The 134,131-nt window shown below is 58.0% G+C and overlaps 5 protein-coding genes across 8 annotated transcripts in view; 2 read left to right on the forward strand and 3 right to left on the reverse strand.

Moving 5' to 3' along the window:
• Positions 1-11,231: 11,231 nt before the first annotated feature.
• Positions 11,232-18,199, forward strand: MVD (mevalonate diphosphate decarboxylase; the record flags this gene model as incomplete). Its single annotated transcript, XM_080704045.1, has 10 exons — positions 11,232-11,301; positions 14,322-14,392; positions 14,806-14,920; positions 15,105-15,251; positions 15,666-15,865; positions 16,081-16,155; positions 16,251-16,469; positions 16,652-16,767; positions 17,628-17,736; positions 18,119-18,199. The coding sequence occupies 10 exons, from the start codon at positions 11,232-11,234 to the stop codon at positions 18,197-18,199; spliced, it is 1,203 nt and encodes a 400-aa protein (XP_080560171.1).
• A 1,126-nt stretch (positions 18,200-19,325) lies between these two features.
• On the forward strand, positions 19,326-25,409 carry CYBA (cytochrome b-245 alpha chain; the record flags this gene model as incomplete). 2 transcript variants are annotated; one of them, XM_080704130.1, is made up of 6 exons in its annotated part: positions 19,326-19,383; positions 22,558-22,627; positions 22,817-22,891; positions 22,989-23,072; positions 23,406-23,487; positions 25,197-25,409. In XM_080704130.1, 6 exons carry the CDS (start codon positions 19,326-19,328, stop codon positions 25,407-25,409), a joined length of 582 nt encoding a protein of 193 aa, XP_080560256.1. The 2 variants fall into 2 exon arrangements, with proteins under 2 accessions (XP_080560256.1, XP_080560257.1); XM_080704131.1 differs by lacking the exon at positions 22,989-23,072.
• Positions 25,410-27,937: 2,528 nt separating this feature from the next.
• IL17C (interleukin 17C) lies at positions 27,938-29,165 on the reverse strand (the record flags this gene model as incomplete). Its single annotated transcript, XM_080702860.1, has 3 exons — positions 27,938-28,199; positions 28,525-28,853; positions 29,136-29,165. 3 exons carry the CDS (start codon positions 29,163-29,165, stop codon positions 27,938-27,940), a joined length of 621 nt encoding a protein of 206 aa, XP_080558986.1.
• Positions 29,166-33,450: 4,285 nt separating this feature from the next.
• Positions 33,451-86,192, reverse strand: ZC3H18 (zinc finger CCCH-type containing 18; the record flags this gene model as incomplete). Of its 3 annotated transcripts, XM_080702328.1 has the most annotated exons (19): positions 33,451-33,646; positions 33,822-33,918; positions 35,019-35,112; positions 35,192-35,391; positions 35,498-35,658; positions 36,283-36,348; positions 36,718-36,861; positions 37,090-37,194; positions 39,678-39,803; positions 40,553-40,744; positions 53,198-53,454; positions 55,054-55,171; positions 59,999-60,156; positions 60,903-60,995; positions 61,287-61,435; positions 75,102-75,173; positions 75,777-75,861; positions 78,816-79,429; positions 86,141-86,192. In XM_080702328.1, the coding sequence occupies 18 exons, from the start codon at positions 79,413-79,415 to the stop codon at positions 33,451-33,453; spliced, it is 2,913 nt and encodes a 970-aa protein (XP_080558454.1). The 3 variants fall into 3 exon arrangements, with proteins under 3 accessions (XP_080558454.1, XP_080558456.1, XP_080558455.1); XM_080702330.1 differs by lacking the exons at positions 75,102-75,173; positions 86,141-86,192 and having other exon boundaries at positions 78,816-79,415; XM_080702329.1 differs by lacking the exons at positions 36,283-36,348; positions 86,141-86,192 and having other exon boundaries at positions 78,816-79,415.
• Positions 86,193-104,079: 17,887 nt separating this feature from the next.
• ZFPM1 (zinc finger protein, FOG family member 1) overlaps positions 104,080-134,131 on the reverse strand; it is a gene marked incomplete at both ends in the record, with an annotated part of 54,990 nt that continues 24,938 nt past the window's right edge. The window contains 20 exons of the mRNA XM_080702861.1: positions 104,080-105,671; positions 105,781-105,927; positions 106,004-106,099; positions 106,196-106,429; positions 108,857-109,066; positions 110,513-110,615; positions 117,482-117,615; positions 117,670-117,773; positions 120,080-120,211; positions 121,880-121,989; positions 122,659-122,729; positions 124,040-124,167; positions 125,898-125,943; positions 126,630-126,806; positions 129,407-129,518; positions 129,813-129,974; positions 130,204-130,305; positions 132,150-132,231; positions 132,333-132,379; positions 133,938-133,973. Of these exons, the coding sequence (XP_080558987.1) occupies positions 104,080-105,671; positions 105,781-105,927; positions 106,004-106,099; positions 106,196-106,429; positions 108,857-109,066; positions 110,513-110,615; positions 117,482-117,615; positions 117,670-117,773; positions 120,080-120,211; positions 121,880-121,989; positions 122,659-122,729; positions 124,040-124,167; positions 125,898-125,943; positions 126,630-126,806; positions 129,407-129,518; positions 129,813-129,974; positions 130,204-130,305; positions 132,150-132,231; positions 132,333-132,379; positions 133,938-133,973 (3,825 nt within the window). The remainder of the gene's footprint in view (positions 105,672-105,780; positions 105,928-106,003; positions 106,100-106,195; positions 106,430-108,856; positions 109,067-110,512; positions 110,616-117,481; positions 117,616-117,669; positions 117,774-120,079; positions 120,212-121,879; positions 121,990-122,658; positions 122,730-124,039; positions 124,168-125,897; positions 125,944-126,629; positions 126,807-129,406; positions 129,519-129,812; positions 129,975-130,203; positions 130,306-132,149; positions 132,232-132,332; positions 132,380-133,937; positions 133,974-134,131) is intronic.

Here is a 134,131-nt window from a genome sequence, read left to right on the forward strand (position 1 = left end):
ATTGCAGTCGTGTGCCACTGTGCCCAGCTTCCAGGCCACACTTGGCAGCAAGTGGAGAATCTGGCCTGGGCACCCTGGTCAGGCCTTGAAGGGCCCTAGATGGCCAGCTGGATGGACATTTCAGGGGTCTCAGGGACATCCTAGAGGAAACTTGGTCTTGACTTGATCTTGGACGCTCTGGACCAACCTTGCTGAGTAGGCCACCTGGGGCAGTGGCGGCTGCACCCCCCAGTCTGAAATGACCACTCTCATTTCCCGACTAGGCCCCCAGGCTCCCTGTGGACAGGCATGCACCACCAAGTGCCCACAGGCATTCTCTCAGTGCCGGAGGCCAAAGCCCCATGTCCAGGCGGCCTTCAGCAGCTGTACCGTGGCCACCTCGCAGCCTCAGGTGGCTGGTGTCCTGCCTCTGCTGGCTGCAGCAGCAGCCTGGCTCCACCTGGGGCTTCGCGGGCCTTGTCCCTCTGTGTCCCACCCCATCTCAACTAGTCACAGCTGCACAGACCCCTGTCCATGCCACGCTGGGGCTGGGACTCTCGCACGTGGAGACAGAGGGGCCTCACTGGCCTGCGAACGCCTGTGGGTCTGCAAAGGCCGCCGAGCTGAGGAGGGGGTGTCAGGATTCTTTCCATCGGCAAAAGGTCCGTCGACTTCACTGGTGGGATCTGCCCAAGCATGGCAAAGGGCCCGGGAGTCACCTTCTCTCCCCTACCTCCTGCCTGCCTCCCTGGCTGGGGGAGGCGGGGTGACTGCACCTGGGCCTGGAGGGGCAGTGAGGCCAGGAACCGTGTCCCCGGCACCGGGCCAGGGGCCCCGCCGACGCGAGGCAGGAGCCTGCGCCTCACCAGAGGGCTCTTTTAAAATAGCTTCGAGATGCCTAAAGGAAGCTATATTGTAGATTGCGTTCTATTTCTGGGCCTCCATATCTAAATGAGGCAGTTGCACCTGTCGGGTATGAAGGAAGGGAATTTCACAGGCCGAAAATAAAGCTGAATGTTCCCCTTCAGTACCCGCCCGTGGAAAATGCTCCTCCATGGGGCTCGGCTGGCAGAGACCGGGGCGGCGCGGGGCGGGCTGGCAGGGGTGGGGGACGCGCGGGCACCTGCCAGGAGCTGCGGTGGGCGGAACGGCAGGACCCCGCGCTCAGCAAGCCCCGCCCTGCCCGGCGCCCGCCCGAGCTGCTTCACCTTATGTTGCTCAGCAGAACTAGCAGACCAACCAGAATGCTCACTTCACACTTGGATCTGTGGTGGGTGTGTGGTGGGAGAGAGAAGGATCACAAGTTCAAGGCCAGCCTCCCGGTCCTCCTGGAAGCAGGTGTGAGGGGAGAGGTGGCCTCTGGGTGACCCGGTCTCACTCCTGCGCCTGGCGAGAGCCCGTCCCGAGGCCAAGGGGCGCAGAGGCTGCTGCCTTTGCTTCCAGAAGCCCAGGGGGTTCTATAAATATCACTGCCGCCCAGAATATTCCGAGGGGCTCTCTAGATGTTTGAAAATAGCCCACTTGTTACTATCTATACTCAGAGAACCAACCCTGGCCTCGGCCCACGTGGCTAAGTATAGCTCCCTGGCAGAGTTCAGTGGAACACAAGTTTCCAGGTCTGCGCGGGTCCCAGGGAGAGCAGCGAGCCCGGGCAGCTCGGTCAGGGTCGAGTTCACTAGATAGACAGGTTTCAGCTGGGCGGGTGGTGTGCACCTGTGATCCCAGTACCTGGGAGGCTGAGACAGGAAGATCGCAGGTCTGAAGCCAGCCTCGACAACTTGGGCGCTCGGCAATTTAGCGAGACCCTGTTTCCAAATAAGAAATAAAATCAGGCTGGGGGTGCAGCTCAGGGGTAAAATGCCTCTGAATTCAGTCCCTGGTTAAAAAAAAAATAGGTTTCTTCATCTGTAGAAGAAGAACCATACCAACCTCTGTCAGAATTCAAGACACCGAGGTACACAAGTGGGGAAGAGATTTCTAGGCTAGCGTTCTAGCTGGACATAAAATGTCCCCTCAAGAGCTCACTTAATAATGTTTGGAGCTGATGTCATGGAGTCTGAGGACTATCATCTCCGAAGTGGGTAATTATCATAATGGATTTCCCCAGGCGGTACCCAGCAGGCCCCTAGGGTGTGGCGGGAGGTGGGCTTCTGGGGGTGCAGCCTGGGAGATTAGGCTGAAAGCCTCCAGCCTTTAACTCCTCTGAGAACCCCTATCTTCTTTTCTTTTTCTTTTTTTCTTCAGTACTGGGGCTGGAACCCAGGGGCATCCCCATTACTACCTCTGAGCTACCCCCCCCCCGCCCTATTTTTTATTCTTTATTTTGAAACGGTCTAAGTTGCGGAGGGCCTCACTAAATAGCAGGGGGTGGCTACAAACCCGGATCCTCCTGGATCAGCCTCCCAAGTACTGTGATTACGAGCGTGCACCACTTTGCCTGGCATTTATTTATTTATTTATTTAGGTGGTACTGGGGTTCCTGGAAGCCCTTCTACCTACGGGCTACACCCCCAGACCTATTTTTACATTTTTATTTGGAAACAGGGTCTCCTAAGCCAGCGCACGTGGCTGGCTTCGAACCTGCGCGATCCTCCTGTCTCTGCCTCCCAAGCGCGGGGATTACAAGGGTGCGCCACCATGCCCAGCCTGGCTTTTATTTTTATTTTGAAACAGGATCCCATCAAGTTGCTGAGTCTGGCCTTGAATGCGCAGTCCTCCTGTCTCAGCCTCCCAAGTTACTGGGATTACAGGTGTGAGCCCTGTACCTGGCCTCTATTTCCTAACCAAGAGCTGTGGACACAGCCCCTCCTGCCAGCTTCCCAGCCTGGCAGTGTGCATGGCCAAGGCAGCCAGGACAGGAGTTTCCCACGTCATGGAGGACAGAAGCCATTCCAGGCATGTCAGCTGACCTGCCTCCAGAGGCCGGGTCTCCATCTCTCCTAATCTGCCTCCTTTGTTCTTTGTAAGGGTGGCTGGTGACTCGCCCTGGGGGAAGGCGGGGGAGGAGTCACCCCAGTTTGTATGCAGCTGCAAACACCAGCCCCACCCCCACCCCTGCCGCCCCACTTTGAAAATGAAGACAGCCTGGCGCAGTGGCCCGCACCTGTAACCTCAGTACTGGGGAGGCTGAGACAGGAGGATCATGGGTTTGAAGCCAGCCTCAGCAATTTAGCAAGGCCTTTACTTTGACTTACACCCCGATTCACCCTAAAAAGTAAAATAGAGCTGGGCATGGTGGCACACGCTTGTAATCCCAGCATTTGGGAGGGTGAGACAGGTGGATTAAGGTTTGCAGCTAGCCTCAGCTACTTAGTGAGGCCCTGTTTCAAAATAAAGAATAAAAAATTGGGCTGGGGCTGTGTGTTGTGGCTCACGCTTGTAATCCCCGCGCTTGGGAAGCGGAGACAGGAGGATCACGCTGGTTCGAAGCTAGTCGCGCTGGCTTAAGAGACCCTGTTTCCAAATAAAAATATAAAATAGGTCTGGGAGTGTAGCCCAGAAGTAGAAGGGTTTCCAGGAACCCCAGTATTAAAAAAAAAAAAAGTGGGCTGGGGGTGTAGCTCAGAGGTAGAAGGCCCCTAGGTTCAATACCCAGGATGAAAAGAAAAGAAGAGAAAAGAAAAGAGAGGCATAGGTTCAGGACAACCAAATCACAGGGCTGGGTGCAGCTCAGAGGTAGAGTACCCTTGGGTTCCATCCCCAGTACTGAAAAAAAAATCCAAGCTAAAGTCAGGTGTGGTGGCGCAGTGCTTGGGATACTGAGACAGGAGGATAGCAGATTTGAGGCCCAGCCTCAGCAATTTCCTTCCTTCCTTTCTTTTTTGTGGAACTGGGAAGGAATCCCAGGGCATTCTACCTCTGAGCTACACTCCAGCCCTATTTTATTCTTCTTAATTTCAAAATAGAATTTCACTGATTTGCTGATGGTAGCTGCAAACCCGTGATCCTCTTGTCTCAGCCTCCCAAGTATTGGGATTACAGACATGTGCTACCATGCATGGCTAGATCAGTAGTGTGTGTGTGTGTGTGTGTGTGTGTGTGTGTGTGTTGCTGGGAATTGAATCCAGGGGCATTCTACCACTGAGCTACACCCCTAGCCCTATTTGTGTGTGTGTGTGTGTGTGTGTGTGTGTGTGTGTGTGGTCCTGGGGAGGTAAACTAGGGGCCTCTACCTCCGGGCAATACCCCCAACTTATTTTATATATTTTTTTGAAACAGGGACTCACTAAATTGCTGAGAGCCTCACTCAGTAGCTGAGGCTGGCTTTGAACCTGTGCAATCCTCCTGTCTCAGCCTCCAAGTACTGGGATTACAAGTGTGCGCCGCCATGCCCGGCTCCCCAGACATATTTTTTTATTCTTTATTTTGAAACAGGGCCTTACTAGGTAGCTGAGGCTGTCCTTGAATCTGTGACCCTCCTGTCCCAGCCTCCCAAGTATGATTGCAGGCATGTACAACCACACCTCAGCACTGGATCAGTGGTGTTTATTTTGTTTTGTTTTTTGCAGTACTGGGAATAGAACCCAGGGGCTTTCTAGCTTCAAGCTAACCCCAAGCACTATTTTTTGCTCTTTATTTTGAAACAGGGTCTCACTGAGTTGCAAAGGGCCTCACTAAGTAGCTGAGACTGTCTGTGAACCCAGAACCTCCTGTCTCAGCCTCCCGAATGCTGGGATTACAAGCATGCCCACCACGCCTGGTGGGACCAGTGATTTGAATGGACTTACTGGGTGGTAACTATGGGATACTTGGCTACTTCCTGCCTCCTCCCCCCCTCCCTCTGCCCGGGCCACTCTCCTCCTCTCTCCATGGCAGCCATGACATTCGCGCCTTGGAGCCAGCCAGCCATGGACTGAGCCTCTGAACCGTGAGTCAAGTAAACTCCTGGTCCTGAGTCGTTTTTGTCAGGTACTTTGGCCACCGTGAGGAAAGAGCCAAGTTAGACACAGCTCACGACCACTCAGGTATAGACCATCCACAAGCAAAGACCCTCTGGACGGGAGCCCACGCTGGACTCCAGACCACTGCCAGCTTGGAGCCCTGTACTCACAGTAATTCTGTGTGCGTGCGCGTGTGTGTGAGAGAGAGAGAGAGGGAGAGAGAGGTGCGCCGGGGTTGAACTGAGGGGCATTCTACCTCTGAGCTACACTCCTATTTTATTTATTTACTTACTTATTTAATTATTTTTATGGAAATGGAGACTGAACCCAGGGGCATTCTACCTCTGAGCTATATTCCCAGCCCTATTTTTTATTCTTTATTTGGAACCAGGGTCTCACTAAGTTGCAGAGGGCCTTGCTAAGTAGCTGAGGCTGGCCACGAACTGCAATCCTCCCGTCTCAGCCTCCCAGGTACTGGATTACATGCGTGCGCCACCACGTCCAGTCCTATTTTATTTTGAAACAGGTCTCACTAAATTGCTGAGGTGCCCAGGCAGGTCTCTCACTGTGATCCTCCCACCCCAGCCTCCCAAGGATTGGAATTACAGGTGTGCACCACCACGCCGGGCTCCTCTGTTCTGTAGAAGCACCCGCCCACAGGCATTTGGTTATAGTAACAGGAAACACTAGTGCAAGGAGGAAACTCAGTGACAGTTTGAGAGTAAACCAGATAACGTCTGGCTCAAAAGAGCTTTGTTTTGAGACCATGAGAACATTATATAAATGTGCCCTTAAAAGGAAAGAGTGGGCAGGATCACAGTGGAAAACTCCAAGAGCGGCTCGCGGTGGTCCTCCCTCCCGGGAGTGTGGACAGGCTCCCTTCAGGGCCTCTGTGGCGCGAGCCCTCTTTACAACATTCACCATTCCACGTCTGCTGCGACCTCCTGCCCTCTCATTCCTGCCTTTCCCAGGATGCCAGCAGGTGCTTCTCTGCGGAACCACTGGGCCCGGCAACGCCGACTCCTTTCCCTTTGCCCTGGATCTCCATGGCCTCCATCCTAGGAGTTGAGCGGTCTCTTGGACACACAGCTGCGCAGGAGGGGCCAGGTCTCGGGAGGACCCGTGGAGCACCGGTCCAGGATCAGACTGGAAGGAGGAGCCAGAGCCAGCCAGCAAGCCCGGGCTTAGGCAAGGGGACAGAGAGAGGTGGGTGCAGAATGCGTCACGGAGCTTCAGAGATGCCGCAGGTGACTGGCGCTCATCTTATTTAATTTATTATTATTATTTATGTGTGTGTGTGTGTGTGTATGTGTGTGTGTGGTGCTGGGGATGGAACCCAGGGACATTCTACCTCTGAGCTACACTCCCAGCCCGATTATTTATTTATTTTTGTATTTATTTATTTATTTATTTATTTTTGCGGTACTGGGAATGGAACCCAGAGCATTCTACCTCTGAGCAACACCCCCAGCCCGATTTTTTATTCTTTGTTTTGAAACAGGGTCTCACTGAGTTGCAAAGGGCCTCACTAAGTAGCTGAGTCTGCAAACTGTGATCCTCCTGTCTCAGCCTCCCAAACGCTGGGATGACAAGCATGCCCACCACGCCCAGCTTTTGCACGAGCTGTGGCACATGCTGGACTGACAGATCTTCAGCCGCAGGGGCCAAGCACTGGGCTTTTGGAGACCACCCAGCTCAGAGTCCTAGTTTTTCAAGGCCAAGTAGCAAGTGCCAAAGCAGCTCTGAGGAAGGACTGAGGGGAAGGGGAGGCGGGTGGGGAGGAGCCCCGGCTTCCCTTTTAGGAACAGGGCCCCGGGCGGAGTGGACGCTCCCCTCCAGGAGGGCAGGTCCCTGCTCCTCCTGGCGGGGCTTCCGGGCCAGAGGGGGTCCTCAAAGGCGCTGGCACCCGTGCCACAGAGCTCACTCCGCTCCCCTCAGCTGGCCCCCGTCCCGAGAGGCCAGCCCACCGCCTCTACCCTGGGTCCCTTGGCAAGCGACAGCCGGCAGCTGTTGTCCTTGCTGGGCCGGGTCTGCGCTGTCCCCAGCCCTGGGCGGCCATGCCCTCTGCCGGGAAGGCCTGTTGCTGCTGTCCAGCCCCGGCCCAGGGCTTCACATCTGCTCAGTGCCCTGGAGACGTTCGCTCTGAGCACTCCTGGCGCACTGAGCTGAAATGAACACAGAAATCGCCGGGCTGACCCGGCGGCTCAGGTCCTGCAGCCCCTGGGACTGAGGCTGCGCGCGGGCGCCCCCTGCCGGCCGCCCAGGCCTCGCTGGGGCCACAGTTAGGGCTCAGCCCTGCTGGCCCTGCCCCGCTGTGGTCATCCTTGTTTCTCTGAAGACCCTCCTCGTGTCTCACACACCTGGGCCCGTTTGCACTTCCCAGAAATATGCACACGCGTGCACACACGCACCTGAGGTACAGGTGACCTGGGTGACCATCTGGCATTGAGGACCTCCAACCCGGGGCTCGGCCTCTGCCCACCTCACAGGCGCCTGGTAGGGGCACCTCTCCAGGTCTGCTTTGGGCTCTATGTTCCCATCTCGTACCCCAACACATATGCTCTGACCATTAAAAAAAAGGGCTGAGCCGGGCGTGGTGGCGCACGCTTGTAATCTCCGTACTTGGGAGGCAGAGACAGGAGGATCGCGCAGGTTCAAAGCCAGCCGCACATGCTGGCTTAAGAGACCCTGTTCCAAAAAAAAAAAAAAAAGTAAAAATAGGTCTGGGAGTGTAGCCCGGAGGTAGAAGGGCTTCCAGGAACCCCAGTACCACCAAAAAAAAAAAAAAGGGGGGGGCTGAGCCAGGCGTGGTGGTGCACACTTGTAATCCTCGCACTTGGGAGGCTGAGACAGGAGGATGGTGCAGGTTCCAAGCCAGCCTCAGCTGCTTAGTGAGGCTCTCAGCAACTTAGACCCTGTTTCCAAATAAAATATAAAATAGGTCTGGGAGTATAGCCCAGAGGTAGAAGGCCCCTGGGTTCTACCCCAGCACCACACACACACACACACACACACACACACACACACACACACACAACGGGCTGAGAATGTCACTGGTGAAGCAGCCTGGGTTCAATCCCGACACTGCAAAACAAAAATGTTCCCTAAAATGTATTGTGTATGTGGGGGGCGCCAGGGATTGAGCCCTGAGGCATTTTATCTCTGAGCTAAATCCCAGTCCAATTTTATTTCTTATTTGGAAACAGGGTCTCACTAAGTTGCTGAGAGCCTCCCTAAGTAGCTGAGGCTGGCTGTGAACCTGTGCGATCCTCCTGTCTCAGCCTCCCAAGCGCAGGGATTACAAGCGTGCACCACCATGCTCAGCATACCTAAAATTTAAATACACACACACCCATACACACATGTACACATGCACGCACGTATTATATAAAGAAACACGGAGAAAAACAAAATCTATTTGAAGGTAGCTGTCGTTGATGGGCTGGAGATGGTAGGTGTGGTCTGTCAATGGACCCTAAGTCATGTCTGTGTAATGCTGTCGTTACAAACAGTAACACTGGCAGGCAGGGTGCCCAGTGATACAGGAGAGCACACAGCCCCGTGCCTGGTACAAACAGATGCTTCACAGCGTCTGTGTCTTTCTCATCCTAGCAAGGCGTAGTATGAACCACCGAGGTCCCTGGGTGACCTCTGGCTCTGCCCTTTGGTGGAGGGCTCGGTGAGCGCAGAACAACTCACCATCTGAAAAGAACACTCAGTGGCTTTTAATAAAGCAGAAGAGTGATTGCAGGAGAAATGAAAAACGATAGGTACCTGAAATGCACATTTGCACAGCGCGGGATGGGACAGGTGGTCCACGGGGGTGCAAAGGTGTACTCACTTTCTCACGGTGCTGGAGAGATGTGGCGGGGAACGCTGAACCACAGAGCCGATTTTTCCACGGAGGGGCAACCTGCCAGCAGTTATCAGAATGACCTCAGGCACTTATTACTTGGCCCAAAGACTCCACTTCCAGGAACTTCTACAGAAACATGAGGGAAAGTGTAGAAAAGCACTCTTATAGTATCAAAAACTTGGTAACAGCCCAATTGTCCATGGACAGGGATAGGCTGAATAAATTATGGGCTGTCTAGACAACAAGCAAGCGCTTTTGGTACTGAGTCAGGATGCTCTTCAAGAAATACATGATCAGAAAAGGCAAGGCGAGGAACTATGTGCTCGTACTGTGCATAAACATCGCTGAATGTGGCAACGGCTTGGTAAGAGTGCTGCTTCTGGGAACAGAACTGGGTGGCTGGGCCCAGGGTGGACACTACATATCGTATGCTCTTGTATTTGCTGAAATTCAAACATTTTTTTTTTGAGGTACTGGGGATGGAACCCAGGGGCATTCTACCTCTGAGCTACACCCCCAGCCCTATATTTTATTCTTTATTTTGAAACAGGGTCTCACTGAGTTGCAGAGGGCCTCACTAAGTAGCCGAGACTGCCTGTGAACTGTGATCCTCCCGTCTCAGCCTCCCAAATGCTGGGATTACAAGTGTGCACCACCACATCTGGTTTCGAACCTTTTTTTTTTTTTTTTTGGTGGTACTGGGGTTCCTGGAAGCCCTTCTACATGCGGGCTACACTCCCAGACCTATTTTTTAATATATTTTTTTATTTGGAAACAGGGTCTCTTAAGCCAGCAAGGCTGGCTCCGAACCAGCACCATCCTCCTGTCTCCGCCTCCCAAGTGCGGGGATTACAAGCGTGCGCCAGCCACCACGCCCGGCCGGCTTCGAACCATTTTAAAGCTAAAAATAAAGGGGAAATTGGAAGTTAGTGTCTGCTGGGGACAGGGTTTGGGGAAAACATTCTAGGATAATGATGTTGGCACGCTGTAAATACAGTTAATGCCACTCTACACTTAAGAAGGACTGAGTTCGTTTTTGTTATGCATATTTTACAAAACCCTAAGTATGTATAAATGTGCCAACCTTTTTTTTTTTTTTTTTTTTGCAGGTCTGGAGATGGAACCCAGAGGCATTTGACCTCCGAGGTACACCTCCTGCCCAATTTTTTATTCTTTATTTTGAAGCAGGGTCTCACTAAATTGCGGAAGGCCTCACTAAGTAGCTGAGGCTGTCCGCAAACTGCGATCCTCTGGTCTCAGCCTCCCAAATGCTGGGATTACAAGCGTGCACCACAACGCCCGGCTCGTGCCAATCATTTTCAATAGTAAAAAAAAAAAAAAAAATCTGTTAGATGAATTAGGTTCTTACTTCAGACCCCATAAGCTAAGTCTCCTGAAAGGCCCTGGTCTGAACAGTTAAGCTACCATCCCCTTCTGACCACAGCTGGTCACTTACCTGGGAGACCTGCCCCCCTCCTGGTGCCCTTGGCCAATCAGTGAAAGGTCTATTCCTCACTGACCCCCGAGCCAATTACCTGGCCGCACGACCCTCTCCCATGGGACTCTAGCCAATTAGTTAAAGGGCATTTCTCCTAGCCTATTAGCCCCCAATCTGTAACCCCAACCCCCTATTTAACACTGACCCCAGCATGCGCTCCCTCTCCTCCTGGATTCTTTTCTCTCTCTCCCCCTCTGTCTGTCTGTCTCTCTTTCTTCCTTTCATACCGGCCCCTCCAATAAATCTCTTGGCCACAAGGTGGTCTCTGGTGTGGTCAAAATTTGTCCTTTCAAAATCGACAAAGTCCTTCCTTGTGTGGAGCTTAAAGGTGGGTGGGAACGTTTGAAAATGTCGATCTCAGCAGCCTAGACACTCCAGCAGCACGGGCTGCCTGGGTGTGTGGCCAGTGGAGGCCCCAGGGTGCGGGGCTCAGAAGACCTCACGATGTGGACACAGGTGGCCCGGAGCAGAGCTGGGGACTCCAGGGCGCGGGCGCGGGGAACCCAGGATGGGGCTATTCGACCCTGGGACGCGGGCGCGGGGACCCCAAGATCCAGGCACGAGGAACCCGGGATGGGGACACAAGGGCCCCCAGGACACAGGCGGGGCGCTGGGAGGACCCGAGACTGTGGGCCGAAGGCCCTGGGGTTGCCGGGTCCCGGAGGATCCTGGGGTGAGGGGGGGCCCAGCCCCTGGCATCCAGCAACACCGGCTCCCGCCGGCGCCGCGCCCCCGCCCCAGAAGGCACGCCCCCAGTCTGCGCCTGCGCACACCGCCCGCGCAGGCCCAGCCGGAGCCTCCAGCGAGCGGGGGCGGGCTTAGCGTCGGCGGCCCATCGTCCGATCCCTCTCATTGGCTGAGAGGCGGAGCGGGGGCTCGGCCGGCCGCCGATTGGACAATGAGCGAGCAGCCGGGTCCGTGCGGGCCAATCGCACGGCAGCGCGTGAGGCGGCGGAGCCGGGTCGGCGGGGTCCCGGCCGCTGGTCGCGGAGAGCTGTGGGTGCCGGGCGCCGCCGGTATGGCCTCCGACAAGTCGCCGGTGGTCGTCACCTGCACCGCGCCGGTCAACATCGCGGTCATCAAGTACTGTGAGCGCCGCGGGCCAGGTTGCGGGGCCCGGGAGGGGGTCGCGGGGCGGGCTCGGCGGGCTCGGGGCGTCGCGGACCTGGGGTGCGGGTCGCGGGCCCGGGATGGAGACGGAGGGCTGCACGCGGACGGCTCCTCCCTCGACCGCACGCTCGCGGGGCGGCCGCGCCTGCAGGCCCGAGCTGGGGCGCCTGGCCTTGGACACTTAAGATGCAGACTGAGCCGGGCCTGGGCGACGCCTGTCATCCCGGCACTCGGGGCGGGGACCGGAGGGCCGCGGTTCGGCCAGCCTCAGCTACCTGGGGAGGCCTTTGCGATTCCTTGAGACCCTTTTTCAAGATAAAGAATACAAAATAGGGCAGGGGGTGTAGCTCGGGGATCGAATGTCCCTGGGCTCCATCCCCAGACCCGCAAAAAGAAAAAATAAAGATATAAATAAAGAATATAAAATAGGGCTGGGGGTGTAGCGTGGAGGTAGAATGCCCCTGGGTTCCATCCCCAGTACCTCGGGGGGGGGGGGATTTAGACTTAATATAGCGGTGGTGCACCTGCAGTGGCAGCCTCTGGCCATTCCCACCTCTCCCTACGCCTCCTCTGAATCTGGAGTAATGCCACCATCCAAAACTGGTCCCTCCCCTCCCTCTGCCTTGGCAGCCCTGTTCCCCATCCTCGGTCATTTCGAGAATCGCAGGGCCTGTAAATTTTGTGTTTGGCTAATTTTATTCTGCATAATTTTCTGGGAATTTTGTCCAATGACCTGGACAAAATTCCCAGAAAATTATGCAGAATAAAATATTCTGCATAAGAGGCTAGGAGTCAGGAGCTCCTAGCCTCTTGTGAGAGGCATCATCCTACAGGGTAGGCCTTTGTCTAGCCGTGCGCCCTCCGTGGACATCCGGCTTGTTCCCAGTGTGAGCCCAGCTAAACTACTGGGCTGTGCACATTTGTGTGCAGGTCCTCAGCTTCTGTTCTTCCGGGAGGAATGCCCAGGAGTGGAGCTGCCACCTGGTAGATGCTGTTGACTTTTTGAGGAACTGTCAGACAGTTTCCCGGCGTGTCTGTGTGTTTTCGTCCCCACTGCCAGTGCGTGCACGTCCTGTCTTTCCACACCCTCGTCAGCGTTCCGTGTTGTCCCGGTTGTAGCCGTTCTGACAGGCAGATGGTGACGGCTTGGTCACTGGCTTCTGCATTTCCCTGATGGTGTCAACTGTCTCTTCCTGCCCCTGCCTGCATCTGTGTGTTCTCTTTGGTGATATGCCTTTTTGTGTACATGGTTTTTGTTTGTTTGTTTTTTGCGGTACTGGGGACTGAACTCAGGGACATTCTATGTCCAAGCTACATCCCAAGAAAGATCCTGGAAACAGGATCTTGCTAAGTTGGTGAGGGTTTTTATTTTTTATTCATTTATATTTTTGGTACTGGGGTAGAACCCAGGGGCCTTCTACCTCCGGGCTATACTCCAGATCTATTTTTATATTTTATTTGGAAACAGGGTCTCACTAAGTTGCTGAGAGCCTAACTAAGCTGTTGAGGCTGGCTTAGAACCTACAATGCTCCTGTCTCAGCCTCCCAAGTACCGGGATTACAAGCATGTGCTGACATCTCATAACGGGCACCTGTGAGTTATGTGCTTTTTCTCAGAGATCTTTCCTTGGTGTGACATTTTCTGATTTTCTGTAGAAGACCCTGGGTCTTCTTTAGACCTCATTACTGTGGGTAGGTACAGAAGGTGTGGCTCCTGGATGGTGTGGGTGTTACTGTGGGGTGGGGAGCCGGCTGCCAAGGTCCTGTCTGCCAGGCCGGTGGCAGCACCCAGCAGAGCGGGAGGAGCACCCGTCACTGCAGGTGGGGTGAAGTCCAGGCGCCCTACTCAGATGAAAGCCACCCGCTCCTCCAGGGAGGGGCGAGGGCCCGGCGCTCCCCTCCCAGCCCAGCAAGGGAGGGAGGCCCGGCTCCCCCAGGGCCTTGGCTGTGGCATGATGGGCTAGAGCAGAGCAGCAGCCGCGTCTCCCTGGCTGCCCTTTCCTGGTCCCTGCCTAGTAAGAACAGGCCTTGGTTGTCTGTCCATTGGCAGTTTCGGGCTCCCCAGGCCTTGGTTGTCTGTGCCCATTGGCAGTTTCGGGCTCCCCAGGGTACAGGTCTGGGGCCTGTCGGGCAGAGAGACCCAGGCCGTGTCTGGGTCCGAGGACCCTGGTCTGGAGTCTCCTAGTTCTCCCAAATACCTGGCTTCTAGTGTGCTCAGTGGGCAGAACCGGGCCAGCACACCTGCCCGCCTCCCTGCAGCGGTCTGCGCTGGCCGGGGCGGTCCCCTGCTCCAAGGACATCGCCCAGGCGCACCTTATCGCAGAACCCACTGAGCGCCCGCGCATCTGATGAGCGACATAAATGAGACAAAGTGCCATGAGCTCCCAGGGAGAGCCTCGCACTCCCGTCCTTCCGGAAGGTTCACTCCGTGTACCATCATCTGTGGGGCACGGATGTGCCTGGGAGCGTGGAGTTGGAGTTGCCAGGAACTGGGCTCCTGTTGGGTGGGCAGGCAGGCCCAGGAGAAGGCCAAGAGCCGCCACGAGCAGGCTCGACCTGCGCCAGCGGGCGGGAGGGTTTGTGGAGAGAGTGAATGAGCAGGAGCCATGGCGCGGAGGCGGCTGCCTCCAGCTCTGTTCTGGGAATCCAGGAGGGCTTCCTGAGGTTGGCGGCATGGCAGACAGAGGACTCAGGTTGTGCGGTAACAGCAGGGTCACAGCCAGGCGTGGTGGGCACGCTCGTAATCCCAGGACTTGGGAGGCTGAGACACGAGGATCCCAGGTTTGCAGCCAGGACCACCACAACTTAGTGAGACCCTGTTTCCAAATAAAAAACAAAATAGGGCTGGGGGCACAGCTCGGAGGTAGAATGCTCCTGTGTTCCATCCCCAGTACCCCCAAAAGTAGAGCAGGATTGGGATGGATGGGCTGGGGGTGCTGGGGCGGGTGGCGGGGAGCAGCCTGGACACCCACTGGCCGGCCTTGTGTGTCCCTTCCAGGGGGGAAGCGGGACGAGGAGCTTATCCTGCCCATCAACTCGTCTCTGAGCGTCACCCTGCACCAGGACCAGGTGAGTGTGCTGTCAGGACCTCAGTGGGCGTGCTCTCCAAGCCGCCCAGCCTTGGCCACTCACCTGAGCCAGGGAACTGCGGCCTCACGGGGGCCCAGGCAGCGTCCGTGCCCCTCCCCACGTACATGCATTTAGAGACCCCGCCCCTCCGCCAGGAGGGCCTGCACCCATGTTCTGCTGTGGGAGGTGGGCGTGGGCGCTGCCCTGTGCAGCAGAGAGCAGGCCTGGGTGACATTCCCACGGGTCTCCGGGTTCCTCACTGTCTGGCCAGGAGAGGCCCCGGTCGACCTGCCGTCCCACCAGGACATCCTGTCCCAGTGAGTGGCTGTGGGGCCAGGGGCCAGGCCTCCACAGAAGGGGCTCTTGGGCACCCGCCCCAGCATGCCCCTGAGTGGCCCTAGTTTTCCTCCCAGCTGAAGACCACCACGACAGCTGTCATCAGCAAAGACTTCACGGAGGACCGCATCTGGCTGAACGGCCGGGAGGAGGATGTGGGCCAGCCGCGCCTCCAGGCCTGCCTGCGGGAGAGTGAGTGGCCCGCTGCCCTGTGCCTTGGCGGGGCCAGGTCCCTGCAGGACTTCTGCCCCTCGGCCCCTCCTGCCAGGGACAGATGGCATGGCTGGGGGACGGCGAGGGCCTGGGCTTTCCCTACCCACGAGCACGCAGATGCCAGGAGCAGGCCAGGACCACTCAGCGTCTCTCCTCCCCGCAGTTCGCCGCCTGGCCCGGAAACGGAGGAGTGCGGGGGATGGGGACTCCCTGCCCCTCAGCCTCGGCTACAAGGTGCACGTTGCCTCGGTGAACAACTTCCCCACTGCCGCCGGCCTGGCCTCCTCGGCGGCGGGCTATGCCTGCCTCGGTGGGTACCCGCAGAGCGAGGTCCTGGGTCCTGTGTGTCGAAGCAGGAGGCGCACCACCCTCACAGCGTCTGGGGAGCCCCCACAGGCTCGGCCCAACACCCTCCGCCACCTCTCTTGAATTCAGCCTCTTCCTGGAACACTTATATCTTCCTGCTGCTCCGAGCAGGCCCTCCAGGTTGTGAGCAGTAGAACCCACCTAAAACTGGTGTAAGCCGTGGTGCCACAGGCTTGTAATCCCAGTACTTGGGAGGCTGAGACAGGAGGATCACAGGTTCGAGGCCAGCCTCGGCAACTTAGCGAGGCTCTGTGTGTGTGTGTGGGGGGTCTGTGTGTTGGTGCTGAGTGCAGCCTGAGCTGGACCCTATTCACCCCAAAACCCCATCCCCGGCTGACTCCCTCGCTTCTGCCTGCAGCCTATACCCTGGCCCGCGTCTATGGGGTCGAGGGCGACCTCTCGGAAGTGGCCCGCCGTGGCTCGGGCAGCGCCTGCCGAAGCCTGTATGGGGGCTTTGTGGAGTGGCAGATGGGGGAGCGGGCAGACGGGAAGGACAGCGTGGCCCGGCAGGTGGCCCCTGAGCTGCACTGGCCCCAGCTCCGCGTCCTGGTCCTGGTGGTGAGTGCAGTGGGCCGGGGAGCCGGTGGCTGGCTGGCCAGCAGGGGTTAGGGGCCTGACCGAGGCTGGGCGGCAGGGCGGCTCTCCTTGCAGGGGCTGTGGCCGGGCCCCTGTAGGACGTCCTGGCTTCTGGCCCAGCCTCCGCCCCAGCAGAGGGAGGTTGCTGCTGGGTGGGGTCTGAGGGCCACAGAGACCCAGCGTCCGCTCTCCCGCAGGTGAGCGCTGAGAGGAAGCTGACGGGCAGCACACTGGGCATGCAGGCCAGCGTGGACACCAGCGCCCTGCTCAAGGTGAGGCAGGCCTGGGGGTCCTGGGCTTCTGACGAGGGGGCGCAAGCCTGCAGCCACACCCGGTCACAGCGCCTCCTTGGGGCCCGGCCTTGCAGTTCCGGGCCGAGTCGGTGGTGCCGGCGCGCATGCAGGAGATGACCCGCTGCATCCAGGCGCGGGACTTCCAGGGCTTCGCCCGGCTCACCATGCAGGACAGCAACCAGTTCCACGCCACCTGCCTGGACACCTTCCCGCCCATCTCGTACCTCAACGACACGTCGAGACGCATCATCCGGCTGGTGCACAGCTTCAACGCCCATCACGGGCAGGCGAAGGTGCCGGTGTGGGCCCGGGGCGGGGCTCTGGACGGGCCAGGCGGTGCCGGCTCGGGCGGAGCACGGAGCCCAGCCCCTTCCTCGGCACTGTTTCGTGGCTAGCGTTGCCCCCGCTGCCTTTCCCGAGTGGGGGACCGAGGCCAGGGTGCCCGTGGCCCCGTCTGAGCTGCTGTGGGTTCCAGGTGGCCTACACGTTCGACGCGGGCCCCAACGCCGTCATCTTCACCCTGGAGGACACTGTGGCTGAATTTGTAGCCGCTGTGAGGCACAGCTTCCCCCCGAAGGAGAACGGGGACACGTGAGTGGCTCCCTTGCCCTCCCGCCTGCAGCGTGCGTAGCGCCCTGCCAGGAGCAGTGGTGCCCAAAGGTCGTGGCACAGAGCCCAGGCTCCGGCAGGCCATCCCACGCAGGGGCCTCGGCCGTGCTGCCTGGCTCTCACACCATGTAGCGTCACTCGGGTGCACACACGTGTGAATGGCACCCACATCCCCCTCCTACGAAGCAGCGCGCCCCTGAACACGTCACGTCGTAGCTGAGCTCAGAAGCCTCACGGGGCCCGCCTGGTGGAACTTGGATGGGAGAACAGGCCCTTCCCCAGGGAACAGGCACTTGCTTTTGTTAGAAACAGCGTGCAGAGCCGGGCGTGGTGGGCACGCTTGGCATCCCAGCACTTGGGAGGCTCAACAGTAGGATGGCACAGGTTCGAAGCCAGCCTCAGCCACTGAGTGAGGCTCTCAGCCACTGAGTGAGACCCTGTTTCCAAATAAAGTATAGTCAGTCTGGGAGTGTAGCCCGAGGTAGAAAGCCCCTGGGTTCCATCCCCAGCACCACACACACAAAACAAGAAGAAACAGCAGTGTAGCCTGTGCTCCGAGGAGTGTGCTGATCGCTCGCTGTTTAGAGAGAGGTCTAAGCAGAGCCCTGCTCCCACCTGACGCGCTCGAGCCGCCATGTGCGCCGAGCGCCCCGTGGTTGTGGTCACTGCTGGGCTGGGGTCCGCTGCTGTACCTCGATCCCACCCTCTCCCAGACTGTCTTGCTGCCCTCCACACATGGCCAGCTGCCCCCACCTGCCTTGGACACCTGTCCTGCCGTGGGCTGCCTGCCGCGGCGTCCACTCTGCAGAGCCCGCACGCACCACCTGCCTCGTTTGCTCCAGGTTTCTGAAGGGGCTTCCGGTGCCACCTGCACCCCTCTCTGACGAGCTGAAGGCTGCGCTGGCCATGGAGCCCACGCCCGGCGCGGTCCAGTACATCCTCGCTACCCAGGTGAGGCCCCGCGGGCCTCTCCCCGTTGGCATGCGTCCTGCAGCTCACCTCGCGTGGGCCTTGGGGTGCTTGTGTGACCCCAAGGAGGGCAGGGGTGCTGGGGAGGGGTGGAGAGTGGCCTCTCCGGTGAGCAGGCGACTCCTGGGCTGCTCAGAGCCAGTTCCCAGCGCAGGGGCCATGCCAGGGAGCAGGACCCCTGCTTTCGCTCGGCAGCTCGGGGGAAGCGTTCCCATGACTCTGGGGCACTCGGCCTGGCCCGGAGGGCTTGGGCAGACCTGGAAGAGGCGGGGTTCAGGGCAGCCCTCCCCAGTGTAACCCACCCCGCTGAAGACTCCCGGGGCAGGCGCTGTCACCCCGTGACCTGATACTTCTCTACCCCCAGGTGGGGCCGGGCCCTCAAGTCCTGGAAGAGCCCCATGTTCATCTCCTGGGCCCTGACGGCCTGCCCAAGCCGGCTGCCTGACCATGTCTGGGGTCAGGGCTCTGGGGCCTCCCGCCTTCCTGTGGGAACTCATGGGCGCCTGGCCCCGCCTGGCAGCACGCCTGGCCAAGTCACCGTCGGGGACGTGGAGCGGTCCCCTGCGGCTGCCCGGGCAGTTGGGGGCCGGTCCCCACAGAGTGCCTCGCAGCCCCCTGCCGGCCCTGTGCTCAGCCTTGGGAGTTGGCGGACTGGCTGCGGCCGGGCTCCGGAGCCAGCTCCGGCCCTCCACCTCCCTTCCAGCTGCTGGTGCTGCCGGAACCGCTGCGAATTGCCTGGCTTGGCCTCAGAATCCTGCGCGGGTGGGATGTTTCTGTATAAAAAGACCAGTGGCTCCTCCCGGTGGCGGGTGTCGAGCGGGGCCCTGTGATTGCTGTGCAGGAATAAACCCAGTGTTGGACTGGCCGCCTCCGCGTGTTCCCGCCTCTTGCGTGCGTGCGTCTTGGCCTCCCTGGTCGGAGGGTCTGCCACCTGCCCCACTGGAGGAGGGTGGCAGAACCAGCCTGACGGCTTTCCCAGTCCCCCTCACGGTCCTGGCGGGCCTGGACCGGGTCCCCGGTGCAGAGGCCCAAGGCAGACTGCAGGCAATACCTGGTGTGCCTCCCATGGAGGGACAGCCCAGAAGCAGGTGGCACCTCCCCAGGAGATGCCAGGCTGCCCTCCTGCCCCTGCCAAGCTACCAGCCTCAGCCAGAGCCGGGTCCTGGGTCCTGCCCTACCCGGCTCCTCTTCCCGGCACCCCTCCCCTCCTGGGGAAGGCCCCAGGCCACAGCAGCCCCCCAGTGGTCAGGGCACCCTGGTCCTGGGGGGGTTGGGAGGGTGTTCCAGGACAGGCCAGCGGCTTTGCTGCCCCAGCTGCTGACCCCTGCTCTGGCCAGTGCCCTCAGCCGGGCAGGCCATTGGGCGCCACCAGGAGTTCAGCTGGCACCCGACCCAGGCTGTGTTGAGGGGCCTGGAAGCCGCCACCTGGCCTTCCTGCTACAGCCGGGCTGCAGTTGGGGCGGAGGCTGGAGGGCGGGGCCGGGGCGGGGCGGAGCGACCGGGAAGGGCTGCCGGGCGGCGCCTATGCACAGAGCGGGCTTCTGTGAGCGGGTGGCGGCAGAGTGGGTGCCATGGGGCAGATCGAGTGGGCCATGTGGGCCAACGAGCAGGCGCTGGCGTCTGGCCTGAGTGAGTGCGTGGCGGCTGTGGGGCTGGGCCGGAGGGGCCGGGCCCAGGGCCTCCGGGAGGCTGGGCGGGAACTTGGGCCGGTGGGACGGGGGGCTGGAGGACTGGGAGGGGGCTTGAGGCCGGGTGGGCAGGCAGGCCAGTGTGGAGGGTCCAGCCCAGCCCAGCCCAGCCCCTGCCCTCCGCTCTCCCCCAAAGGGACCTCCTGGCCCCGGGAGGAGGAAGTTACAGGACAGGGGAAGGAGTGTTTCCCCGGGGTTTCCGGGGAGTCACTGCCCCCACCCCTGTTGGGAAAACCCTGCAGTGGGCCCGGCCTGGGTCGCCAGGGCCTCTTCTTCCTAGAGCCAGCAGGGTGGGCTCTGGCCTGGGCTGGCCCCTCCCGAGGGTCCTGGGTGGGGAGCCGCTCATCCCCTGGGGAGCAGCCTGTCCCTCTGCGCAGGAGGCCTAAATGCTACGAGGTCCCGGACCCCAGAATGACCTGCCTGCCTGCCGATCCCCAGACGCTGGGCCTTGGGGCCGGATGAAGGGGGAGGACCGGGCCCTGAGCCTGGAGCTGGACCCTGTGGGCCCCCAGGAGGACCTCCGCCTAGGGCAGGGGTCCCGAGCCTCCCCCAGTCATCGGGACGGCTGGCAGCCAGGGGCAGAGACGGCCCCCACTCACCCAGTCACCAGGGCTCGAAGTCTCGGGGCCGCAGCCCTGCCGTCCACTCCGGGTCACAAGCTTCGAGTGCCTGCCGGGACCTCCTGGGCCTGCTCAAATCCCCCACTCTTGCCCACGGGACCATCCCCTGAGGACTGCACACCATCCCCCCCCCAAATTTCCTCCGGGAAGTAGAAGTAACGGGGCTGAGTGGCCTGGGCCGGTCCTTAGGACCCCCTCCGCCCTGCGCAGGGCCTCCCGCGCCTGGCCGAGCCCGGCTTCACGGCACCCAGGCGGGCGCTGCTGCTCAGTCCAGCTTAGGGGCAGCACAGTGGACCCCGGGCCCCGGCCAGCTTCCCCGCAGGGGTTTGTTGGAAAGCTTCCCAGGCCTGTGGTGCTGAGTCAGTCCTTCTCCCAACTTTTCTCCAGAGTTCTGCAAAGTGCAGCCACCTGGGACGGCTCGACCGTCGGCCTGCCAGTACGGCATCCAACAAGCAGGTTTCTTTTTTCTGGTATTGAACCCGGAGGCATTCTACTGTCAAGTCATACATTTATTTGGAACCGGTCTCACTAAGTCACGGAGGCTGGCTTCAAACCTGCGATCCTCCTGTCTCAGCCTCCCAAGTACTGGGATACAAATGTGTGCCACCATGCCCGGTGTGGTGGTGCACACCTATAATCCCAGTACTTGAGAGGCTGAGACAGGAGGATCACAGGTTCGAGGCCAGCCTCGGCAAGTAGTGAGACTCAGCAACCTAGTGAGACCCTGTTTCAGAAACAAAAATAAAATAGGTCTGGAGGTGTGACTCAGGTAGAATGCCTCTGGGTACCACACACACACACACACATACACTCACGCACACACGCACACACACGCTAGCTGAGCTCCACCCCTGGGGGTGCCCAAGCTCTTCCACAGGGCTCCGGATCTCTCGTTAAAGGAGCAGGAACAGGTGCGTGCCGGGTGGGGACTGCCCGCGCAGGGGTCTGTGGGACGGCCCTCCCAGCCAGCGAGCAGAGCAGAGCGGCCCTCAGTCTGGAAACCAGCCTCGGGCTGTGTCCCCTGTGGTGAGGCTGGATTGACCTGAAATCCAGAAATTTAGGCCAGATCCAGGGCAGAGGAAGCCGTAGGCCCCGGCAGAGGCTTGTGTGGCTTCCTCAGTCGGGTGGACGCTGCCGGAAACGCCCTGCTGGGCGGAGCTCTCTGCTGGGCCGAGGAAGTGGCTGAGCGTGGGCGCTGGGACTAGCGGGATTGCCTGGCGAAAGCCAGAGCTGGTCTGTACGAACCCCCCGCCCCCGTCCTTGGGAGTCTGAGACAGGAGGCTCACAGGAATCTGAGGTCAGCCTCAGCGGTGTAGCAAGGCTCTCAGCAACCTAGTGAGCCGGTTTCAAAACAAAAAATGAAAACAGGAACCAGAGCCAGGCATGGAGGTGCCCGTTTGTAATCCCAGCATTTGGGAGGCTGAGACAGGAGGATCGCCTTCACCGTTTGGGCCAGCCTCAGCTGCTTAGTGAGGCCCTTTGCAACTTAGTGCGACCTTGTTTCCAAATAAAAAATAGGGCTGGGGCATAGCTTGGAGGTAGAATGACCTTGGGTTCCATTCTAGTACTTAAAAAAAAAATCTTTATTTCACTAAGATGTATGACTATAATGCACCAATAATTTCTTTTTTTTGTATGTGTGGTACTGGGCTGGAACCCAGGGGCCTTCTACCTCCAGGTTACACTCCCAGACCTATTTTCTATTTTATTTTGAAACAGGGTCTCACTAAGTTGCTGAGAGCCTCACTAAGTAGCTAAGGCTGGCTTAGAACCTGTGCGATCCTCCTGTCTCAGCCTCCCAAGCGCTGGGATTACAAGTGTGCGCTACCATGCCCAGATAAAAAATTTTAAAAATAAAAAAATATATAAAATAAAAACTTAACCTTAAAAAAAAAAAAGGTACCAGGCAAGGTTGTGCACGCCTGTAATCCCAGTACTTGGGAAGTTGAGACAGGAGAATCATCGGTTGGAAAATTGCCTCAGCAATGTATGGGACTCTGAGCACTCAGCAGCCTAGTGACACCTCAGTTTCAAACAAAAAGTAGTTTCCATCCCCAGTACTACACAAAAAGAGAAGGAAAGAAGAAAGAAAGAAAGAAAGAAAGAAAGAAAGAAAGAAAGAAAATTAGAGGAATAGACTAGCTGGCAAACCCAAAACAAAACAGTATAGACGACAGTAGCGGACGCAAATCGAAGTGAAGGTTGGCCAGGAATAAGACTGGTGACACCCCAGAGACACCCAGCGCGAGCAGGACACAGAGGACTGCGGTGTCTGCGCTCGCGGCCTGTGATGGGGACCGCGCCGCGAGGCGTTGGCCGTGTGTCCCCGCAGCTGGCCCCGCCGCAGCCCGGCACCTCCCTGCTTCCCGCGGGCCTCCTCTCCCCTCGCCCCTCTTCAGCGGCCCCGGGCGCGAGCTGGAGGCCCCTGGGCGGGGAAGCAGAGGTGGCCGGGGCCTGGGGCCTGTCCGCACTGACCCTGCTCCCTCTGCCCACAGTCCTCATCACCGGGGGGATCGTGGCCACGGCCGGCCGCTTCACCCAGTGGTACTTCGGGGCGTACTCCATGTATCCTTGGCTGGAGCCTGGGGCGGCCTGGGCAGGCGGTGGGGTGCGGTCCTGGCAGGTATGAGGGCGGCATGCCCTGGGGCTGCCCCTGCGCCAGGTGTGAGGACGGGAGGAGGCCGCAGCCCAGAGGCCGCTGGCTGTCTCCTGCCCGTGTGCCCTCGGGGGCTGCTCCTTAACCGAGTTCTGCAGCGCAGCGGGGGTGTTCGTCTGCCTGCTGGAGTACCCGCGGGGACGGAGGAAGAAGGGCTCCACCATGGAGCGGTGGTGAGTGGCCTGCAGGTGGGGGGCGCAGTCCTCAGGAGCACCTGAGGAGGGGGCCTGGCCGGGCGCGGAGCCCACTGTCCACTCTCCCCACGTCTAGCGGACAGAAGTACATGACGGCCGTGGTGAAGGTGTTCGGGCCCCTCACCAGGAACTACTATGTCCGGGCCGCCTTGCACCTCCTGTGAGTGCCCCAGGGTCAGGAGGCCGGAGGGAGCTCACGGCTGGCTGCGGGGCGGGAGGGCGCGCGCCTGCCTGGGGTCCTTCCAGAGCCCCAGCCCCAGCTCACCGCACCCTGGCAGCCCGGGCAGGCCACACGGCGTGTCTGGCGGCCCTTGCTGGGCCGGGCCGGGGCCCCCACACCAGCCAGGCCGCGGTGGGCGATGACAGCAGAGATGCGCGCCACACTTGGCCTGACCCTTGGCGGCGCCGGGCTCCGGGTCTGGGGTCCTCACCCAGCACCCCTGTCCTGAGATCTCGGGCTCAAGACCCCCTCAAGATAGTGTTACCCCTGCAGGCTGTCAGTGCCCGCGGGCTTCCTGCTGGCCACGATCCTGGGCACCGTCTGCCTGGCCATTGCGAGCGTCATCTACCTGCTGGTGAGTAGCCCCGTGGCCAGCCCTGCCTGACTGTCCCCGCTGGCCGCCCGTGCCCCCCTCTTGGTGGCTCTGTGTTCTGAGCCATGGCCAGGAGCTCGGTTTGCCAGCAGGAGCGTGTGCCCGTGTGCCTGCCCACCACCCAGGCCCTGGGGGCGGCTGCGTCTCTGCACTGCCCCACTGAAGCCGCCCCAGCCCCAGGGTCGGGGGGCCAGAGGCTCAGGCGCCGAGTTGTGTGGCTGTGGGGTCAGAGGGCAGCGAGGGCCCAGCCTGGGTGGTGGCTGCTTCTCTTCGCACCCTCCGCCCCAACTTGGCGGGGCTAGGAGCTCGTGAAGGGTACCCCGCGTATGGACCGGCCTTTCCCAGAAACCAGCGCTGCGTTTGTGTGGTGAGGTCTGCGGACGGCGTCCTGCTGGGCCGTGCCTGTGACGGGGACCCTTATGAAGGGCTCCTGCTCACCCTGGCAGAGTCGCCCCCCTCCTGCCAAGGCGCAGGGCTCTCCAGTGACCCCCACTTTCAGGTTTGTTTCTTTTTCGGTACTAGGGCTGGAACCCAGGCGCCTCTACCTTCGAGCGACACCCCTGCCCTATTTTTTTTATTCTTTATTTTGAAACTGGGTCTCACTGAGTTGCAAAGGGCCTCACTAAGTAGCTGAGGCTGGCCACAAACCCAGATCCTCCTGTCTCAGCCTTCCAAATGCTGGGATTACAAGTGTGCGTCCCCAGGCCTGGTGGAATTTTTATTTTTCATTTTTCCCTTAGGCATTGTCTCCCCCCCCCCAGGCAGATCATTCTGTGTATGTGAGTATTTAAACCCTAAAAAAAAATTTAAAAAGTATATGTCAGCAGGGTGTGGTGGCGCACACCTCTAATCCCAGTACTTGAGAGGCTGAGACAGGACTGTGGTTTGGGGCCAGCCTCAGCTACTTGGCAAGGTCCTCAGAAACTTAGTGAGACTCTGTTTCAAAAATAAATAATAAATAAATAAATAAAAAGTAGGGCTGGGGGTGCAGCTCAGAGGTAATATACCTCTGAGTACCAGTACCAAGCCCCAGTAACACACACACACACACACACACACACACACACACACACACACCTCAGAAAAGAAAGACTTACTGCAAGGCCTCTGGGCCCATAGCACGGACTGGGGTGGGGGGGCAGGGCTCCACACTCAGCCAGCCCCCTCGAAGTCGAGTCCCTGCTGGGGCGGCCGGCGGGGCCAGGCCACGCTCTTCCTCCTGGGAGGGCCTGCTGGCTCCCAGCTCTGTCCCAGGAAGCGTGGTCTTGGGCTCTGCGGCTGGAAGCGGGTCCAGCGGATCTTCCTGAAACCCAGGGGCTCCCTTGCCGGGCTCCTGGTGTGGCAGGATAGCTCAGCAGTCTAGCCCAATCCAGTCACCCAGCAATTTGGACCCTGGTGGGGAGGGCCCCGGGGCGGCCGGAGTGGATGCTGGCAGCATGGCCCATCCTTCTTTTTTTTTTTTTTTTGTGGGTTGGGGGATGGAACCCAGGGGCATTTGACCTCCGAGCTACACCCACTGCCCTAGTTTTTATTCTTTATTTTGAAACCGGGTCTCACTGAGTTGCAGAGGGCCTCACTAAGTAGCTGAGGTTGTCCGCGAACCGCGATCCTCTGGTCTCAGCCTCCCGAAAGCTGGGATTACAAGCGTGCGCCACCACGCCCGTCATGGCCCATCCTTCTGTGTCCCCCAGGCCGCCATCCGGGGGGAGCAGTGGACCCCCATCGAGTCCAAGCCCAAGGAGCAGCCGCAGGTCATCGGAGGCACCATCAAGCAGCCGCCCAGCAACCCCCCGCCCCGGCCCCCGGCAGAGGTGCGCAAGAAGCCCAGCGAGGAGGAGGAGGGGGCTGCGGCGGCAGGGGGGCCCCAGGTCAACCCCGTCCCCGTGACAGACGAGGTCGTTTGACCCCCCTGCACCTGCCGCCCCTGGGCCCGCGCTTCCCCGCATGGCCACCAGAGGGCGCGCGCCCCACAATAAATGCAGTGATCGCCCAGTACGCCCGGGGCTCTTCCTGGGGAGGCCGAATTCGGGATCGCGTATTGTCTGGCCCTGTATTCTTCCTCCTCTCCTCCTCCTCTCCTCCTCCTCCTCCTCCTCCTCCTCCTCTTTTTGTTTTCTTTTTCTTCTCTTCTCCATTTTTTTTTTTTTTTTGCGGCACTGAGGATAGAAACCACAGGCATTCTACCTCTAAGCAATACTCCCATCCCTATTTTTTATATTTTTTTGGTGGTACTGGGGTTCCTGGAAGCCCTTCTGCCTCCGGGCTACACTCCCAGACCTATTTTATACTTTTTATTTGGAAACAGGGTCTCCTAAGCCAGTGAGGCTGGCTTCGAACCAGCGCGATCCTCCTGTCTCCGCCTTCTAAGTGTGGGGGATTACAAGCGTGCGCCACCACACCTGGCTATCCCTATTTTTAACTTTTTTAATTTTTTTTGCGGGTCTGGGGATGGAACCCAGGGGCATTATACCTCCGAGCTACACCCCCTGCCCTATTTTTTATTCTTTATTACTATTTTAATTATTTTGGTGGTACTTGGGGTGGAACCCAGAGGCTTTCTACTTCCAGGCTATATATACTCCCAGACCTATTTTTTATATTTTATTTTGAAACAGGGTCTCACTGATTTGCAGAGGGCCTCACTAAGCAGCTGAGGCTGGCTGTGAACTGCGATCTTCCTGTCTCAGCCTCCTGAATGCTGGGATCACAAGTGTGTGCCCCACGCCCAACTGGTCTGGCCCTGTATTTTATGAAATACCAGAATCTGGAGATCCGGGCACTTTAATTTCTGCCCTGGAGGTCTCTACCTCGTTCCCGGCCCTGCTGCTGCTGGACTTGCCCTCTCAGAACCCCAGAGGTGTCCCCGGGGATGAAGGGTGAGCCCTCCGGCCATCACAGACACGCACTCTGGGCAGCCCTGCAGGGTGGGCAAGGCCTCCTGGCTCCAGGTGTCCCCTGGGCCAGACACCCTGTAGGGTCCCGAGGGCTTGCCTGGCTGCAGCCCACACCCCATCCTGTTGAGCTGTCCTGGCGGCCCTCACTGCCTGAGTCTGCAGAGGTCTCTACCCCGCTGCGTGCGCCCCTGGCCCGGCAGCTCCAACCCTGCCGTCGCTATCCCTGCCCGCGTGACTCCAGCCCCAGTGACCCGCTGTGACCCTGGGACTCCAGCTCTGCAGCCTCAGGGCCTTTGCACGGCTGGTCACTGCCTGGACCACTGCCACAGGTAGTGGCTTTGAGGCCCCGTCCTCCCTTCTGGGGTCCCTGCCCCCACGTCCTGGGTCTGGCCTCAAAGAACGGCCCACACCCAGCGCCCAGGAGCACCGCTGCAGCCAGTCGCCGTGTGGAGGGCAGGGTTCCGTCTTCATCAGTGAGGGCTCAGTTCCTCGGGCTGGGCATTTTGCAGGGACTCGGTCGTCGACCCCCCAGGCTCTCGGCCAAAGCCCCTCCCTCAGGAGGCCTCCCGACCTCTGGGCTCCGGGAGTGCGTCCTCGCTCTCTGCAGAGCCCCCTCTCCCGCGGGTACACCGCGGGCACTAATCTGTGGGGGAAGCGGGTCAGGCGGGGAGGCCATGACACCTGCCCAGTGGCCTGTGGCCACGGTCACCCCAGGCAGAGCCCACAGGGCCGTGGAGGCTGAGGACTGGAGCGGCCTCACCTGGGTGGCTTCCCATGAGCCCTCGCGCCAGGGCGCCTCAGCCAGACGCCTCCTTGTGTGAGCCTGTGGCCGGGCTCCCAGCGCTGGCCCCTACCGGGTGGGGCCAGGACAGCCACCCTGGGAGCTGGAGGCAGAGGGACGACTCGGTTCCTCCCCAGGGATCCGTCCTTAGGGCAGAGGCCGTGCCCCAAGTGCTCGAGGTCATAAGGAGGGTCAGGGCCTGGTGTGTCCTGGGGCCCAGTGCCCATCTCCTTGTCCAGGGCAAGAGCCGCCCCTGGGCACTGTCCAGTCGGGAGGCACCTGACCCCTGCCTCAGGGTTCCGGTGGAAGCGGTGGGGGGGCGGTGACGACACACCGGGCCGGTGTTCAGGCCCGTGCCTGGCGCACCTGCGAGAGCCCTTCCTTCCGCGAGGCAGCCCCGGGGTCCCGGGGAGGTGCAGGAGTAAGGCGGACAAAGCTGGGCTGAGTTGGGCTGTTTAATGACACGTATTTACAATTGCAATAAATAATTAAGAAAATAGATGCTTTTCTTTCTGGTGGCGAAGGGGAGCCCAGGCTGGAGACAGGCCACAGGGCAGGGTGGCCCCTCAGTGCCCCTGCCCCTCCTGGGCTGAAGGGTCCAGCGCAGGCCCCGTCCGTCCCGGTGACCCGGCTCCGGGGTGCTGGCCTCCCTGGGGCCCGGGGCGGGAGGTGGGGCACAGCCTCCCACACAGTCCCGCCCTGAGGCATAAATAACAATAAATACACATAAATAAGGGCGGGTGACGCGGCGGGGCCATCACTGCACCGTCCTGGGCAGCACGCAGGTGCAGCCCACGGGCACGCGGATGAACTCGGCGTGGAAGGCAAAGGCGCCCGGCGTGGGGGCCCCCGTGCCGTCGCGGGAGCAGGGCCGGCGGTGCAGCACCAGCAGGCTCTGGTGCACCTGCACGGAGTTGAGCGCGGCCGTCTCGCGGCCGGTCCTGGTGCTGAGGCAGCCCCGGCACAGGCACTGGGCGAAGGCCAGCTTCTGTGGGTAGCGGTCCTCGTCCGTGTCGATGCTGCGGGCACAGGGACGGTGAGGGCGTGTCCCCCCAGGTTCCTGCCCGCCTGGGCCCCTGTGCTGGCAGGGCCGCCCCACTCTCGGGGCGCAGGGTGAGGCCTAGGTGCATGCAGCTGGCACTCAGTAAACGATGGCACCTCCCTCCAAGAGCAGCGAAGCTGGGCGGGGGCTCCGGGGCAGAATTCCCCAGTGGGCTCAGAACCAAGAGGACGAGCCTGGGCTGCCCTGGCCCTGGGTGGCAGGCAGAGCGGGCAGGACGGGTGCCTACTTAGCAGGTGAGGCCCGGGGTCGCCACCCTGCCCCCGGGACCCCGCGGCCCTCACCGGTATCTCCAGGGGGAGATGGAGCGCTGGTGGGTGTCGGCCTCCCGGATCTCCTCCAGCTGCAGCCGGGGGCACTGGGGCTCGGCCTGGGGCTTGCTGTGCCGCCTGCCGTGGCCGGCTGCTTCCAGGCTGGACACCAGGGCGACGGGCAGGGCCTGCTCCCACTTGGCGCTCCGAGCCAGCAGGTGTGGGGGGGCCTGGCCGCGGGGCAGCTCCTCCGCTGAGTAGCAGCGCGGGGTCCCGTCAGTGTGGGGGTGCCCCCAGAGTGGGTGGTCTCGATGGGCCAGGCAGGAGGGCGGCCAGGCCAGAAGCAGGAGGCCAGAGAGGATCTGGGGACGGCAGGCATGCCCTCAGAAGCTGCGCAGGAAAGGGGCACCCGCTTCTGCCAGGCTCACCTCCTTCTTTCTGAAAAGATGGCGAGTAGCCCTGCCTCTGCAGATGGGGAAACTGAGGCCCACAGAGTCCCCTCGGCCCAAAGCCACCGGGACATCTAGGTAGTGGGCGGGCTGGCTACCCCTCTCTCCAGATTTGGGGTGCTTCCCAGGCTCCTCCCCTGCACCCCGCCCCGGGGCTCAGAGGCCCAGCCTGGGGCCTGGGGGCGCTGGGCTCACCATGGTGACGGCAGTGGAGGTGGCGGGCATGGCTTGGATGGCCTCGCACCTGGCGACAGTCCTGCTGGTGCGCCTGGCAGAGGCCCGGCCGTGGGTTCTTTATACCTGAGGCCACACCTGGGAAAATCCTGGCATTGCTTCCTGCTTGGGATGTGCGAGCCGGCGCTTCCTCCTCCTGCCCCGCGGATTTCCCGCGGAGCCTCTGCGCCCGCCTGCCCGCCCACAGACGCACGGAGGGACCCTGCCCAGGGGAGCCACGAAGCGCCCCTCCCGGCCAGGCTGGGAGCTTCCCTGAGAGCAGCGGGCCTTCTGCCTCCGCCCTATGGTTTACCTGTTTGGACCTGCTGCCGGGGACGGGGTGGGACCGTTTACTTTACACCCCTGAGCTCTGTCCACCAGAGTCGTCCTTGTTCTGTCCCCTCTGGGTGGACATGAGCGTTTGTTTGTGCCGAGTGTGACCCAGGCCCCGTGCCCGGGACTCTGGCTGAGCTCTCCTGAGCCAGGAGCGCAAAGCTGCCGGGAGGAGCCTGCAGACCCTGCTCAGCCTGGGCTGCCGGAAGCAGGCTCCGCACTGTGAACGCCTGAGCCTGGGTGTCATCTGGGGAGGTCACCTCCAAGGCCGAGGCCCCATCTGGTCCGTCCTGATCCTCAAGGTCGTCTGAGGGGGAGGGTGGGAGAACCCCAAATGTGCAACAAAAGACCGGGCCAGTGGACAGGGAGGGCTGGAGGTCCAGGGCCGGGATTCTGCTCCCCTCTCTTCCCTCGGGTTTGTTTCTGTAGAGAACCCCTAGGGCCAGTGGTCTGGGAGAGTCAGAGCTGAATCGATGATGGGCACAGTGGCACACACCTGTAATCCCAGTACTGGGGAGGCTGAGACAGGAGGATCGCAGGTTCAAGGCCAGCCTCAAAAACTTAGCAACCTAGTGAGACCCTGTTTCCAAATTAAAAAGAAAACAGGGATGTGGAAATAGCTCAGAGGTAGAATGCCCCTAGGTTCAACCCTCAGCGCATGTACATACATACACACACACACGAAAAGAAGCTGGGTGTGGTGGTTCAGGCCTGTATTCCCAGTTCTTGAGAGGCTGAGACAGGAGGATGGCAGGTTCAAGAACAGCCTTGACAACTTAGACCCTATTTCAAAATAAAAATGACCACACTGGGCGTGGTGGTGCACGCTTGTAATCCCAGCATTCGGGAGGCTGAGACAAGAGGATCTCAGTTCGCGACCAGCCTCAGTTACTTGGTGAGGCCCTCTACAATTCAGTGAGACCTTGTTTCAAAATAAAGAATAAAAAATAGGGCTGGGGGTGTAGCTCGGAGGTAGAATTCCCCTGGGCTCCATCCCCAGCACCACAAAACAAAAACAAAAACAGTAAGAATTTATCTGTGCGTGGTCTGGAGCTCAGGAGTCTGAACAAGGAGTGGGCACTGCTGGCACCTTCTGGGTCTGGGCCCTGCGCCAGCCCCTGGTGCCTCGCCACCCTCGGCTCACCTTGGCTTCGTGGCTCAGGAGCCCTCCCCATGTCTGCCTGCTCTTCCTCCTCTTTTTTTTTTTTTTTTTTTTGGTGGTACTGGGGATGAATCCAGGGGCATTCTACCTCCAAGCTATACCCCCAGCCCTATTTTTATTCTTCACTTTGAAACAGGACCTAAGTAGCTACACCCCCACCCCTATTTTATTTTTTGTGGTCCTTGGGGTGGAACCCAGGAGCTTTCTACCTCTGGGCTATACTCCCAGACCTATTTTATATTTTATTTGGAAACAGGGTCTCACTAAGTTTAAGAGAGCTTCACTAAGTAGCTGAGGCTGGCTCGAACCTGTGCGATCCTCCTGTCTCAGCCTCCCAAGCGCGGGGATTACAGGCGTGCGCCACCACGCCCGGCCGTGTCTGGTCTCTGCTGCCTTGTGAGGACACGGTTGTTGAACCTAGGACCCCCTCCACTGCTGCCTTGGAAGTCCCATTAGTCATGTCCAACACCCTCCTGCCCGCTGAGGCCAGACTCGCAGGTGCAGGGCTGAGGGGCAGATCTGGGGGCACCCTTTGGTTAGACTAGATTAGGAGAAGGGGTCTCTGGGCTGGGATGAGACCTGCGTCCTTGCAGGGGTGCTCAGGGTTCAGAGGGATTCTGGCCCCCACTCCCTCAGAGGCGGCACCAGCTCCTCGTTGGGGCCCGGGGGGTAGGATCCTGCCACATAGCCGCCCTCAGGGCCGCTCTTCCCCGACGCGTGGGGCACTGGTGTGGCTGGACTGCCCAGGCCCCCACGGCTTCTTGGGCAGAAACTCCCCACAACCTCCGCAGGCTGAGGCAGCCAGGGTGGGGCTGCACCTCCCAGCTCTGGGCTGAGACTGCCAGGTGCCTGGGAAGCTCTGGAGCGTCCCTAAGGGACCTGCACCCTGCAGCTGGGTGTCCAGGAGAGCTCGCTCAGCCTGGCAGGGCCTGACCTCCCACCCTTCCAACACACAGCCAGCTGTGCAGGACTGCAGTCCCTGGAGACCACCTGGTGGGTGAGCTGGGGCTATTTACTCAACCGCTGGGCTCTGCCCCAGGGTCTTGGGGCCTTCCTGCGTCGATGCCGGTCTGTGGGTGTTTCCTGGGCTGGCAGGTGCAGGGCGATGCAGTGTGAAAGGAGAGAAAGGTCAGGAAGGACAGGACAGGTGCTGCCCTGGCAGATGTGGGCTGCAGCCGGCCCCGTGGACTGGAGCTCGGAGGCAGCTGCTAGCAGATGACAAGGTGGCAGTACTGCTGCCCCGCGGGGTGGACGACACACCCCCGGGTCCCACTGTGACAGCCGCCTGTGCCTCCCGCTGCCCCTGGGAGGCTCTGCCCAAGGCCGTGCGTGGGCCTGGCTCCTGCAGCCCAGCTCCACAGGAGTCCTGGGTTGGGCAAGGCTGGAAATGCCTTGCAGACCACAGGACCTGGGCTGGCGGGCCACGCCCACCGCAGACCCGTGCCAGCAGACCCCCACCTGCCAGGGAGGTGTGGCCAGGGCGGACTGCGCTGGGCTCTCCCCCGCTAGTCCAGCCTGTCTGCAGCAAGGCTGACTGCTGGCCGCCTGCGGCTGTGTTGTAGTGGACCTGGCAGGCAGTGCCCTCGGGACCAGAAGGCTGAGGCAGTCTCTGGGGAGAAGACTTGGGGAAGGAGGCCACAGCTGGCTAGCCCAACACGGGCTCGCACCACGCAGGGGCTCCTTGACCCTGAGTTCCACGGGAAGGCCTTCTCCACTGGACCAGTGGAGAAGTCAGATGGCAACCCAGGGGAAGGCTGGATGGCAAGGCAGGGTCAGCGCCTGGGGCCCAGCCATGGCTCCAGCCCAGAACACAGCAGGCCAGGCAGGGCGGCCCCTCTGGTGCCAGTGCGGGCCTCTGTGCAGGGCCTGGACTCAGACAGGAGGCCCCACGACCAGGTGTCCTGATCCAGCGTTCCCTTGCCCTGGCTTTGCCCCGATGGCACACCAGCTAAGCTGGTCTCACCCACACTGGAGTGCCACTGACCACAGGGTGAAGGAGCAGAGCCATGTCACAAAAGGCACCAGAGCCCTGGTGGCTGTCCTGCATGGGGATGGCGGGGCGGGGCAGCGGGCTCCGTGGCTAGGGCCAGCCCCCACCCGAGGAGGCCCTGCCGTAGGCCCAGGGGGCTCCCCGCAGGCAGTGCGCGCAGGCAGGTGGGCTACAGGGCTGTGCTCGGCCTGAGCGGAGGGGACACAGCAGCCCGGCAAGCAAAACACAAGGGCTACGAAAGTGCTTATCAAAATATTTTATTTTAGGAGACTCCTCAAAAAAAGACCCTCCACATAGACACCCCACCAATACCCCTGGCTTTTTTTTTGGTCTTTTCTGTTTTTTTTTTCTTTTTAAATCAACTAAAACAAATTGATACTTCAAATAAAAGGAACTATTTCCCAATGAGACTTCAGTCAAGAATATATATATGCTTCTGATCCGGGGTGGGTGAGGAGGATGCTGCCAGGGGTCACCACGTCCCGGCCTCTCTCTCGCCCCGCGGTTTCGGAAGGCTGTGCTTCAGAGGACGCGGTGAGGTGGCTGCGAGGCAGGCGGTGGGGCGGGAGGAGCCGGCTGCGACCCGCCTGGAGAGACCACTGTCCTGGAGGCGATCCAGTCTGTGGCTGGGATTCAGCATCATCTTCGTTTGTGTGTGGCTTCTTTTCCAGCTGAGAAACTTTTTTTTTCTTTTTTTTTTTTAATTTTTAAAAAGAATCACAGCCAAGATAAGACATTAACTGCAAAATCCAAAATGGCTGCGCTTACCCTCTTATAAAAACACGTGGGTCCACTGGAGAGGGAGCAGCCCGCTACACCTTCCCGGGGATCTTGGCGCGCTTGCGCGCAATGGCGTCCTCCACGGCCTTGAGCTGCTTCAGGAGCTCCTCACGCCGCGAGAGTGTGCTGGCCTTCCCTGACTTGACGCCAGCTGGGGCGTCGGCGGCCTTGCCGGGCACGCTGGTGACCTTGCTGGAGCTCCTGGACTGGGGCGACAGCTGGCGCTTCCTGCGGGGGCGGGAGGGCGGCCGGTGAGCACCCCCAGACCTCTGTGCCCTGCACCTGCGGCTGCCCGGGCTCCGGTGGCCACCCAACACCTACAGTGTGTGTGCCATTCTCCCGAGGCCACCGGCAGAGGCAGAGGCAGAGGCAGGCAGGACGCACTGGCCGGGTAGGTACTCACCTGTCTGCTGGGGCTGCAGGGGCTTTGGAGTTCTGGCCTCTCTGCCGCTCGGGCTTTGGGGAGCCCAGCCTCCCGCCTGACTTCCGGTCCCGAGAACCTGGCGACAGGGACAGAGTGAGCTCACCACCCAGGGCAGAGGCCAGCCCTGAGGACGGCCTCACCACAAGCCCAGGATCTATCTCCAGTGTCAGGCGGCTCAGCACACCCCGCAGCCTCTCTAAAGAGTGAGACAGGAAGGGCGAGGCTGGCTCCGAGAGGAGGGGAAGCCACTGCTTGGGGAGGTGCGCAGTTACACTGAAGCATCCTGTGCCTGTCAGGAGCTGGGCGCAGTGGGGTCAGTGGCCGGCGTAGGTCACTGGCTCGAGTGGGCCAGGGGTCGGGGTGGGGGCTGGTGGCCTTGGCTCTGCCCCTCGGAGGCTGTCGACTGCCTTGGGCTCGCAGGGGCAGGTGGCCAGGCCTTGTCCTACTTCAGGGAGGACGCATGGGGTTTGTTCTGCCTGTCAGGACTGGCCAGTAACAGCTACCTGTCTTTCTGCCTAGGCCCCTGAAGGAATACCAGGCGCTGGGTGGCATCTGTCACTTCCCATAGGCCAGGGGTCTGCGGGCTGAACAGTCCAGCCCAGCGACGAGCACCCAGCCTTCTGCCTGCAAGACGTTAAACTAAACCAACACATTCCCCGATCTCTTGTTCTGGAAAAGACCTGCTCTACGTTAAAAACGGTGTGTGTATCACAATTCAGTGACTAAATATTGCCAATTTTCATGTGTGTGTGATGTCAGGGATCAAATCTAGGGCCTTGTGCATGCTCCGCAACTGCTTTACCACTGAGCTCACCCAGCTCTTGACATAAAGGTTAAAAGCCTTTCTTACTGTAGTCTCTTTTGGTTGTGCGTGTGTGCGCGCACGTGCGCATGGTCCTGAGGATCAAACTCGTAGCTGTTCTGAGTTACAGCCCCAGCCCTATTTTATTATCTTGAAACGGGCTAAGCTAGGGTCTAAGTTGCTGGGGCTGGCCACAAGCCTGAGCCCCGTCTCACCCCCAGTTCTGGGATGACAGGTGTGCACAATTCTAGTTTCTCGAATTATCAACACTGGCGGTACCAACTCGCACAACCAGATGGCCTCTGGGATTCTCTGCAGCTCAAGGAGACGCGGTGCGGGCCCGGGCTGGGCCTGGCGGGGCCCAAGGGGCTTACCTCGGTCCGGGGACAAGTTGGCCTTCTTGGCCGGTGGGCTCTGCCTGTCCTTGTCTGACGGTTCGTAGCGCTTCCTGCTTCCTTTGTCAGCCGCCTGAGACAACACGGGGCCGTCAGGGCGCGGTCTGGGCTACGCAGCGCCCGGCCCGTCCGTCCGGCCTCCCCGGCCTCACCTTGTTCAGCAGCGTCAGCTTGATCTCCTTGTGGGCCACAAAGGAGCCCTGCTGGGGCTGTCCGGGGGCTGCCTGCTGTGCAGCGCTGGGCTGTTGGGCCGACTTCCCGCCTGCCGACGGCTTGGAGGACTTGGGCGGCTGGGCAGACGCATCCCTTTTCCGCTTTTCCTCTTTAGTGCCATCTTCTTTCTTAGATTTTCCTGCCAGCGACAAGCCCTCAGCCACAGGTGCCCCACATCGGACCCCGCCCGCAATGTAACGACTGAGCAGCGTGGGCACCCATGCCCAGGGCACAGGGCCGCATACCTCGCTCCTTCTTGGTCTGCGCTGGGGTGGGGGACCGGGAGCTGGCGGAGGACACAGGGCTGGCCAAGTCGGCGTACATGTCCTCCGAGTCCACGCTGTGCACTGAGCTGCTACTGGAGGTGGCGCTGGACACCGACGAGACGCTGCTCACGCTCAGGGACCTGGACACACAGAATGGCTAAGCCCCACACCCGACAGGGCCGGGGCCACGTCCACAGGATGTAGACCTGTGCCCCGGAGCAGGAGACTTCAGAGGTCCTATACCGTGGGCCGGGGACCCCATGGGGAGAGGGTCACACTGTGCTGGGAAGTGCCTCAGGGAAGGGAGGTGGAGAGGGACAGAAAAAGCTACAGCAGAACCACCATCACCAGGCAGCGATGCGCTTGGGGCGGGGTGCCCTCTGGCCCCACAGCACAGGCCCACGAGACTGGCAGGGCCGTGGGCCAGCTCCAGCCAGCGCTCCTGAAGGCAGCTGGCACCAACAGGGAGGAGGATAGAGATGCAAATGGTCTTTTTGAAGGTTGTTAAAATATTCCAGCTCTGTTACACCTCAACAAATGTCCAAACCCACTGCTTCCTGAAGATCACAGAGGTGGACGCGAGGACCGGAGCACAGCCCGGCTGCCCTCCTGAGAGACTGGCAGCAGCCCTGCACCTGTCCTCACGCGCCCTGGCTCCACCTCTGGGCTGCCGCGCCCACCCACGCTCAGGGAGCCGGCCTGGCTAGCTGGCCGGGGAAGGGGGGGATGCCGGTGTGTGTGTGTGGGGGGGACCAGCGAGTGACCTGGATCGGGAACTGGAGCCGCTGTAGCTGCTGCCGCTGCCGCTGCCACTGCCGCTGAGTGTCCGCCTGCAACACAAACGCGAAGTGTTTAGAGCACAGCTTGGACACCCGGCCTGCGACGAGCTCCACCTGCTCACCGCGCTGCCCTGAGACTGGAGAAGGCTCCGTTATCTGCAGGTGTGACTTTCTCTCAACACAAGAAATGAGGCATCTGCAGACAGTGCTTTCCGGCAGCACCAGAGGCCCTCCGCCCCACAACCCACAACGGCTGGTCTTGGGCGTGGAAGGCACACGCACACCGCACGGCCTCGCCCTGGGGCCCTGGGGTGCCCTGAGGCAGCCACTCGGCCACTGCTCTCCAGGGAAACCAGGCCCAGCAAGTGGGCGTGAGCGGCCGAGCTGAGGTCTGGGACGCACTCTGGCTGCCTCCCTCACCTCCTGGGGGGCGTCCTGGCCGGCCTCTCCTTCCTCCTGGCTTCCCGGGGGTCTCCTGGCCTGGCGGGCTCAGGGGCAGGAGCGGGAGTTTTGGTGGCCTGCGGTGGGGCTGGGGGTGGGGCTGGCTTCTTCACCGTCTTTTCCCTGTGAGACAGAGGAAGGCTCAGGGCAGGGCAGGGCAGGGCAGGGCCTCTGTCCCTGAGGAGCCCCCGCACTCAGGCTCCTCGGCACCTGGTGCCTTTGGTTGCTGTCTAGAGACCACATCTGCGGCCTCTTCACCTCGGCTCCCGCCCCAGGTGGGGCCAACAGCGGGAGGAGCTGGAGGCGTCAGACCCAAGCGGCCCCCATGACACACAGAGGCTCAGAACTTACCCGGCCTTCCCGGGAGGCGGGGCTGGCTCCCCCTTGGTTCTGATGGAAGGTCTGTGTGGGGACGGTGTGGGAGATGGGGATGGGGACGAAGAGAAGGACCGGGACCTGGGGAGTAAAGAGACGGTGAGGAGCCCGCCCAGTGCTTGGTGTGCTTCACGAGCAAGGCTGGCCAAGCCCGAGCCAGACAAGGCTTCGGTCTGCTTTAAGCCATACTACCACTTGCTGGACATCACACTCTGAACCACAACCATGGTGGCGCAGTCTTTTAATCCTAGTACTTGGGAGGCTGAGACAGGAGGATCACAGGCTAGAGGACAGTCTCAGCAAGTAGCAAGACTCTCATCAGCCTAGCAAGACTGGTTCCAAATTAAAAAAAAGGGGGGGGCCGGCGTGGTGGGCACGCTTGTAATCCCCACGCTTGGGAGGCGGAGACAGGAGGATCGCACAGGTTCGAAGCCAGCTGCGCTGGCTTAAGAGACCTTGTTTCCAAATTAAAAAAAGTATAAAATAGGTCTGGGAGTGTAGCCCGGAGGTAGAAGGGCTTCCAGGAACCCCAGTACCACCAAAAGCAAAAAACAAAGGGACAGGGGTGTAGCTTGGATGTAGACTGCTCCTGCGTTCAATCCCAGTGCCCTCCCCCACAAAAAATACACACACACACACACACACACACACACACACACCCCAGCAAGGACAAGAGCCTGGCTTGACCACACTGCCACCACCTGCAGATCAGGGTGAATGCAGCTCTGGGCCAGGCAGGGACCCGAGACCAGGCACTGAGGTGGCAGGGGCTATGCGGGGAGGCTTGGGACCGGGGGAGCCCTGGACAGCAGGTGCAGGCAGCTGAGTCCACGCGCAGGTGACAGACGGCAGAGTGACAGCTGGAGAGGGTGGTGACGAGCCAATCACAAGCCATGTTCTGTGGGCCAAGTTTGGCTCGTCGCACTGACAGATGCCGACAGGCTCACGGGCTTGCCAGTGGGCATCCCCCTTCCCACATACTGCCTCCGCGTGCATGCGGGAGGGCCGCCCCAGCCCCACGGTGGAGCTCACGCTCCTCGGTGGGCAGGCCTGTGCCTCGGGAAGGACGGCTGCAGAGGCTGGGCCACGCTGGAGATCCTGCTGACTGCGAGTGACGGGGCGAGCGGCTCCTTCAGCGAAGGCCTGCTCATCCTGCCCTGCTTGTCCCTCCACACCGCGTCTGTCCGGCAGGACCACTCCGCGGGCTTTCTTCCTGCTGTCTTCTGCTGCCGCTGTCAACTGCTCGCCCAGAGCAAAGACCGCAGGTGGCGTTTCCGTTGTCCCAGCCCAAAGTTCCCAACATCTCGGCTTCCTTCAGGGTCTGAGTTTTCTCCACACCACACCAGCCTTGTTTCCTGATGAAGCCCACGTTGAGGTGTTGTGGGCTCTGACGCAGACTGAGGGCTGGTGCCGGCCTGTCTCTGGGGGCTGCTGGCCTGCCCGTGGCCCGCAGCAGACACCTGGGGAGAGGCCGCCTTCCTCCTTGGCTGCCTGCTGTCTCACTCGAGTCTCGACGTCCACAGGGACGGGCCACATACGATCTGCTCAGACTCAACAGCTTCCCTGACCTCCTACGGCTGCTGCTTTTTTTCTTTTGTGGTACTGGAGATCGCACCCAGGGGCATTCCCCAGCCCTTTGCAGTTTTTTTTTTTTTTTTTTGCAACAGGGTCTTGCTAAGTTGGTGAGCCTGGCCTCTACGTGCAGTCCTATCTTAGCTTCCCTGAGGACTGGGTACAGGCATGTGGATCTTCATGGCTGCCTTCTAATCCCATACAGCTGTGTCCAAAAATAAGACTCTCTGCAGGAGGCATTGCTGGGCTGGGGGACGCCTGGCGCCATGCACTTCCCAAAGCAGCGGCTGCCCCGAAAGGCGCCCCGCCCGCCCGCTGGTGTTCCTGGGGCCTTGCTGTGTCTGCCTCCCCAGAGAGGCCTGCAGTGATGGTGGCACTGGGAAGGTGCATGCTGGACAGGAGCCTGTGGGCCTCAGTCCTCCACTCCATGACTGAGAAGGGCCTCCCACTCACCGGGAGGGACTGTGCCGACAGTTTTCATGTGAGCAAGTCAGGCAAGACACGGGGCGCTGTGTGCGCTGGCAGATTTTTTTTTCCTGGTGGAACCCTTCTACCTCCGGGCTACTCCCAGACCTATTTTATATTTTATTTGGAAACAGGGTCTCTTAAACCAGTGAGGCTGGCTTTGAACCTGCACGATCCTCCTGTCTCTGCCTCCTAAGCACGGGGATAACAAGCGTGCGCCACTAAGCCAAGCCAGAATTTTTTGCAATCGAGAAGTTCAGTGGGGGAAAATACAACAGAGTACGTTCAGTGCAGCAGCCTCCAGGCCCAGCCGTGGCCTCGGTGTGGACAGACCCTTTAGAGAAGGGGCGAGGCAGGGCTGGCTGACTCAGCCCTCAGAGGGAGGCCTGGGAACTGCAGCACCTTGCTGGGAGGAAGCCCACACCTCACCCAACCTGGTGAAAACAGGCGCCCAGAAGACCTGGCCCCATGGTGGCAGGTGGCCACCTCCCCCAGCCAAGAGCGCCGGCGCCGTGGCTCGCACCTACCTGGACCGGCTGCCTGAGAAGGAGCTGTGTCTGGATGAGCGGCTGGAGTAGGAGCTGTAGGATGAGGACCGGGACCTGGACCGGGAGGAGCCGGAGCCTGAGTAGGATGACGACCGTGAGGACGACCTGCAGCCGAGGCAGCGGGGACATGAGAAGGTGGCCTGCCCCCCCCCCCACACACACCCCTGCAGAGCCAGGTGGGGGCACTCACAAGCACCCCGGTTTTTCTCTGTGTATGTGGTACTGGGGATTGAACCCAGGGGTGTTCTACCTCTGAGCTACACCTCAGCCCTATTTTATTCTCTATTTTGAAACAGGGTCTAAGTTATGGAGGCCCAAGTTGCTGGGGCTGGCCACGAACCGCGCTCCTCCTGTCTCAGCCTCCCAAGCACTGGGACTACAAGTGTGCACAGCAAACATCCCCCTTTCTGAAATGTAAGGTCATGTGACATCCAATCCTTCATCAGTGGAGAGCAGTAGAGATGCCAAGACGGGTGCTGGGTGGGCCCAATGCAGAGCCCAGCACCCCCCAGAGTGGACAGAGCCAGGGACTGGTTCGCACACCAACCCTCATGCACACAGTGTGTACCGTCTGTGTCTCCCTGTGCTGTGAAAACCTGACTTCACTCTGGGACTCCAGCTCCGTGGGGCTCCCAGGCGGCTCCCCATCTGCACCACTCCTCTCGGGCAGGGAGACTTGGTGCACTCTGAGAGTGCAGCTGCTGCCTGCGGCCTGGGGCCTTTCCCAATAGACCTACCGGCCTGCCTGTCTGTCATGGGGTTCTCAGCTGACCTGTCCTCGGCCAGTGAGCAGCTCTACACACAGAAGCTAGTGGCAGCCCCCTGGCCAGCCACTGTGATGGATGCCTCTTTACCTGGAGGAATTGGAAGCTGAAGCTGACGAGGCTGAGGTCTTTCGACGCCTTCGTGCCCGGCTGGGGGAGACTGACACCCCAAGTTTCTTTTTCGGTGACTTGGATCGGCGCCAAGGGTCCTTCCACTCATCTGCCCGCTTCACCTGCGGCCCCACGGAGGTGGCGTCCTTCTTTGGTGGCTCAGCTTGACGGCTGGAATCAGAGAGAGATCAGCAAGGCTGGGTCCAGCACGCCCTCAGGGAGCTGGAAGGTAAGAGCCATGGGCCGGCACAAAGGAATACTGGAAACACGGCATGCTGCGGGCAGCCTGCCGCTCACAGCCCTGCTCCCCGCGGCCTCAACCTAAACGCCTTCCTCAGGACACCCTGACTTTCTCTATCACTTTCTCTTTTCAGCACCAGGGAATGGATCCAGGGGCATTCTACCTCTGAGCTAGGCCCCCAGCCCTTTTCAAAATTTTTTTTGGTGGAACTGGGGATGGAACCCAGGGGCCTTCTACCTTCGGGCTACACTCCCAGACCTATTTTATATTTTATTTGGAAACAGGGTCTCTTAAACCAGCGAGGCTGGCTTCGAACCTGCACGATCCTCCTGTCTCAGCCTCCCAAGTGCGGGGATTACAAGCGTGCGCCACCACGCCTGGCATCCTTTTTATTTTTAAAAGGTTCTCACTAGAGCCGGGCGTGGTGGCACACGCTCGTAATCCCAGTGCTTGGGAGGCTGAGACAGGAGGATCGTGCAGGTTCGAAGCCAGCCTCAGCTACTTAGTGAGGTTCTCAGCAACTTAGTGAGACCCTGTTTCCAAATAAAATATAAAATGGGTCTGGGAGTATAACCCGGAGGTAGAAAGCCTCTGGGTTCCACCCCCAGTACCACCAAAAATAAATAAACAAATAAATGGCTCTCACTGGGCTGCTGAGGCTGGGCTTCTTGGACTCACGATTCTCATCCCCACTGCCCGCCGTGCCCAGCCCCCACGTCGTCCTTCCTGGGACTGCCACTCCTTGTTTAGCCTCTACCCTCCTGCCAGGGCTCCCAGGGGGTGCAGGCAGCCTGGCCCACAAACAGCAGGGACACAGGAGATAGTTACACCATTAAAGGCACAAAAAGGACTCTTAATTTTCAAGGCAGTAAAAAGTTTGTGAGTTAAGCCAGGCGTGGTGGTGCACCCTTGTAATCCCAGCATTCGGGGGTGGGGGTGGAGACTGGAGGATCTTGGTTTGTGGCCAGCCTGAGCTACTTAGTGAGGCCCTTTGTAACTCAGTAAGACACTGTTTCAAAAAAAAAAAAAAAAAATAGGGCTGGGGGTGTAGGTACAATGTCCCTGGGTTCCATCTCAGGCACTGCGTGCGCGCGCGCGCGCGCGCACACACACACACGCACAAAAAGTCTGAGAGTTAACCAACCCAGGACTCATGTTTTGAGAGTGGCGGAACTGCAAGCCAGGGACACCCTGGCCCAACCCCAAAAAGCGTGGAATCCAGGCCCTTCTCAAGTGTTGGCGAGGCAGCAGCGGAGGGGACATTGAGGAGCGCCTTTCTCTAGGGCCGGGCAGCGCTGCAGGGAGGGAGGGACGCCTCTGCGGCCTGTCCTGAGGAGCCCGGCTCCTTGGCGGGCGTCCTGCTTGCACCAAGATGACATGCAACTCAGGCCCAGGACGAACAGCAAAGTAGTTTAATAGTTTAATTTCAATAATAGAGAAAAATGCCTAATATGAAAGTATCTGAACAGGTAAAATCTATGTTCTTCATAGTTATTTATTTTTTTGGTAGTACCGGGTTCCTGGAAACCCTTCTACCTCCGGGCTACATTCCCAGACCTATTTTCATATTTTTATTTGGAAACAGGGTCTCTTAAGCCAGTGCGGCTGGCTTCGAACCTGCGTGATCCTCCTGTCTCCAACTCCCAAGCACGGGGATTACAAGTGTGTGCGACCACACCCGACTCTAGTTATTTATTTTGAAACACGGTCTTACTAAATTACCAAGGTAGGCCTTCAACCAAGTACTGGGGTCAGGAATGGGCCACCACCTGCTAAATCTCCGATGCTCTTGCTTTTCAGATTCCTGGTGCGCCCTGCCTGTAATGTGCACTTACAGCCCTTGAGCAGCCCCGCATGTCACATCCTCTCAATCGCACTGGGGCTAGGCTTAGGATGTCATTCAGCTCATTAACAGGGTGGGCATGGTGGCACAGGCCTGTACTCCAAGCTACTGGGGAGGCAGAGGCAGGAGGATTGCACAGGTCAAAGCCAACCTTAGCTACTTAGTGAGACCCTGTTTCCAAATAAAATACAAAATAGTTCTGGGAGGGTAGCCCAAAGGTAGAAAGCCTCTGGGTTCCATCCCCAGCACCACACACACACACAAAAGCATTTTAAAAAAATAGGCTGGGGAAGCCGGGCATGGTGGCGCACGCTTGTAATCCCAGCATTTGAGAGGCTGAGACAGGAGGATTGAGGTTCATGGACAGCCTCAGCTACTTAGTGAGGCCCTTTGCAACTCAGTGAGACCCTGTTTTAAAATAAAGAATAATTTAAAAAAAGGCTGGGGGTGCAGCTCAGAAGTAGACTGTCCCTGGGTTCCATCCCTAGTATTGGGAAAAAAAAAAAAAAAAAAAGTTGGGGAACCGGGAGTGGTGTGCACACCTATAATGCCAGCACTTGGGAAACTGAGACAGGAGGATCACAGGTTTAAGGCCAGCCTCAGCAATTTACTGAGACTGTGTTTCAAGATAAATAATAAAATAGGGCTGGGATATACCGTGGAGGTAGAATTCCCTGGGTTCAATTCCCCAGTATAAAAAAAAAAAAAAAAAAAAAAAAGGGAGCTTGGTATATAGCTTGATGGTCGAGCACTTACCCAGAACCTGTGATGCCCTTGGTCCACCCTCCAGTGCCACAAGACAAAACAATCCAAAGACCCAACTCCAGCTGACAAACCACAAGAGCGCACGAGCACGCTGTGTCGGACGCCAGCAAGGGGCGTGGCCTTCTGTAGAGAAGGCCCTGCCTCTACGTTTTACTTTTTAGCTGCTGCACCCTGAAGCGGGACCCTCTTGTTCACACTTGACCCACAGTGACCACCTACAGGAGACGGAGTGGGAAGCACTGCCTGTTTGTATCCTCACAGGCACTGGGAGGCACGCCCAGCGCTTAGGAGCAACCCAAGGACACTGTAAGTGTGACTATCCCAGCCCAAAGCCTCAGCTAGATCCGGGTGCCGCCTGCCGGAAGGAAGAGAACACACGTGGGTGGCCCGTCACATCACGGGCTGCCCCGCCCGCGGGAGCTGCTTTCCCTCCACTTCCTGCATGTTCCGGTCCTAAACCCGGGAGGACAGGGAACCCCTCACGCACCAGGGCGCTCCTCGTCGCCTGGCACAGGCAGAGGGACGCACGGACAGCAAGCTGGCAGCAAGGCGGCCTCTTCTGTGAAGGCGGCCCTGGCAGCGCCCAGAGGAGGAAGGGCACAGAGGCGGAGCGGCCCAGGGCCCTGAGTGCTGCCTGGCTCTCAGGGCAGCGCTGTGCGTCCCCAGGCTCTCCTGTAGACGGTGCCTGACGCCCTCACCATCACAGACAGCAGCGCCTGGCCCACTACCAGGAGAGCCAGCCAGAAGCCCACCTTCCCGCGGCGCGTGGCACACTGGTTGGGTCCTGTGCAGGCAGGCGGCCACTCTGTTCCTTACCGCTTATTTTGCAGTACTAGGACCTGAAACAGGGGCCTTTCACATGCTCGGCAAGAGCTCTGCCACTGGGCTACGTGCCAGCCCCCCCTTCCTATTGCTGGCCCTGGGGATGGAAGCCCGGGTGCTTTCCCTTGGAGCCACACCCTTTCATCTTTACTTTGAAACAGGGCCTCCTAAGTTGCTGCGACTGCCTTCCCCTTGGGGTCCTCCACACCCTCCAGGCAGCTGGGTAGGCATGTGTCACCCACCACACCCGGCCCATTTTTCTTTTTACTCTAGTGACTCACTATGGCATGAGACTGGCTTGCGTCACAATGATGATGTAAAGTTTCCTTTTAAAAAGTGCTAATATTTAAAACATGCAAGTAGTAACACGGTGACAGCTGGACACACACAATCATGGGGGCATGGCGGCGACGTCTGCCTGGCCCTCGGCGTCTGCGACCCAGCCAGTCAATCGCTACCTGGTGCGCCCGCTGGCTCTTCTCACCAGGTGTGGACTCAAGCCGTGAGAACTGGCTTCAGACACAGACGCACGCCTAAATCACCGGTGTCAGGGCTGCTTTGGGAGGAAGGACTGAGTGAGCCACTGGCAGACTGCACTACAGACGTTTTACCTGGGGAAAGCGTTCATGGCTCCGTTAGCTGAGAGGGAGACAGGTGAGGCTGAGTGCACCCTGCGAGACCAGCCCAGTCCAGGGCCGTGCGGCCGTGCACTGGCACCGTGTCATTTCCAGCCGCCGCTCTCGCCTGGCTTTCTTCCTTATAAGGTTTCCCAACGTCATCATGCTTTATACTTGCATATAGTATGGAGACCGCCACAATGCTATTTAAAACTGTTCTATCTCCTCAAAGAAAACTTTTTTTTTAGGTATTGGGAACTGAACCCAGGTGCCCACCACTGAGCTACTGTCTCCTCACTCCCTCTCACTTGCTCGCTTACCTATTACTTATTTACTTACTGGTAGGTGCTGGGGATCGGGACCAGGGCTGTTCTACCGAGCTGCACCCTCAGCCCTTTCTATTTTTTACTCTGAGTCGGGCTCACGAGGTGCCAAGGCGCCTCCCATTTATGATCCTTGCCGGCTGATGGGCATGCGTCACTTCATCCAGCTACAGCACTCAGGAAGCGCACCAGAAGTGTCTTAGTGACAGGTTCTCGTGCAGAGCCTCGCTGGCTGTTGGAGGGAAGGTGCATTCTTCAGGGTGGGCAGGGTGACGCACACCTCCCTGAGCGCTCCTGCTCCCACCCCAGGGCGGCCAGGTGGCCCTTCGCAGGCCTTGGTGGCAGGAACCACCAGGCCGGCACCGGTCCAGGCCTCAAGCCCACAGCCATGATGCAGGCCGCACCTTTGCTCCTCAAATTAGCTGAAAAAGCCAGGCGTGGGGGCCGGGCGTAGGGGCACACGCTTGTAATCCCAGCATTTGGGAGACTGAGACAGGAGGATTGCGGTTCGCAGACAGCCTCAGCTACTTAGTGAGACCTGGTGTCAAGATAAAGAATAAAAAATAGGCCTGGGGATGTAGTTCAGAGGTAGAATGCCCCTGGGTTCCATCCCCACTGCTGAAAAAAAAAAAAAAAAAAAAAAAAAAAAAAAAAAAAAGCGGAGACACGCAAGGCCCTTCTTTCAGTGAGGGACAGCCACCCAGACATCCTACTCAGACCTGGAGAAACCAAGATGACAAAGCACACACACACGGAGCGTGGGCCTGCCCCCGTGCCCAGTGGGCAGCTGAGCTACTGCACCATGGGAGGTGGGCGGGAGGAAGCGGGCGGGCAGGAAAGACTTGAGAAGCCGGGCACACATAGACCTGGAATTTGCATAAAGAGTTCTGGAAAGGAAAAGAGCTCAGGTGATCTCTGACCAAGGAAGCGGCCTTCCAGCAGCTGGGCTGCACGCTCTTATCTTCCAGGTACCTTCCTTCACCCAAGGCTACAGGCCCCCAAGGGGCAAGGGTCACTGTGCTGTCCAGAGGACACTGAGGTCAGGAAGCACGGCAAGCTGCACCTCGCCGACGCAGGGCCACACCAGGAAGTGCGAGGCTGCGGTGATGCAAGACGGCTAGACCACACCGAGTCTGGAAACCCCAAGCTGGGCAGTTGCCAAGTTCGACTGGAGTCAAGAAGAAAAGATAAAGCCGGATGCAATGGCAGACGCCTGTTGTCCCACTACTTGAGAGGCTGAGCCAGGAGGATCGCAGCAGTTTCGCAGCCAGCCTCAATAACTTAGTGAGGACTTGTTTCTAATAAAAAATAAAATAGGGATTGGAGTATAGCTCAGAGGTAGAATGCCCCTGGGTTCCATCCCTAGTAGACAGACAAGACAGACAGACACACCCTGAAGCACACGACGTGTGCTCTGACTAAGTGTAGCCGGACTCCTTTCTGGACAAACCTGCAATGCCCTCCACTGCACCTCTCTCTCCCCCACCCAGGAGTCTGAATGAGGGCCCCAGCAGCCCGGCTCAGCTCTTCTGGCCTTCCTCGAGCCCTCCCACCCGGCCGCAGTGCCAGCCAGTCCTTGCCCAGTGGGCACCGCAGTAGCGCCCATCGAGGCTCACATTTTCTACCACGCGCGAATGCTCCTGACAGCTGGGAGCTCAGCCTGCAACCCCTCCTTGCTGCTGGCTGCCACCCCCTCGGAGACCCACACAGGTGACCACTGACAGCACATGCATGGCCCGTGCCCGCAGCACAGCAAAGGTCAGCAAGCAACAAAACGCAGAACCAGGCCCCACCCACGTGCTCGATGCAGGCAGAATCGCTGGCAATGCCAGGAGCCCCGAGTCCACGTCCTGCCCTGCGAGTGCTGGCATGGGCAGGGCCCACCCTGAGGCCCCGGACTCAGTCTGCAGGTGAAGGCCCGCCACTGCAGACGACAGCCTTCCAAGTGAGGGCCCAGAGGCGGCTGAACGACAGGCTCTCCCAGGCAGGGGCACCTGCAGTTGGACCTACCCTGAGCCCAGAGCGTGGCAATGCCCTGAGCACAGCCCTGAGCAAGCACACCGAGAGAGGCACAACCGCAGCGCCCAGATAGCCCGGCCCTGCTTCTGGCTTTTGGATGAAGAGAAAGAAAACGCACTTGTGCTGTTTCTTGGGGTGGAAAGCATTGCCAAAATACACTTGGGACGTGTGCAAGATCCTTCTACTGCCTTTCTGCTCCCCGCCCTGGCCACCTCGCAGATACTCCAACAGGTGCGACCGCCATTTCCTCCAACTCAGGGCTATGTACGTACACACTGCACGTCCCAATACCGTGCTTTCACCTAGACACCACATACTATTTTCCACCCATTTCCACCAAGTGGCCGGGAAGCTTCTGGAGCAATTCAAGGGCAAGCAGTCAAGAAGCGATGCCCGGCACATGCTTTCCCTAGAGAAGGCTGGGCGCACGGGCTTCCCAGAGCCAGGCAGGTAGGTGAGGCCAGCACAGGGTCGGAGGGTGAGCTGAGGGTAAGGCTCAGAGTTTCTCTTTGGTGACTGGGAGATGAGCGCCGAGCGCCACTGCACGCACGGGGAACTCTGGCCTTGAGCAGCCCCTGTCCCGGCTCATGAGGGAGCACTAGCTTACGTAACGCCAAGCTGGCAAGGCGTGGAGTGGGCACCCGGGCGGCACGTGCATCCTGCCGTCTGCTGACGGAACCAGCACTGTCATCGGGTCCACGCAGGGTAGCTGGGGCAGGCAGCACCGCCCAGGTGTGGGGCGTTGCAGGTGGACTATCCTGACTCACGGCATGCCGACGCATGGCCCGAGCTCCACCCCGCGAGGCATACACACGAGGGGATGCCCTGGAAAGGGGGCACTGGAGCGGGAAAGCCACTGGAGTCCAGCGGTCCAGCCACAGCAGACCTGGGCGGCCCACCGCCCTTCACTCAACATGGCCAACACCGCCATGAGGGTGTCTCAGGGCAGGCAGACATGGACGGCAGTGGGGAGGCCGAGGGAGCAGAGCGCATCCTAGGAGCTGAGCTGGCTTGCCCCTCACTTAGGACGCTGTCTACAAGAGCGCTTCTTCACCAGCCGCAGCCTAACACGGGCCTACTGTGAACCTCTTACACTGAGGTTGCTCAGCCCAGAGCAACCGGGGTGAAGTGACGCAGTGGCTTTAGAAGCAGGTCACGTTGGGCGAGGCCGTGGGGCACGGGAACAGAGGGGACTATGAAGCCCACAGGAAAGCCAAGGTTAAGACCTGGCAGAGCCAAGGACCAGGCGGCGAGTGAGGGCAGAGGCGAGGTGCTGCCGTAGGTGGCACAGGCCCACCCGCTGGGAATGAGAGCTGTCCAGCCCATGTCCGAGGGTCACCAAGAGCGGCAAAAGTGAATGTGACCCGAAAACTGAGGAAGCTCCCCAGGAAGCCTAGCTACTACACACACCTAGGCACACCTGCTGGCCTGGCCAGCAGGAGGACAACCCAGGTTTTGCAACAGGGATTTCCCTGACCACGCACACATTTATGGAACTGGTGGTTAGGCTGTTCTAGTCTAAACATAGCACAGGTGCAAGAGTGGGAAAAGGGCCTGGGAGGCATGACTACGAGGCCAGCCTCAACAGCGAGGCAAGAGCTGAAGGAGGCGGTGCCGCGGCTGGCTGCGAGGCCTAGGGCTGTTCAGAAGCACGTGAGCAGACGCAGACAGACACGGGCTGCCAGTGCCCCACCCCCGTGCAGAGCTTAGAGGGGAGGTCTGAAGTCGGCCGCATGCTGGGCTGTGGACTCCTGCCGCGCACACCTCTTGCCACGCTCCTCAGAAGCCAAGCGATTCTGCTGTTCTGTGTCAGGCAAGAAAAACTCTTTCTATCGGCTTGATTAAAACTCCTTAAGTTAGCCAAGTATGGTAGTGCACACCTGTAATTCCAGCACTTGGGAGGCTGGAACAGGAGGATCACAGGTTCAAGGCCTGTGATCTTTAGTGAGTCTCAGCAATTTAGTGAGAATCTGTTTCAGCAATTTAGTGAGATTCTGTTTCAAAATAAAAGGGGCTGGAGTGTAGCTCCAAGGTAGAAGGTGGAAATCTTAGTACCCCAAACAAAAACCAAAAACCTCAGCCTATCAAGAGGCTGCCCCACTCATGAAAGGGAGGCCACACGAGATGCTCCCAGGGAGACTCAGCATCCAGAAGATGGGCTGCCAAGCCGGGTGTGGTGGTGCACGCTTGTAATCCCAGGGCTTGGGAGGCTGAGACAGGAGGATGGCGCAGGTTCGAAGCCAGCCTCAGCTACTCAGTGAGGCTCTCAGCAACTTAGTGAGACCCTGTTTCCAAATAAAGTATAAAATAGGTCTGGAAGTATAGCCCAGAGTAGAAAGCCTCTGGGTTCCACCCCTAGTACCACCAAAAAAAAAAAAAAAAAGAAGAAGGTGGCTCTGGCTGGCCAAGGGAAAGGAGGGCCCGACGTGGGAAATTCTGCTCTGGTAAGATCCCAGCACTGGGGAGGCTGAGACAAGAGGATCACAAGTCCCAAGCCAGCCACAGCAACCTATGAGGCCGTCAGCAATTTAGTGAGACCCTGTTTCCAAAGAAAAAATAAAGTAAGGTTGGGGGTATAGCTCAGAGGTAGATGCCCCTGGGTTCAATTCTCAGCACCACCAAATAAATACAATAAAGAGGGCTAGGATGTTGCTCAGTGGCAGAGCGGTTGTGCAGCATGCTTAGCCTCAGGTCTGAAGCCCAGGACTGTGGGTGGAGAGGAAGGCCTGCAGCCGGTCATGGTAATGTACACCTGTAGCCGGCACACTCAGGGAGCGCTGGTAACGGCACCTGCTGGGAACTGCATACAGCTGCAGCAGAACAGCCTGGAGCCACGCTCAGAACACAAGTGCACACACAAGCCCAGCCAGGAGGTTGAAGCGCTGAGATAAAGGTCTGTTTTCATTCTTTGGTGGGTGCCGGTCCATCCAGATTCTGAAGGCTGAAAACGGGACTCTGTGTGTGTGTGTGGGGGGGGGTGGGTACTGGGGATTGAACCAAGGGGCATTCTACCTCTGAGCTACAATCCCACCCCTATTTTATTTTTATTTGGAAAACAGAGTCTCACTAAGTTGTGGAGGACCTCAAGAGATTGCTGAGGCTGGCCGTGAAACTGTTTCCTCCTGCCGTGATCCTCCTGTCTCAGTCTCCCACGTACTGAAATTACAGACTTGCGCCAATACGCCCAGCTAAACTGGGTCTCTTGAACGCGAGGAGAAAGCACTGAGACGTCCTGTGTCCAGGGTGGTGGTCCCCACTGAGCCGGCCATGATGAGAGGCCAGCGGAGTGGAGCTATACTGCCAGATGTTGACCAAGATGTGAACTTTTCTATTTTTTTTTTTTTTTTTGTGGTAATGAGGAAGGAACCCAGGGGCATTCTACCTCTGAGCTACACTCTCAGCCCTATGTTTTATTCTTTATTTTGAAATAGGGTCTCACTAGCTGGGTGTGGTGGCACACGTTTGTAATCCCCGCGCTTGGGAGGCGGAGACAGGAGGATCGAGCAGGTTCGAAGCCAGCTGTGCTGGCTTAAGAGATCCTGTTTACAAATAAAAATATAAAATAGGTCTGGAAGTATAGTCTGTAGTTAGAAGAGTTCCATCCCTAGTACCACCAAAACAAAACAAAACAAAAAAAAAACAACAAAAAAAAAAACCAATAGGGTCTCACTAAGTAGTAGTGGAGGCTGTCCTCAAACTGCAATCCTCCTCTCAGCTTCCCAAATGCTGAGATTTACAAGCGTGAGCCACCACGCCTGGTTTATTCTTTATTTTTTTTGTTTGGTGGTACTGGGGTTCCTGGAAACCCTTCTACCTCCGGGCTATATTCCCAGACCTATTTTATATTTTTATTTGGAAACGGTCTCTTAAGCCAGCAAGGCTGGCTTCGAACCTGTGCGATCCCCGTCTCCACCTCCCAAACGCGGGGATTACAAGCATGCGCCACCACACCTGGCTTTATTCTTTATTTTGAAACAGGGTCTCATTAAGTTGTGGAGGGCCTCACTAAGTAGCTGACAGGCTGTCTGCAAACCGTGATCCTCCAGTCTCAGCCTCCCAAATGTTGGGATTACAAGCATGCGCCACCACACCCGGCTTTATTTTTTATTTTGAAACAGGGTCTCATTAAGTTGTGGAGGGCCTCACTAAGTAGCTGACAGGCTGTCTGCAAACCGTGATCCTCCAGTCTCAGCCTCCCAAATGTTGGGATTACAAGCATGTGCCACCACACTTGGCTCCTGGCTGATTCTTTATTTTGAAACAGGGTCTCACTGAGTTGCAAAGGGCCTAAGTAGCTGACAAGCTGTCTGCAAACCACGATCCTCTTGTCAAATGCTGGGATTACAAGTGTGCGCCACCACACCCAGCTTTAACAGAAAACTTCTCTGCAAAATATAAAAATTCCTTTTTTTTTTTTTTTTGAAGTACTGTGGATTGAACTCAGAGGCATTCTACCTCTGAGCTACACCCTCAGCCCTGTTTCATTTTTATTTTGAAACAGGGTCTCACTAAGTTGTGGAAGGCCTTACAAGTTGCTGAGGCTGGCTGTGAATCTGCGATACCCCGTCTCAGCCTCCCAAGTACTGGAATTACAAAGCATGTGTCACCATGCCATGCTCATAAAAATTCTTACGATAATGAAAAAAAAAAAAAAAACAACCCACATTAAAAAATGGGCAAAGGATCTGAATAGGTCTTTCTCCAGAGAAGACACAGTAATGGCTAGTAAGCCAAGTGTGGTGGTGCCTGCCTGTAATTTCAGTATCTGGGAGGCTGAGACAGGAGGATCACAGGTTCACCTACAAGTCCCTGTTTTAAGACAAAAAAGGGGTTGGGGAGTGGCTCAGAGGCACTCCTGGGTTCAATTCTCAGAACCTCAAACAAAAAACTTCCTGTCATCAGGTGTCAGGAAAATACAAATGACAACCACAGTGGTGTGCCAAGGCATAGCCATTGGGAGGCTGCAATCTCATCTTAGGTGAGCCTAAGATGGTGCAGCTGCCTCAACTAAGTAAACACAAGTGAGCACAGGATGCAGCAATCTCAGAGATACGCACCATGAGACCCAAGTCCACACAAAAGTGTGCACAGCAGCCGAAAGCGGCAACAACCCAGTGCCCGTGAACGATGGCACCACCAAGATTTATTTAGCCATCAAAAGAAATGAAGGCCTGATAGGTAAGTACTGTAACAGAGAACCTTGAAAGTACTACTCTACCTGGCAGAAACTAGATGCCTGCATCGCCTGGCTCCCTTTGCAGCCTGTCCTGAACAGGCAGATGCAGAGGTTCAGCGGACTTGAGGCTGTGAGGTGAGGGCTGGCGCCAGGAGGCTGGGAGACGGGAGTGGCTGCTGATGGGAGCAAAAATGCTCGAAGACTGCGGGGACGGCCACACCCCTGGAGCAGACGGACTACTGCATGTGCACCTGGGCATAAGCTGTAAACATAGCTGAGGAAACCGCTCAGCTGGTTCTGTGTGTGCACGGTACTGGGGACCGAGTCCGAGGCGTTCTGCTTCTGAGCTACACCTCCAGCCCTATTCTATTTTTTATTTTGAAACAAGGCCTCACTAAGTTGCTGAGGCTGGCTGCGAATCTGCAATCCTTCTGTCTCGGTCTCCTAAGTACTGGGATTACAAGCTCAGCTGATTACTGATCAAGGACCATCCATTCTATTTGAGTATCCAAGTATGTTACAAATAAAAATATTAAAGGGTGTTCCACACGCCCAACCTGTCGTCCCTTAGGTGTTAGCCATGCCCACCACGGTGTCATGCCGGCACTGGTGCCGCGGCCATCACGGGTCCACCACACACGGAGGAAACCTCACCCTTCTACACGCATGCCAGCTCCAGCCCCAGGGACTGTGGAACAGGGGACTCCGTGCTGGCAGCACCTACTCGCCCAAGGGCACCGACTTCTTTGGCACTTGTACGCATTTCTATCTCAAGGGCCAGTAAGACAGGCTCCCACCAAGTGGGCGGGGTGGCCTACCTTGGCGGCTGCGGGGAGCGGGGCTTGGGCTTGTCCTTCTCCTTGTCGCGCTCCTTGTCGCGCTCCCGGTCCCGGTGCTGCCTGTCCTTCTCGTCGCGCTTGGCTCGCTCGCGCTCCCACTCCTCCTTCCTCCGCTGCCGCTCCTTGTCCCGCTCCCGCTCCCGCTCGCGCTCCCGCTCCCTCTGCCGCCGCTCGCGCTCCCGGTCTCGCTCGCGCTCCCGCTGGCGGTTCTCTCGCTCTCGCTCCCGCTCCCTTTCCTTGGTTAAAAGGCCAAACACAGCAGGGATTAAGCACTGTCTGGAGGACGCGCTCAGGGATGCTCAAGAAGCACCTTCTAGCCGGGCGTGGTGGGCACGCTTGTCATCCCCGCACTTGGGAGGCGGAGACAGGAGGACCGCGCAGGTTCGAAGCCAGCCTCAACTGGCTTAAGAGACCCTGTTTCCAAATAAAATATAAAATAGGTCTGGGAGTGTAGCCCGAGGTAGAAGGCCCCTGGTTTCCATCCTCAGTACCATCAAAAAAAAAGCACCTTCTGAGACACCAAATCCCAGCGCAGAGTGCAGGTAAGAGCGAAGCCACTCGCAGCGCTCCGCCCAGGGCACTGCCGGCTCTCCTGCCCTGACCAGCACTTCCACTCTGAGCGGCTCCTTCCCTGAGGTCACAGGCTGCCTGCGGGGCGGTGCCAGGGCACGGTGTAGTGCTTCCCCAAGCGGCCCCGGAGCACGGCCACACCACTAGCACAGCCCTCCAGTGCTGATCTAATACGTGGCACCAAAACCAAACGTCCAAGCACAGGAGGCTGACAAGCGTCCGGCCCTTCAGCCATGTGCGCCAGGGGCTTCCTGCTGCCCGCCCTCCCGCAGCAGAGGCCTGTGGTGGCGGTCCTGCCCCGGACCCCGCGGCCAACTCGAGAAGGAGGCTGCTCTGAGCACAGGGCCTCTGCACAACTTGCAACTGTTGGCTCCTGGGCCACGGCCACCTCGCTCTGGGCCTGGGAACCCTTGGCTCTGTCCTGAGTCACAGAACAGAACCTGCTTCTTTATCTTCTTGGTACTGAGGACTGAATCCAGGGGCATTCAACTGAGATACTCTCCCAGGCCTATCTTATTTTGAAACTGGGCCTCGCTAGGCTGAGAGCCTACTACTTGCTGAGGCCCTCCACGAACCTGCCGTCCTGTCTCAGCCTCCCAAGTACAGGAATTACAAGCGTGCGCCACCAGGCCTCGGTGACAACCTGCTTCTGATGAACCTTCCTGGCACACCAAAGTGGAAGGCAAGCCTCCAGGCCTCAAGCACACAGGTCCAGACACATACTTGAGAGGAAACACCCAAACAGAACAGCCTCCTGCCAGACCAACAAGGCCTGGCAGGCCAGAGGCACACCCCTGACCGGCCGGCAGGGGTGAGGACAGGTGCTACAGTGCGACCAATACTGCTGGACTCTGAGATGACAAGCTCAGGAGGGTGACACAGTCTCTTGCAGTCTGGTGTCAATAACCTCACAAGCAAATCTAATTTTACAAACGTTTAGCAAAGCCAAGCCTGCAGGAAAGCCCCTGTTCAGATGACCGCAGATGTAACCAGGGACCCAAAATCAACTTGGGCTTGAATTTAGTACTGTGGGCTCAATCTGCACAGTGCTGACAGATTAAGCTCGCACAAATTCCTGTAAGTAAGGGATGCTTTGGGCTGTGCGTAGTGGGGTATGCTTCTATTCCAGCTATTCAGGAGACTGAGGCAAGAAGATCAGAAATCGAGGCCAGTCTGGACAACTATGGGAACTCTGGCCTCCAAAAGGGCAAGGAGCGTGTGGTTTTAATGGGTGGGATTCACATGTGTGTGTGAGTCATACTTACTCGGTAATTATGATACGGCTCGGCGTCTGTATATTGCACCCTGAAATTCTCGTACTGTCCACCGCGCCAAAACCGCTCTATTTCATAGTCATAGTAAGGATCTGCATAAGGCTCAAGTCTGAAAAGACAGCCAAGAGAAGCAAATATCACTCAGGGCCATTAGAGCAAACATTCTACACAAAACACACGCAGACAGACTCCAACACCACACTGAAATAACACACCAAGAGGAAGTGGCATTTATCCAGGAACAGAAGAAAGGCTGAGTTGGGCCAGGGAGCCCGCGCATACCCCACGCAAACAACAGACCTGGAAAGGGGAGGTGGACACTGAGGACAAAAACACCCGACACACCAATGCCCGTTCTTGGGTAAAATACCTCAGAAAGCAGGGATCCATACCTTCCTAACCATGTAGAAGTGTGCTTACACACGAGGAAGTGGGGGCAGGGTTTCTCTGATCAGGAGGAGGCAGGACCCTGACCCCATGACTACCTGCCGGTGTACTGAGGCCTGCCAGCAAGACTACTGACAGAGCCCGGGGGGGTGTGAGAATGGACGAGGGGCAAAATGCCTTGATTAGCAACTCGTGTGATGTGACACCTGAAAGGCCGGAGAGCTGAAGACGTGGCCAATTCACACGTGTCTCGTTCCATCCTCTTTCCCTCTCTCACACACCCTCAGTAAGCAGAAGGCAAGAAAACAATGACAGCAAGAGACAGTGAGTGAAGAGAGCCTCACAACAGCAAGAAGGAATAAAACGCATCTAGCGTTTAGGACGGCACACGGCAGCACGTGCGCTCTTCCTACGCTGCCCAGTAGGCGCGAGGCCACCAGGAAGAGCACGGTGAGCGTCTTCGTGGAGCAGACCAGCTGACACCAGGTCACAAGGAAAAACAGACAAAGACGAGCCAGAAAACCCTGCAGAAGATGCTGAGCCTCACAGCATCCGAAAGAGCCCCACAACTACACTCGTGTGGTGTGGTCCACGGAGCAGAAACCAACAGCCCATGGAGAAGAGCAAGCAGCCGAGACCAAGGCTGGACGCGGGCAGAGGCTGCTGGCTGAGCAGCGAGGGCACATCAGAGCCCACCTCAGGCAGCACTCCAGAGGGCCCCACCACGCCTGCCTCGGTGGGTCCCCGGAGGTGCCCAGGGCAGCTGGCTGCAAAGCCACGGCCTCCCACCACCTAAGCAGCCAGATGCCGCATGGCCTGCCTTGATGGCGCTCTGGTGGCGTTTCGTTACACGCAACAGCAGACACCGCAGGCTGCGCACACTAACAGAGGCGCGAGGGAAAGCTAGCGCCGGAAGCGGCTTCCACAGGGACGCCAGAGCACCCCACAGCCAGTTGGTCTCTGGAGGGCATGTGTCTCCCGAAAGCGGGCCGAGCCAGCAAACCCGCTCTGGGGAGCCAGCGAGTGAACTGAAGAGCTCTTTCCTGCAGGGTTTCCTGGGCTGCAGGAAGGCAGGCAGAGGCAGCCAGCCGGCAGGGCAGGGCAAGCACCTCAGCCTGGTCCTGGGACCACTGGCCGCAGGAGGGGCAGTGAGCACGCGCTGTGAAGCGCAGCCACATCTGCCTGGCTGCTCGAGCCCCTTCCTGAACAGTCGTGCAACAACACCTGAAGCCAACCAGGAGCGCCATCGCTCAACGCACTCGTGTAAACTCCACAGAGGAGGTCACGGTCTGCAGCCACTGCCCGAACCGTTTAGGGAGCCTGAAACGCCAATGGGCCTTCTGAGGAAAGGAGCCCTTGGCCGAGCAAATTGGGCAAAGCCCCGCACCAGCACAGGCTAGCGCCCCGGTCTGCAGAGCCTCGGACCGACCCTCAGCACTAGAGTCCTGTGCACACTGCCATCGCGCACCGGTGGCCCGCACAGCATTCGCAAAGTCGCCTCTGAGGTCCTGGTAGGACGCAACCGTGGGCCACAGTCGCTAGGGGCAGCAGATGATTCTGCAGCCTGCCCAGGAAAAGTGTGGTAGGTGAAAAGCAGACTAAGTAACTGGAGGCCTGCAGGAGGAAGCCGAGATCATTTAGCTAACCATTTCACGTCGAAGACAAAGAAACTGAGGCCCAGAAAACAATCACTACTAAGAAAGGCCCTGAACTGCACACCCCACTTTCTCAAGGAGACAAGGCCCTGAGCAGCAGCACCTGCGCTGTCCTCCGATCACTGCAGCAGAGCTGCCTACCTTCCCTGTCAGCTGGTGAAGAGGGACCAGCGTCATGGCCTGCCAGGTACACCTCCGCGACACCCCCCTCCCATGGAGACTGGCCTCCCTGCCCCCAGGGCCCTGCTCTCCCTGACCTCCCTCCCTGCTGCTCAAGCTCTGCAGCCCCGGGGCCCCAGTGCTCCTTCTGCCTCTGCAGAAGACTGGCCAACACATCTTCCTGTGGAATGCCCTCGGTCTCCATCTCTGGCTGGCACACTGCGTCTCCCCCAGTGCCCACAAGAAGCAGCAGGGCGCTTCTGCAGAGGTCTTCCCTCATCAAGTCGGGTTGGGGCCTGGCTCAGCAGTCCCCAGCCCAACACAGAGGGTGTTAAGAAACACACAAACAAGTCGGGCGTGGTGGCGCACACTTGTAATCCCAGCATTCGGGAGGCTGAAACTGAAGGATCACGGTTCGCGGCCAGCCTCAGCTACTTAGTGAGGCCCTCTACAACTCGGTGAGACCCTGCTTCAAAATAAAGAATAAAAAAATAGGGCTGGGGTGTATCTCTGAGGTAGAATGCCCCTGGGTTCCATCCCCAGTACTGCAAAAAAAAAAAAAAAAGAGAGGGGGGGGGGAGAAACACACAAACAAGCTGGGCGCGGTGGCGCACACTTGTAATCCCAGCATTTGGGAGGCTGACACAGGAGAATCACAGTTCACGGGCAGCCTCAGCTACTTAGTGAGGTCCTATGCAACTCAGTGAGACCCTGTTTCAAAATGAAAAATAGGACTAGGGGTGTAGCTTGGAGGTAGAATGGCCCTAGGTTCCATTCCCCGACTGCGAAAGAAAAAGAAAGGAAGGAAGGAAGGAGGGAAGGAAGGACAACACAGTCAACAGCTGTCTCAGACACGGGGCCACCCACAGCCCTGTGGTGGAAGCCTCGGCAGCAGAGGGCCAGCCCAGCTCCTGCTCCCAGCACGGAGCACAGGGCAGGAAGGCACTGCGGCCCAGTACGGCCTGCCCGTGCAAGCTGCCACCCCTCGAGCGCCTCCGTCACATCACTCGGAGGAAGCAGAGTGAGGTGTCCCAGCAGGAGGCCAGCACCACCGTCCACATCTCACGTTGAGGAGAGGGCGCCCAGGGACAGCCACACGCCCGCGGTGACACAGGCGGCTGGGCCACTAGGTCAACTCCAGCGCCTGCGTGAGGTGGTGCTGCCCTGTGCAGAACTCAGTCAGCAAGCGTCCAAGTTTAACTACAGTAGTTACCCATTCTGAGGGTATATCCAAGACCTTCTGTGGACAGCACTGAATACTGCACATTTCCCCCTCCTAACTGCGATAAAAATTTAACCTAGAGACTCAGTAAACAATGAACAATAATTAATAAAGTAGAATACTTATGATGACATATCCTATTTAACTTGACACCTGTGAATTTCTGGGATGTCCCAGCTTATCTCTGGATGGCGAGGAGCAGACAGCAGCATGCCAAGCCACAGCGAGGCGAGTCTACCTCTCCAGCCTGACTCGCTGCTGCCTCCACGGCGTGGGCTTCCCCACCGCCCCGCCTGGTGCAGGCAGGCTCGGGACGCACGGCACACGTGCCCTAGACGGCGGCTGGCCTGCTGGCAGGACTGGGTGCCGACACACGACTCCATCCTCGGCTTGTTACTGTCACTCTAGCCAGAAACCAGCGATCAGGACTTCCCAACAGAAAGCACAAGGTGCAGGGCTGCCACGAGACCCAGGCACAGCCCGAGCTACTGGCCACTGCCCGATGGCGCCGAGGCCTGGACCCGGCTCGCCCATCCCGCCAGGGGAGGACCGCCGCCGCAACTGGAACAGGCAGGGAAGCGGCACTTCTAGGCTGCACAATTCCTCTGGATCTACCTTCCTCCGTCAGAGTATGTGTGTGTGCACGTGTGTGTACACGACACTAGAGATTGAGCTCAGGGGCACTCTAGCTCCAAGCTAAACCTCCAGCCCTATTTTATTTTTATTTTGGAACAGAGTCTCACTAAGTCGGTGAGTCTTCCCACTTGCTGAGGTTGTTCTTGAACCTGCAATCCTCCTGTTTCAGCCTCCCAAGTACTGGGATTACAAGCATGTGCCACCACACCTGGCTTTTTAATCATAATTTTTTTTTTCAGTATTGGGGGCATTCTACCTCTGAGCTACACCCCAGCCCTATTTTTTTTTTTTACTCTATTTTTTGAAACAAGTCTAAGTTGTTGAGGGCCTCTCTAGTAGCTGAGGCCGGCCTCAAACCTGCGATCCTCCTGTCTCAACCTCCCCAAGTGCTGGGATTACAGGTATGCACCACCACACCTGGCTCCTCCATCATAATTTTTAAACACCAGCACTGAACATCTGAGGAGCACAAACAACACAGACAGCACTTACAGAGAAGACAGCCACCACTGCCATGCTGCGGGACTGCAGGGACAAGCCTCAGGCATCTCCAGCTCCTGGTAGGAGCAGAGGGGAAGGAGCAACACACGCCTTCTGGGCTTTGAGAACGCAGTGGAAGCCCTGGAGCTTGCGGGCAGCACAGGGGGTGCAGCCCAGCCACAGGCCCCGGGAGCGAGGAGCAGCGACTGCGAGGGGTGGCACTGCGGCCCCAAGGCTGGCCTCGGGACTTGCTTGTGGCTGCTCTTGCCAGAGCACGGGCGAGTGAAAGCCACTGGATATGTGGGCACCAGAGATTAAAACCGGAGCCTAACACCTGCCACTAAACTACCCACCCCGGCCTCTCTCGTAAGGGAAGAAGAGGTGGAGCATCTCTTACGCTGCATCTCTGACATCTCTTGGGACCCGAGAGTTCCAGTCTCGGAAAACTTCATTTTCTTTGTCCAACTCCCGCTCGTCCTCACCAATGGTCATCGTGAACCTTTTCTCTTCAAAGTCAGGCTCCTGTTCCTTCCGAATGGTTGCCTTTTTTAAAACCTACCATTGGAGGGAGAGAGAAGGCAAGGCGAGTCACGACACTCAGAGCCGCTGTTGGAAGCACAGAGCCCGGCGGCCGGCAGGAGGCCGGGGCGACAGGGCCCCGGGGCGGCTGCGGTGCCCCTGCTCAAGCGGGCATCACGGAGCTCGCTGCTGCTTGCAGTTAGGTCTGGCCCTAGATAGAACAGGATGGGGACCCCAGAGGACAGGAGGCAGTGGGCGCACGTGCGGCTCACGTCCCCAAGGGCGCAGAGGAAGGGCTTCGTCTGCGTGTCCCTGAAGAGCGACAGAGATGCCAGCAGACGCTGGTCCCCAGATTGCCAGCTGGGCATGAGGGACCAGAGAGAGTAAGGGAAGCCTGGAACACTTGTCTCTCCAGAGATAGCAGACACCGAGCCTCGGGGATCAAGGATGGGAGCTGTGGAGTGGCAGGGACTGCCTCATGACTCTCTGGGGAGGTGGCTAGAGACAGCAAGCTGTCTTCTAGGCTACCCCAGCCACCTAAGATGGTGCGTCTGTGTCCCAGGCTAGGGCCTCCCTGGCCAATTGGGGTTTGCCTGCAACCTGGCCTGCCTCACAGAGATAGACATCATTTTTTGTTCTTTCGCTCTTAAAGGAAACACGGACATATCCCCATTGCTTCTAAGGCTTGGCCGAGTCCCCATCACTGTCGTGAATCAAGGCCAGCCCAATTGTGTGCAAGGCCCGCACTGGTGCCTCTTATCAGGGAGCTGCTGGACTGTTACCTCCTTGGCATGCCGGAGTCCTCGCTCCCAGGCGCTCTCTGTTGGGGGCTCTGGAGGGGGTGGAGGCAAAATGTCATCAACTACTGGCCCACCCTATTAAAAAACGAGAAGGGAAAGGTTGAGAAAGCAGGTAAAACTGTCAAGTCTATGAAGAAACGGGGGAGCGAAGGCACCAACTACAGCACAGGCTGGCTGCACACACCTGGCCCCCCGAGCCTCGCCACTCCCCAGGGTGAGTGGGGGGCGGAAGCGCCTGAAGGGCTGCTCTGCGGGCTTGGCAGGCAGAGTCAGTTTCCCGAGAGGCACATTAACTTGTCTTAAGCCTGAGCTCCATAGCGCCCAGGTGCCCAACGTGCTAGCAATGAGAGAAGAAGATTCACGCACCCACGGGTTGGCAGGCATCAGTGGGTGAGGTCCGAGAGGTGGGGCGCCGTTGGGCGGGAAAGGGTCGGATTTGGTGATTAGGGAGTAGTTGCCCTTGTCGTTCACTCCAGGATGTATGAACCTACAATTCATTCCCCAGGTACAGTTCCCTATGGAGACAAAAGTCAGGTCAGCAGGGTTTTCCACAGCCTAACTGCGCAAGTGCAGCTGGGGTTGGGGGACAGCAGCATCTGCTGAAGACCAAGGATGTGCCAGACAGCCAGCGAGTGCTCCCAGGTGGCCGGGCCTGCAGAGGCGCTGAGGCCGGGGCGTGAGGCCGGAAGCACACTCGCACACCACAGTCCCACGGCAGGCAGGCCTGGCCTTCCCGGGGAGGGCTCCCGATGGACCCCGGGGACGCCCGGGTCCTGTTTCAGTCACTGTAAAAAGGCCATGCGGTCAGCCCTGCACAGCTGCAGATTCCACATCCGTGGATTCGCCAGCTTCAGATCAAAAACACTCGTCTTTACACTGAACATGTAGACGTTTTTCTTGTTATTCTCTAAGCAATACTATGTATATAGTATTCACATTGCACTAGTACCAAGAAAAATTAGAGATAATTGAAGTATAAGGCCGGGCGTGGTGGCGCACGCATGTAATCCCAGCATTCAGGAGGCTGAGACCAGAGGATCACGGTTCATGGACAGCCTCAGCTACTTAGCCCTTCTGCAACTTAGTGAGATCTTGTTTCAAAAATAAAAAAGAATAAGAAATAGGGCTGTGGGTATAGCTTGGATACAGAATGCCCCAGATTCCATCCCTAGTACATTAAAAAAAAAAGAAGAAAAAAAGAATTTGTGACAAATTAAAAATACACTGGTGAGCCGGGCATGGTGGTGCACGCTTATAACCCCAGCGCTTGGGAGACAGGAGGATCGCACAGGTTTGAAGCCACCCTCGGCTACTTAGTCTCTCAGCAACTTAGTGAGACCCTGTTTCCAAATAAAGTATAAAAAAATAGGTCTGGGCCGGGCGTGGTGCTGCACGTTTGTAATCCCAGCATTCGGGAGGCTGAGACCGGAGGACTGTGGTTCGCGGACAGCTTCAGCTACTTAGTGAGGCCCTTCGCAACTTAGTGAGACCCTGTTTCAAAATAAAGAATAAAGCCGGGTGTGGTGGTGAATGCTTGTAATCCCAGCATTTGGGAGGCTGAGACCGGAGGATCGTGGTTCGAGGACAGCTTCAGCTACTTAGTGAGGCTCTCTGCAACTCAGTGAGACCCTGTTTCAAAATAAAGAATAAAAAATTGGGCAGGGGGTGTAGCTTGGAGGTCAAATGCCTCTGGGTTCCATCCCCAGACCCGCAAAACAAACAAATAAACAAACAAACAAAAAACAACTTAGGTCTGGGAGTATAGCCCAGACGTAGAAAGCCCCTGGGTTCCACCCCCAGTACCACACACACACACAAAATACACTGGCGGACAAATTAAAGCTATGATACAACAGGGCTTTTACATTTTGCTCACAAATCATCAAAAACTGATCTTCAGCAACAGAAGCCAGGATTATAAAAGAAAACCAACTGATTTCTCTGTGCAGAATGTATGCTATCCTTTAATGAGTGAAGAAGTTTATAAAATTTATTATTTTTTTTTTGGTAGTTCTTGGGGGTGGAAAACCAGGTGGTTTTCTAGCTGTGGGCTACACCCCCAGACCTATTTTTATATTTTATTTGGAAACAGGGTCTCACTGAGTTGCTGAGAGCTTCACTAAGTAGCTGAGGCTGGCTTGGAACCTACGCGATCCTCCTGTCTCAGCTGGGATTACAAGCGTGCGCCACCATGCCCAGCTTAAATTTAATTTTTAATAGGTAGCATGTGCACAGGGTTTGAAAGAAAATGACAGCACCTTAAAATTTTTTCAAGGGGTTAACATACAGCTAGATTTTAAATGACTTAAAAAATATATATTCAGTCTTAAACATGATATTCCACTTTAAAGTTTCTGCCAACAAATCATGCTTTCCCTTATGAAATCAAATAGAAATAATGATTTGGTTACTTAATAAAATAAGGCTGGGGGTGTTAGCTTGGAGGTAGAATGCCCTTGGGTTCAATCCCCAGTAACACTCACACAAAATAAACAAATTCCACACAAAATATACCGAAGCTGGGTGTGGTGGCAGAGGCCTGCAATCCAAGTACTCGGGAAGCCGAGCCAGGAAGACCGCAGATTCGAAGCCAGCCTCAGCAAGTCAGTGAGGCCCCGTCTCCATATAGAAAGTAGAACAGGGCGGGGGGTGCCTCGGAGGTGGGAAGCCCCTGGGTTTCACCCCAGCACCACACACACAAAAAGTAATCAAAGCTCACTGTAGAAAATGTGCAAGGATTTGAGAAAAGCAATACGAATACAGACCATAGCTTTTCTCCATTTTGTTTGACTTAAAATATATACTTGAACCGCGGATAAGGAGATACTATGTTTCTGTGTTTATTAAGTTTTTAAAGCAAAATAAAACTACCAAGAACGCGTCCAAGGCAAGAGGGAGGGAAGAGGCAGGTGCTGGCCCTCTAGAGGTGGGGAGGGCAGCCCCTGGCTTGGCCAGGCCCCCTCATTCTCAAAGCAGCCCCTGCTGAGAGGAGCCCTGAGGAAGAGGGCTCCAGGAAGGACACTGGCCCTGTGTAAGCCAGGCCAAGTTTCCAGCAAGGTCCAGGCGTGGTGGCGCACGCTTGCAATCCCAGCATTTTGGAAGCTGAGACAGGAAGATCATGGTTCGCGGACACCTTCAGCTTAAATCGGTGAGGCTCTCCAGAACTTGGTGGAACTGGTTCAAAATAAAGAAAAAAAAAAATAGGGCTGGGGGGTGTAGCTTGGAGGTTGAATGCCCCTGAGTTCCATCCCCAGACCAGGGGAAAAAAAAAAAAAAAAAAAGGCTGGAAGGATCCACATCAACTACTGGAAAACAGCTTGGGAATGTACTGGACTATAGAGGAACTACGGAAAGAGAAGCCCTCTTAGCTTCCATTTCCTTGACTTTCCAGCACACACATATTACTTTAATAATCTAAAAAAGCAATCTGCTAACGACAACAAAATATGGAAGCAAAAATGAGATTAAAACTTTAGAGTAGAACAGTCTTCTGCTGTATGGCTTTTTTGGGGTGCTAGAGACTCCCACATGTTAGGCAAGCACTCTACCACTGAGCTGTATCCCCAGACCCTTTCACATTTTATTTTGAGACAAGGTTTCACCAAGTTGCTTGGGCTGGCCTCAAACGTGCAATCTCCCTGTCCCAGCCTCCTGAGTAGCTGGGATTACAGATGTCCACCACGACACCCACGTGATCTTCTGCTTCTAAATTGAATTTTATTAATATACACTTATGTTGACTGATCCTGTGTATAGACAAACAGGCTTACAATTATTGTGTGAGGGCTCTACACATGACATGGAGACTAGCTGAAGGGATAAGGAGGGACAGAGGTCCTTAGGCTGGATGGGACAACATCTTTACTTCTGAATCTTCTAAGTACTAATTTTGGCACATAGGACCTTAAAGGAAAAAAAAGTCTTTTTCTTAACTATATGGTAGGTACGTCACCTAGGCTTTTATTAATCTTTATTCCTATGTAAACATTATACTATTTACATATGCGAAGTGTTTCAGGAAATACTCGTAAATACAAGGCACACACACACTATGTGGCATAGGACAACGTCTGCCTTCTATCCCAGGCCTCGAGGCCCAGGGCCAACAGTGGCTCTGCTCTACTGTGGCTTGCTCCTCACTCAACACACGGGCATTTCCCCGGCACACCATACACCTTAGTGTGTCCTTGCTTCTCCACTCCAAATAACACACCTACCAAAGGGAGCCTGCACACTCCAACTGATGCCCCAGGTGAGATGCGCGGGAGGCCCGCAGCATGGACACATCGAGGCAACCGAGGACGCAGCTGCTGTCCGCCACCCACACGTCCAGCCGCCGGGGACCCTCTCCCAGCCCGAGGAGCAGGTCAGCAAGCACACAGGCCAGGGCGCGGGGCCCCAGGCACTGTGGTTGAGTGGTTGCCGAGCCGTTGCAACACCTGCAAAGCTTCCTTACCTTCCACATGAAATACCTGCTTCACAATAGAGCCATGAGACTTTCTGACAAGGGTCTTACTTAAATGCTCCTTGGCCTCCTTTCCAGTGAGTCTGAATACCACTGAGCAGGAAACAGACTGCCAAGGTAAAATAAGGGAGGGTAAAGTGCTTCCCTGAATTGTAAAAATGGTTCGTGAAAGGAGGGAAGGACAGACACAGATGTTATAACAAGTACTGAGGGCAAACCAAAGACTCATCAATCTGTTAACAGGCCTGAAACCCAACAGGCTGCACAGCGGGCGCCAGCACCCACACACAAAGAGCTGCCGAGCCGTGCCTCTTCTCGATGCAGACAGGACAGGCCGGTCGCCAAGCACCACGGCACCTGTCCACTGGGGCTGCGCGGCTCCACGCTCAAGGAGCCGCTCGTTACGGCAGCCCCAAGAGCTGGGGACATTTCTTGGCTGTTTTTGAAACCAGCCTTAGTTATTCAGTGAGGCTCTCAGCAACTTAGTGAGACCCTGTTTCCAAATAAAATTAAAATAGGTCTGGGAGTGTGGCCAAGAGGTAGAAAGCCCCTGGGTTCCACCCTCAGTACCACCAAAAAACCAAACTACAGGCTCTCTGTAACTTTCTGGTCTCAGCACGCTAGACAACCTATTTAATGGATCATCTATATTGGTATTTGTTGTATCTCTATTAGAAACTAAAAGAAAAATCTAAACATATTTCATTAACCTATTTAAAAATAAAACAGGTGAGCTGAGAGTGGTGGCACACGCTTGTAATCCCAGTATTTGGGAGGCTGAGACAGGAGGACCACGGTTGGTGGGCAGCCTCAGCTACTTAGTGAGGACCTCTGCAACACAGTGAGACTCTTGTCTCAAAATAAATAAAAAAAATAGGAGGAGCTGGGTGTGGTGGCGCGCGCTTGTGATCCCAGTACTTGTGAGGCCGAGACAGGAGGATCGCATAGGTTCGAAGCCAGCCTCAGCAACTTAGTGAGCCCTGTTTCCAAATAAAGTATGAAACAGGTCTGGGGGTGTAGCCTGGAGGTAGAAAGCCCCTGAGTTCCATTCCCAGTAACACACACACACACACACACACACACACACACACACACACACACACACAATAGAGGTAGGGATGTAGCTCGGAGGTAGAATGGCCCTGTACCACAAAATTAAATAAATTAATTAATCAATTAAAATAAGTGTATGACAACACGTTTTCTGAAAACATGGATACTTGGTGAGAGCGGGCAGCAGCCAGCTGTCCACCTGCTGTGCTCAGTGTGGGGGTGTCCTGCCACACAGGCACAGTGGGAGGGGCCTCCCTGCCTCCCAGGCGCTCCACCCAACCCACTGGGATGGGACTCTCCCCAGGCAGGACTCTGACGCCACCTAGCGGGAACTGATTCAATTCTCGTTTCATCGCAGACAGGCTGTCTTGTTCTCTTCTCAGTGGCAGGCGCCTGTCCTTCTTGCTAAGGAGTCCGCCTCGCAGTGACACATCAGCCATTCTTCCCAATTGCCAAGGTGTGCTTTCGGGAGGCACACACCTCCCGGAGGAGCTGTCCCTGGAGCCCACGGGACCTCGGTGTGAGCAGGGGACACACACAGCTGCCCACTGAAAAGGAGTGCAGCCAGGGGTCTTACTGGGGTGTAGAAATGTTCTTCTATGGCACCTAAGTTGTACTTCCATGTTTCTTTTTTTAAAAAAGACCTGTGTCCAAGTGGAAGATTTAATTAAATTGTAGTTCTACTATAGTAGACATTAAATAAAACTGGCATTTTTACACACTGGTAGTAAATACCTTACTATCAGTAAAGCATTATATGAAAATAGCTTTAACCTGGGGCAAGTCCCTGGAAAGGACCTCTGGCGATCCACAGATCACGTTCTTTTTTTTTTTTTTTTTTAAGTACCGGGGATTGAACCCAGGGCCATTCTACCTCCACATTACACCCCAGCCCTATTACTTTTTCTTAATTTGCAAAGAGGGTCTCACTAAGTTGCTAAGGCTGGCTATAAACCTGCCGGGGGATTACAGGCATGTGCCACCACCCCTGGCTCCATGGACCACATTTTGAGGCCTACTGCTTTTTGTTTATTTTCATTTTTTGTGGCACTAGGGATTGAACCCAGGGACATTCTACTCTGAGCTCCATCCCTGACCAACTTTATTTTTACTTTAAAATAGGGTCTCACTAGGATGATGAGCGTTTCATCACTTGCTGAGGACGTCCTCAAACCTGTGATCCTCCTGTGTCAGCCTTCCACGTACTGGAATTACAAGTGTGCGCCACCACCCTTGGCTGGCCTGCTGCTTTCAACAAAAGGAAATACAGGGATCTGAATGGGGGATGAAAAACATTTCTCTAGAGAAAATCCACAGATGGACAATAAGTACAAGGTGCTTAGCACTAAACACGAAGGAGATGCACAGGAAAGGCACACGCTGTGCGGGCGTGGGGCCGCTCGTGACCCCAGCGCTTGGGAGGCTGAGACAGGAAGTCACAGGTCGCAGCCAGCCTCAGGTACTCAGTGAGGCCCTTCACAACTTAATAAGATCTTCCTTCCTTCCTTCCTTCCTTCCTTTGCAATACTGGAAGATGGAATCCAGGGGCATTCTACCTCCAAGCTATACACCCCAGCCCTATTTTCTTTATTCTTCATTTTGAAACAGGGTCTCACTAGTTGCAAAGGGCCTCACTAAGTAGTGGCTGAGGCTGTCTGCAAATTGTGATCCTCCTGTCTCAGCCTCCCAAATGCTGGGATTACAACTGTGCGCCACCACACCTGGCTTCCTCTATTCTTTATTCAAAATAAAGAATAAAAAAAAAAAAATAGGACTGTGGTGTAGCTTTGGAGGTAGAATGCCCCTGTGTTCAACCTCCAGCACTGCAAAGAAAAAGAATATGACAGCACTTTCTGTCCATTAGAAATGCTACTATGAAGGCTGGGTGTGGTGGCACACACTTATAATCCCAGGGCTTGGAAGGCTGAGACAGGAGGATCCCACAGGTTCAAAGCCAGCCTCAGCTACTTAGTGAGGCTCTCAGCAACTTAGTGAGACCATTTCCAAATAAAGTATAAAATAGGTCTTGGAATATAGCCCAGAGGTAGAAAAGCCCCTGGGTTCTACCCCCAGTACCACACACACACACAAAGGTCTGAGAATATAGCCCAGAGGTAGAAAAGCCCCTGGGTTCTACCCCCAGTACCCCCCCAACACACACACACACACACACACACACACACACACACACACACACACACACACGAAATGCTACTATGAAGCTATGCATGGTAGCTTGCAATCCCAGTACCTGAGAGGCCGGGAAAGGAGGATCAAAAGTTTGTGGCCAGTCTTAGCAACTTAAAGAGAAGCCTTCAGCAACTTAGTGAGATACTGTTTCCAAATAAAAAATAATATGGGTGGAGGTGTAACTCAGATGTAGAAAGCCCCAGGGAGCCCTTGTGTTGGCCCATGCTTGTAATCCCAGAATTGTAATCCCAGCATTCGGGAGGCTGGGAGGCTGAAACTGGAGGATCGAGGTTTCCACACAGCCTCAGCTACTTAGGCCCTCTGCAACTTCAATGAGACCCAGTTTCAAATATAAAGAATAAAAAATAGGGCAGGGGGTGTAGCTCAGAGGTAGAATGCCCCTGGGTTCCATCTCCAGATCTGCAAATAAATAAATTAAAAAAAAAAAAAAAGCAGGGTTCAAATCCCAGTAACACACACACACACACACTCCCCTACTATGAAAACTAATGTTGGATTGTACACTTACACTGTTGTGGGAACATTTCCCACTTGTACACTGTAGGTGGGAACAAAAAAAATGGTGCAGGCAATGCAGAAAACAGTGGGCAGTTCCTAAAAGAAACTGAAAGTAAAGCTGGGTGTAGATCTGGCAGAGCTCTTGCCTTGCGGGCACAAGGCCCTGGGTTTGATCCCTAGTACCCTCCACCCCGGAAAGAAAAAGTAGAACTACCATGTGACCTGTGATTTCACTCCGGTCTGTACTCAGAAGACCTGAAAGGGTCCTGAAGAACTCTTCACACATGCTCACAGCATTATTCATAATACCCAAGACGAGAGGCAAGCCAATGCACAGGGCAGATAAACACGGCCCACTCGCACGATGGCCTGGACTCAGCCTTAACAAGGAAGGAAATCCCAGCACATGCTATAACATGGGCGAGAAAGTCACAGGAGGATATTATTGTATGATTACCCTTCTGTGAGGTTCCTACAGTAGCTGGAGCTGCAGAGACAAAAGAACTCGGACGAGGAGGGCACAGACTGCGGTACCTCTGGCCACGGTAGAGTCTTGGTTCTGCAAGCCGCCATGCCTTAGCGACGCACGCGTGGCAGCACACAGATGTACTTATGAACACTGAGCTACATACTCAAAGAGGTCAACACGGCCATCCCAGGCTAAGCGTGTTTTCTGTAATTTGAGAAGAGCGCAGGGACAGAGACAAAGGGGACTTAGCCTACCAATGGCTGGGTGCCTGTTTACAGACGGACACATAAGATGCCCTAAGGAGGACGGAGCTTAAAGAAAATGCCTTTTAGCCGGGCTTGGTGGTTTCATCCTTCCCCCCACACACAAAAAGAAAATGCCCTTTGTTCCTTTGTGGAAGGAAAGCTGTGTCCTGATCCAAGAGCCTGAGAGGTAGAAGCACTTTATAAACAAAGTGTCCATCCTTTAGAACTTCTACAAGTTGTTTCTAGTACATTTTGTTGTCAAGGGCCACAAATTAAATGATTAATTAACAGATCACAACCGTCACAGAAGCATAGCCAAAACATTTTTTTGTTTTTGTTTTTGGTGGTGCTGGGGATGGAACCCAGGGGCTTTCTACCTCCGGGCTAAACTCTTAGACCTATTTTATACTTTATTTGGAAACAGGGTCTCACTAAGTTGCCGAGAGCCTCACTCAGTAGCTGAGGCTGGCTTCAAACCTGTGCGATCCTCCTGCCTCAGCCTCCCAAGCGCTGGGATTACAAGCGTGCCCACCACGCCCGGCCCAATACATTTTTAAAAAAGAATCCTCAAGCCGGGTGTGGTGGCGCACACTTGTAATCCCAGCGCTTGGGAGGCTGAGGCAGGAGGATCGCACAGGTTTGAAGCCAGCCTCAGCTACTGAGTGAGGCTCTCGGCAACTTAGTGAGACCCTATTTCCAAATAAAATATAAAATAGGAGGGAGTTGGGCGTGGTGGCACATGGTTGTAATCCTTGAAACAAGAGGATTGCGGTTCGTGGACAGCCTCAGCTACTTAGTGAGGCCCTCTGCAACTCAGTGAGACCATTTCAAAATAAAGAAAAAAAAAAAAATAGGGCAGGGGGTGTAGCTCAGAGGTCAAATACCCCTGGGTTCCATCCCAGACCTGCAAAAAAAAAAAGGGGGGGGGTCTAGGAGTATTGCTTGGAGGTAGAAAGCCTCTGGGTTTCACCCCTAATACCATCCCCCCCCCAAAAAAAAGAATCTTCAAACCCAGCATGGTGGTGCACACTTGTAATCCCAGCATTTGAGAGGTTGAGACAGGAGGATCGCGGTTCAAGGACAGCCTCAACTACTTAGTGAGGCCCTTTGTAACTCATTGAGACCCTGTTTTAAAGAATAAAAAAACAGGGCTGGGTGTGTAGCTTGGAGGTAGAATGCCCCTGGGTTCCATTTCAAGTACCCCCCCAAAAAGAATCCTCAAATTAAGATATAATTTACATACCAGGTACGGTGGCACATGCCTGTAATTCTAGTATGTGGGAGGCTGAGATAGGAGGATCAGAGGTTTGAGGTCAGCCTCAGCAACTCAGTGAGATCCTATTTCAAAATAAAAAGTAAAAAAATAAGATTGGGGCACAACTCAAATATACAATGCCCCAGGTTCGATCCCCAGTACCACAGGTGGAAAAATAAGATATAATTCACACGCCACAAAACACAATCTGCTAGGTGTGATGGCGGATGCCTGTAATCCCAGGACTCGGGAAGTACGAGACTCCTCTCAGCTCAGTGAGACCCTGATATAAAATAAAAAATAAAATCAGACTGGAGGTGTGGTCAGAGGTAGAATGGCCCTGGGTTCAATCCCTAGTAACACACACTGAATATATAAATAAAATAAAGCATACAACAGTCTGGACATGGTAGTACACGCTTGTAATCTCAGCGACTTGGAAGGCTGAGGCTGCAGGATCACAAATTTGAGACTATCCTAGGCAATTTAGCAAGACCTTGTTCTCAAGATAAAAAATAAAAAGATCTAAGCCAGGCATGGTGGCACATGTTTGCAATCTCAGAACTTGGGGGGCTGAGACAGGATTGCAGGTTCAAAGTCGGCGTCTATAATTCAGTGAAGGTCTTAGCAACTTAATGAGAGCCTGTTTCCAAATAAGAAATAATAAAATTGGATTGGGGTATAGCTGGGAGGTAGAATGCCTCTGGGTTCAATCCCTGGTACCAAAAAAAGGGGGGACTAGGGGTGTAGCTTGAGGTGGAATTCCCCTGGGTTCAATCCCAATACCACTAAATCAATCAACCAATCAATATATTAAAAAAAATAAAAAGGGTTAGGCAAGCAGCTCAATGGCAGGCGCCCCTGGACTCAACCCCCAGCACTGCCATAGGAAAAAAAGGTAAACGCATTCGTTTTTAGCAAATTCATAAAGTTGTGCAACCACCACTACGTAGCTGCAGAGCGTTCAGGGAAAACCTGTACGCATCGGCCGTCGGCTCCCACCCTCAGCCGGGGTGGTGGCTGGCCGCTCCTGCCTCCGGGCGCTCCTCTAGCTGGACAACTGTGCCAGCTCTGTGGGTTCTTCTGAGACTGAGTTTCAGGGTCCGGACACAATGCAGCAAGTGCCGGCCCTGCAGCTCATTGGGTGGATGGGGGTTTTTGCCTAGAGGTATCAATTTTTGGACATCCAGGTGGTTTTCTCATTTTGGTTTTTGTGAATCATCTTTGGGTAGACGCATGTTTGCCATCTCTCAGACAAATACCTAAAGGTAGGATTGCTGGGCTGTGTGAAAACTACCTTTTATTTCTATTTTTTAATCTTTTTTTGGTACTGGGGATTGAAGCTAGTGGCACTGTGTATCTGAGCTATACCCCAAGCCGCCGCTGCCGCTGCCGCTGACACCGCCGCCTCCCCCGCCCCTTCTTCTTATTATTATTTGTGGTGCTGGGGATTGGACCCAGGGGCACTCTCTCTTCAAGCTTCACCCTGAGCCCTGTTTTTTATTCTTTATTTTGAAACAGGATCTCACTAAGTTGCGGAGGGCCTCACTAAGTAGCTGAGCCTGGCCATGACCCTGGATCCTCCTGTTTCAGCCTCCGAAATGCTAGGATTACAAGAGTGCACCACCATGCCTGGCTGCCCCCGAGCCTTATTTTATTTTTTATTTTGAAACAGGCTCTCACTAAGTGAATGAGGGCCTTGCTAAGTGCCTGAGGCTGGACTTAAATCCACGACCCTCCTGTCTCAGTCTCCTAAGAGCTGAAATTATAGGTGTGTGACATCACACTTGGCTTATTCTTTACCTTATAAGGAATAGCCAGGCTTTTCCCAAAATGGCTGCAGTTTGCCAGGCGTGGTGGTACACGCTCGTAATCCCAGCATTTGGGAAGCTGAGACAGGAGGATCACAGTTCATGGACAGCTTCAAATACTTAGTGTGACCCTTCACAATTCAGTGAGACCCTGCTTCAAAATAAAAAATAAAACATAGGAGTGGGGGTACAGCTCGGAGATAGAATGCCCCTGGGTTCTATCCCCAGTACCAAAAAAAAAAAAAAAAAAAAAGGACTGACTCCAAAGTGGCTGCAGTTTTACATTCTCACTAACTGTGTGAGGGCTCCAGTGCCTTCTTTTCTTTGCCAATACAAGGAAACTTTGTTATACTTTTCTCTTGTTACCAAAGAGTCTTAAACCAGTTCATCTTAATTTAGCCACCAAGCTTATAAACTACAAATAAACAAAAACACTATATCCAAATAAGCTGCTCATAACTTTCTAGGTAAGTCTAAAAAGCAGATTTGATATTCCCTTTAACACTATATCAATTATGGAATTAACAAACAGGATAAGGGGGAAGGCAACTACATTTAAAATACCCCTCAAAGCTGTGCATGGTGGTGCACACTTGTAACCCCAGCTACAGGGGAGACTGAGGCAGAGGGTCGTGAGTTCAACCTGGAAAGGACAACACAATGAGTCCCTGCCTCAAAACCCAAGACAAGCTCATGTGATGGAGCATGCTGAGACAGGAGGACCACAGGTTTGAAGCCAGCCTCAGCAACTTAGTGAGGCTCTTAGCAACTTAGTAAGACCCTGTTTTCCAAACAAAATATAAAAAAATAGGCCTAGGGCTGTAGCTCAGATCTAGAAGTCCCCTGGGTTGCAACTTCAATACCAAAACAACAAACAAACAAACAAACAAACAAACAAACAAACAGCAAGATGAACGTCTAGAGCTGGGTGGTCCTGGGTGTGATGCCAGCTTAAGCGAGTCACTGATCATGCCTCGTCAATGCACTGGCCCTCACCTGCAATCTCCACCACAGAAGCCGGTGTGGCCTCACTCACCCAAACCCAAGCTCAGCACTCAGTGCAACCCGGGAGGTGTCAGGCTCCACCCAAGTGCCCGACCCATGTGACAGCCAGGGAGATAGTGTTCCTCTCCCTGCACCTAGACATCCCCAAGTCTTAGCCTGTATTTCCAGTAAAGACCTTGCGTCATTTGACAACTAGCTCAGGGGTATGAGCCCTGGTTACTGGCCCACAGCACGCGCTGTGGAAGATGGCTGTGGGCAGCCCTGGCTAACTGGCCTCGCCTCTGAGCTTCATGACCACCAGACCAGAGCACCATGTGGCCCAGTTTTTAAGTGGGGTTTTTGTGTGTGACACCGGAGACTGAACCCAGGGGCATTCTACCTCTGAGCTCCACTCCCAGCCCTATTTTTATTTTGAAACATGGTCTCTCTAAGGTTGAGGAGAGTCTTGCTACTTGCTGAGGCTGTCCTCGAATCTACAATCCTCTGTCTCAGTCACTCAAGCACTGACATTTAGAGTGGGCGCCACATTGCCTGGCTTAGCGACACTAATCTGAACTGACTATAAACAGACCTGTGCATGTGTGCACTCTGCTCCACAGCTTTAATCTAGAAGCCTGAGCTGGACTGACGCCCACTCCTCTCACAGCACTGAGGAATAGGTCTTCTGCTTCCATCTGAGTCTTCTGGAATGAGCGGAACCCGAGGCACCAAAGCGTCTAGAGGATGCAGCGCAGCGCATGGCGCCGCCCTCAGGGCTGTGCTGAGTGTCCCGGGACGCCTCTCCACAGCACGTGGCCATGGGCTCCAGGTCCACAGCCAGGTAGGCCCTCCCCGATGCCTGCACACCGGGGCCACGCACACACGCCTCTCAGATGGGCCAAGAGCACGCACCCAGAAGAGCGAGGCCGACCCACAGGGCCCAGGGCGCCTCAGCTGGGGGCCAGGGCAGAGCCCACGCTCTCCACGAGACGGGACGTTCACCCTGCTGCAGGGGCCCCTGCCCCTCCCGGCTCTCGGGCCTCTAGGGAGGAAGGTCCACAGCAGCCGCCTGCCCTCAAAGCCCCTTCCTCTGGTGTCCCAGCTGAGCTCTGGATCCAGGAGGAAGGAGCCTGGGTTGTGAAGCAGGGACTTCAAGGTACTAAAGAGAGTGAATACAGGGTATTTTGTACCTTTAACCTGGCCTCTGAGTGGTATGGAATTTGGTATTGGTGGAAGAAGAGTGGATAATGGTGTCACAACATCTGGAAAAGAAGTACAGGAAGCTCTTGTGAACTTTAGATTGCACACACAGGCTGGCCAGTGAGCAAAGTCATCTAAGGGCAAGAGAACACATCCTCCTCCCTGTCCAAGATTAGTGCTGACTAGAGGAGACAGGCGCAGATACCGCTGCAAGCGAGACACCCTTCAGACCGGGCCGCTCGCTTCCGTCCCTGAACCTCCCGAGGCGTTTAAAACAAAGAAGCCGCACTGCTCCACCACCGGGCTCTCCTGTGCCCACGTGTGGTGAGTGCAGCCTTCACAAGACTTTATCACACTGCCCGCTTCAGCCACCGAGCCCCGCAGCCTCCGGAGGCCTGCCTGAGCCATTCCAGGCTCATCCCGAGTGAAGGATGTCTTCTGGTGTCTCTTGCAGAAAGCAGGAAAGTGGTCTTCCCTCAGGCCAACGAGTGTCCGGCTCCTAGAGGCCCGCTTAGAGGAATGGCCGCAGCTGCTCTCAGTGGGGCCTGCGTGCGGGGCCTGGAGCACTGGGGCTCCCCTCCAGCAGGTGTTCAGAAAGGGCCTGCCACTTAATGCCAACACCACCGCTGCCTCCCGCGGCCGGAGCCGAGGCCACAGACAATTACCTTTCATGAAGAATCGGCAGGTGGGACGAGGCCTCACCTTCCGGTCACTGGGGTCCTTCACTTCGCCTTCTTCCAGGTCGTCATCCTGGAACAGAGGACAACCATCTTACGGGGAGGGACCGACCTACCACTGCGCCGCCTTCACCACACCGGAGACCACCAAAGCTGGGTTCCACGCTCCCACAAGACGCCTTGGCTACTTACCAAGTCACTCCAACTTCCCCAACCTGGATTCGCGCAAGGCCCACCTACCAGGCCAGGGCTACAAGGAAGAACCCCGCAGAAAACACTGGGCTAAGCACTTCACAGAGCTAGGCTGCAGTACTGCTCTCAGTTACTTAACAACTCTGCAGAAGATGGTCACACTTTGACTTTTAATATTTTGTACATTTAAACAAAACTGAGAGAGCAAAATACTTTATACTCCTTAACATTACACAATAACTTCCTCTAACATAAAAAGTCTCGGGGGAGCCGGGCGTGGGGCGCACGCTTGTAATCCCTGCGCTTGGGAGGCGGAGACAGGAGGATCGCGCAGGTTCAAAGCCAGCTGCACTGGCTTAAGAGACCCTGTTTCTAAACAAAAAAGTATAAAATAGGTCTGGGAGTGTAGCCCGGAGGTAGAAGGGCTTCCAGGAAGCCCAGAACCACCAAAAAAAAAAAAAAAAAAAGTCTTGTGGGGACATGAGGTAGCCCAGGGCAGCGATCCTCCTGGCACACACACAGGCCCTCTGCATCAGAGGCCAGTGTTCCCTGAGGGATGGGACATAGTGTAGGAATCCTAGCAGGTGCCTCTGAGGAAAACTGGAAGGAAGAGCCAGGACACGTGCCTGGGGATCTGTGGCAGAGAACCAGCAGGGTGGCCCTCTGGACCGTAGCTTGGGAGCAGGAAGGAGCCACAAGAGCAGCGTCTTCTACATTCATGCAGAGCGTGCGGCTGCCTGGAGGGCTGCCCTGGCACTCACTGCCCTTGGCTCTCAGGTGGGCCTCCCTCCCACTGCCCCGCCAGCTCACTGCTCATGTAAGGTGTCCCAGAGCGGTGGGAGTCATCTACCTGCTCAACAAGCTGCCTCTGATGAGCCAGGCCCTGGGGACACAAGTGAGCCAGCCAAGGAGGCCCTGACTGGGAGTCTCAGTTCTTGGGAGGCCAGGAAGCAAGAGAAACACTCCAAGGAGCCACGGACTGCGACTGTGCTGAGCATGGGCACCGCAGGTGGTGTGAGCCCACACCTACGAGGTCACTGCAGCCAGGTGCAGGACGGGAGGCGTCCAGGGCGCAGACTCTCAGGGGAAGTGGCCTGCTATCTGGAGGTCAGGTGTGCTCCCACGAGGGCTGAAATGACCAATCGCGGTGCCCAGAGCAAGGACCGGCCCTGCTCTGCCCTATCACAGCCCCAGCATGTTATCATGGGCATGGCACGCATCAAGGGCCCTCCAGTGGGTGCTACAGCTAAGAGCACACACCAGCAGGGGGCGCCACAGGTCAGAGGCACATCAGCAGTGGAAGAGACTCCCTCTCCTAGGCTGTAGGCCCCGGGCTGGGGTCACTTCAGAAGTACACTGTGGGGCTGAGGGAGCATCACAAAAGGGCTGCACACAGAGGCAAAACAAGAACAGCAGAATCTAGGCAGGCAAGATAGTCTAACAGGAGATCTATCCCACACGTTCTTTTGAGGAGAGACCAGCACACCACAGCGTTGTCTAGGGCTGCACAGATTCACCGATCTGCCCACTGCCCAGGCCCATACCCACAGCAGTGAGAGCTCAGTGCTGCCACCAGCACCGAGGCCCTCCACAGTCCCCAAGGAGGCCTGCCTCAGCCGATGACTTCGCCCAAACAGCTGGGCGCAAAGGACCCGGCTGGCCCCCTTAGCTGCAGGGGAAGCCCAGGGCTTTGGTCGGAGCCCTACTGTGCTCCAGGTGGGTTTAGGCAGGGCTTTTCTTTCCAAAACACCAAAGCCCCCAATTCATGGCCAGTCACAACCCACAATCTCACCCAAATTGATGAGCTTGAGTCTCATAGCATCTTTTCCCTTTGCAAACCTTGGAGTAGAGGTGAATTTCCCCAAAATAGAAGCACAGATGGCAAAACACAAGGGAAGCTGCACAAGGCCCTGCCGAGCCCCTTGTAAGGTCATACTAAGCAAGTCACTAACTTAGGAGATCATTTCCTACACTCAGCGAAAAAACAAAAGACTTAAGAGCCTAAGCTTGTAGCCCCAGAAATCAGCTCTTAAGAACCAAAGTCAGGTCCACTACATCTACAACTTTTCCCAAACTGCCCCACACAGCCAGAGCTGCCACCTGCAGACCCACCCTAAAACGACTGCTACACGAGGGCCCACATGCTGCTGGAGGAGGCGCCGATGGCCAGCCTGGGGTCAAACACCCAACAGAGAAGGGCCCCTTCCTCCTCAGGCAGCCCATCGCTGAGATGGGTCGACCACCTTCCACTAGAATGGGCAGATTTTCTTCCAAGGCACCTGGGAGAACCTGGATCATTCCAATCTGTACTGTCCCCCACTCACCAACCTTGAGCTAAATAGTTCCAAAGAATACTGCTCAGAACTTCCTCCAAACACTTAAGCTCCCTCTTTTTTTTCCTTTTTGGTGGTACTGGGTTTCCTGGAAGCCCTTCTACCTCTGGGCTACATTCCCAGACCTATTTTATATTTTATTTGGAAACAGGGTCTCTTAAGCCAGCTGAGGCTGGCTCCGAAACCAGCATGATCCTCCTGTCTCCGCGGGGATTACAAGCGTGCGCCAACCACCACGCCCGGCTCACTTAAGCTCTTTCAAGAGAATCATCTGTCATGACGCCCGACCTATCACGTCTAGGGTCACGTTACTGGCGTCCCTTCCCCTTGGCCTGAAGACCAGACTTAAAGCTGCACAGGGGCCACAGGGAAATCCCGGCAGTCAGGCTCTCTGCACGGCCTCTTTCCACTCAGTTCCCAGCATTCCTTTCTGCCCCAGCCCAAACTCGCCTTCGGCCCACCTGGAACCAAGTCCAAGGCAGCATCAGACCCGTCTACTCACATCTATCTCCCCGTCGTCAGTCTCCCCGCCGTCCTCCTCTTTCTTCCTCTCCTTGGCGGCCTCCGGGGGCTCCTTCTCTCCCACACTGTGGACTCCCGGCGCCCCCTCCTCTGTGGGAGCGCCTGCCCCCTTCTCCTCCTCCTCCTCAGCCGCTGCCTTCTCGGCCTCGTCCTCGTGGACAGCAGGAGCGGGCTCCTCGGGGACCTCCTCATCGTAGTCTAACTCATGCTCATCCAGCTCCCGGGTCACCGAGGAGGCTTCATCCCTGAGGTCACTTGTCCGGTCTTCCTCGCCATCAACCCCCTCCTCCTCACACGGGGAGCCCATTGGGCCCCTGCCCAGCTCATGAGCCTCGGAGTCCTGATCCTGGGACTTGGGCTCACTGGCTTGGTCCTCCTCATCGGAGCGATTCTCCTCTTCCTGGCTCGGTACCCTGGCTGTGTTTTCCTCATCCTCCAAATCGGAAGCCCTCCCCCCAGCTCCATCCAAATCCTGATCAGACCCACTTTCCTTTAGAATGTCATCGTCCGAAAGGGCTGGCTGCTCCTCCTCATCCTCCGGGGAGCGAGGATCCCGTTCAGGACTCTCAGCCACATCCATCGGTACCCGCGGTTCTGCAAAAGAAACAGAACATAGACTTGCAGCGTGGACCCAGGTGGAGAGTTAACCTAGTCTGCTCTCCCAGCCCATGTGCCCTCTACCTCTGACAGTGAAGCAGGACCTGCACTGTGCTCAGCCCACTCACCTGCTCCCAAAGCCACAGCCAACCTGCAAAAAGACAGGCTGACTCCATACAACCGGGAGGTGCAGGAGGTGCCCTTCAACTGACACGGCCCCAGAGAGTGAGCAGCAAGCTAAAGGCTGCAAAGGACAACTATTCGGGCCCTCAGTAAGTGACTCCTGAAAGTCAGCAGATCTCCATGATGGATCTAGACAGCCCATCGAAGGCACATGTCTGGAGACATCTAGGGGAGACTGAGGCCAGGCCAGGGCCAGTGGTTTCCAGGTTGAAAGCCTTTCCTGTTACCAAATGCAAGACTCTCCACTACTGGATTACAGACATGTGCCACCATAGGTTCAAAGCCAGCCTCAGCAATTTAGCGAGGCTCTCAGCAACCTAGCAAGACCCTGTTTCCAAGTTTAAAAAAATAAAATGGAATTAAGAATGCAGCTCAGAGGTAGAATTCCCCTAGGTACAATCCCCAGGGCAAAAAAAAAAAAAAAAAAAAAAAGTGTCATCACAGTCAAGCTGATTGATATCTCAGCAAGATCCAGAAGCAAGACGGACATGGTGGCGTACGCTTGTAATCCCAGCATTCAGGAGGCTGAGATGGGAGGATTGTGGTTCGCAGACAGCCTCAGCTACTTAGTGAGGCCCTCCACCACTTAGTGAGACCCTGTCTCAAAAGAAAGAATAAAAAACAGGGCAGGGGGTGTAGCTCGGATGTAGAATGCCCCTGGGTTCCAACCCCAAACCCGCAAATAAAATAAAATAAACCCAGAAGCAGTTTATTTACCCAAGATCACTTTGGGTTTAGAGGTAGCAAGTCACACACACACCCCCCATTCATATATACGTAGACATTTTTTTGTGGGTGATGTACTGGATGTTCAATTCAGAGTCATTCTACCCTTGAGCTACATCCCCAGCCCTTTTTAAGCTTACTTTTTTTGCAACAGAGTCTCACTAGGTTGCTGAGAGCTCACTAGGTTGCCGAAGCTATCCTAGTATCTGCAATCCTCCAGTCTCAGCCTCCCAAGTTCTTGGATTATAGGTGCACATCACCATACCTGGCATATACATACTTTATCTAAGCTATTTATATAATTTCACATTTATATATTAAAGATAAATATATCTCTTAAATTTATACTTTTTGTGGCATGGGGGAATGAACCCATGTGCTATTCCACCTCTGAGCTACACCCATAGCCATATTTTTTATTTTTATTTTGAAACAGGGTCTCTCCAAGTTAATGAGAGTTTTACTACTTGCTAAGGCTGCCCTTGAACCTGAAATCCTCCTGCCTCAGGCTCTCAAGTACTGGGATTACAAGCGTGTGCTACCACGCCTGGCTCAAATGTATACTTCTAAAAGGACAACCTGAAAGAAAAAGAAAAAAAAGCCAGGCGTGGTGGTGCACGCTTGTAATCCCAGCATTTGGGAGGCTGAGACCAGAGGATCGCAGTTTGCGGACAGCCTCGGCTACTTAATAAGGCCTTGGCAACTTAGTGAGACCTTGTTTCAAAATAAAGAATAAAAAACAGGGCAGGGGGTGTAGCTCGGAGGCCAAATGCCCCTGGGTTCCATCCCAGACCCACAAAATAAATAAATAAATAATATAAAAGAACAACCTGTTTAAAGTTAATGTACAGTTTTAAAAGTTGGTATCTAAAACTGCAGTTTTATCTATCCATTTATTAATTACCATTAGGAGAATCACTAAAATTCACTACTTTACAAAAACACAATGGCTAATAATCACATATTTATATGCCAATCAATTTTTTGTATCGATCAAAAGAAGGTGGTTTCAAGCCGGGCGTGGTGGCGCACGCTTGTAATCCCTGCGCTTGGGAGGCTGAAACAGGAGGATCGCACAGGTTCGAAGCCAGCCTCAGCTACTTAGTGAGGCTTTCAGCAACTTAGTGAGACCCTGTTTCCAAATAAAATATAAAAAAAAAAAAAGGTCTGGGAGTATAGCCCGGAGGTAGAAAGCCTCTGGGTTCCACCCCTAGTACCACAAAAAAAGTAGGTGGTTTTGCCGGGGGTAGTGGCACACGCTTGTAATCCGAGGATTCGGGAGGCTGAGACAGGAGGATCGCAGTTCGCAGCCAGCCTCAGCTATTCAGTGAGGACTTCCGCAACTCATTGTGACCTTGTTTCAAAATAAAGAATAAAAAAATAGGGCTGGGGGGGTGTAGCTTGGAATCCTATCCCTAGCTTTGTACATGTCCCTAGCTTTTTTTTTTTTTAATCACACTATGTATTTTAAAGCCTTCCCCCCACAGAAGGATAGGGACCTTTCATCTCCCCAGCTATCTGAGGGTAGCACCTGGTACCCTAGGAAGTTGGCTGGGCTAAACTGGTTCCTGAGTCATAAACTCCACACTCCACTAAAAACCTGACAAATTCCAATTCCCACATTTTATAGCAAATGGCAACCTTGGAAACAAAGTTCTCTCTTAAGTCAACTGTTATGCAAAACTAAAGGTCCTCTCAAACTAGATTACAAACCACAAATCAATATTGTGCAGAAAACACCGCCAAGCCCTCTTGGGCCTTGCAACACCATCCTGTGCAACACAGCCCATAGACTCTTGTAACCTGTCACACAGCCTTCTTCTGGAACCCAGGAGCAAATCAGTTTGCAGTTTGGTTTCGCTGTTATAATTAGATCCAACCAAATTGTTTTTTCTACTTTGGCAACCCTGAAACGAAATTCTATGGTAAGAAGCGGCAGAAACAAGCCGAGTGTGATGGCGCACACCTGTAATCCCAGTACTCCGGGAGCTGGGACAGTAGGGTCACAAGTTCAAGGACAGCCTCAGCAAGTAATGAGACTCTCATCAATTAGGAGACTGCTTCAAAATAAAAATAAAATCGGGCTGGGGATGTAGCTCAGAGGTAGAGTGTCCCTGTGTTCAACCCCAGTAAAACACACGCACACACGCACGCACGCACACACACGGCAGGCACAGAGAGCCTAACTTTAAAAATCTCAACTAGTGCCAAGAAGTGGGCAGCAGAGGGAGGAAAGGCTGCCTCAGCCTGCTGCCGGGCAGCGCAGCTCCGATTCTGAGCGCTTGGCTCTTTGCGCTGCCGCCGCCTAGGCTAACATCTCGGGCAAGTGATGGGAACTCGCCAGACCTCAGTTTCTTCATCTGAAACACAGGGACAATGGCGGACAGTTCAGGAGGTTGTTACAGTTGGTGGTACACATCTATAATGCCAGTTCTTGGGAGGCTGAGATAGGAGGATCTCAGATTCAAGGCCAGCTAGGAATGAAGCAACCTGGCAAAAATCTGTTTTAAGACAAATAACAAATAACAATGATTTAAAAAAGGCTGGGAATATAGCTCGGAGGAAGAATGACCCTGGGTTTAATCCTCAGCAACACACACACACACACACACACACACACACACACACACACACGCTACAACAATTTGATGAGATTAACTGATAATGTGCCTGAATCGTGCTCAACACATTTTAACTTAAACAAAATTAAAGCGAATATGAGCAGAGGCAATCCTCAACTTAACAAAAGCACACTCCTGTCGCTCCTGCCAGTCGCGGCACAAGTCTCTGGAGCACTCAGGAGTGACATATTCAGTGTTTCGCTTGACAAACACTGCAATAACACCGACAGCTGCCACTTGCGCCAAGACTGCCGTCAGGTGCCTCACCAGCTCGTTTCCTAATGTCACTCTCTTTTTGGTACTTGAGATTGAACCCAGGGGCATTCCACCTCTGAGCTGGACACCCAGCCCTATTTTATTTTTAATCTTGAAACGGTGTCTTGCTAAACTGCAAAGGCTGCCCTGCAATCCTGCTGTCTGTCTCCCCAGTACTGGGATCTCAGGTGTGTGCTGCCACGCGGTCTTCTTCACGTCGTTCTTAAACCTCACACCAACCTTCCAAAGGAGTGTTGCGCCTTTACACTAAGGCTACATGGCTACTGCATGGTTGTCCTGGACATGGGTAGTAGAAGCTTCTGCTTGCTGCATGGGAACCACTCCACACTTTTAGCCACTGTTTCTACGGAAAGTGGAATCCAAGTTCCAAACTGTTTTTATAAATTCTTTTCTGGAACATAACTCATAGATAAATTTGGGTCTTTATTAAACTCCAATAGGATTCTGCCCATTTCCCTTTTCCACACACTTTTCATACAGCAGACAAGGTTATTAGATGAGCTACATGGACTGCTACTTTAAAAAAATTAGTGGAGCTGGGTGTGGTGGTGCATGCTTATAAATCCCCGCACTTGGGAAGCGGAGACATGAGGATCACACAGGTTCGAAGCCAGCCATGATGGCTTACGAGACCCTGTTTCCAAATTAAAAAGTATAAAAATAGGTCTGGGAGTGTAGCCTGGAGGTAGAAGGGTTTCCAGGAACCCCAGTACCACACACACACACACACACACACACACACACACACACACACACACACAGAGGGGAATGCGGGACCCCGGCTCAATATGAGGTGAGAGGTTTTGTCCCACCACATGCACTGGCCAACCAAAAATGAACTAAAACCTCCAAACCGTGAGCCAAAAGTACCATTTTCTCTTCATAATTTGATTGTCTTGGGTATTTAGCATGTGACAGGAAACTCACATACCCTCGTTAGAGTGGGGAACAGAGGGGTTCAGACTCACTTCCCGATCCCTGAGCTCAGCAAAGAGCTGGAGTCTACACTCAGGTGCACACCTTCCAGAGAAAAGCATGCTAATGATCTACCTGCTTGCTAGAGGCTAAGTCATGCCTTGTGCACAGAAGAGAAGGAACCTCACTGGGAATCTGGAGATGACCCAGAGCCCCAGGCCCTGCTCTGGCCAGGTTAACTGTCTCTTTGGGTGCCAATGTCCTACTTCAAGAGAATGCAATGTGGCAGATACGTAAGTGCTACTCTATGCCAGGTACAGAAAAGGAAAACCTGTGGCCTATTAAGTGCAAAAAATAAAGCAGAGGGTTCTTTCATCAAGCCCAACTGACTACCAGGTTTACAATTTTCCCTCATTTTGGGGAGGGGGATGCGGTACTAGGGAGTCTACAAGGGGTATTCTATCTCCAAGCCTTTGTTTATTTTTATCTTTTTATTTATTTATTTATTTGCAGTACTGGAGATGGAGGTGAGGGGCATTCGACTTCCGAGTTACACCCCCAGCCCTATTTTTTAGTCTTTCTGCCAATAGTAATCCTCAGGTCTCAGCCTCCCAAATGTGGGGATTACAAGCATGCACCATCACTCCGGCTTTTATCTTTTATTTTGAAACAGGTCTTTTGCTAGGTTACTGAGTCTCACTGGGTTGCTGATGCTGGCCGTGAACCTGCACTCCTCCGATCTCAGCCTCCCAAGTACTAGGATTACAGGTATGCATCACTATGCCAGGCTTTACTCAGTTTTCTTATACAACACTGAGTAATCGAGGACTGCTGGCAAGGTTTAGAGCTAAAGCTTTATTCCTCAAATTGGTGACCATGCCCAGGGAATAGAATGACAAGTGTCCACTGCTGTCTCTGTTGTTTACTGTACTTGGCAGACAAACACTTGGTAAATGCTTGAATAATGACAGAATCTCATGACTTGAGGAACTACCTGTTGCACTCAAAAACTGCCTGATTTCTGGAAGACCATAGCAGACTCAGACAAAGAGCAGGTGCCATCTCTCTTCCCAGCAGCCCCTCTGGGCGGCTGCACATTGATTCCAATGGCACTGCTGATGTGCAGAACATGTTCAGAACTTCGCTTTCTGAGTGAGAGCCAGGGCTTGCAGAACACTCTCTGGGTGCTCAGTGGTGGCAAATCTCTTTGCAGGTGGCTCGCTTTGAGAAACCACTGCAAGTCACCCAGAGCAACTTTTGGGGACAATTAACTTTTTTTTTTGGTACTGGGGATTGAACCCAGAGGTATTCTAGTTCTGAGCTACACTCCAAGCCCTATTTTATTTCTTATTTAGAAAGAGGGTCTCACTAGGTTGTTGAGAGCCTTGCTAAGTTGCTGAGGCTGCTGACTTCGAACTGTAATTCTCCTGTCTCAGCCCCCCAAGTACTAGGATTATAAGAATGCGCCCCTATGTCAGGCTGACAATTTTTTTTTTTTCGGTACTGGCGATGGAACACGGGCATTCTACCTTAGAGCTACACACCCAGCCATACTTTTTCTTCTTCTTTATTTTGAAACAGGGTCTTACTGAGTTGCAAAAGGCCTAAGTAGTAGCTGAGGCTGTCCTTGAACCATGATCCTTGAACTGTCTCAGCCTCTCAAATGCCAGTGAAAGGCTGATCCTCCAGTCCCACCCTCCCAAATGCTGGGATTACAAGTGTGTGCTATCACGTCTGGAGACAATTGCTTTTAACAGAGCAGTCCTATTTGAAAGCCTGAATTCTGGTAGATCTGGTTAAAATCCTAATTTCTAACTCCAAGGACCTACAATGTCTAAAGGAATGATGTCAAGGTTGGTGACGACACCACCCCCAAAACGACTAAGTTTAACAAATCAAAATACTCCTTGATAAGGAAGTACTCACCTTGAGATGGTCGGTAGCTGTGATAAGGTGAAAGAAATCTCTTTAAACATGAGCAAGACACAGTTAACCTTTCTGGAGTGATTCCACAAAGCTCTCTCACAATGCCCGAGCATTTCCCATCTACAAAAGGAAAGGAGTTCCAGGCTTTGGGACACATTTGACTGGTTCCAGAGCTGGCTGGGCTCCACACATATGCTCTGACTTTTAAGTTGTCAAGAAAAGACTCGTTCCAGGGCTGGGAAATGAGAATTAGCTTAGGTCCAGGTCTACCGCACGGAGATAGTCAGTACCATGAAGGTGAGACTCACAGGAGGACCGATGAGAGCCCTGAGATACCCCAGTACTTGAGGTGCCCAATGGCCTCTTCCGTTTTCCCTCAAATGGGCCTGATGGATAACCTACTTTATCAAATGCGTTTGCTACACAAAGCTCATTTAAATCGACCAATCACGGAGCCCAGTAAAATCAACTGTCAAAGTATCGGGGAAAATGTGAGTTCCAGCAGGCAGAGGGCTGTAGAGTCTTGAAGTCGCCTTCCCTCCCGCATCCCGGTGCGGTGGCTCTACACCCGGGGCGCAGCATCCCCGAGCTCCCGTCGAGGGGCGAGGCAGCCGCACGCTCGGGCGCCGGGCGGGCGTCCAGCGGCTGGGGGCGCAGCTCCCGCGGCCGTCCAGGCCCGGCGGCCTTCTCCCTCCGGCGAGCCGCGCGCCGGCCTCTCCCGCTTTGTGGGCGGCAGACATGTGGCGCGAGTGGCCCGGAAGAGGAATGACAGCTCGGGAGCCCCGGCCGCGGGCGGGGAGGCGCGGGCGCGGGCCGTGGGCTCGCTGCGGCCAGGGCCGCGCACGGCGGGGGCGCGCCCGAGCCAGGCGGAGGCGGCGCCGGCTCCGGGCCCCGCGCCCGCGCCCAGGAGGCCTCCCCCGCGCCCGCCGCCGCTTACCTCAGCGCGAGGGCGGCGAGGGGGCCACGGCTCCGCGGGCGTCGGGGCGGCGCGGGCAAGATGTCCCTCGGCCCTTCCGGTCTTCACAGGCTCCGGGTCCAGGCGCGACGCGGGCGGAACAAACGGGCTCCACTACCCGCGGGGGCCGGCCATTGTGCGACGTCATCGGGCCGCGACGGCCGCCCCGCGAGCCGCGGGCTTCCCTCGCTCGCCCCGCCCCGCCCCGCGAGCTTCCTTCCGGCTCCTGCGCGGCCCCGCCCGCCGGCGCCGCCACTGCGCAGGCGCCAGCCCGTGGGGGCGTGTCCCCGCGCGCACCTTCAGCCGCGCCTGCGCAGAGCCTGGGGTCACCGGGAGCGGCGACCCGGCGGTCGGCGTCTGGCTGCCGGGATGCGCGCGGCGCGGCGCCGCGTGCTCAGGTTTGCCCCGGCGCCTGACCTTGCCGCGCCGCCGGTCTTCCTGGCCCGGCCACTGTGGCTGCCCGGGGTGCCAGCCATTCCCCTGCGGCCTCCGCGAGCTCGAGAAAGACGGCGCGTGCTCTATCCCCAAAGCTGGAAGAAGGAACGCCGTTCCGACCTGGCTGCCGCCCTGTAGCCGCCCCGAGGGAGCCGGTGCACACGCCCGTAATCCCAGCGGGTCGGAGACTGAGGCCGGAGGAATCCGAGTCCAAGGCCAGCCTGGGCACCTACACGCTGCCTCCAAGAAGCCGGGCGCGGGGCGCGGGATTGTAATCCCCGCACTTGGGAGGCTGAGACAGGAGGATCACAGGTTCGCAGCCAGCCTCAGCTACTTAGTGAGGCTCCCTGCAACTTAATGAGACCCTGTTTTAAAAGGGGGGACAGGGGTGTACCGTAGAGGTAGAATGTTCCTGACTTCAACGCCCAGCAGCAACTCAGTGAGACCCTGTTTCAAAATAAAAGAATAAAAAACAGGGCTGGTGTAGCTCCGAGGTAGAATGCCCCTGGGTTCCATCCCCAATACTGAAAAAAAAAAAAGGGCCGGGTGTGATTTAGTGGTAGAACACTTGCTTAACATGCAAGAGGCCCTCGGCTCAATCCCCAGCACTGCAGAAGCCAAACGAAAAGCACGCTGAGCCAAAGAAGCCAGCCATGACAGTCAAATGTTGTGAGTCTGTGCTGGGGGGGATCACGACCCCCCAGTTCCTACATGAAGGCCAGCCTCTGGTTTGTATGTATTTGGAGACGGGGTCTCTAAGGAAATAGTTAAGGCTAAATTTAGATTTAAGACTTGGTCCGTGATCCTATAGGATTACGTTCTTTAACGTCAGAGAGCTCCTTGCCAGGGGCATTGAGCCTCCAGCTACACACCAGGCCTATTTTTAGTCTAGGATCTCACTGAGTTGCAAAGGACCTCACTAAGTAGCTGAGGCTGCCTCAAACTGTGATCTTCTGGTCTCAGCCTTCCAAAGCTGGGATTAGGAGCCTGTGCCACCACGCCCGGCTTAACTACACCCTTTAAAAAGGGTGGAAGAAGAAACACGGTTTGACCTGGCTGCCGCCCTTTAGCCACCCCAAGGGAGGGGGTGCACACGCCCGTAATCCCAGCAGCTCCCAGCAGCTCGGAGACTGAGGCTGGAGGAATCGGGTCCAAGGCCAGCCTGGGCACTTACAGGCTCAGTAATCCCAGCACTGGGAGGCTGAGACTGAAGGGTCGCTGTTGATGGACAGCCTCGGCAACTCAGGCCCTCCACAACTTAGTGAGACCCTGTTTCCAAATAAAAAATAGGGCAGGGCATGTAGCTTGGAGGTCGAATGCCCCGGGTTCCATTTCCAGACCCGCAAAAATAAAATAAAGGGTAAGTTTTAAGCCCGGCGTGGTGACGCACACTTGTAATCCCAGTATTGGGGAGGCTGAGACCGGAAGATCACGGTACATGGACAGCCTCAGCTACTTAGACCCTTTGCAACTCAGTGAGACCCTATTTCAAAATAAAGAATAAAAAATAGGGCTGAGGGTGTAGCTTAGAGGTAGAATGCCCCTGGGTTCCACTCCCAGTACCACAAAAAATAAATAAAAATAAAAAGATGAGTTTTAGCTGGACATGGTGGCACATGCCTGTTATCCCAGTACTTGGGAAGCGGAGACAGGAGGATTGCAGGTTCAAGGCCAGCCTCAGCAATTAGCAAAACCCTGTTTCAAAATAAAAAGGATTGGTGGTGTAACTGGAAGGTAGAATTCCCAACAAAACACACACACCACATGCACACACACACGGCTTGAGTTTTGCCAGGTGTGGTAGTGCATACCTGCAACTCCAGCTACTCAGGAGGCTGAGACAGGACAATCCCAAGTTCCAGGCCAACCTGACCAATTTAGCATGACCTAGTCTGAAAAAAAGAGCCAGGCGCAGCGGAACCTGCTTGTAACTCCAGCATTTGGGAGGCTGAGACTAGAGGATTGACGTTCAAGGACAGCCTCCGCTACTTAGACCCTTCGGAACTCAGACTGTTTCAGAAATAAAGAATAAAAAAATTGGGCTGGGGGTGTAGCTTGGAGGTAGAATGCCCCTGGGTTCCACCCCCAGTACCGCAAAAATAAACAAAAAAATTAAAAGAAATGGTGTAGCTCAGTGGTAGAGTAACCCTGGGTTCAATGCCCCAAAAATGCAAAAAATAAAAATAAAAAGATGAGTTTCATGGAGTATGGATTGTGTATCAATACAGCTGGTGTGTGTGTGTGTGTGTGTGTGTGTGTGTGTGTGTGTGTGTGTTAGTGGAGGTTGAATCTAGAAGCATTCTACCTCTGAGCTACAACCCTGATCTAATTTTATTTTATTTTACTTTATTTTATTTTATTTATTTATTTATTTATTTATTTATTTATTTATTTATTTTTTTTGCGGTACTGGGGATGGAACCCAGGGGCATTTTACCTCCAAGTTACACCCCAGCCCTATTTTTTATTCTTTTATTTTTGAGACAGTCTCGCTGAGTTGCAAAGGGCCTCGCTAAATAGCTGAGGCTGTCCACAACATGCGAACCTCCTATCTCAGCCTCCCAAATGCTGGGATTACAAGCGTGCGCCACCACGCCCGGCCCAATTTTATTTATTTGAAAACATGGTCTCACAAGTAGCTGAAGCTAGCCACAAACCTGCAGTCCTCCTGTCAGCCTCCCAAGTACTGGGATTACAAACATGTGGCATCACGCCCGGCAAGATGAATCTTTAGTTGCCCCCCTCCCCTCCTCTGGGCCCTCTACCCCCGGTTCCAGGCACCATCTCCACTGCCAGGAGAACTGGCACCGCATCCCTACTTCCTACCTACTGACCTGCCTCATCCCTCCCAGACAGCGGGCCACCTTCACCTAGGTGGCCCCCTCTTGCGGTCATTCGGAGGCCCTCCAGTGGCTCCCTCTGGCCACCAGACAGAACCCAGACTCCTGAGCAGGCTGCACCATGCCTGGGTGATCTGGCCCTGGCTGCCTTCTGCTGCCCTCCTACCCCATGCCCAGCCCCTACTTGCTCCAGTTTCCTCTGCCCTCAGGACTTTACCCAGGCTGTTCTAGCTGCCTGGAACACGAGTCACGCCTGGCTCCTTTGCCAGGTAGTGCCTGGGGCCATCCTGCAGGTCTCCCGTGGATGCCCCGCTATCCAGAAGCCACTCTGAGCTAGCTGGGGTTGGTGCTGCATGCGTGAGTCACTGCCTGTCTGTTCCCACCAGGGCCGGAGTGCCAGCCCAGCGTGGCAGCAGGTGCTGGGGTGTCTGGATGTTAACAGGCCCCAGGGAGTCGGACGTGACGCAGGGGAGCAGCGCTGGACTGGGCACCATGGCCTTGAGGTCCCGGAGACGGGAACAAGGATGTTCACGGACATCTTTACGAACAAAGGGGGGGGGGGTGACCCAGATGTTTATTGTTTGGTTATCTTAATATTGTAATGGTGCATAAGACTGTTTTGTTTACAAGTGTGATATGTAAACCTAATGTGGTGGTGCCAGGAAACCCAGAATCCAGGAGGCTGAGACAGGAAAATTGCAGGTTCAAGGACAGCTTCAGCAGGTAGTGAGACTCTCATCAACTTAACAAGACCCTGTTTCAAAATAAAAGTAAAAGCCAGGCGTGGTGGCGCACGCTTGTCATCGCGGCATTCGGGGGCTGAGACAGGAGGATCGCGGTTCACAGACAGCCTCAGCTACTCAGTGAGGCCCTCCGCAACTCAGTGAGACCCTGTTTCAGAATAAAGAATAAAAAATAGGGCTGGGGGTGTAGCTTGGAGGTAGAATGCCCCTGGGTTCCATCCCCAGACCCACAAAAAAAGAAAAAATATGAATGTTATTGAGATAGGGAAAATGCTGGAGAGAAAAGAGTTGAAAATAGTTGCTTGTCAATGGAAATGGGAGGGAACGGGGTGAGAGAGTTGGCTGCGTGCGTGCGCTGCTGGGGAAGGTCCAGGGCCTGGCACGCGCCAGGCAAGACCTCTGTCACTGAGCTAGAACTGGCCCTTTGAGTCTACTGAGATACAGTGTACCAGCAATAAAATGTACATGAATTGTGTTGTTTTCATGCAACCCACCTCCTATCATGCCCCCTGGGATAACGTCCAGGCCTTTGCTGTGCCTGGCACGGTCCCGGGACACGTGTCTTGGAGAGGGAACATTTTCCCCCAGATTCCTTCTTTGTAGAGGAGACTGAAGCCAGACACCCTCGTCTGAAGCCACGCCCTGGCTTAGCCGCGGAGCTCACACTAATGCCGGGGGTTTCTGGACTCCTGTTGTTCTTGTGTTGTGCGATGCTCCTTCCGAGGAGGATGCAGCTGCCCCATCAGGGAGCAAGGCGGAGCCCTGGCCGACCTGAGCAGAAAGTAACATGAAAACGTGACGTGTGGCCGCCAGAGGCCCTGTCTGATTACTCCTTGGATCTGTTGAACGCGTTTGCTCCTGGTTTTCAGTGCTTTGGTCCTCTCTTCCTCTGGTAGTCTGCCTGGTAACCTTTTATTTGATGCTGCGTGGTGTGGGCCAGTTGTCGACGGTTGTGAGTACACCCAGGTAGTGTTGTCTACTGAAGTCTGTGAGGCTCTCCTGCAGGCAGAGAGGCCATTGGGCACCCTGCTGGCCCCGTCAGAACCTGCTCTGGAGCTTTACGAGGGGGTCTGTTTTCTGAAGGAGCCCTTACTTCCAGGGAGCTGGACCTGCCTCAGCACTTCACCTCCAGGCTGATTCTTCAGATCGTGAGCTGCTGGCGCCCCACACGGCCATTTGTCCCCCTGTCTGCTGGTTCCCTGATGTTTCCCCAGGTTCATACAGCTCAGGGGTGGCTGTAACCTCAGGGCATTGCACCCAGGTTCCCAGCTCCTTTGCTCAGTTTCCTCCCGTCCAGGGGTTCCCAGACTCCAAGTCCCGTTGCTCAGGTCAGCAAGACGGTGCTGTCTGCTGTCTCTTCTGATGCCAACATGGGAAGATGCCCTGTTGGGGCGGCCAGGTGGACGTGAGCCTTGCCTCTGTTCCCGTTGCTCGAGGGCCACAGCCCTGCCCCTCCACCTAGTTTGTGCATAGCACGTCCACCCAGAGTTTACAGTCGTCTTTAGTAGGAGAAATGGTCAGCAAGCAATCGGTCTGGAAGCAGCTTTTTATTTATTTTTTGCAGTACTAGGGATTGAACCTAGGGGCTTCCTACCTCAGAGCTACACCCCCAGCCCTATTTTATTTTTTTATTTGGAAACAGGGTCTCACTAAGTTGCTGAGAGCCTCAGCACATTGCTGAGGCTGGCCGCGAACCCGCCCCAGCAGGCTCTGGTCCTGTGGGCTCAGCCTCCCAGGTGCTAGGATAACAGGTGTGTGCCACCGCACTCAGCTGCTTCCTTCTCTCTCTAGCCGGCCAGCACCTCTGCCTCTCTCTTCCTCTGTGGGTCCCCCTCTTGAGCTAGCCCGCATTCTTTGAATGTGTATTCTGTCTTTCCCTAAGTAAACCTGTCTGTACTCTCTTGAGAATTCTTCTCCAGCCTGCATCCCCAGCACAACATGTAAGCACACCAGCCGCCTGTGCTTTATGCCACCCGCTCCACCATTTTATGCCTCTGTGAGTGCTTCCCCATCGTCTACCCTTTCTGGATTGGACTGGACCGCTCTGACCTGATTTCCTTCCAGCCCACCCCCAGATGCTCAGGGGTGAGGCCACCCGCCATCCAGGGGGTGAGAGCTACTTGCCTGTAGCTCTGCGGCTGGGGAGGTCTGGGGCGCCAGGCTGGGGGTCTGAGCTGGGGGCCCTGGGCTCATCAGCAAATGGCAGAGAAGTGTTTCTCTTCAGTACAGGCTGGTGGATGAGCGCCAGCTTAAGGCCCAGGGTCCCTCCAGGCGCCGTCAGACCTGCCCGGCGGGGGCCATGGCGCACGCTCCCGATTCTGCCTTCGCACACCTACAACCCCCAAGCCCTGAGGGTGGGCAGCTGACCTTTCAAGCCTCCTCACAGGCTCTGCATCCACCTTCAGAGCAAGAGCCAAGCGGCTCCTCCTGCTCTACTCTGCTCCTCTGGACCAGCACAGGGAGAATACCACGGCAGGCAACAGATGCCATGGTTTAACCTTAAAATGCCCCTACCACCGGGCATGGTGGCACACATTTGTAATGCCAGCATTTGGGAGGCTGAGACAGGAGGATCGCGGTTTGTGGACAGCCTCAGCTACTTAGTGAGGCCCTCTGCAACTCAGTGAGACCCTGTTTCAAAAAATAAAGACTAAAAATTAGGCCTGGGTATGTAGCTCGGAGGTTCAATGCCCCTGGGTTGTATCCCCAGTACCAAAAAACAAAAACAAAAACAAAAAAACCCTACCAACTTGAGGGACTGAGACATGAAGATCCCAGATTCAAAGCCAGCCTCAGGAACGTAGGGAGGCTCTCGGGAACTCAAAATAGACTGCAGGTATAGCTTGGAGGTAGAATGCTCCTGGGGTTAAGTCGCCAGTACCCTTTCCCCACACACTGTGCCCGCCTCCACCTCAGGCGTGGGCTGTGCTGTCAGGTTTGGAGGCAGGATGTGCTGGAGGCGTGGCTCCCACTCGGGCTGGCGCTGCACTGGGCTCATCACACTCTCCTCTGCAGCACTGCGCGGGGCGTCAGCTGGCTGAGACGCTAGACAACTGGGGCTTTCTCCAGCCCTCACTAAAGACCCCCTGGCCCCAGCAGGACACTGTGGGATGTAGAAGAGGCAGCTCCAGACATCCGGTGGGGCATTTGGTCCCAGCCCTGCAGGAACGATGTCCCTCCCAGGCCGGAGCTTTTAGATCCCGTTCTGAAGAACCCACCGGGGCCAGCTCCGTCCTCCGCCGCTCCATGGGCGCAGATCCTCCACCAGTGTTACATTCCACATTTGCATAAATCCTCTTTTAATTGAAGGTGTATAAGCCCTCTAATCATGTTTATTGTGGCTGGAATGATGTATGTTTGTGTAGCTCTATCGAATAATGAAGGCTGACCAAATACACATTTAGCTTGCTTTCCAGATCCTGCTTCATGGAGGGAGAGGAAAAAAGTACAACATTGGTGCTTGCCGGGCGTGGGGGCACACACTTGTAATCCCAGCATTCGGGAGGCCGAGACTGGAGGATCGCGGTTCGTGGACAGCCTCAGCTACTTAGTGAGGCCCTCTGCAACTTACTGAGACCCTGTTCCCTGTTTCAAAATAAAAGAATAAAAAATGTGGCAGGGGATGTGGCTTGGAGGTCAAATGCCCCTGGGTTCCATCCCCAAACCCGCAACAAAACAAAACAAAACAAAACAAAACAGTGGCTTGCCGGGGCATAGTGTTGCATGCTTAGTAATCCCAGCATTTCTGGGGGGTGGAGACGGGAGGATGGTGGTTCAGGGACAGTATCAGCTACTTAGCGAGGCCCTGTTTGAAAAAATAAAAAGACCAAAAATTAGGACTGGGGTGTAGCTCGGAGGTAGAATGCCCCTGGGTTCCATCCCCACTACTGCAAAACAAAACAAAAAACACCCCCCAAAACAACAACAACAACAACAACAACAACAACAAAACAACAACAACAACAAAAACTGCTTTACCCAGGTAGGTGGCACACACCTGTGACCCCACCTACTGGGGAGGCTGGGGTGGGAGGGTCACAAGTTAGGGGCCAGACTGGGCAACTTAGGGAGACCCTATCTCAAACTAAAACAAATGGCTAGGGTGCAGCTCGGCGGCAGAGCACCCCTGGGTTAAATCCCCATTACTGCCTGTTTCAGTCAGCATCCTCAGTGCTGTGACCCAATAAGCCTGACCACACAACTTAGAGGGAAGGAGATTTATCTGCTCACATTTCTGGAGATTTCAGGGGTACAGTCCATGTCAGGCTGGGTGTGCTGAGCTCAGGGCATAGTGGTGGAAAGCAGAGGGAGAGAGCAAGGGCTCTGCTCTCATTTCATGAACTTGGGAAGCAAGAGAGGAGCCAGAAAGCAAGGGGGTTCAAAGACAAACAGTCCCCAACGCCACCCCCAGGGACCCACCTTCTCCAGCCACAGCCCACCTGCCTGGGTCACCACCCAGTAAATCCACTACGACGGCCGTGCCTACTGATGAGATGACAACCTTCATGACTTAATCAGATCAACTCTGAACATTAATACAAGAGCCCTTTAGGGGGCATTCTATAACCATAACACCAGCAACAACAACAACAACAACAACAACAACAAATCAGCCTCAGAAACAATGATGGCAGATGCAGGCATACCCAGAGCCCAGAGCCAGCCAAGTCCTGGGCCACTCTGACAGCTGTAGTGCTTTGGGCTATGTCTTCTCTCCCTGTCCTGCTCAGCTCATCTTGCTGCTGGCTACTGTCTTGAGCCACTGCCCTCTACCTACCTCACCCCAGAAAGAGTCCAGAGAGGCTTTCTGCCAGGTGCGAGGCCTGGGCTTGGTCCCTCTGCCCTTCCCTGGGCTATGTGTGCCTTTCTCAGGTGGGGTCAGGGCCCTGGCCCCTTGTGGTCAACATGAGCTGGCCACACTCATCTCTTACCTGTTTGGTAGTAGAGTGGATGTCAAGGAACTCCAGGGCACTCTGGGAGGCAGACATACTCACTTGCTGCCAGAATCCATTTTGGGGGAGATGTATGGGTATGGTAGGAATCAGTAGGTGTGAGAGTTTTCTCTTCCCCACAGCAGGGGCTGGACAACAACCCTCAGGGGACAGAGCCTTTCCCTGGTCCTGTGCCCAGAGCCTGCACCAGCGGGGTCGGCCTCCCCGGGTCCTGATCAAAGGCTCACCGGAGCTGTCCTGTGGAGGGGCCTCCCTGACTCTCCTGCCAGCCCAGGCAGCTCCGGACTTCAGAATGACACTATTTAAATAAGCGTTTAGCCGGGCGTGGTGGTGCACGCTTGTAATCCCAGCATTTGGGAGGCTGAGACCTGGAGGATCGTGGTTCGAGGACAGCCTCAGCTACTTAGTGAGACCCTCTGCAACTCAGTGAGACCTGGTTTCAAAAGAAAGAATAAAAAATAGGGCAGGGGGTGTAGCTCGGAGGTCGAATGCCCCTGGGTTCCATCCCCAGACCCGCAAAAATAAATAAATAAATAAATAAATAAATAAGTGTTTACCTAAGCACTAAAAAACTGGCAGTCTAACTCAGATCAGAAATGACTCCCAACTTTTTTTCCCCTTGATTGGGCACTTGAAGAAAATCAGAGCAAAGTATTGGAGACGCTGCGGTTAAGAGACAGAAGGATGACTGCTTTTGTGAGATTAACTCTGAAATGGTGTCATCTTTAGACTCAGAAGCTGGTGTCTTTGCTTGGATGTAGCAGCTCACTGGGGGCCTGGGCGCTGCCCCGCTTGGCCGCGGGGGCTCTGCATGGATTCTGGAGAGTGCAGACAGGTTCTGATCATGGGCTCAGGTGTGAGGTCGGTGCAGCAGAAGGGCCCTGTCCCTGCATTTAGCCACGGGGACCCTTGGTCTCCTCTCCTGTGGGTGGGAAGGGTCTGTCAGATCCAGGGAGGGGTGACAAGTGAGAGCCACGTAGACAACGTGAGGCCAAGTTTATTTCATGGAGATGACCTTTCATTCTGAGACTCTGCCCTCCTGACACTTTGGGTATTAAAATGTGCGTGTTTTGCCGGGCGTGGTGGCACACGCTTGTAATCCCCGCGCTTGGGAGGCGGAGACAGGAGGATTGCGCAGGTTCGAAGCCAGCCGCGCTGGCTTAAGAGACCCTATTTCCAAATAAAAATATAAAAAAATAGGTCTGGGAGTGTAGCCTGGAAGTAGAAGGGTTTCCAGGAACCCCAGTACCACACACACGCAAAAAAAAGTGCGTGTTTTGTTCTTGTGCGTGTGGTACTGGGGATGAACCCAGGGGCACTCTACCTCCAAGCAACACCCCCAGTCCTATTTTTTATTCTTTATTTTGAAACAGGGTCTAATTGAGATGCAAAGAGCCTCACTAAGTAGCTGAAGCTGTCTGCGAACCGAGATCTTCTTGTCTCAGCCTCCCAAATGCTGGGATTACAAGCGTGTGCTCCCAGGCCCAGCTCTCAGCACTGAGATTCTTAAACAGTAATTGCAATAATTAATGTCACTATCCGGCAAAAGTGAAGCAGGGCTAGAGTGCTGTGTCAGCCCAGAAGCAGCTGTTTTGGGCTGTGAGTCTCCGAGACCCCAGACCCTACTCTTCAGCTGAGAGGGCCCACGAGAGCAGGGGCTGAGCGGTCCAGTGCTGGCAGGACCCACACTGAGCCTGCGGTGGCAAGCAGGGTCTGCGGCTCCAGACCTGGAGCAAAGGCTGATAGCAAGTGGGTGGAAGGCCGTGGTGAGCCCAGGCCGTGGGGCACAGGGCAGGAGAGGGGCGGCCTGGCCTCGGGACACCGGCTGAGCGTGGGTGGCGTGGATCTGGGAAAAAGCCATCGACACGACATCATGGCTGCTGCTGACCGTGGAGGCCGAGGGCTCGGGTTTATTTAGAGAGGTGAAGGCACTGTGTGAGGAGGGCCACGAGGAGATGGGAGAGGTCACGCTACAGGCGACTTCTGGACAGGGCCATTCCTGGAAGGGAAAGGCAGCCTGGGGCGGCGGGCGGCGCTCCAGAGACCGGCTGTTTCTGGAAAAGGAAAGAGGGTGGAGTGTCCCGTATGACGTTCAGGTGACTGACTGTCCCCTGCCCGTGGGGCAGGGGTCACAGTGAGAAAGGCCCTTCAGAGCAGGTCGACGTCCCCAGCTGCGGAGGTCCAGCTAGCGCCCTAGCTACTGGACCTCCGATTCTGGGGCTGCCACCAGGGCCAGGGGCTGCGTTGCCACCTTGCGGGCCAAACAACGGGTGGGTCCCTAGTGGGGAAACCAAACTGTCTGCAGGCACTGAACGCGGTGCTTCAGGTGCATTTAAATCCTACGCTGTACGCGCCATGAAAAACCTTTCCACGGGCCCAGGGCCCGTGAGAGGCCTCTCCTAGAGTGCACCGCCAGGTGCAGAAGCCACTTGTTGGCTCAACTGTACCAAGGCAAAGCCCAGTCTTCCTGCGATGACGGCAGAACTGATCTGCATCCCTGGGCCGCTGTAGGAGTTGGGTACATCTAGAAAGCGCCAAAGCTAATATCCAAACACAGCTCCCTGTTAGATTTTGGAACACTGAGGCCATCCCCTTGAGTTGCTCTGACTCAATCTGCAAACAGCCAGGAATGGCTTCTCCCTGGGCCCCCGGGGAATGGAAATCCTGGCGGCACCCTGTGCAGCTGGGAGGAGCCTGAGGCTCTGCCTGGAGGTTGTGAGTGGCCGCTCAGGCGGCCAGGGGTGGCAGGGGCTGGAGGCCACAGGCTCGGGGATCAGGAGGGGTCGAGGGCCCAGGCATCTGCACGTCTGCTCGGCAGGAAGGCGGCCTTCTTTTTGTAGTGGGGTTGTCTTTCTTTTGGGGGTGAAGCCCTGAAGGGGGGATGAGGGAAGAGGACACTAGAAGGTGAAGGAACGGGAGGAGATGGCCGGGGCCTCCTCATGGGCGTGGGCCATTGTCTTTCAGAACTGGGGTGGAGGTCTCTGCTGGACAAAGGGCATGGCTTGCTTGAGGTCAGGTCAGGCTCCGACTCAAGCTGCAAATGGCCAGGAACGGCTTCTCCCCAAGCCCCCGGAGGCCCTGGCCCTGCTGACCCCTTGGCTATGGCCCAATGTGACCGTGGCTGGTTCCTGCCTTCAGGACTGTGAGGGAACCCATGTGTCAGGCCGCTGAAGCTGCCGGGTCTTGGTGTTTGCTGTGACAGCCACAGACACTTCCCCCATGAGGCACGCTGCACCACGCCCCAGACAGAGCCTTTGGGCGGCCGCACACGGCAGGCAGGGGCTGGGCGGCGCTGCCAATGTCCCTTCTGAGCTGGCAGTGGACACGTGCCAGACCATTTGTCATTTATTCTTGTACGTTTGCAATAATAATAACAAAATAAGCCGGGCGTGGTGGCGCACGCTTGTAATCCCAGCATTCCGGAGGCTGAGACAGGCAGATCGCGGTTCGAGGCCAGCCTCAGCTACTTAGTGAGGCCCTCCACAACTCAGTGAGACCCTGTTTCAAGATAAAGAATAAAACAAATAGGGCAGGGGGTGTAGCTCGGAGGTCGAATGCCTCTGGGTGCCATCCCCAGACCCGCAAAAAAACCAAAACAAACAAAAAACAAGAAAATAATGCTTCAGGGCAGGCCAAGAGCAAACAAAGGCTGCCATTCCCAACCCAACAGAGAAAGTGGTAACTCCATAATTAAAGGCAGGAGGGGGGAACAGGGCGGCATGGAGGGAGGGCAGGTGGAGAGCTGGGCCCTGCCGAGGCCGGCCCACCACAGGAAGCCCTCGCGCTGGGACGGTCTGTGGGTGTCTCCAGGGCACCGTGGGAACTTGGGTCTTGTCAGAGTGGGAAGCCACGGGCTCGGCTCCCGTCACAGTGCACACTGGTAAGGAGGGCTGTGGGCTTGAGGTCAGCCTCAGCAACTCAGCAAGACTCTGCTTCAAAATAAAAAAATAAAATAAAATCGGACTATGGGTGGAGCTTAGAGGTAGAATTTCCCTGGATTCCATTTCCACTACCACAAAATATATATTTTTTTATTTTGTGGTTCTGGGGATGGAACCCAGGGGCATTCTACCTCGGAGCTACGCCCAAGCCCTATTTTTTAGTCTTTATTTATTTATTGCAGGTCTGGAAATGGAAACCAGGGTCATTCGACCTCCAAGCTACACCCCTTGCCCTATTTTTTATTCTTTATTTTGAGACAGGGTCTCACTAAGTTGTGGAGGGTCTCACTAAGTGGCTGAGGCTGTCCTCGAACCGTGATCCTCCTGTCTCAGCCTCTAACAGCTTAGAGGTAAAATGCCCCTGGGTTAGATCCCTGATACCAAGGTGGGTAAACAAGAGTCGTCAGTGTTAGTCTTACATAGAGTTGCCCAAAGGAGTTACAGGTGCCAGCAGGCAAGCAGACCCCGGAGGACTGGGGCAGAGGCGGGGCCAGGCCATGCAGAGGAGATGGCTCCGAGCGACCCAGGGTCAAAAACTAAAAACAACTCACTTAGGTAGTAAAATCAATCCCAGTGAAACCAAAACGTGGCTGACACGGAGACTGAGCAGAGGCCCGGCACGCCCCTGCCCGCAGCAGCGGAGACCCCACCCCTGCGCATGTGCAGAGTCAGCACAACCTCCTCTAGGTGCGGGAGCGCGCATGCGTCCTAGAGTGACGCGGGCTTAGTTGGGGAAAAGACTAACAACCCCCCCCCAAAGAAAGAAACAGGAAGGTGTAGCTGAAGCCGGAGTTGCAGGTTCGAGGACAGCCTCAGCAAGCAATGACACTCATCAACCTAGCGAGACCCTGTTTCCAAATAAGAAAAAATATCGGGCTGGGGATGTAGCCCGAAGGTGGAAGGTCTCTGGATTCAAGTCTCAGTACCGCGTGCGCTCACGCGCGCGTACACACACACACACACACACACACACACACACACACGCAGCCAAACAGCAGACGTGTCAGTAATTCGGACAAACTCAAGCAGACAGCGGGGACGGAGCTGCTCCACCTAACCCCGAGTGCACGGAAAGGCTGGGGTAGAAGCAGCTGCCAGGGCCCGGCCTCATCACCCACACCTGCGGGGCACACAGCCTTCCCAGGCCAAGGGGCACTCAGAAACTGATGGGACTGGGGGTGCTGAGCACCTCGCCTCAGTGTCTGCAGAGTGCCCTGAACCCCCAGGCCCGGGGGCTACGGGGTGCCTACGCGTGGGAGAGGCTCTGCTCCCGCTGCAGGCCTGAGCCCGGGAAGGCGTGCCCTTGCACCGGCCTCTGGGGCAGCTGGGCTGTGCTGGCGCTGCTTTGGCCTTTCTGGATGGACTGCCTGGGATTTGGGTCCAACCCCCAGCAATGGGAATGCCCGGCACACTTCCTTCCCTCTGGGGTGAAGAGCTAGGCCCCGCCCTCACCACCTGCAAGCCAGTTATCCAAGAAGAGGCTCGGGTCCCCAGGGTCAACCTTAGTCCGCGCTCCTGAGCGCAGTGTCCCGTGTCCCGCTCCTGAGCGCACTGGTGCACCGTGTCCCGCTCCTGAGCGCACTGGTGCACCGTGTCCCGTGCCCTGCTCCGTGCAGGGAGCCCGGCTGAGTGCGCTGCGCTCCACAGACAGCCCGCAGGCCCCGCCCCGCCCCGCCCGGCTCACCAGCGCCCCCAGCAGGCTGAGGAAGGGGCCGGAGGTCCCTGAATGTGTGTCCCACAGGATCAGAGGTCCTGAGCACGTGGGCCCCAGCGCAGGGCTTGGGTGCCCTGGGGACAGGCCATGCACCTGCGTTCAGCCCCAGTGCTGAGCACTGGGTTTCCTCTCTGCCCCCAGACCTTGTTTTCTGGGCTCACCCTGGGGAGGCTTCCCCTCCTTCCTCATCCTCAGGGGCGCCTGGTGAGACCCCAGGTGGGCAGGCCATGCGAGGCCCACTAGTGAGACATGCTGCTGCCCAGAGTCCCCATCGCCTGTGGTTCCGCACACACCTATGGGGGGTTAAATGGTGCACATCCCGAGAGCCACGGGTGATGTCCAGGTCGGCTGTGGGTGCTGGGAGTCAGGCTGTCAGCAGCACGGGGACTCCCCACCTCCACCCTTCCCTGGGCAGGCAACTTCCTGAGAGGTAGAGAGGGCGTGGGGAGCCGGTGCCCAGGTGCTGGGCCCTTATCCACGGAGCTCTGGGCCACAGGCCGCCGCAAGGCTCTGTGCTGGTCATGATAGGGGCTCTGGAGCTCAAGGCCCCCACATCCCTCAGGGCTGGGTGCTGAGCACTGTGGGTGTAGGTGCAGTGCTGCGGGCCTGGCCAGGGCAGACGCGCGGCTTCCAGCTTCAGGGCCCAGGGCCTCTGGGAAGGGGGAGACCCAGAGGCCTGAGGCCAGCGTTGAGGGGCAGGGCTGGCGGTGGGGCCGAGGGTTCGCAGGCTCAGGGTGCTGGATGGAGCCGGTGGGCTGTGGACATGTGCGGCAAGTGGGGTGGCGTGGTGCCAGTGCTGGTAGCGCGCGCGGGGAGGTGACATGGGGAAGTGCGGAGGCGTGCCCACAGCAGGCCCCACTGGGGGTGGGACCAGGGGGCCCCCTGGGGCTGGCCACGGAGCACCTGGGGGGGCAGGCCGGCTTGGGCTCCTGGGCAGGTGCCTTCCCGGGACAGGCCAGCAGGGGGGGCAAGAGGGAAAGAAGAGCTGGAAGCCAGTTCAGGCCCCTCTGGAGTCAGGAAACCCCTCAGGGGCCTGACCCAGTGGTGACCACACGTGAGGAGCGCTGGGTGGGTGGGCCGCAGCTTCCTCTCCTCCGCTGCTCTGAACACTATCTGGCGAAGCCCAGGACCAGGGCAGCTGGGAGAGGGTGGCCTCTGCTCTTGAGAGGCCCACCTAGTGGGAGATGTGGGGAGGCAGTGGAGACTGTGGGCCCCTGGGGCCGTGATCCTACTACGCGGCTGCAGGTTTAGGTGGAATCAGGTTGCTTTGGCAGTGAGGTAGGTGGGCAGACACTCCATCCCCAGCAGAGGGCAGGGCCGATACCTTCATCCCCAGAAGAAGGGCTCAGGGGTGGTGGGGGTGCAAGTGGCAGGTGGGGTCTGGATGTACCCCAGGAAACGCTCTGGAATGCCCCAGGAGGAAGGTTTAGAGCTCTGGGGCCCAGAGCAGCATGTTAGACAGACCCAGGGGGCCCGGGCAGCGCCAGGGAGGCTGGAAGCGTCTGGGGGCAGGTAGCTGCCTCCCTGGACTAGCCTGCCATGCAGCAGCGGCAGGGGCGGCTCTGGGAAGCACGGGGTTTCTGGGAAGGAAGAGGGGCAGGGGTTTTAGGGACCCAGGAGACAGTGTCTGTGGTTGCTGTAAGTTCACATCCCAGGGTGCGGGTGCAAGTCAGAACTGTCCTGTGTGCAGGTGGACCTGGGGGCGGGGGTTGTAGAGGCCCCAGGATCCAGCCTCTGGGTGCAGGGCCTGCAGTGCACCTGGGGGTGAAGTGGGCTGCCTGAGGGCTCTCACGATCTGATTTGAGCCCTCAGGAGGAGCTGCCAGGATCCCTGAGTATTCCCACCCCCATGTGAGGGGTGTGAAAACGGAGGCGCGTCCGGACAACTGGGTGTGCAGCGCTGGCCCTGCTTTCTGTGTCTCTGCAGGGAGATGGGTAGGGCTGGGGCCAGCTGGGGTGGGGAGGCCACCTCTGGGGTTGGCCTTGGGTCGTCCCCCCCCCCCCCCCCCCGCTGGTCTTGGAGAACAAAGCGCCAGAGATGAAGACACGGCCTGGCTTCCCAGGACCCTTTCCTGGTCCTCGGAGGCAGTCCTGACCAGGCGCCCGGTGGCCTATGGCTGGGCCCGGGTAAGCGGGCGGCCAGGAGCCCCGAGGGCAGCCAGTGGACAGGGACGCCGGGACCATTTATTCTTGGATAAGTCGGCGTCGCTGGCTCCTCACCCCGGGTCAGGGTGGAAGGAATCCCTGCCAGCAGGCCCCATCCCCGCAGGCCCTGGGGCTGGAGAGGGGCACCTGACGCTCCGCGCGCCCCCAGGGGTGCTTCTGCCCTACGGGCATGGGTAACACTGGCGGAGTTGGAAGGAAAGACGTGTATTTGTTTTCTGGGGGACCGGGCCGGAGGGCAGCGTCCCGGTGGCCCGCTCACTTGACGTGCTCGGCCGCGTGCGAGGAGCAGTAGTACTTCTTGTGCGCGATGAAGGTGGACAGGCTGCTGAACCTGATGTTGCACAGGCGGCAGTAGCGCAGGCCGGCGGGCGCGGGCGCGGGCGCGGGCTTGGCCGGCGGCGGGGGCGCGGGGTCCGCGGGCCGGCCCGGGGAGGCGCGGCCGTCGGGGCTGTCCGGCGCGGCGGGCTCGGGCCGCGGCGCGCGCAGGCCGTGCGCCAGGCGCAGGTGCTCCAGCAGGTCTCCGCGCGCGCGCGCGCTGGGCGGGCAGTAGGGGCAGGCGGCGGCCGGCCGCAGCGGCGCGGCGGGGCACGAGTACTGCTTGTGCGCCAGGTAGGCCTCCAGGCTGTGGAAGCTCACGCGGCAGGCCGTGCACTCGTGGTAGTCGGCCAGCGCGGGCAGCGCGGCGGGCGCGTCGGGGGGCCGGCGCCGCGGCCGCTTGCTCAGGTCGATCGGGCCGTCGGGCGCCGGGGAGCGCGCGGGGCGGGGCTCGGCGCTCCGGGGGCGGGGCTCGGCGCTCCGGGGGCGGGGCTCGGCGGGCGGCGCGGGGGCGGGGCCGGGCGCGGGGGCGGGGCCGGCGGCGTGCAGCTCGTGCAGCTTGCGGCGGCGGCGCGTGCGCGCGGGCGGCGCCGGGGGCCCCGGGGCGGGCGCGGGCGCGGGCGCGGGCGGCCGGCGCGGCGGCGGGTCGTGGCGCGAGGCGCAGTAGTAGCGCTTGTGCACCGTGTAGGTCTCGTGGCGGCTGAAGCGGATGTTGCAGGCCTCGCACAGCGTGCGGCTGGGGTCGTCCTCCGCGCCGTCCAGCGAGCTGCCCGGGCTCTGGCTGCCCTCGCTGCCGCGGCCGGCCTCGGGCTCGGCCGCCTCGTCCTCGCGCGCCCCGGGGCCCGGCGGCGAGCGCGGCGCCTCGGGCTCGGCGGGGCCCGCGCGGGGCCGGCGCGCGGCGGGCGCGTCCTCGGCCGGGCGGCGGCCGGAGCAGTAGAGCCGCTTGTGCGCGTAGAAGTTGCTGACGTTGCTGAAGGTGATCTCGCACTCGAAGCACGTGGCGCCCTGGGCCCCCGCGAAGAGCGCGGCCGGGGCCGCGGCGCCCGCGCCCTGCTGCAGCCGGCTGTGCACCAGCTCCGACATCTTGGCCAGGATCTCCGCGGCCTGCGGCGCCGCGGGGCCCGGGGGCGCGCCCGCGTCCGGGCCCCGCACGTAGTGGGGCAGGAGGCGCGCCCCGGCCAGGCCCAGCTCGCCCGGCCCGGGGCTGGCGCCGGGCGTGGGGCTGGCCAGCTCGGCCTTCACCCCGGCGGAGGCCGGGCTGCGGGGCGACGGCGTCCGCGACGGGGCCTGCGGACCGGGCTCGCCGGGGCCGGGCGCGCGGGCCGCCTCCGGCTCCTCGGCCGCCTCCACCTTGATGCTCCGGGGGGCCGCCGCGGGGTCGCCGCCGCCGTTCTGGGGGGCCGCCCCGGGCTCTCCGTTGGTGGCCTCCGGCAGGGCTTTCCTGTCCGGGCCGGGCGAGGGCGCGGGCGCCAGGTCCGCAGGGGCCAGGGGGCCGTGCAGGGCCGAGTGCTGCTGGAAGCCGGCCAGGCTGTCTGCCGAGAGAGCACAGGGGCGCCCGGGGCCAGGGTGGTGTCCGGCCGACCGCCGGCGGGACCCGCCTCCCCCTGCCCACCCCTCGGCGGGCAGGCGCAGGCAGCTCACCTGGGGGCAGCTTGGCAGCGGGGTGTCCGGCCCCGGGGGAGTAGATCTCGCCCTTGGAGCCCGGCTGGCACACCATGTGGTTGGTCACCAGGTGGCTGTACAGGATGTCCCGTGTGGTGGAGATGAAGCCGCAGCTGTGACAGACACCTGCGGCCGCGGGGTGGTGGTCAGGGCCCGGGGGCAGGGTGGCCCCACAGCCCCGCCCGCCCCGCAGCCCACCTACCGCTGAGTGTGTCCGTGTGCACCTTGAGGTGGCGCTCGCAGTTGGCCTTGGTGGTGAAGGCGGACAAGCAGATGAGGCACACGAAGGGCCGCTCTCCTAGAACACGGGGCAGTGAGGGCTGGCCTGGCCTGGCCTATCAGCACCGCGCCCGCCCTGGGCTGGCCCCCGCTGGCCGCGGGCGCGCGGACTCACCGCTGTGGCTGCGCATGTGAATTTCCAGGGAGCTGGCGCTGGGGCAGCTCTTGCCGCACTGCGGGAAGGGGCAGACGCGCTCGTGGGGGTAGGCCTCCTTGGGCTTCTCCTCTGCGGCTGCGGCGGCGGGGGAGCCGGCGCCCTGGCGGCTGGCGCAGTAGTAGAGGAGGTGGGCTTGCAGGTTGCGCTCACTGCGGTACCAGATGCCACAGTCCTTGCAGGGGAAGACGTCTTCTGTAGGGGAGAGGCAGCAGGGTGGGCCTCTGCAGGGAGCGCCCCAAGCAGCCTGGCTACCCTCTCCACTGACGTGTGTGTGTGTGTGTGTGTGGTGTTAGGGATGGAACCCAGGGGCATTCTATCTCTGAGCTACCCCCCAGCCCTATTTTTATTCTTTATTTTCAAACAGGGGCTCGCTGAGTTGTAAAGGGCCTAAGTAGCTGAGGCTGTCCGTGAACCATGGTTCTCCTGTCTCAGACTCCCAAATGCTGGGATTACAAGGGTGCACCAACACGCCCGACTCCATTGTCCTTTGAGATCTCTGTTCCCCATCTGATGGGCTTTCAGGATGCACAAAACCCAGGAGGAGTGCGTTCTGAGTGGCCCCAGGCCCACCCTATACCTGCTGCCTTCGTACTCCTTCCCAGCCACGAGCGCACAAGAGCCTGCCCGGCTGCCCGGGGTGTCCGAGGATGAGTGGACACCCACCTGTGGACACCGCTGACTGAGGCTGGACATGTGTGCTGCAGCTAGGGTGTGGTTGTGCATACATGGGGCCGGGGGGGGGGGCTGTAGAAGAGGAAGCTAGTACCATCCCTGGCCGCGTTAACACGAGCAGCAGAAGAACATGGCACAGGCCAGGAGCTGCAGCTTTGGAAGGGCCTTCCTGCCCCGTGCCCTCCACCCTGTCTGTTCTGTCTGCCAGTGACACCCTTGGCTGGAGACTGGGTGGGTGGGGAGGCCTTGACCTCCATGTGGAACTGGGAGGTCCTGGGCTCCTTATCTGGTGTTTCTCTCTCTCTCTCTCTCTCTCTCTCTCTCTCTCTTTGCTAGATACTGAACACGGGCAGTCTACCTCTAAGCCCTATTTTTTTTAAACTGTTTTTAATTTTATTTATTTATTTTGGTGGTACTAGTGTTCCTGGAAGCTCTTCTACCTCCGGGCTACATTCCCAGCCCTATTTTTTTATACTTTTTATTTGGAAACAGGGTTTCTTAAGCCAGCACGGCTGGCTTCGAACCTGCGCAATCCTCCTGTCTCCGCCTCCCAAATGTGGGGATTACAAGTGTGTGCCACCAAGCCTGGCTGTTTTTAACTTTATTTTAAGTTATGCACTCCCAGCCCTACTTTTTAATTTAGAATCAGGGTCCTGCTAAGTTGCTGAGGGCCTCACTAAGTTGCTGAGACTGGCTTTGAACTTGAGATTCTCCTGTCTCAGCTTCCCAAGTATTGGGATTACAGGATGACACCCAATTTGGCTTTATTAAAAAATGTTTGTGAACCGGGCGTGGTGGGCACGCTTGTAATCCCCGCGCTTGGGAAGCTGAGACAGGAGGATCGCACAGGTTCGAAGCCAGCCTCAGCTACTTGGTGAGGCTCTCAGGAACTTAGTGAGACCCTGTTTCTAATAAAATATAAAATAGGTCTGGGAGTATAGCCCAGAGGTAGAAAGCCTCTGGGTTCCACCCCCAGTACCACCAAAAAAAAAAAAGAAAAAAAAAAAGTTTGTGCCAGGCGTGGTGGCACACGCTTGTAATCCCAGCATTCGGGAGACTGAGACAGGAGGATCACGGTTCGCAGACAGCCTCAGCTACTTTAAGGCCCTCCGCAACTTAGCGAGACCCTGTTTCAAACATAAAGAATAAAAAATAGGGCAGAGGGTGTAGCTTGGAGGTCAAATGCCCCTGGGTTCCATTCCCAAACCTGCCAAAAAAAAAAAAAAAGAAAGAAAAAGTTTGTTTGGTAGTGGGGTATTCTGCCTCCAAGCTACATCCCCAGCCTTTTTTAAATCTAGAAACTAAGTTGCTAAGGGTCTTGCTAAATTGCTGAGGCTGACCCCAAAACTGCAATCCTGTCCCAGCCTCCCAAATACTGGGATTACAGACCTGTGTCATCACACCTGGCTAATTTTTTATTTTGAGCTGGTCTCACTAGGTTGCCTAGAAGTCTTGGTAAATTGCCGATGCTGTCCCCAAACCTGTCAACCTCCGTTCTCAGCCTCCCAAGTACTGGGACTATGGCTGTGTGCCACCAGGCCTGGCTCTCGTCTGGCCGAGGTCCCTCCCTTCGGAGATGGGCCATTTGCCTTGTGGCAAGTGAGCTGGCCTCAGCTTCCCAAGGACCCTGCGCCCAGTCAAGGACCCTGTGCTCCTCCTTGAAGCCGCCAGGCTTCCATCTTTGTGTGTCTCTTCTCTCCTTCCTCGCGTGCTGTTTATTCTGCTTAGGTTTCATGTATTTGGGGTGTGTGTGTGTGGGGGGGGGAAGCTCCGCTCTCAGTGGGGCCTGCAGCTGGGGCTCAGGCCAGGGGGCTCCATCTCTGCCAGGCCACGGCTGGGAACTGAGCTACCATCTGGGAAGGGGTGAGGGGCTGCAGCTCTGATACTGAGCTAGGATGGTTGCCCCTTCCTTCTTGGGCTGTGCCCGGCGGCAGGCAAGGCACTCACTATTTATGATGGCGGTGGCGAGGATGGACGCCATGCCAGCCTGCTGGGGCAGCAGCTGGATGTCCGTGTGCGCTGGGGCCGGGCACTTGGGCTCCGCCGACTCCTTCTTCACGGCGTGGCCGGGGGCACTGCGGGGCTCGGGTGTGAGGAGCACACGCAGGAGTCCACCTGTGGGCACCGGCTTGGTGACCCTGCACCAGAGGGCGTCATCTGGAGGGGACAGGCACCCGTGACGTGGGGCCAGCCACACCGAGCTCACCACGGGCCCCTCCCGACCGTGGAGGCCTCTGCACTGCCGAGGGAGGGGGCAGGAAGTGCTGTGCCTGGGTCACAGCCGCGGCTGATGTGCTGCCTCCTGGCCCTCTCTGCCCTGTCAACCCTCAGGGTGGCTCGCCCAGCCCCCCATTCCCAGGGAAGGGGTGAGGTGAGTGGGTGGTGGAGAGCAACCCGGGAGGGACCTTGTGTAGCCATCGGGGCCCCAGGGAAAGTGGCCGGGGGTGGCTTGAGGCGGGCGCCCTGGAGGTGTTCCCCGACTCTCAGCTAGAAATTGGCCAGGTGCAGCTGTCCCCACGCACGCCTGCAGGTGGCAGTCTTGGCCAACAAAGCCTAGGTGCTGGGGCCCGAGAGCCTGGCCAGCCCTGTCCCCCCCCCCCCCCGCTGCTTCCCTGTGAGCTGTGGGCAGGGCAGGGCACTGGTGGCCTCAGGCCCAAGCCAGCTGCTGCTCACAGGTGTTATAGCACCCTGTGCTCAAGACTGGGACTCCACGGGACCCGACGATCACGTCTTCAGCCGTTGCCTGAGCTGCCCAGTGCAGGCCATCAGCCGGGGCACTGCAGGGACAGCCACCTGGCCAGAGCCCTGCTACTCAGGCTTGTGGGAAGGGCAGGTCGGGCGGTACCCACTGGCTCCTGTCCCAGCCAGCTGCTTGCTGCTGACACCCAGCCCTGGCATTTTGGGGTTCAATGCTCCACAGTGCTCTCTGAAACCTTAGGGCCCCATTCTGTGGGGAGGAGGGAACAGGGCCCACTTTGCTCTATAGATGGGGAACCTGACAAATTCAGGGGCGAAGTCCAGGCCCAGGGAGGGCAGGGCCGGGCTGGGGCTCCTGCCTGTCCTCTTTCCCAAAATGAGAACTGCCCTTGGGGGTGTGCTCAGGAGATGACTTCAAGGGCAGCACTCGGAACATTCTAGCAAAGGAGCCCTGGATTTGATGAGACCCGTGGGAGGACCCCTGTCCCCAGTTCCACCCAAGGTGGGGGGCTCAGGGTCAGGCAGGTGAGGGCTTTTGGCCGCAGCCCGGCGCCTTCCTCAGCCTTACACCGGTCTCCAGTAGGAGACAGGCAGCAGCAGGGCTTGTCTGAAATTCCCTGCTGATGGGGGCGCAGCTGGAGTTGAACACAGTCCTGCGGCAGCCATCGCTGGGGCTGACGGGGCAGGGTGGGGCCATGGCTTCCCCCGGGGGTAGAGTGCGGCCAGCCTGCCCTGGGATGCTCACACCAGACGCAAGCCTCTGCAGCCCCTGGGACGGGCCCCTTGCCTCCCCCCAGCCTTAGCCTTAACAGGCTGGTTTCCCTTTAAGGGCCAGCCCTGGCAGAGCCAAGTGACCCCCACCTTCCGGAAGGCTGCAGGGAGGGAGGGAAGCACCGTGATACCAACCCTTCCTGTAGATCTCCGAGTTGGCTTCAGCCTCCGTCAGGGCCTGGGGCAGCCTCCTCAGCCAGCAAGCTTCGTCCACCAGCAGCAGGGTCAGGGCCGGGCCCTGGGGGGATGGGCTCAGTCAGTACAGGAAGAGACTGCAGGGTTTCTTGGGGTGGAGACCGCACCGCGCCTGGGGGTGGCCAGGCTGCAGGCGCCTGGTACGGTGGGTGGACAGCTGGTGGACCTATGGCCCTCGGGCAAGCAGGTAGAGGCAGTGGCAGGGCCGAAGCCGGGGCTCCAGGAGGGATGGGTGGCTGCTGTGCCTGGGCCTCCGCTCCTAGCCCCAGCTCCCTGCATGGTGGACCCCACCCTGGAAGGGCACCGTTTGCATCTGTGCCTGAGCGTTTTTCTAAAAGTCCGCTCATAAATGCCCTCTTGTCAGAAACCCTGTGCATGTTGATGTTTGGTAGGAAGCCAGGTGTCACCTGCCAGTCCCTGGGAAGGCTACAGCCCTCTTTGCTGCGGTCTGCAGGGCAGCTGGCCCGAAGGCCCTAGCAGGAAGGATGAGTGCTTGGCTGGGTGGGTGGGGAGGTGGGTAATGGTGGGGTACCGGGCGGGATTCTGGGTGGCTCTCTGTCAGACGTGTGCCCAGCGCTCCTGGGCTTGGCAGCCCATGTGTGTTATGTGGCCCACACATGCTTCAGAGCTCAGCCTTCCCACCCCAGCCTGTGGTGGTCCTCCGGGGCCATCTTGGCCTCCAGACCCCATCCACGCAGTGTGCACAGAGCCGGCAAGATAAGGCCAGGAACTCCCGGTGACGATACCCGGCAAGGTCAGGTGGCTGGTCAGGTGGCTTCTGCGTCACCTGCCCGCTGCCACGTGGCGGCTGGAGCAGGGGAGCAGAGATAAGCCAGCCTGGGGGTGGAGAGCACTGCCCTGGAAGAGGAGCCTGCAGGCCTAGCTGCTGCTGCTGCCCCACCTCTTTCCCGTCCGGAAGGGGGTGATGGCCCTGTACCTGGAGCCCGGTGAAAACCGAGGGGCCGAGCCCCTGCTCACACTGGATCTGTCCTGCCTCCCGCTCTTGGGCAGGTCATGGCTACGTCTCCAGACCCCAGGGACACTGGGTAGCAGGCAGCAGAGGTGGGCTCAGCCACCTCCCTTTGGCCAGCCGGACCCAGTGGGCTGGGGGAGGGGCTGAGGCCCAGAGCAGGCAGCAACTGCCCAGCACCGCCCGGCTCCGGGCGGGCCAGTGTCAGGACAGCGGCCCACTTTACTAAGTGGTTCTCAGTGCCGTGGGGCCGTGGACGGACGCTGAGGTCATAGCTGGCGCAGGCTAGGGTGGCCAGGGTGGCACGTGGGCGAGCCTGCAGGCCGAGGGCCGACCCGGCCCGGGCGGATGGCTGAGCAGGCGCCCGGGCCTGGCCCTCCCTGCTTTGGCCTTCGGAGTCTCTAATGAATATTAATGAGCGGAGGAGGGTGAGAAAATTAATCTGCCTGATCCTCCGATGGGTGCTGCAGAAACGATATGAAATCTAATTATTCGTCCCAATATTTCTAAACCCTCAAACGGAGACTGACAGCCTCCCGGTCGGTTTAATGCTTATCGCTCTCAGAAGCAGCGTGTTCACAGCATGATAAAAACACGCGCGCACAACTTTGCTGACGCGGCACAACCCCCTGCTTTTCCTGTGGAGGTCTGAGTGCGCCACCGAGGCGCCGGGGCCACGTTCGGGCCATGATCCCGGGGGCAGCGCCTCCTTCTGCCATCACCTGGCACCTGGGGCGCAGCTGCGGCGCCTGCTGTGGGTGCTTGTCCTGGCCCCGTCCACCCTCCCTCCCGCAGGGAACCAGAGGGGAGGTCTGGGCTGTACAACAGGCGGCTGAGGCCTCGTACTGCCACCGTGCCTGTGCCCGCACCTCCCTGCCAGTCCGCCCAGCCCCCCGGCCGCACCTCCTTGGCAAGGCGGCGAGGCCCCCAACACAGCCTTGACCTCCTACCCGCTCTGCCCAGCCTAGGGCTGGAGGACTTGGGCCGGGGTGCCAAGGCCCACGTCCACTTCCCTGGGGAGAGCAGACAGATGGGGCGCCTGGATCTTGTCTTTCTATGGCCATCGCCTCCCTTTTATGAGCAGCCTGGAAAGGAAGCCTGTCCTCTGGTGTCAAAGGCACGCCAGGAAGGCCCCGGGTGAACCCGCCCTCCATGGGCAGCCGGGGCAAGCCCGGGAGGGGCCTGATCCTTCTGCCAGGTTACAGGAGGCGTGGTGGCAAAGCCTTTTCCTCCCTGGAGAGGCGGGTCCAGGGTTGGCAAAGGGCCCGGTGGCCGCCCTCCTCGCTGCCTGTCAGGGTTGCTGTCCCTTCCTCCTGGCTCCCTGGTCGGTCGCGGCTGGCCTGGGGTGCCATCACTGGCCACTTTCAGTTCTCTGGTGGATCTGAGCATGCTCCTGTTCCCAACAAAGAGGTCAGTGTCTCCATTCTGCGCTGCTGATAACCATCAGAAACCCTAACCCGCAGCACATCCGCCGTGACAACTTTCTCTGAGGCCGCGCCCAGGCCTCGCTGTGCATTGCGGGAGCCGCTCGGAGGGGCGGCCTGCCCTGGAGCGAGACCAGTCCCCCAGCCCAGCTGGTGCTCTGGCTCCGGGCCGCTGCAGGCTGGGAACCAGCATGGGTTCACAGGGGTCAGAGCACTGAGGAGGCCGCACACGAGAACCCGGCCTGTGGCTCCAGCATGCTCCATGCCGACCATCCTTCAAGCATCCATCATCCACCCAGGAGCCTCCCCGAGGGCCAGAGACCACCGAAGAGCCAGGCTCCTGGCTGGGGAGGCCCTGGAGGTGGGGCAGTTTTGAGAGAAGGTGTGTGTCCCCATGCCCCTGGCCAGCCCCTCTGTGCCAGCTGGGCCTGAGCTGTCCCCTCCTCTGGCTGACTCCTTTCACAGGTGGCCCCGGACCCAGAGAGGGGCCAGCGTAGCAGGGCCTGGCGTAGGTGGGCCTGGTGTCTGGCCGCCTGGCTCACGGGGCAGGGCTGGGGCTGAGGAGACTGTTCCCCACCCTGCACCCGGGTCTTTCTAGGGTGGCAGAGGCGTCCCTGAGCCTGGGGGGTCTTCCACGCTCTAACCATTGCTGGCAGGGCACCTGAGGCGTGGAGGAGGGAGTCTAGAGCCCACAGGCAGCAGCAGGCCTCCTGTCCTCCCCACCCGGGGCTCCAGCCTCAGCACGTTCCCCTCTGAGCCCGGGGAGCCAGGCCTGCCCACGTCTTGGTCTCTGGTTTCTTTTTCTTTCTCTTTTTTTGGGTCTGGGGATGGAGCCCAGGGGCATTCGACCTCCAAGCTACACCCCCTGTCCTATTTTTTATTCTTTATTTTGAAACGGGGTCTCACTAAGTTGCGGAGGGCCTAAGTAGCTGAGGCTGTCCGCGAACTGCGATCCTCTGGTCTTCAGCCTCCCGAATGCTGGGATGACAAGCGTGCGCCACCACGCCCGGCTTGGTCTCTGGTTTCTGACAACAAACTTCTGTGTAAGCCCCCAGCCTGTGGTGCTCGGGGGGCCTGGGGGGGGGATATGGCATCTGCCAGAGCCTGTTCATTCCTGAACTGGGGCTGGATGGCCATGTGCCAGTGTTAAGCGTGGGCACACGGATGGCACCAGGCCCAGTGTCCCTGATGCCAGTCGGCACCACAGGGCTGGGGCTCACGGCCCATGGAAGAGAGGAACCACGAGCTGTGCTGTGGTCTTCCCGAGCATGGATGGTCTGCACAGCCCCGGTGGTCCTGCCAGCCCTGGAAGGTACCAGAAAGTGAACAGAGTGATGGCCTGGGGACATGTGGGGGGAGCTGCCTGCACCCCGCCCCTTCTGAACTTCCCATCTCAGAGATGGGAGAACTAAGAGGGGTGGCCTGGCCTGGCCCCCCTGCCCTGCCCCCTGTGCCAGCCTCTGCGGCTCCCTGTAGGGCCGGGGTGGGCAGCCAGCCGTACCCCTGGTGAGGGAGCTGCCGGCTACTAGGGGCTGACCCAAAGGACTCCCCACAGCCATCACAGAGCAGACTCTCGCTTGGAGCCCCAAGGCAGGCTGGAGCCGGGCGCGCTCTCGTCAGCCCCTCCAGCCAGGCCTTTGCTCACTGTCCGCCACTCTGCTTGGTAGCCATGGGTCCTCGGGCCTCACGACGGCTGAGTGAGCTGTGGGGCCACGCAGGCAGGTGGGTGGGTAGGGTGGCTGAAGAGATGGCAAATGTGCTCCCCACCCCACGTGCCCATCTAGTGGACGCTGTCCTCTTCCCATTACCCACCAGCCTCATTCCACCCACCCATCCATGCACCTGTGCACGCACCCGTCATCTGTCCATCCAGCCATCCATTCCCAGGTGCCCATACACCTGCCTCCATCGCACCCATCATCCCACCCACCCAGCCGCCGCCTCACTCAGCAGCCACTCAGCCAGGCACTCCGCTGTCCATCTACCCACCCACCCACCAACTCACCCACTGTCATTCATCCGTATGTCCGTCTTCCCGTCTGCCCACCCATCATCTAGCTGTCCCTCAGGCACTCACCTATCCATCATGTCCACCGTCCAGCCCTCCACCTGTGACTATCACCCACGCCCCACCCAGTACGAGCGTTTCCTCTGCATCTAGCTGTGAGCTTTGGAGTGGCCCCGAGGATCGTCTTACAGGCCTGGATGGGATCAGGAAGGGGCGGCCAGGTCAAGCCCACTGACCGCAGGGCACTCGCCCCCATGTCCAGTGCACCATGGGGGAGCCCCTCTCCAGCTCACCCCAGTCTGAAAGAAGGAGATGGGGCGGGGGTCCCCACACCTATCCCCCCACCCCCCGCAAGGAGAGAAACGCCTGGTGCTGATAGGCCCATCTGGGGCGGAGGCCAGGCCTTCCTCTGGGAGGCCTGGGGAGAGGACTGGGACCCGTCAGCAGAGCTCGATAAAGCACCCGCTGAAACGTTAGCAAAAATATTTAGACAATAAATGAAGTATTGGAAAGGAGTGCGTGTCTTTTTAGAAATCAATCATCCTGTACACTGTGTCTGGACACTTGGCGCCAGGGTGGAGATAGTGCCTTACTGGGGAGATAAGGGTTAATCAAGGATTTAATTCTGCAGGAGATAGAGCAGGAGGGAGGGCCAGCAGGCGAGGCTGCTTCCTCTGCCCCTCTGCCAGGGCCCCAGGGCCCCCCTCGCGCACACCCCTGGACGCTGGAGCCCTCTCAGAGGGGGTCTCCCCAGGTGACCCTGCCCCAGGCCCAAGGAGGAGGCAGCAGGGAGGGCTTCTGAGAGAGGCCGGCTGGAGGCGCCAGCCCTCAGCTCTGCGCCTCTCTTGGGCGCCAACTCTCCCTCTGCTATTTGGGGAGTCACAGAACTTCTCAGAGCCTCGGTTCTGTCCCCTGTAAAATGGGAACAGTGGGGCCTGCCTCATGGGAGGCAGGGAGGATGAGCAGCCCCTATCTAGAGCATAGGTCTCTCCGGCCTGAATGGGGCTGATGGCCCCGCAGCACACGGGTCCTGGTGACATCTGGAGTGCAGCTCCCGCCCGTCAACAGTCCTCACACATCCCTACGTCCTGGAAAAGCCTAGTGCTGCCTGCCTGGCTCCGCCACTGAGGGCTCCCTCCCTGCAGTCAGCTCTGAGCACCCTGGCTCTTTCCCTCGAAGGAGTCAGAGCTTCTGCTATAGTTCTCCTGGCTTGGCTGCCCGGGCCCGGTCACCCTGCGAGGATTGCTAGCCTGTGGTGCCCACTGAGCGCACTCATGGCTCTCGGGGAGCCTGGCAGGCAGGGGTGCTGTGCCCCACGTCACAGTCATACGCCTAAAGGAAGCCTCAGGCTCCCTGTGTCCTGGCCAGGGTCCCAAAGCTGAGGAAGCAGGGCTGCCTAGGAGTCGGTGAGAGAGCGGCCTGGAGGCAGGCCTGGGGTCTGGACTTGTGTGCAGGGTTGGCCCTAAGGTGCAGGCAGACGCCTTGGTCCTGGCCCTCCCTGCTGCCCCGCTCCACGTCCTGGCACACGTGCCTGCCCCTCTGGTGAAAGGCACCGGAGCAGCCCCGCGGCGGCACCTGGGTGACGTTGCCTGGGGCGGCCTGGCCTCCAGGTGTGGGGAGGTCCGGCCTGCACAGCGCTGACCTGGCCTGGCGGGCAGGGTCAAGAGACCAGTACTGGCCCGAGGGTATATGCCTCGATGAGCCACACCTGAGTGCTGGTCTGGAAGAAAAAGGGCCACATGGCGGTCTCCCGAGCCCGGCCTGAGGGCATCCACTGGGAGCTACCTACCCCTGGGAGCTCTGTCAGAGACGGGAAGGGCCTCCTGCGCGCCCACTGTGCACAGCCCCCCACCAGCACTGTCCAATCCGCGCCCCGAGCTGCCTTTCTAACTGAAGGAGCCTTTGTACCCCAGCATGGGGAAGCAGAGTGCCTCTCATCAGCAGAAGGCACTCAGGAGAAACCCAGGAGAAACGGCACCCAGCAGACGGGCCGCCTGCAGAACGTTCGCCCAGACAGGAGGCCTGGCACACAGGGAGAAGCCGGTGTGGTGAGGCTGTGTGGCCACAGCCCAGGGCTCCAGCCCTGCTGGGAGGACCTGCCTAAGTAGAAAGGGGATGACCTCTCCGCCCTGCTGGAGCCGTCCCAAGTGCCTGGGAAGCTGCTGCCTGCCACAGGTAGCCCGCCAAGGAAGGCCCAGTCAGCGCTCCTCCCTGGGAGAGCATCCTCCTCGCTGCCCAGCTCCCACTCCACACCGAGGCTGGATGCCCTCCTCCAAGGCTGGAGGCCCCCAAGGTCCCTGGCACCTACTCCTGGAGGCCCTCAGCTCGGAGGCCCACCTCGAGGTCCCCACGGCCCTGCTGCCTCCACCTGCAGCCCAGCCAAGCAATCCATTCCTCCCACCCTACACCTCAGGCCTCAAAGTGGACGGAGCTTCTGGATTGGGTGGAAGCCGGGCCTGGCTGGGGGGCTTGTGCCAAGCCCAATGCATGGGCTGGGGACTCCTTACCGGTTCTGCCTGCCCCGGGGACGCAGCTCTGGTCTGGATGCTCCCGTGGAATGGGCCCCAGGCCAGGCCCTGGCCGAGGCCAAGGCGGGCCTGGATGCGCGTTTGCCCGTCCTGTAGCACTGGCTCCAGCTCCTCTGCAGAGAGACAGCAGGGGTGAGGCAGCTTGCTGTGGCGACCTCCCAGCCCACCTCCGGCACCCTTAGCCCCCCAAAACCACTCAGGGAGCTCAGGGAGGGCGGCCTGTGGGCCTGAGCTGCAGCAACAGCAGCTGGTGCCCCGGCCCAGAGAGTTCCTGGAGCACAGGGGGCTGCAGACTCTCTCGGGAGGTGGTTGTGTCCCCAGACAGGTCTGCGGAGCCCGGCCACACTGTGCCAAGCACTTGGCTTTGTGCGGCGGCAGAATGGTAGCCCCAGACGAGTCTACCTGCAGCCTGCGAGCATGCCCACACCTGGAAACAGGTCTCCGCAGACACGGCTAATTAGGCGCTTGAGCTGAGATCGCCCCGATTAGTGGCCGGCCCTAAGTCCGGTGACTAGAGTCTTCAAAAGTGGACAGAGGAACCTCGTGAGGACGGGCAGCGCCTGGAGCGATGTGGCCACGGGGACTCCAGGAGCAGGGAGCTGGGCAGGAGTGTGGCCCCGTGTGCTGTTCCAGCCCACACGCCGGGCTGAGCGCACCTGCCCTTGAGGCCTCGGCAGCCACTCCCCGAGGACGGCCGCTCACCTCTGAGTGTGGCATCCCAGGCCTCGCAGCCTTGTCTGGGACCCACCTGCCGCAGGCCTTGCCTGCCACAGGGACGGCCAGCCCACAGAGGCCTCATGGCCTGGCTCGGTCCCCTGGCCGGAGAGCCCAGGCGGCCCCGCTTCCTGGAGCCCCATCAGGCAGGCTGTGGCCTTAATGGGCAAGATTATCAGATAACAGCCAGCCTAATGGCAGAGATAATGTGTAAATATGCCAGGAGGCCCTGGGAGACTTCTAACTGGGTCTTTGTCTTCCCTGGGGCAGATAAGATGGCAGTGGACCAGGGCTGTGAGCAGGAGGCCCACACCCCTTTATCAGCGAGGAGGGGCCAGCCTGCTCAGGACGCTGGCCCCGCCCACAGCTGCCCCCTCCCCATGGGCCTCAAGGACCTGCAAAGCCTGGACAGCACTGCCGGCCTCAGGGGACATGCAGACCTGGTTGCTATGAAACGTATCCCCTGCACAGACGAGGAAACAGAGGCCCCAAGCTGATAGTGGGGTTCCAGGCCCTGCCTAGGCCCAAGCATGTGGATCCCAGGGCTCCACACTGCGCCAGGGGCCCAGTAGGCCTGGCCCGGGCACGTCTGCATCTTTGGTCCCAACCTGGCCAGTCACCAGGGCGGGTGTGGGCATACAAACAAGGACTTCCCCAGGGAACCCACCGAGGCCCACTGCCCTAGCCCGGGAAGCGCCCAGGAAACTGGACCCCAGGGCAAGAGGGCACTGAGGGTGCGGCCTCCTGTCGGGGGAGGGCGGCTGCCTTCCTCCCAGGGTCTGCATGGTTCCTGGCAGGGTGGGGCTTGGTCAGGACCGCCAGTGGTCACTGGGTTGACTGCTGTGGTGCTCTTCTCCCTGGGCCTGGTGGACTGGCCAACCAAGGGCCAGTGGGCAGACCCGCTTCTCCCTGTCCTGGCAGCCTGGGCTCCTCCCACTCCAGCCCTTGTGGGGAAGGAGGAGACAGCACTGCCCCTGCCTGCCCTCGGCACCAGAGGCAAACTGCCCCGCGCCCTAATCGGAGCTTGTGGCCATGGCCCGGCCTCCAGATAAGAGTGTGGCTGGTACTTCCCACGGTGACAGCTCCATCTCCTGGGTATCACACACCCCCAGAGCCAGGCCTGGCTCCTGATAAAGGCGCCATCCCCATGCCTGGGCCAGATCCCATCACTCAGGGCCTGCCAGGGCTGGCGGAGCCTAGGATGCAGGGCTAGGCACCTCTGGTGGTTACTATGACAACCAGCCTCCCTGGTCCAGGGTCCAGATGGGCCATCCCTGGGGCTGTGCATTAGAGTAGGCGCCGCTTGTGGGTGGTGCTTGGGTGGAAAGAGGGTCAGCGCAACTTGCGTGGCAGAGCACACAGGCCGTGGCATAGAGCCCTCTGCTCAGACCACCCACCTCCAGGCCCCATTCCTGCTGCCACCCCCCGGTTAGCCAAAGCAGGGTCAAGCCAGTGTTAAGGCCCAGTGAGCGCCAGTGGAGCCCCGCCCCAGCAGGAGGTAGCGCTACAAGGAAGGGGAGGGGTGTCCCCCCAATCAGACGGGTCAAGAGGCTCAGTTCTGCTGAGGAAGCGTAAAAGCTTCGACGGACGAGGTGAGGGCCAAGGTCCTTGCTGGCTGGACAGCGCAGGGAGGGCAGGCAGCTAGCCTCTTGAGCAGCCCCTGACATGGCTGTGGGTGGGGGGCGGCCTGGGAGGCAGGGACACTTAGTCGGGCTCCGGGCAGGAATGAGGGAGGTGGTTTCTATTACAGGTGCCCCCTTGGACATGGTGGGCTCCCAGCAGGGACCCTTGGCTCTGGCCAGGTCCTGGCTACCTCATCCACAGCCGGGGAGCTGGGCCAGGTCTACTGTCCCCACGACTCACAGTTCTGTCCCATCTGCCACGCCGTACACAAGCTCAGGGAGGGTGAGTGACCAGGCCAAAGGTGCACAGTGCGTATGCAGGACTTGAGCCCCAGCCCCGGGGACGCTCACGTCCCAGACCTCATACCCTCTTCTGGGTTGGGGGTGGGGGGCAGCCGGCTGCCCTGTCCCATGGCAATGCTTGCTTTGGCCTCAGATTCCCCATCTGCAGACAGGTGTCCTCTGAGGGAGGGGCAGGCCCAAGCTGCCTGGGTGGGCCCTTGGTGGGGGCAAGGCGCCTGCAGAGCAGCGCCAGGACAAGGCTAATTTATGCGGGTAAACAGCCCACGCGCACATGATTTGATTTCTAGAACAAACAGGCGCTGGGATTCAGCCCCTCTAGCACCTTGGAGGCGGGTGAGGACGCAGGCTTTGCGTATTCATGCGCTCTCCAAAGACACCGGGACCACGGGAAGGACAGAGCCGTCTCGTGCCCCCAGGCCTGACGGGAGGTATTCAGCAGTGTGGCCAGCACTGTCCTCTCTCTTGGCATCCCGAGGCCCCATACTTGGCCTTGAGTTTCGGGTTCCATCTCTGACCCCAAAGCCCAGGGTCCCCTCAACAACACACAGCAACCTGGCACTGGCCCCCTCGGACACAGGCACATTGAGGAGACCCAGAGAGTGCTGGGGCTTCTCTGGGCTTTTTAGGGTGAAGACCAGCACTGAGGTCACCAGAGCTTTTTTTTTTTTTTTGTGGTACTGGGGATGGAGCCCATGGGCACTCCGAGCTACACTCCCAGCCCTATTTTTTATTCTTTATTTTTGAAACACGGTCTCACTGAGTTGCAGAGGGCCTAAGTAGAAGGCCTAAGTAGCTAAGACTGGATGTGAACCTTCAATCCTCCTGTCTTAGCCTTCCAAGTACTAAGATTACAAGCGTGCGCCACCACACCCAGCTCCTGAGCTTTTTTTTTTTTTTTTGCAGTACTGGGGATGGAACCCAGGGGCATTCGACCTTCAAGCTACACCCCCTGCCTTATTTTTTATTCTTTATTTTGAAACCAGGTCTCACTGAGTTGCAGAGGGCCTCACTAGGTAGCTGAGGTTGTCCACGAACCATGATCCTCCTGTCTCAGCCTCCCGAATGCTGTGATTACAAGCGTGCGCCACCACGCCCGGCTTTCTGATCTCCTTTTTGATGGAGGAGCCAAGGCTCCAGCCCAGGCTATGTGGTGCTAGATCCCACTAGACTCCAGGGCCTCGGTTTCCCTGGCTGAGCGGCGGCCCAGCAGGCTACGGGAATCACTGGGCTGGGGCACCCTCTGTACCTGCACTCCGGCTCCTCCTTAAAGGGGCCAGGCCCCATGTGTGGGGCTGGCCCTGGACTCGTCCAAAGTCCAGCGAAGCCACGCGAAGCCCCCCAGCATGCTCTGCGCTCAGGCAGCGCCCACCTCCATCAGCAGCGCCCACTTATCTAATCGACCATCGCTCCTGCCCGCCCCGCCCCAGGCTCCCACAAGGCCAGCGGGGAGCCCTGCAGCCCTATCACAGGGATCGGGCTGTTTGCCTTTGATAAAAGTCCCAGAAAAGGAACAGGGGGAGGGGAAGAAAGCCCGGGCTGGCGGGGTTCTAGAAGACTCTGTGGAGTGGGCATGGAGGGGGCAGGCTGGCAGGCAGCCTGTGTGGGCCCTGAGGACACGTTTCTTCCTTGTCCTGTGCAAACGTGAAGATCAAGGGCCAGAAAGGGCAGGACTCCCCAAGGTCACGCAGCGGGGGGGGGGGGGGGATGGCTGGGCCCCAGCCCCTGGGTTGAGCCACACCTGAATGCCAGGACGTGGAAAGGGGCCTGTGCTCCCCCTCTAGGCAACACTCCCCCCATGCACATGGCAACCAGGACAGAGCGTGGGAGGGACGTGGCTGCCACATCAAGCTGGGGGACAGATGGCGGGGTGTCACTGGAGGGAGCCCAGAAAGGCCAGGACTCTTTCCCAAGTGCACACAGCCAGCAGGGGTACGGGGCCTTGCACCCAGGTCCATGGCCCATGCATCAGGCAGCGGGCCCTCTCCCCATCCCCCGGGAAGGGTGGGGCATGACCAGGAGAGGCCCGCAGGACCCAACATGCCTGTGTGTATGTTGGGGGGGGGGTACACAGGGAAGCCCGGGTGAGGGCACCAGCACCCAGCAAGGACCAAACTGACTCTGCTCTGCAGAGGTGGCGGTCCACCTGCAGATAAGAGCCCAGCAGGGCCTCGGTCTCCCTGGGGTCTAGAGCCCTCAGAGCTGAGAGGGCTGGGTCTGGGAGCTGCAGGCTGGGGGTGTACTGAAAGCCCAGTTTTGCATACAGTTCAGGCGGGCTGGGGGCCTAGAGGCCTGCTGAACTAGGCTGGGTTCCTGCAGGGCTGTGAGCGACTTGGGGCCTTGGGCACGCACACCCTTGCCCTGTCCGCCACCTGTGCCGGTGCTGGGCCAGAGTCCTACTCTATCGAGAGCCCGGAGCTGAAGATGTGACTGTGAACCGCCCCTTCACTGGGGGGGGGGGCAGAAGGGACCCAGCCCCGGGTTGCCCAGGTGTTTGGCCAGCTCATCTGCCCGCTGTACCTGCTCCAATTCTCCACCAGACATGGCCTGCAGGCCAGGACAGCAGGTGCCAGGCACAGTGGCCGTGTGGCCTGGGGTGGGTGGGCGGAGCCTGGGACCCCAGAAAGTCTGGTCACATGCTCTTATCTGTCTGAGCCACTTTGTGGACAACCCCTCCTCCTGTCCTGTGGTCCCCAGAGCAGAGTGCTCAACCGGTGGGAGCAGCGGGTGTTCTCTGCTTGTTAAGGGTCTCCTCTGTAGACTACCAAGCCCCCAGCCTCTCGGGAGGCCAGGCGGTGCCTGGACACCTGGCCGAGTGCCATGCCTGGGGGCAGGAGGGCGGGCTGGGGCACAGGCCCTGCCCCACAGGTACAGAGGCGGAGCCCCATGGGCCCAACCTCCTCCTAGGCCAGCTGTCACCCCAGCGGCGGGTGTCAACCATGGAGGAGCAGGGTGGCTGAGCTGTGTGGGTGGGCCAGTGCCCAGGGCTGGTTCTGGGTCACCCTGGGCCCCACCTGTGCCTAGAGTCCACTGTGGTCAGTTGCTGACGGTGGGGGGGCGGGGCCGCCCCCTGGGTGCTGCAGCCTGGCCCCACCTGCCTGCTGGTGCCCGTGACCCTCCCTGGTCCCTGGGATGTTGCTGGCGCGCATCGATTTTTTGACACAGAGCAACAGCCAGTCTTTATCGGCTGAACCCTGCCCTGGATAATGGCAGAGCCATGCCACCTGGGAAGAGTGGACTGCACAGGGCGGGGCTGGCCCCAGCCTGCGGCCTGTGGGGCCCAGCAGCCGGTCCCACAGAGGGCTCCCATCAGGGCCTGGATGGGTGGTGGCCCCGAGGGCCTGTGCTTGGCTCCAAGTGGCAGAGGCTGCCTCTTGTCCCCATTCTGAGCCCAGGAAGGCTCCCGGACACCACCTCAAAGTCTCTAGGCCCAGCTGAAGGCGGCAGGCCGGTGGGAGGACCTGCGGCCATGTGGGGTCCAGGCAAGGGCCTCCCTGCCCTCGCAGCCCCAGCTTCCAAGCTGCCTCAGTGCAGAGAGAGACCTATGGCCTCTCTGGGCTTTTCAGAGTGAAGGCCAAGCCTCTGGCCAGGGACCTAGGGCTTCTCTGGGCTTTTTAGAGTGAAGACCAAGCCTCTGGCCAGGGCCTTCCCACCTATGGCGTGGACAGGGGGATCCTCGGACCTGAAGGGAGTCCCCAGCCCTCCTGGCTCTGCGTGGCCTGGCAGGCAGGCTGGGCGTAGGATGTGAGATAAGCTATTTGCACAGGAGGTGTTTCCCACCCTCTCTGGCTCCTACGGGCTGGCCCCTGCCCCATTTTTCCAGGGCCTTCTGTTCAGTTCCAGTTCAGCCTGCCCAGCCCTGCTGGCCCCCTGTGCTCTGTGCCAGCCAAGGCTGCCTGACCTCTGTTCACTTGCCCTCTGGGGCCACTGAGTGGGCAGGAGCTGGCCCGGGGTGAGCGAGGGCAGTGGTAGTGGCTGTCACCACTGCCCTGCCCAGGGATGTCCAGGGTGGGGTCCATGGCTCCCAGCCTGGCAGGTCCATGCCACCCTCAAGCAGCTGTGGGCACCAAGGTGGGCACCAGGAGGATGTAGGCCATGGCCACCACCTGGGTGCTCTGGGCCCTTAGGGGCTGCGAGGTCCCTCTGGGAGGGCAGCTTCCGAGTGCCTGCAGTCAGTCCCTGCACAGCCCCATCGGCTCCCCCACCATGGGGCCTTTGCAAGTGAGACCGAGGCCTTCAGAGGGCTACAGGGCTCCCCAGACCCTGTCGCCCTAGCTGGGCCCTGGGCCCGGTACTGGACTGGGTGTGAGTGGGGCCGGGAGGTGGGATGCTTTGGGAAGCCGTCAGAATGTCTCCTGTGGGAAGAGGCGTCTGGCTTTGTGCAAAACTGTGAGTTCAAGCCCAGGCTCCCAATAGGGGAGTCAGGGAAGGAAGATGAAAAGGTGTGGGCAGATGGGCAGGCTGGTCCCTGTCCCTGGCCAGGTCTCTCCTGCTGTGCCTCTGCCTAGGAGCCCCGGGGGCTCCACACAGAGCCCCAAACCAAGCCCCTGCCCAGCTGTCCAGCAGAGTGGAGGCCTGCTCCCCAGGACCTCATCCCAGGAGCGTGGAGCTCTGCCCTAGGAAAACACCCCAAGCAGGACTCCAATGGAGTCCAGCCTGCTGTGCCCTCCACTGCGGGGTGCGGTGTCTCATGAGATCCGTTTCTTTACATCACTTTGGTCCTTTCTCCTAGAAATCTCCTAGGATACAGGAAGAAGCCCGGCTCTCCACCATCCTGGGATGGCCATCCTTGCCCCCCCCACCGCTCCGCCTCCTGTACTGAGCCGGTCTTTCTGGATGCGTTTCTGGAAGCCAAGTGGGTCCGGCATTCAGAGACCCAACCTGGGAGCGCTCACCGGAGCTGAGAGGCAGGACGCGGTCCTCAATGCACCCCACGGGGCGAGGCCAAGCCCAGGCCCAGGCCCAGGCCCAGGCCCAGGGCGGCTGTGGGGCCGGGCAGGCAGGCCCCATGAGACACAATAAGGTGGCGATAGCATCATGCCTCAGCTCAGGCCGCTCGCCCTCGCGCAGGATATGACCAGCCTCCAGCCGGCGGCGGCCCCTTTGTCCCATCTCCGGGGACCGATCTTATCGGCTACGTCCACAGCCCCCGTAATGGAAAAACGCGGCGAGGAAATCAAAAGTTATGCGCGGAGATAGAGAAGTAATAAATAAATAAATAGGAGCCGCTGTGGCCGCCGTGGCCGCGTGGCCCGAGCCTGGCCCCCATCCCACCCCACTGAGCAGCAGCCGGCCAGCCAGGGCGGCTCATCCACCAGGAAGCCGCGCCCCGTGGAAGGGTGGCCCCATGGTGTGTGTCTGAGGCCGTCACTGCTGCTGAGCAGTGGCGCCTCAGTTTCCCTCCAGAGCCCTGATATGTCCCAGCTAAGACTGTGCCACTGGCAGGGAGAGTCAGAACCCCAGTGACCTGGGGCCTAAGAGGACCATGTGGACACCGCCTCCTGCCGTCCCACCTGCCATGGCTGGCTGGGGCTGTTCTGTCCCCAAGGCACAGATGAGGAGACTGAGCCCAGGACGGGGAGCAGACCCGGGTCTGCAGCGGGACGAGGGGCAGCAGCAGCAGGTGAGGCCACCTTACGAGGGAGGCTGAGGTTCAGAGGGCCCGGGGAAACCCCAGGCCACACTGCCAGGCCCAGGAGGAATGCGAGGGGAACTTCTGGAAGGAGGGGCCAAGACTCCCAGGCGGGGCTGGGACCCACCCTACTGTCTGGGGTGGCCATGGGGGCAGCTGGCCGGGCAGGAAGCCTGGTGGGAGGGTGGAGAGGAAGCAGCTTGATTAGCGCCTGTGGCCAAGATAGGCTGTCCTGGCCACAGATAGCGGCTCCCGGAAGCTGGGTGAGGTTGGCGGGCTGTGAGCAGCCTGTGTCCAGGCCTGGACCCACTCCGCTCCGGGTACGCTGCCTGTGGGTGTCCTGCTGTCCACTGACTGGTCTGAAAGTACCCACTGAGGATGCTGAGGGGCTGGACAGGGCTCCTAGGAGGCAGGCCCCGGGCCCAGAGTCCCCTGGTTCCCCTGGGTGCTGTCCACCCACCTGCCTCCTCCACTGCATCTGCTAATGGGCACACACAGCCCTGGGGCCTGGCTGGTGAGTTCACCGCTGCTGCTGGCCTCCTGTGTCTGCCCTTGGGACCTTCCAGCCATTACCCGAGTGCAGCCTCCGGGCAAGGGTGAACCTGCCCGCTCCATTCCCCCTGCACCCCACCTGCCCCTTGGTCTCCACTGCACCCGAGCTGGCCGTGCGGCTCCAGTCTGGGTCCCATCAAGCCCTGCACAAATCTTAAGAGTTCAGGCCCTTGCGGCTGCCCGCTGCCTAGCTCCTGGCCCCTCGGGGAGCAGTGAATGTTTCTGTACCCCGGGATGGTCCTCTTTCTGGCTGCGGCTCTGGGACGGCAGCGCCTGGTGGCTTGGCTCTTGCTGCCCTGGTACCTACCACAGGGGCGGGCGCCCAGGTAGGAGGTGCTCAGCCTGAGAAGGTCTGAAGGGGCAAGTGAGCAGATGGATGGGGTGGGTGGGCTCCCGGGAGGGCCCCAGAGGAATGGCACGGAGTCGGAGTCTGGCCGGTGAGTTTTCTCCCTCCCTGCAGTTTCTGGACTCTTGGGCCTGGTGCCTTGGTGAAAGGCGGAGGTCAAGGTCAGAGCCAGGCTGAGGAGGAGGCTTCCCTGCAGCTGGACCCAGTGCAGGTACAGGTGGCCAGCACCTCTGGTGTAGGCCTGGGGTGCCCATCTGCTAGCTGGCCACTGTGGCCTACAGTGGCCAAAGCCTGTGATCTCCAGACTGCGTCCTCAAGACAACCACGTGCCAGGATGGGTCCCCTCGCTCTGCTCCCTCGCCTGGCCGCACTCTGGCCTGAGGGCCTGGGCTGGTGTCCGCCCTGTCACCTGGCTGGCCCCACTAGCTCAGGTCCCTGCTGTCTGAGCCCTGCCTGTGCTGGAGGTCCTGTGGGCCCCGGTCTCCAATATGTGGAGCTGTGCTGCTGTGGCCCGCGGACTCCCCGGCCCTCCCTCCCTCATCCACCCCTGGGCTGGGGACCTAGGCCCCAGGGACCTCCTGCCCACTCATCACCCCCAGCACTGGCCCAGGAAACTTGTGGGAAGGGGAAGGGGTACCTGGCTGTGGGGGCTCAGGGCCCCAGAGCCTCGGTCCTCAGTCTACTCACTGGTAAAGAGGGTAGTCAGGGTGCACACAAGGCCCCTGGTGATTCTCAGGGGACAACGCCCTCCGGGATGCCTCACAAGGGGCAGGGCCTGGGGACCCTTCAGGGACACCCAGAAGAGGCTGCTCCTGGTCCAGCAGCTGGGCCTGGCCTCTGGAGCTGACCCCAAGCCGACCCCTGTCCTCCCCCAGCACCCCTCCCCCGCCTGCTAATCTAAGACAAATGGGCCTATGGCCAGCCACGCCAGGGCTGCGATAAGAGACATAGCTGGAATGATTTCCCACCCACACACGCAGGCTGCGGGGAGGGGAGGGAGCCGGCCATATCAGCCCATCTCCTGGGCTGTCCATCAGGACAGGCTGTCCTGCCTCAGCCGCCCGCTGCCGATTACAAGCCTTGAGGTCCACACACAAACTCCAGGCCTGCGAGATTAGCCAGATGGGCCCAGTGCAGATAACTAGCTGGATGCCCTTGCTGGGACCCCGGAGGGTGAGGGGCTGGCCCCGGCAGAGTCACGGGAGCTTCCGCCGCGCCCCCGGGGTCCCTGCCTGGCCCACTCTCCACAGAAGCCAAGCAAACACCCCGAAGCCCTTCAGTCTCTGCACTGAGCAGCCACAGCGGCAGGCTCTGGACCAGGGCCACTGCCTAGCACGCTCAAGGCTCCGGGCTCCGTCCCCAGCACCGCAGGAAACAAGTAAACGGGCGTGGTAGTGCACCCTTGTAATCCCAGCATTCGGGAGGCTGAGACAGGAGGATTGCAGTTTGCGAACAGCCTCAGCTACTTAGTGAGGCCCTCTGCAACTCAGTGAGACCTTGTTTCCAAATAAAGAATAAAAAAATAGGGCTGGGGGTGCTGCTCAGAGGTAGAATGTCCCTGGGTTCCAACCAGTACTGCAAAAAAAAAAAAAAAAAAAAAAAAAAAAAGGAGGTCCTTCATAGTCCAAGGTACTGAGCTGACGCCTGCCCCGATTCTCCATCCCCACCTGGGCCCCCAAAGCCCCAACCATGCTCGCAGCTGGAACCCCAGGCCCTTTGCATCCGTGCTCTGTGCAAAACACCTCATCCCGCTCAGGCGGCTTAGAGAAAGGGAGGAGGCTCCTCTAACTGCTCTTCCCCATACCTGGCCTGACTCAGGCCTGGCCTCCCTCAGCGGGGCTGGTGGCGGGGCCAGTGGCTCCTGTCCGTCACAGTGCACCAGGCCAGTTCCAGGTGTCAGGGTGGAGGATTGTGGGAACGTGCCCCTCTCTGTCCCCCAAGACTTGGCCAGCCTCGGGCAGCTGGGCACTCGTGCCTCAGCTCCAGTGATTGCCAGGGCCCCCACTACAGGCCCCACTGCGCCCCGGGAGTCAGAGGTGTAGGCAGGGTGGGACTCAGCCGCCACCTACCTAGGAAGAGGCAAATGTGGGCATGCAATGCACATCTGCTGCCAGGCTGGAGCTGAGTGCTGTCTCAGCTCCAGTGCAGCCTCTTTCAAGGCTCACTCGCACCCTGTGACCTCAGGACATGGCACGTCTGCCCAGGGAGGCCACCGCCTCCCCCACGTGCACGTGCCCACTCCCTCCGGCCCATTCCTCCTCGAGGCTGGGCCTTCTCACGGAAACTCCTTCAGGAAGGCCAGGTCGCCAGGGACCCAGATGCATCACAGGGTGCCCATGCAGCCCTCCTGGGTCATTGCTAGAGAATTCCAGAACTGAGAACTCTGTCCTTGTGGGGAAGGCTGCGCCGTGGCCCTGGGTCAGGCATGGCCACAGTGGGCTCCTGGGTTTGGCACTCTGCACGCCCAGGAGCATGTGCCACTCTGCTGTGCTCTGGCCCCATCCAGCCTTCCTGCGTGTCCTCAGACCCCTGCCCAGCTGGCGCTGCCCACCTTCAAGGTCTGCCCACCAGTTTGTTCTGTGAGCTGTGGTCACCAGGGAAGAGCTCCGGGCCCTGAGACTCTCACAGGTGGGGGACCATTGCAGGGCTCAGTGACCCACCACCACGACTAAACATGTGCCCCCACAGCCTTCCCTCCCAGGCCCGGAGCCCGGAGGCCCATTTGCCTCTCCACCCACAGAGCTGGTGGGGACCCGTGGACTCCTCGTCCCAGCTGAAGGTGCATCCGGTGCACAGTTCTGCTCTGCTGAGGCTGCAGGCCACCCTCCGCACCCTGGCATCCGTGCCCGCCTCTCAGACAGACGGGAAGCTGCAGGGAGGCCCGCCGCAGACGGGCACCAGCTCCACGCCAGCGAGAGGGTGGTCCTGTTAGCTCTGATTCCCAGTAGACCCGGCTCTGCGCAACCGTGAAGGCAGTGGGTGGCCAATTTCCCCTCCCCGAGGCTGGCCCTGGCAGGATGGAGGAGGGGAGCGTGGGGGTGGACACAGATGGGTTCTCGAGGCCTGGCTGTGAGGATGAAGCAGGCCCTGTCCCTCAGGGCCAGCCCCCAGCATGCTCTGGCCCTTCCTGCACCGTTAGCCCACCTTCTGGCTAGGCAGGCCACAACCACTGCCTGTGGACACAGGACCACACGGAGGGGGTGGGGGCGGGATGGTGTACGAGGTGGGTGACAGGCCCAGGCCCCCGAGCCGGGTGGCATTCTCCACCTCCTTCCTTGTGAGCAGGACCGACCCAGACTCTGGCTGCTGCCCAGAGAAGCCCAGAGGATCTTAGGTTGGGCTCCCAGCCATTTGCATATTGGAATTTTAAACAGCCAGCCCTCCATGCAACAAGGTCATTTAGAAGATAATGACTCCCTTCTTGCATCTTTTTCCTCAGAATAGAAAGGGCGGGGACTCACGGGTCCCCACGGACGCCTAGGGCAGCCCCACAACCCAGGGAGCACCTTTCTCAGCTGAGGGGGCTGTGGCTCACCCAGGCCTGGCCGTCCCCGGAGCCCTCTGCACACCAGCCACAGGGGCTGCAGCAGATGCCTGAACACAGCCCCTCTGCTCTGGTCTCCCGGCTCCCACCCACCTGCCACAGGCTTGGGTCCAGGTCCCACAGCCTGCCCACTGCCCTCCACCTGCATGGGCCTCAGGCCCCTCCTCCATGCCCACAGCCCCCTCCCGTCCTGGGAAGCCTGGGGCCTCCTCTCTCTCTGCCCCACGCCACACAGGGCTGGCTTGTCTAGGCCCCAAGGGTGGGCGAGCTGGGTTCAGACCCATCACAGGCACTTGCCAACAAGCGCCCCTCGTGGGCTCTGCCCACGACCTCAGGGCTCCCCTCTAGCCCTCGTGCCCCCTGCGGGGCCTGCTGTCCTGTTGCCACTGTAGCCTCACTGCCAGGAAGCTGAGGTGGTGCCCGCTGTCAGGATGGCACAGGCCGGTCCTCCATGCCCCAGCGGCTAGCTGCTCAGGCCTGAGCCATGAACACAGTGGGCTCTCAGCCCGATGGGGGTGCCCACGCCCCTCCCCATGCCAGAAGAAGCCAGGCTGTCCCAGGCAGGCTGGGACTGAGGCTCCTGACAGCTCTTGGAGCCACTTACAAAGAAACTGAGTCCGGGAGAGGCCGGCAGCCTTCCATGGCCACTCAGATCGACAGCCAACATGGCACAGGACTCTTAAAAACGAAAACAAGCAGGGCGTGGTGGCGCACGCTTGCAATCCCCGCTCTTGGGAGGCAGAGACAGGAGGATCGCTCAGGTTTGAAGCCAGCGTGCTGGCTTAAGAAACCCTGTTTCCAAATAAAAAAATATAAAATAGGTCTGTGAGTGTAGCCTGGTGGTAAATGGGTTTCCAGGAACCCCAGTACCACCAAAAAAAAAAAAAAAAAAGAACCGAAAACAAACCCACCAAGCAACACCCTGCCTTTCTGGAGTTCTGGGGTCCAGGGACAGGAGGAGACGGGGTAGTAAGTTAGAAACTGCTGGGGTCCAGGAGCAGCGCTCCAGCATGCATGAGCCACGGCATACCTGGGGGTTCCGGGAGGTGACCTGGGCACAGGGGTCTTCCTGGGGGCTTTGTGGCCATGTCTCTAGGCCTGGAGACCAGGAGGCAGGGCGGCCTCACCCACCAGCTGTGAGGCTGCAGAAAGGGCCAGGCCTCTGCACCAGCCCCGTTGAATCTGACCCCTGTGATGAGCTGGGGCCCATCAGCAGGCGGCAGCCAGCATGGGCCAGGCACCTCCTGAGAGCCAGGCCCTGGACTTGGGCTCTGTGATGTGACTGGGTCCCACCCTCACGCAGGACAGAGGGGAAACTGAGGCTGGGGTCTGGTCCCTTCCCTAAAGCCGAACAGTATGAAGTGCATGGGGTCTGAGGCAGGCTCTCCTTGCCGCCCTAGAGAGGGAGGGCAGATGGCGCCCCGTGCAAGGACCCACACTCATCCCACTCCAGGGAGGGGTGGAGCGGGGAGGCACTGCAGATGGGAGACCAAGATGGTGATGCTGAGAGACAGGGAGAGATCGGGCTCAGCATGAGCAGCAGAGGGGCCAGAACGCAGCCGGGGAGGGCGTCCAGGACTGGCAGGGCGGAGGCGGCTGGTCACTGCCCTTGGGCCCTGACCCTGCAAGACCTGCTGAAGTCCGATGCCCTGTTGCCCTCAGACGGCCCCCCAGAGATAAGAGCCCTGAGCCTCCCGCTTCCCCACAGGCGATAGCACAGCCTGTGCGGGGCCTGATAGGCGGTGGCCACTGTGGCGGTTGGCAGGGACCATATCAGCTCATCACTGCCCACTGCACAGAAATTCGTATCTGTGGGAGCTGATAGGGCGCCTCCCAGCCCTCAAGGATGCAAATAGCACAGGAAACCCTGGGGGCGTACCCCAGCCCCAAACCACGGACTGCAGCTGCCCGGGCTGACCTCATCCGGGTCACGATACCAGCCCCAGGGACCTGCCTTTGTCTGAAAACGGAGGTGACGACAATGCCCACACGGCAGCCAGGCTCTGGAGCCCGATGAAGCTGCCAGTGGGAGCTGCCCATGTCCCTCCCTGGGCCTGGGCGAGGGTCACCCTCACTGAAGGGCAACTGCCATGCTGACCTTGCAGGGCTGCCTCACCTACCTCGTCCCATCGGGGTCACAGGGGTACAGAGCCCCCCAATCAATGTCCTGGGAAGGTGTGGACATGGGGGTGGGGCCGCAGGGCTCCCTGAATGCCCTGGCACCCATGGGGCTCCTCGTCACCCCTCTGAAACTGGGGAAGCTGAGCCAGGTGGGGCTGGGTAGAAGCAGGCCTCACCTGGCCCACACATGTCCTGGGTATGGACACGCCCTCGAGACCCAGAATGTGCATGGCGGGGCTCTGAGGACGACAGCCTGACCGGCACCCCGAATGCTATGGGGCCCTGGCCGGGGCTAGAGAAGGCCCTGGGTGGTTTCTGCAAGGTCCCCAGGCCCCAGCCTGGCCTTGCGCTGGGCACTGCAGCATCCACCCTGCTGGCTGGGAGAGAGCAGTCTCAGGGACCACTAGCCGGAGGTCCCCAGAGCTTCCTTGCTGACACTCCACTCCCAGGCAGCGCACAGTTCCCACCCGGGTGGGAGGGGCTGTGTATGGGGCCACCATCTTGGCTGTGGCTACCAAGCCAGCCCAGACCCTGGAGGTCCACGTAGAAACAGGCTGAGCTGAGCCGGGCGTGGTGGCGCACGCTTGTAATCCCCGCGCTTGTGAGGCAGAGACAGGAGGATCGCGCAGGTTCGAAGCTAGCTGCGCGCGCTGGCTTAGGAGACCCTGTTTCCAAATAAAAATGTAAAAATAGGTCTGGGAGTGTAGCCCGGAGATAGAAGGGCTTCCAGGAACCCCAGTACCACCAAAAAAAAAAAAAAAAACAGGCTGAGCTGACCACGTGGGACCGCAGGCATGCCGATCGCTGCACCCATGGCAGGCATCACCAATCGACCATCACACTTCTCCTGATGCTCTGAGACCCTACTGCAAAGTCCACAGGGTCCTTTAGGGGACCATCCCTGAGCTTTCCACCTTGGCCCCAGGGGTCCCCTCGACCCTGGCCCCCCAGTAAGGCAGCCTGGCCTTGCACCGTCTGCTCCCACGTGTGTCCCTCCTCAGACGCGAACCTTGCTTGGCTGTATCTGCCTCGCTCCACAGGGGCTGTGTGCCGCATACACAGCAGGTGCTCAGCAAGTGCTGGCTGTGTGAACACGTGTAGCTGGCCCACGTGCTCTCCTCCATCCTCCCCGCCCCGCGCTCCCCTGCCCAGCAGCTCTGTCAACACCCGGGAATCTACCACGTTACAGTTAGTTGGGGGCGAGAGCTGCCCACCCAGCCTCCCTCCCCATGCCCCTGGTGGATGGAAAGCCTCCCAGAGGGCTGGCCATGGGGACACGTGTGACCTCTGATGTCAGAGCCCCAGCGGTAAGTCCCAGAGCAGGGTAACAAGGCAGGTACAAACTGACCTCCGCGGCTTCCCGTGGCCCCGGCCTGGGCCGATCGATCCCTGGCATGGGAGGCTGTGGCCGGCCCGCCCAGGGTCCTTTCCTGCCCTGCCTGGGTAATGTGCAGCTTAGAATCCTGACCCAGGCTGGGGAGGCCTGGGCCTCGACACACCCTCTTGGCCCCTCCCTGGGCCAGGGTTCCTCCATCACCACCTGTTTCTCATCCCCAGCCAGATCAGATCCTGCTTTCCAAGACTCCTCAGTGGCCCCCGCCTACGGCATGGGGGCTGGGGTCCAGCTCTAGCACGGTACACTGGTGCCCACAAGCCACATGGCAGCCGCGTTGACTGGAGGGTCTCCAGCCTCCCAGGCACCCTGTGCAGTCCTGCTCCCGCAGGTCCAGAGGAACATGGCATGCTGCGCTGGGCCCCTGCCTGGTTACCTGGCCCATTCCAGGAGTTGGCCTTTGCC

Source organism: Muscardinus avellanarius (genome assembly GCF_963383645.1).
Source record: "Muscardinus avellanarius genome assembly, chromosome: 10".
Classification (NCBI taxonomy): Eukaryota; Metazoa; Chordata; class Mammalia; order Rodentia; family Gliridae; genus Muscardinus; species Muscardinus avellanarius.